The 144,179-nt window shown below is 41.2% G+C and overlaps 2 protein-coding genes across 2 annotated transcripts; both read left to right on the top strand.

Annotated features, from left to right (window-relative positions):
• Nucleotides 1-38,383: 38,383 nt before the first annotated feature.
• Nucleotides 38,384-126,813, top strand: f7l (coagulation factor VII, like; the record flags this gene model as incomplete). The annotated part of the gene is made up of 8 exons (XM_080834575.1): nt 38,384-38,477; nt 111,626-111,789; nt 112,748-112,772; nt 114,256-114,369; nt 116,073-116,219; nt 118,710-118,801; nt 119,643-119,763; nt 126,266-126,813. 8 exons carry the CDS (start codon nt 38,384-38,386, stop codon nt 126,811-126,813), a joined length of 1,305 nt encoding a protein of 434 aa, XP_080690701.1.
• Nucleotides 126,814-129,227: 2,414 nt separating this feature from the next.
• LOC308362345 (coagulation factor VII-like) lies at nt 129,228-140,292 on the top strand (the record flags this gene model as incomplete). Its single annotated transcript, XM_080834958.1, has 8 exons — nt 129,228-129,297; nt 129,458-129,621; nt 129,892-129,916; nt 130,017-130,130; nt 132,291-132,431; nt 133,756-133,874; nt 137,963-138,083; nt 139,739-140,292. The coding sequence occupies 8 exons, from the start codon at nt 129,228-129,230 to the stop codon at nt 140,290-140,292; spliced, it is 1,308 nt and encodes a 435-aa protein (XP_080691084.1).
• Between the last annotated feature and the right edge of the window lie 3,887 nt (nt 140,293-144,179).

The following is a 144,179-nucleotide window of genomic DNA, read 5'->3' as shown; positions in this document are numbered from 1 at the left end:
GTCACTGTTCTATGCTAATCCTGTGCTATTCAGCAACATTGAATAGAAAACTTAACCCTTATAAGAAAAATACATATGGCAATGAGTTGGTTACATACCTGACATACAGTAATACAAACAGAGCAAAGTGATCACACATCCCCAGATCGACAGCCTAACATGAGAAAGAGACAATTAAGCTGAAGCAGCTTTTCATTGAGATATAACAGTAGCATAGAAGCAAAACCGCATGGTTAGCAAAGCTAGCAATCCTAAACTCTCAAATACACTTTACAAATATAGATATCAACTCCGAAATACACTATACTGTTATACTAATTATCAAATACACTAAAACACTGTTACAGCACTCAGATTCATGTTTAAGATATACTAAAAGTGTACATTATGATCCACCTGCTCTGGGTACGTACCTCTCTCAGTAAGGGTAAACGCAGACTGAGGAGAGGACGCGGCAATGCCAGGTATACTACAACTACAGTCCCATAGAGGGAGCTCTAACACACCAAACTCACCACTACAGCTACAACTACAGCTACCAACAACAAGCAATGGCAAGTGGGAAGAATTAAACCTGTTACATTCCCCCCTACTGATTTCCACTTGCCCATTCAAATAACAAGCACACAAGTGCTATGAGAAACCCTTAAACAAACAACATCAGATACAGAAAACTACATATCCCCTTCGAATAAGAAAACAAACAAACAAACAAAAATCAGTACTGTTGTTCATACCATAGATATCAAGCATTCCAGTCAGTGACCATTCCTGAAGAATTAAGGTGAGAAAGGGCTGCAAATCCTTCCAACACCCATAGGAAAACATGCCGTTTACATGTTAGGCTACCAGATATCACATTATTTATACAGTACAATCGACAACCACCTGGACACACAATATTTCAGGTCACATAGGTTCCTATAACCATACAAAGGCTGCCCTCTTTTGAAAAAAACAAAATGCCACTTTAATATACAAAATGACAAGATCCATAAACATTAAAGCCCAGCAAGAACTTTCTGGTGCATATTTTGAATGAGCCTGACCACAGGTCTAACAACCCTCCCATATCCAGTTCTAACACCTTGTATTAAGTCACCAGCAGTGTTGGGTCGAGGATGCTGCACTCTAGCTACAGTCAGGGGACCTACAACAGAGGACTGCAAGTCAGGAGCTGACACAGGGGTAAGTCGTAAGTCAGTCTGGTCTGCAGGACAGTCAACGTCAGCTGTCAAGTCAAGTGAAACTGTCCTATCTTCAGCATCAACAGGTAAGTCATGGTAGACAGGCTGGACTGGAGGGTCAACAGTCTCCTCTAGGCCAGGAGGTGAGTCACAAGAGATGGACTGGACGGGTCTGACAGCAGTCACGGTGCCTAGCTGATCTCCATTTGAGTCAGGGAGTTGAGAGACCCAAGATACAGTCCTGTTCTCCGGTTCACAATCAGGCAGCACGGCAGAACCCACATCGTCATTCGACAAGGAATCATCTGTAGCACCAGTGGCCAGGTCACTCACACAGGAGCCGCCGTCTTCGGACCCAGTTGGTACAGGTAAGAAATTGACGGGCATTATCAGATTTCTGTGGACCACCTTCTCTTGATCCGTTGTACTGTTCTTGATCCTGAAGGTGTGTGTGTTACTGTGTTTCTCCACAACAGTGTACAGGTGACTGTCCCAGCGATCAGCCAATTTCCTCTTTCCACGCTCCCCTTTGTTGGCTAAAAGAACCCGGTCTCCAACTTCCACAGCTGCGCCCTTGAACTTCCTGTTGTAAAAGGCGGCTTGCCTCTGCTGCTGTTTAGTGGAGGAGATCTGAGCGACTTTAATGGCCTCCGCCAGGTCATGCCTGAGGCGCTGCACATAGGCGTCATAATCCACCAGCTGGTCGTCTTGAAGGACAGACCCAAACAACAGGTCGACTGGCAGCCTGGGCGTCCGACCAAACATCAGCTGAAACGGAGCAAACCCTGTCGTCTCATGCACCGTGGCATTATAGGAGAAGGTGAGAGATCTTAGGTACTGCGGCCACCTGTGCTTGGCCCTGGGGGGCAGGGCTCTTATCATACTGCCAAGGGTGCGGTTGAATCTCTCAACAGCTCCATTGCCCATGGGGTGGTATGGGGTGGTACGTGACTTCTGGACACCAGCAGCAAGGAGCATCTCGGCTATGAGGTTGCTTTCGAAGTTGGCACCCTGATCTGAATGGATACGTTCAGGAAAGCCGTATAGACAGAAGAAGTTGTTCCAGAGCTGATTAGCAACAGCTTTTGCCGACTGGTTTGGACAGAGGTACGCCTGGGCCAGTTTGGTAAAGTGGTCGGTAACCACTAGCACATCAAGAGACTTATTGGAAGAATCTTCAGCCGACCAGAAGTCAATACAAACTAACTCAAGAGGCCTGGATGTTGTTATGCTCTCTAGTGGCGCCCTGGCCTCAGGCTCTGGAGACTTGCTAAGTACACAGCGGCGGCAACACTTTACATATTCTTTCACGTCTCTCTCCATGCTGTGCCAGTAGAATCGCTGTCTAGACAGGTAGAGCGTTCGTCTTTGGCCTTGGTGACCGGCCTCATCATGCACACCTCTGAGGACCTCTTCCTTCATTAACGAGGGCACGACATACTGGTAAGTCTTCCTCTTTGTGACGATGTCCTTTGAGACGCGATAAAGCACGCCTGTCTTGATGGTGAGCTTCTCCCAATGCCTGAGGAGCCTCAAGGTGTCTGCTGGCTCATGTTCACGCTCACGCCTTGAAGGCCGTCTCTGTCTCTCCACATAGTGAAGCACCCGACTCAAGCTGGGGTCTGCACGTTGCGATGCCATCAACGTCTCTTTACGCAGAGGGCGGATGTCAGACAGCTCACGTGGTTGGATGGATTGCACAAGCTGAGGGAGGAGGAAGGCTTGGGGAGGCACATGCTCTTGGTCCAAAGACCGCTCTAAGACAGCAGAGACAGCCTGTTTGGAAATGGAAGGGCTCAGGGACACTGCCACAGCATTACTGGAGGATGGCACGACTCGTGGGTTGACGGACTGACGAAACACATCTTGCACGCTGTCAGGGTTCAAGGCGTTTGCCTCTTCCACGAGTGCACCATATGGGACCTTTGTGAGACGATGAAACACACTGGGTTGCACAAAAGGCTCACGGCTGAGGGCGTCCGCGACAACATTCTTAGGGCCTGGGATATATCTTATTTCAAATTCAAATGGAGCGAGCTTGGCTACCCACCTCTGTTCGCAGGCATCTAGCTTGGGCTTAGTAAGAATGTACGTCAATGGATTATTGTCCGTCCATACAGTGAACGTGTGGCCTCTCAGCCAGTGGCTAAATTTGTCACAGACGGCCCATTTGAGCGCCAGGAACTCTAACCTGTGCGCCGGGTAGCGAGACTGGGCATAGCTGAGAGATTTGCTGGCAAATGCAATCGGACGTGCTACGCTATCACCCTCAGCCAGTTGAGATAGCACAGCACCGAGACCATTGGAGGAGGCATCAACAGACAGCAAAAAGGGCCTACTGAAGTCTGGGTGGGCCAAAGCAGCATTCTCTAGCAAAGCCAGTTTTAGCCTCTTGAAAGCTTCGCCACATTCTGGTGTCCAGTCAGAAGAGGTGAGTTTACTTGTTACCGGTGGCCTCCTTTTTCCCTTACAGTAACGTGGTTTCCTCACTCCAGAAGTTAGGGCAAAGAGGGGCTTGCTGATCTTGGAGTAGCCCTCAAAAAATTGCTGGTAGAACCCTACCATACCGAGGAAGGACCTTATCTTGGTGGGAGACGGGGCATTGCAAGACTCATCCATTAGATCTTTCTCACTGAGATTTACAATGGCCTTGACCTTCTCAGGGTCTGTGGAGATGCCATACTTGTCAATGATGTGCCCTAGAAACTTCACAGATGGCCGCATGAGGTGGCACTTTTTGGGAGCCAACTTCAAATTATGCATCTTCAACCTCTCAAACACCATTTCTAGCCTCTGCAAAGCTAACTGTTCATTAGGAGCAAAAACTAAAATGTCATCCAAATAGCAGAGGAGGCTCAAAAAGTTTTGGTCTCCAAAAATGGCCATCATCATCCTCATGAACGTTGCAGGGCTGTTGCACAGACCCTGTGGGAGTCTGTTGTACTCATAAAGCCCAAATGGAGAGGTGAACGCAGTAAACTTCTTATCCTCCTCATGTACTTCCACATTGTAGAAGCCAGAGGTCAAGTCCATGGTGGAGAAGAATGCATTCCCCCCAAGAGCAGCCAAAGCGTCGGCCTGGTGAGGCAGAGGGTGCGCATCTTTGATGGTACGTGCATTCAGCCAGCGAAAATCCGTGCAGAGACGTAAGTCACCATTCTTTTTCCAAACTAGGACAAGCGGCGATGCATACTCACTCGTAGATTTGCTTATGATTGCCCGCTCCTCCATTTCAGTCAAAGCAGTCCGGAGCTTGTCATAGTGAGATGGAGACAGCCGACGATATGGCAGCCTGAAGGGTTTGCTATCACTCAGGCGGATGCGGTGAACAAATCCTTTAGCTTTTCCGCAGTCCAGGCTGTGGCGAGAGAAGATGGACTCATATTTCAAAAGCAGGTCAACTAGTGTAGCTTTCCAGAATGGAGACAGGTCAGCTGAGTCAATGTCAATGTCCTGCAGACCCAAGTCGTGAAGGGCTGACCTAGAAGGCCTGGGCATAGAGCGTTCAGAGTCAACAGTTAAGCTCTTCTCACTACCCGAGTCAGTCAGTCCAGCAGTCTTGGCTACATTACAATGAACACCGTCAGTCTCGTCAGTCAAGTATAAATAGTCATCGTCAAAGTCCTCAAGTGCCACACAGGGAGACACATCAGCAATCTTGCAGTTCCGCTTTAGAGTCACAGGTTTATTGGAGGGGTTAATCATCCTCACCGGAACCCATCCATTGCCCCAAAGTGGCGCCACAAGTCGTCCTACCATGACAGTCCGTGGCACTGTGCGCGACCGACTCGGCTCCACTACTATTGTGCTACCAGCAGAGAGGCATACATGACTAGGCAAGCGCCCCCATACTAAGTGTTCTCTCATGGGCTCTAAGGTCACAGCATGCTTCAGTTTAACTGTGCCCACTTTTTCCGGGATCTTGTCGCCTCTCCATTTCTCCACAGTGGCCAACAGCTGCAGAAGACCTTCTCCCTCGCCAGGAGCTTGTTGTGAAAGAGATGATTCCCCCCCGAAATGTCCAGAGGGCTTAGCCATACGAATGAGGTGTTTTATCACATTGCTGCCTAAAATCAAGTCATCACTTTGGCCATCCACTATGAGTGTGGGCACTGAGATTCGACAGTCATGGATCCTCATCTGCAGCTCGCAAACACCTACAGGATTAGTCTTCAACCCACCACAGCCAATCAGTACAACTGACGTCGGGGCAACAGAGTGAGGGGAAATAACACCGGCATCCTGCAGTAATGGAAGTACACGTGAGCTCAGAGAGCAGGCCATTGAGCCACTGTCCATCATAGCACGCAGCTCCACAGCATCATGAATCATCACACTGGTGTAGAAAAGGTTATCTTTTGCAGTCAGTCTCTGTGTGTTTTGAAAAACGAAAGTCGAATCACTGTCTGCTCTAGCACAAAAATAGGAAAAAATAGACTCATTATCATCATCATCATCATATGGGGACATATCAGCTGGCCCTCCACTCGTCCCCTCCTCGCGTGGGCCAGCTAGTTTCCCTGCTGTGTGGGGGAGCCGGCCAGAGCAGCGGGTGAACCAGAAGCAGGGGGGGCTGAGCAGGTGGCAGCTTGATGTCCAGCAGCATGGCAGCGGAAGCAAAGACGCTCACTCCGACAGTGGGAAGCAGTGTCATGGTCATCACAGCCACAAACGGCGCATGGCCCCCGAGCCCGGGTGCGACCAACGTGTCCCTGTCTAGGCTGCCTGTAACGCTGCGGAGGCTCTCGCTCTAACAAACGCTCCAAAAGAGTGACAACATGCTCAAGAGAGTGACTCTCACCTGACGCTGGCCCTCCCATCACGGCAGGCTGGGCAGTAGGGGCGGGAGGACCCACTGCGGTCTGCACATGGCTATGGACAGCTTCAACAGCCTGGGAACATTGCAGGTGGCCTGCTGGACGTGCAGCAGAATGGCGCTGCTGAAGACGTTGCTTGTGCTGATGCTCATCAAGCCGTACCTGCACATCCATGGCAGTCCACTCTTCTAGCGGCCTACAGCTGAACACCAGCGAAAGTTCACGATCGGGACAGTGAGTGATGAACATGACGGTCACTTCCCTAAAGGGGTTATCAAGAGTCTTGCCTTGTCTTTTAAGCCCATCAGCGGCTGTGTCAATCGCTTTGTTAAGCCGGATCCAGTAGTCAACAGCACTCTCAGTCGGGAAGGGCTTTGTGTCATAAAAGTCAGCAAGAGGCATAAAAGAAGTCACAGAGTCGCTAAAGTGTTGCCTGAGTATGTCAAAGATGGGCTGAGGACCTAACCGTAAGTCCAAGCTAGGCTTGCTACGCAGCCCCACTCTCACTACATCACGAGCTCTACTTTGCAGCTTGCTCAGAACTTCTTCTGCTTGATCATATAACTGAACATCCCTCTTAGTCAGATACCTTTTAAAACAGTCTTCCCAGTCAGAAAGTGAAAGTTTGTCTGTCTTGTCCCCCCTGAAAAGATGTGGCTCAAAGCTATGCTGGCTAACAGTCAGGCTCACCTTAGAGAGATCAGCAATGGTCGAAGGGGCCAAAGTCACATCACCAGCCGGAACTGACCTAAGACAAGAAGCAATATTCTCCCCAATACTAGTGCCTATCTGTTTAACTAAATCAGTAAGGACGTGTACAGGGACATGTTCCACATCTTTACCTCCAGAAAAAGCAGGTGGGTCAGCTGACTGAACCCCAGCGCTTGCAAATGCATCACCACCCACAGCATCATCCACTGCAGCATACTGAGGGGTGGAAGTCAGAGGCCTCTCCCTAACTCCTACCTTCTGTAGTGATGGGCTAAACATAAAGGTCTGACCCCTGCCTAAACCAGATAAGTTGAACTCATCCATTTTCAATATTATTCCCAAATTAACAAAACTTAAAATGTATGGTGATGAAATAAAAACACATAAAATAATTCCACTTTGTCACTGTTCTCATACAATTTTGAACCAGGAGGGGGAAAAAACGTTTCACTTCACAATAAAAAAAATACAAGTAAATATATTTACATGAAAGGTGGCTGCATAATATCACTTGGTTCGAATTTCACTGAACCTGTCTACACTAAACAGTACGGGCGACTCACTGCACAGCCACGTAGTTGTTGGATGACGTGTTCGACGATGTTGAATGGCGAACGTCCCACGACGAAGCAGACAGGCGCAGAGAAGAACGGTCACGGCACCATTTGTAGCGGTTTAGTACTCTGTCTTGCGTTGTGATTTTGATACCGACACGGTGATTCTTTTGGCACCCAGCCGTTTATTCAGGACATCTGACATACAGTAATACAAACAGAGCAAAGTGATCACACATCCCCAGATCGACAGCCTCTCTCAGTAAGGGTAAACGCAGACTGATTATAGATACACCGGAGAGTTGCCCTCATGGTGTTCATTGTCACTGTTCTATGCTAATCCTGTGCTATTCAGCAACATTGAATAGAAAACTTAACCCTTATAAGAAAAATACATATGGCAATGAGTTGGTTACATACCTGACATACAGTAATACAAACAGAGCAAAGTGATCACACATCCCCAGATCGACAGCCTAACATGAGAAAGAGACAATTAAGCTGAAGCAGCTTTTCATTGAGATATAACAGTAGCATAGAAGCAAAACCGCATGGTTAGCAAAGCTAGCAATCCTAAACTCTCAAATACACTTTACAAATATAGATATCAACTCCGAAATACACTATACTGTTATACTAATTATCAAATACACTAAAACACTGTTACAGCACTCAGATTCATGTTTAAGATATACTAAAAGTGTACATTATGATCCACCTGCTCTGGGTACGTACCTCTCTCAGTAAGGGTAAACGCAGACTGAGGAGAGGACGCGGCAATGCCAGGTATACTACAACTACAGTCCCATAGAGGGAGCTCTAACACACCAAACTCACCACTACAGCTACAACTACAGCTACCAACAACAAGCAATGGCAAGTGGGAAGAATTAAACCTGTTACATAAATACATGTTAATTCATAGGCACTTGTTCTCTCTGTCACAGAGCAAGCACACTCTCGCAGTTCGTTCACGAAACGCATTCTAGTTAGTGTGCTTGCCCGAAGGGAAGCACACTATTGTTCTTCGTTTTTTACTATTTTTTTTATTCTAGTAGTTTTTCTTGCAGCTAACTACTCCTCGCCCGATTGAGATAGAGACGCCGTTCAAACACCAAAACGTCCAGCCCGATCCGGTGCAAGTTGCTATGACTTTTCGTGGCGGTACTCCTTGCCACTCCTTTTTTATTCCTCTTTTTCCATCACCTTTTTTCTCCATAGACTTGCATGGCAGAACTTTGAGGCATTATGACATCATAATAGGCTCATTAAACTGGCTTGCACCTGTGATTCACTGACAACTCTCACTGACACCTGCGCACGGTTCCTCTTCTCTCTCTGTCCCTCTCCATTCAACTGTATAACTAGGAATATTAAGAGACACCTTCCATACCAGGGCTCTACTCACTCATGCATACTCACTCATGTTTACTCACTCGTGCATACTCACTTGTGCATACTCACTCGTGCATACTCACTCATGCATACTTACTCATGCATACTCACTCATGTTTACTCACTCATGTTTACTCACTCATGCATACTCACTCATGCGTACTCACTCATGCGTACTCACTCATGCGTACTCACTCATGCATACTCACTCATGCATACTCACTCATGCATACTCACTCATGTTTACTCACTCATGCGTACTCACTCATGCGTACTCACTCATGTTTACTCACTCATGCATACTCACTCATGCATACTCACTCATGTTTACTCACTCATGTTTACTCACTCGTGCATACTCACTCATGTTTACTCACTCATGCGTACTCACTCATGTTTACTCACTCATGCATACTCACTCATGCATACTCACTCATGTTTACTCACTCGTGCATACTCACTCATGTTTACTCACTCATGCATACTCACTCATGCATACTCACTCATGCATACTCACTCGTGCATACTCACTCGTGCATACTCACTCATGTTTACTCACTCATGCATACTCACTCATGCATACTCATTTGTGCATACTCATCCAGCAGGGAGAGCTGGAGAGCTGACACCTGCCCCAATTCCAAGGCACTTGTTCTCTCGGTCATGGCCGCAACAGAGCAAGCACACTCTTTCGCAGTTCGTTCACGAAACGCATTCTAGTTTATTAGTGTGCTTGCCCGAAGGGAAGCACAGTATTGTTATCGTCAAGTTTTCTTTCTTTATTTATTTATTCCGTACGTTTTTCTTGCAGCTAACTACTCCTCGCCCGATTGAGCTAGAGACGCCATTCAAACACCAAAACGTCCGGCCCGATCCGGTGCAAGCTGCTATGACTTTTCGTGGCGGTACAACTTGCCATCCCTTTTTTATTCCTCTTTTTCATCCCCTTTTCCTCTCATTGACTAACATGGTGGAAGGTTGAGCCATTGTGACGTCACACACTCTGAGCTAGGAGAAGCTCTCTTAAATGCCATAACAATCATGCTAATCGAAAACCACCATCAAGGTTTATACCTCTTAAATGCCATAAAAATCATGTAAATCTAAAACCACCATTAAGCTTTATATCATGATACAGTAGTAGGTATAGCTAGCGAGTTGTTTACGTTCACAACCCTCAGACAGTTAAAAAGGCCCGACAACAGTCACCAAAGAAAACCTAGATATACTATTGATACTATCGTGAATAGAGTGATGATAGCTAGCGAGCTATTTAGCCTTCACCCAGGCTCAGGTTTATTTTGCTAGGTATCTCCGATTTCGACGCAGAGACACAGTGTGAAAAAGGATGAAAAACTTAACGAGGAAAAGTGGTTCGGGAACTACGTATGCAGTAGTTGGCTGTACCAACTCAAGAAAACACCTGAACGAGTGGTTAGATAGAGAGTGCAAAATATTAAAACGAATGTAGTGGCAACAGTTTCAGGTACAGTTTATACACCCGCTCTAACAGTGTTAACCAGTATGTGAGTAACGTGGGTTTTATTAAGGCATAGCGTGTGTAATGTGTAGCTATTTCATTCCGTTTGTTAACCTTTCCGGCTGTCTGTATACCAGCAGCAGAGCGGAGCATTTCACTCCCCTGCCATCTCGGAATGAAATAGCTACACAATACACACGCTATGCTTTAATAAAACTCACGTTTTACGAGACACCAACAGAGGCACAATCGTCAAGTCTTACCATTGAAGATCTTTGACGTTCGGTCTGAAACTACAACCAGCCATCCAGGTTAATCCAAGTTATTGTGGAGAACGACAGTTGCATCAATCATTTCATTAAAACTTCACACTTATTACATTGGACATATCCACCAGCCTAATTAGAATCTGCATTGTCTACTGAGCAGAAATATCTCCATACAGTAGATTTCCCTTCGTTTAGTATCATTTTAAACTTTCCAGATGACTGTATTGCTCGTCAAGTGATACGTGTCCAGAAACAAGGCCCTTTGTCTGGATAGCCATAGCTAGCATAACTGCCATTGAAATCCAATGGTAATGCTACCTAGCTAGGTATGCTAATTGTCGGTATCCATCGTTAACTCGTTAATCGTTAACCATCATGTCACTGGCTTTAATTTAAGAATGGCATGTTAGTAGTACATTTAGTAGTACATATAATATCAGTACACTTGATTCATTACTGCTGATGTGTTACTTATATATGTTACTTATTAGCAGCTAGCTACCTAGCTAGCCACTATGAGTTCCAATGTGTTTTCAGTTAGTGTTAGCAGCAAGCTAAGCTAGCTGCTGTAATAGTTGAGTTGAGCTTCAGTTAAGACGCTGCGTACCGTACTTCATCATCACATTCGATTATTTATTACAAACAAATTCGAATTCAGCTGTAGGCATGAGATCTGTATCTTGGAGACTAATTGCATCCACAATTTAAGTACTGCAAGCTAGACTACTACAGTTGACACAACACAGGAGGTCCCTGGGCCTGAGAAGGGAAGGTAAGGTAAGGAGTTTAATGTGGCTATAATATGGAATTTTAAATGTGCCTAAAACTAAACTAAATTGTAATGAGTTTTCGAAAACTAGACTGAAACTAAGAAGGATAACTATGACTAAATGTGACTAAAACTTATATGCATTTTTGTCTTTAGACTGAATCTAAAAATAGCGGCCAAAATGAACACTGAGATAGGGGACCCCTTAATCTGCAATTCATGGTTGCTAACTCTAATCAGATGTACTACCTAGGCTTATAAGAGAAGACAAACTTTTTATGCCAACGAACACCAATAACTAGAACTAATTTGACAGACTATAAACCAATGTGATACACATGCTCTCTATCTATACAGTAAAAGTGTTGCTTACGTTTGATACTAGACCTACAGTCTAACTCTAACTGCATTAAGTCTAACATAGGCCTATCTTACAATAAACTTTAAGTAAAGCTGGCTATGTAACCGCATTCATTCCAATATTGTTGCACAGATGTTTCCTTTTACCAAGATAACAATTTCAACAATTCACTTAGCTCAGTAAGTCAGTATAACGAAACTCTGGAACTATTAGGCTATGACCAAATGTAACACCCTTTCACAATAAACAAGCAAACAAACAAACAAAAACAGAACAACAAAGATACCCTCATATGTCTAAACGTCAGTGGAGCCAAAATATAATGGTTGAGCTTGGTTGCTTGCTAAAATATATTGGAAGAAGGCCCCACTATACTGACTGAGTAGATGTAAATACATGTTAATTCATAGGCACTTGTTCTCTCTGTCACAGAGCAAGCACACTCTCGCAGTTCGTTCACGAAACGCATTCTAGTTTATTTATTTATTCCGTACGTTTTTCTTGCAGCTAACTACTCCTCGCCCGATTGAGCTAGAGACGCCATTCAAACACCAAAACGTCCAGCCCGATCCGGTGCAAGCTGCTATGACTTTTCGTGGCGGTACCCCATGCCACTCCTTTTTTATCCCTCTTTTTCATCCCCTTTTTTCTCCATAGACTTGCATGGCAGAGGTCTCTGCCATTATGACGTCATAATAGGGTCATTAAACTGGCTTGCAGCTGTGCTTCTCACTGACACCGCCAAATCTAAGGAACCGCATTTTCTCTGTCCCTCTCAATTCAACTTTGAAAAAGAATAAGAGGAACCGTATTTCTCTGTCCCTCTCAATTCAACTTTGAGAAAGAATAAGAGTAACTACAGTTTCTAACCTAGCTAGCGTATTTCCACTTCGTTAAGGTGAGTTGAATGGCAGCATTTTCAGTGTACTGACTGACATTTTAATGGAAACTGATAGTTAGCCGTAGCAGCTAACATATAAATTAACGTTACGTTAACGTTGGAGACGCCATTTTCCTTAATTCAAGTTGTGAAGTAAACCTTTGAAGTAATTCATGAATTTAGTTGTGTATATAGTGAGCTAAGGCTTGTATTCCCACTACGGTAACGTTAGCTGTGTTAAGCAGAGCTATCCTAGCTGTGTTAAGCAGCTGTAACATCTGAGTACGGGGCTAAAGGCTAACTAACACTACGTAACGGGAGTATCCACTGGCAGTTTCAGCTAGCCGTAACGGGGGATCATTTTCCTTAATTCAAGTTGTTAAGTAAACCTGTGAAGTAATTCATGAATTTAGTTGTGTGTATATAGTGAGCTAAGGCTTGTATTCCTACTACGGTAACGTGAGCTATCGTGGCTGTGCGGGGCTATGCACAAGTTGCTTATACTGAAAGAATGGTTAACTTGTTGTGGCCGATAGCGTGAGTTAACATTAACCCGTGTCCTGGGAGTAATGATTCATGAGAGACCTTGAATCATTAGGTTAACTGAAAAACGTTTGAGGATGTAGCTGTTGTAGTGTGCTCAGTTTTCGAAAACTAGACTGAAACTAAGAAGGATAACTATGACTAAATGTGACTAAAACTAATATGCACTGAATCTAAAATAGCTGCTGAATCTAAAATAGCTGCCAAAATGAACACTGAGATGTATTAATTTTGGCAGCTATTTTAGATTCAGTCTTAAGACAAAAATGCATATTAGTTTTAGTCACATTTAGTCATAGTTATCCTTCTTAGTTTCAGAAGAGGTTTTTCATGGTTGCTAGCTCTAATCAGATGTACTATAGGCTTATAAGAGAAGACTAACTTTTTATGCCAACGAACACCAATAACTAGAACTAATTTGACAGACTATAAACCAATGTGATACACGTGCTCTCTAGCTATACAGTAAAAGTGTTGCTTACGTTTGATACTAGACCTACAGTCTAACTCTAACTGCATTAAGTCTAACATATAGGCCTATCTTACAATAAACTTTAAGTAAAGCTGGCTATGTAACCGCATTCATTCCAATATTGTTGCAGAGATGTTTCCTTTTACCAAATAGCAATTTCAACAATTCACTTAGCTCAGTAAGTCAGTATAACGAAACTCTGAGATACCCTCATATGTCTAAATGTCAGTGGAGCCAAAATATAATGGTTGAGCTTGGTTGCTTGCTAAAATATATTGGAAGAAGGCCCCACTACACTGATTGAGTAGATGTAAATACATGTTAATTCATAGGCACTTGTTCTCTCTGTCACAGAGCAAGCACACTCTCGCAGTTCGTTCACGAAACGCATTCTAGTTGTATCTGCTGTCCAAATTTTTTATAACAAGCAATGTTACATAAGTAAATGTGCATTATGCAATGTTAACTTTCTTTAACTAGTTTAACTTTGATACAGCTGCTTATGTTGCTTTAGTATCTCTTCAACTAAACAAAATATAGTATATCAGTGGATTATTTTTAAATAATTGAATCAATGGAGAGTTGAATGTCTCGGGGTTCAATAGCCAAATTCAAAATGTTCAGGGGTCTTCATGATAAGACTTGTCCATCGTCCAGTTTCTTTTGTTTGCTTATCTGTTGAAGCAAGATCAACTTAATTTGTTCCTCTGCTAGAAAATGTCACTTTCCTGCACCTATCCATTTCCTTGCCATAATCATGAACTTTTTTGTATCCTTTAAAATGTCATCTTCATGGCTTCTTGTAATTATCCAATTAGTGTTTATTAGCTGATATGGTTTACTGTACAATTAAACAATGCAGCCATTCTCAGTGAAAGCTTTGCTAAATCAACCACAAGACTTAAGTTGGATTTTGGTCTCTCAAAGGAGCTTTAAAGGAGTTGTCTGAGAAGGCTGATGCGCTTGAAGACTACTTGGGGTCGTGAACTAACCTGCACTTAAACCGAGATATGTGAAATCACGTTGTCTCTGGTAGTGGCATGTGTTGTAACTAGGGCTGGGCAAGTTAACTCTTATATCCCGTTAACTCATCAATTATTAAACGCCAACAATCATTTTATCACGCATTAACGCAGGTTTTAATATTTATTTCACTATTGTAAAAGTCTGTTGCTCACCGGCTTTTATTTTGTAAAAGTCTGTTACTGACTGCTGCGGAACCTTTTCGAGAATCGCAACAAATGACCGAAGGTATGAGATGCCCTCGAGACGCACCATCACACGAAGAATACACAAGTTGAATGAAAAGGAGAGCAACAACTTTACAACGTGCACCCGCTGTTGCTCTCACTGGGGACTACTGGACATCACTCGGTAACCACAATTACCTCAGAGTTTAAACACAGTCCAGCAAGTGCAGCAGAATTAGAGCAACAAGTTGAACATGGACAGAAGAAGAAGTCGCTTATGCAAAATGTTCAAACCAGATGGAATTCTACTCTGGACATGAACAGCCACTGAGGGACGTCCTCACCACAAACACCAAGATTGTCATGCCAACTACAGCTAAAGTGGACAAACTGCAGAGGATAGAAACGCTACTGAAGCCTTGCAGGTATGTTTTACATCATATTTCTCACTATCCTGTTTGAGTGCATGTCAGAGAGAAATAGTGTAAATGTGTAAATGCATCATGAATATATTGAGGATATTTTATGTGTCTGTAAGTGCAATTTATTTTTGAAAGAAGTGGAGTGGATTTTCTGTTGCAGGTATTTGTCCGAACTTTTGAGAGGAGAAAAGTCTCATACTCTATGGTTCTGCCTGCTTCTTGCCATCTGTCCCGGGTGATGGAGAGCTCAGATGATGACCCTGCCTACGTGAACAAGTTCAAGTCTAAATTTAGAAACGACATAGAGACACGCAAAGGAAACGCCAACATTGCATATCTGAAATTTGCTCCTGCATTGGACCCTAGATTCAAGGACCTCAAGTGTATACCCAGAGCTGAGAGGAGTGAGGTGTGGGCCTCAGTCACAAACTTAGTCAAGGAACAGTCAAGGAACAGAGGGTTATTGCAGAGAAACCTAGGGAAGAAAAAAGCTCAGAGCGACCTAAGATCAAGTTAACCCTATTGGTTGTTTTATTTGAGTCTAATTATGAACAGGAATGAGAACAGTTTAATAAATACACAGTGCACAGAAACACATAAGGTGCGTTAGAATTCTACGGAATATTAGCCTTAATTCAACTGAATGGACCATCCCAGCATTCAGATGTCTGCTATACTTTACATTGGGCATGGAAAGACCAATTTCTAGCTACCAATGCTGAACTACCAAGCTCCTGGCACGCAATTTAATTATTTTGACATGCCACACAATTTAACCATGTAAGATATTACCCTACTAGAGAGAAAACTAATCAAGTGTAGCTCTCTCACCATTTTAGCATGGCCAAGCTTATGTTAGACATTGAATAGCTAGCTTGCTAAACGTTAGCCTAGGAAACACTTAAAATGACTAAACATGGATCCTGCCATTCTCAAGAATATTCAACCACGTATGATAATCGTTTTGATAAGATGAACAAGCTATATTTCACTAACATTTGGTGGGCAGATGCCATTGCTCGTGATCTCAGGCAGGACCGAGCCAATGTCCGTCTTATGACTATGGCTGTAGTGCCATAACGTGATTGGCTGAAATTAGAAGAGATCTGATAGGCTGCAGAGAATATCTTTTAGAAAAAATGCATTTGTATAACTGCGTGCGTGGTGCGTTAGGAAAGTTCCAAAAATCCAAACGAACAAATGCAGGGATTTGTAACTCGTGTTCGTCGGGTTGCAAACAAATGTCATGGTTTCATTTATTTTTGAATCACAAAATACATTTGTGAAAGATGAAATACATTTGTGAATCGCGTTTCGTTTGTTTGTGACTCGCGTTTCGTTGGTTTGTGAATTATGAAACTAATCTAACTCCATAGACCCCTGCCCATGATGATGTGGTTTTCCAGCCGGCATCCGATGCGACGACATCCGCGGACCCACAGACACAGGACCAAACGCCACTCCCGGGTGCCTCATCGTACACTCAACCAACGCAAGATGGGGGATCTTACTCCGACCCTGCCGCTGCTGTGCCCCCTTCAATCCGGGCAGCAGCCACCATCGGCAGGGACACCACCTCAGCAGCCGACGAGCTCCAGCAACGATCGGCTGCTGCCTGGAATAAGCCATCCTCCTACCGCCGTAGGATTTTGAGGGACGCTGTCTTCAGGCGCTCCGGAGACCTCATTCATCCAGCTTCAGTAAGAGCTGGCGGTGGTGGTTGCCCCCGTTCGGATCTGGTGGACCAGGCCGATGCACTCCTTGTGCAGTCGGCTGCGGGCCCATCGCCCGCACCATCAGCCAGGTCTCCGAAATCACCTTTCATTCCCCCCTTGTTCCCCCCATCCACCCTGATTATAGGAGAGTCGATCATCAGGTCAGTGAGGTTTTTCAACGCTACCACTAAGTGTTTTCCCGGAGCTACGGTCTCCACAATTTTTTTAAAACTCCAGGAGCTCATTCCCTCACTCCCATCCTCAATTATTAGGATTATAGTCCAAGTTGGAACTAATGACGTCTTCACCAAAGGGTGATCAAATATGAATTGAACTGTCTTTTTAATTTGTGCAAAAAAAAGGGCAAGATGATTATTATCTCCGGGCCCATGCCAACATTAGGCCGTGGGGACTGGCGCTTCAGCAGACTCCTAAGCCTCAACACTTGGCTCCAGTCTGCTGTTGATGCCAACGATTTCAAATTCATTGACAATTTTAACCTGTTCTGGAACCATGCAGCTTTTTTTTAAAGTTGATGGCATCCACCCAAACTTCCTTGGCTCTCAACACCTAGCAGCGAATATCCTACATGCACACTTCCCCATACTGACTATCCACAGGCCACGCCCTGGAACCTTCCTACCAGGGCCCGGTTGCGGTTCAGCATCATTCCAAACCCGAAACTAGCGCCCTCTATTGGAACTCCAAGATAAACCCTCCTGAAATTTTCCCTGATCAACTTGACATTCAAACCCTGATCTTGCGGAGGAAAACTCATCCGCCGCAACGTTTTAGAACACGAACTCTCAGGGGCTTGTTGCAAGACATTTCTCCACACCACCACGCATCTACAGTCAGACAAAATGTCACTACCTTTATAAATGAGCCCCAAGAATTTAGAAAAAGGAAAGGGATGGGTTTCCTCCACATAAATATAAGAAGTCTGCTGAGCCGTCACAAACTTGACCACATTAATGTTTAAGTAAACCAAGCAAACCCTGACATATTGGTCATATCTGAGACTTGGCTACATAAAGATATAGAAGACCAATCACTATACATGTTCCCTTTAAAAAATCAGGACTAAAAACAAAGTCAACCCTTGGTACCGCAATGAACTTGCAAAATTGCATTGTTCCAGGAACAAGGCATGGAACCTAGCAAGACAGACAAATGACCATGCCCACTGGCTTCCATTTAGACAATTGCGAAATAAATGCACATCAGCAATCAGGAGAGGGAAAACAGATTTTTATTTGCAAAAATTCACTGAATCGTCCAATAGACCAGGTGATTTCTGGAAAGCAATTAAAGGTCTAAAAGGTGAGCCGAGTACATGCATGCCTGCTAGCATTTTAGCTGACTCCACTGTTTTAACTGAGCCCTCTGTCATATGCTCTGCTTTTAACAAACATTTTGCTGCAGCTGGGCACCTTTTTGATAACACTGTCCATACTACTGATCTTCAAGCAGCTTTTTTTATCACTATCCTCTTTCCATATCAATCAGGTTTTAGAGCCTGACACAGCACTATTTCTGCAGCCTCCCTTGTGGTGAACGATGTCATTACTGCCCTGGACAATAAGCAACATTGTGCCGCACTATTTGTGTACCTCTCAAAGGCCTTTGACACTGTTGACCACCATCTGCTTTTCCATAAATTGTCACTTATCGGCTTTGACCATATGAGCCTACAGTGGTTCAAAAGTTATCTCACGGGTCGCTCCCAATGTGTCAAGGTGGGCAAAATAATATCACCTTTTTTAGATATTGTCAAGGGGGTACCCCAAGGCTCTGTCCTTGGGCCTTTACTTTTTATTATTTATGTCAATGAATTTGCCGCCACACTCACTCCGCTTTGTCAAGTTCACCTTTATGCGGATGATACAGTCCTGTACTGTACTGCCCCAAACATTGACTCTGCCATAAATACATTGCAGCTCTCCTTCCACATGCTAGAGAAGCAGTTAAGCGACCTGAAGCTAGTTCTTAATTGTGCTAAAACCAAATGGATCATTTTTACTAAAGCTAGAAGCACTGATTTTAAAACTCTGCTCTAAAAATGGTTCCACTCTAGAAAGGGTCACCAGCTATAAGTACCTAGGTATTTGGGTTGATGAGAAACTTGATTTTAAAGCACATGTGAATCAACTCACTAAAAAGCTAAGAATTAAATTGGGTTTTTTTACACAGAAATAGGTGCTGTTTTACTTTTCCAGCCAGAAAAACCGTTATTGAGTCTGGTTTTATATCTGTTTTAGATTATGGTGATGTAATATATGGGAATGCATCCCACAGTACCCTAAAACTAGCCTGGTGACACCAGCCTACGTATTTCCGCCTGATTTGATTTCAAGCTCATACGTAGTCTGGCCCAGCCCTCCTTAACATCGTTTCCTGGCTTCACCCTACAACCGCACCAATCAGCGAACAGTTCAGAGCTGTTTGTAGTTTACCAGCATAGCAAAAATGGCGACGGAGGAAGAGACACGAAAAGCTATTGGAGAATTTGTCGCAACTCTCGAGAACATCAGAAAATTAAAAGGAGAACAAGAGGATTGTCTTGTAAGTTTTATGATTGGAAAGGACGTCGTAGCTCTTTAGAGTTTAATCTACCAGATGGTCCTGTTAGTGAATGCTTTAATCCCATCATTACCAAACGTTGCTGATTGGTTAAGGGAACTCCAATGATTTTAAACCTCAAGATAAGCACCCGCCCATCTCGTAAACGAAAATGCATTGGGTTTTGCCAGACTAGGGATGCAAATTATCGATTAATTCATTAATCATTAGTTGATAATCTTATCGATCGACTTTCGATTCATTGATAAGCGGCGTTTTTCACCTGAGTTTCAGTGCTTCAATAGGGCATTTAAAAATATCAGCTAAATAGTTGAGTTATTATATTACATTACATTATGATAATTATATTCTATTATACATTCCTCAAGTAATTATGCATTAGGAAAAGAAAGAAAAAACGTTTTTTTATGGTATAACAAAATACATTCTTTAATTTAAAAAAAAGAAATAAATTATGGACTGGCTCAGTTCTTGCATTTGCATCTAGACATAAAAAAAAAGAATAGAAGAAATTAAATAGAGAGCCACACAGCATATTATTGAGCCTATAGATTATGAAGAAACTGCATCTAGGCTATTCATTGGGAAATCCTCAACAATCCTCAACTGAATACTCCACAACATTTTTCTGCCTAAAAAAAAAAAAAAAAACATTTTCTGCCTCAATAGCGCCCTCTAGCGATTAATCGTGATTAATACATTTTGATCGAGCAACTAAAGTCGATTAATCATTTGCATCCCTATGCCAGACTTAGGGCCAATAGTTTTCCGCGTCAAAAAAAAGCAAATTCCGTGTCACGTTTTTGGTAATTCCGTGATTCCGCGTCAAAAAAATAAAAACAGCCGTATAATGCCTTTCCGCACGTTAACTGTATGAAAAACTCTGTTGATAGTGATGTTGCCTAGCAACGCTGTGTGCGTGCGTGTGCAGCACCCTCAGTTAAGATACTGTGAGTTCAGTTTGTCGCTAAGTAGTTGACCATACTGTGCCTTATACATTTCCAATGCGTAAATCATCATTGTTCGACCTGTATGTGAGGCATTATGTGCATACTTAATGAAAGTAAGGGTTTTCATGAAGTTGCTTCTGTGATATATCGTGTATTAAATACCAGATTTTGGGCTACCTGCTCGTGCTATTAGTAGTGATTAGCATGATGCTAAGCGGAGATTTAGCTATGTTCTGTTCTTATGCTGATACGCTGTAATAAAGATGGGTTCAATCCTGTTAAGATTTCGACTGGATGAGATATGAATGAGATCCATGTTGCCTAGTGTAATGTCCATTTTATATGTATCTAGTAATATTAGTTGTGTAATTGTTATTGTGTAGCAATAACTCATGGCAATGTAATTCAGTGCAATGCTAATTAGTCCCCATAAATTAGACTGCTTGGTAACTCAGTGAATAATACCTGCCCTTCTTAGATTGTTGTTTGACAGCCATCAACACAACAGAAGACTTAACATTTTTAGTTTTTAATGCGATTGGGAAGATGAGCAAATGAACGTGAGTGCGTGACTACCTTTGAAAAGGGGGGCGTGGCCGGAGCAGAGTTCAGCGCAGACGTGACATTTTCTGCTTTTGTTCTTTAATTAATGTTTGTTCATTGTTGCGATCGTTGTTGTGCTTGTAAGCGTTGTTGTGCTTATTTGAAAGAAATTCAGTCTTACAGGGTAAAATACAGGGGGTTTTGGGCGATTTTGATGCACAAAATTATGTTTCCGTTTGAAAAGTTGCAATTCCGTTTTCAGTGGTCCATTCCGTTTCAGATGGTCCATTCCGCGTATTCCGTCCGTTTTCCGTTTTCGCGGAAAACTATTGGCCCTACAGACTGAATGACGGAAAGAAATGGAGTCACAGGCTGGTAATGGCTAGGCTACCCTAAAATCCCTGGATGCTGTGTACCATTCTGCTCTACGTTTTATTACTGGAGACCGCTATGGCACACACCGCTGCACTTTATATAGCAAGGTTGGCTGGCCAGCCCTGTCTGAAAGAGGAGATGCTCACTGGAAGAATTTAATTTACAAAACCATCATTGGGCTGATGCCACTTTATCTCTACTCTTTGGTCAGCTGGAACTGTAACACCACCAATACACGCTCCCAAAGCTTGCTCTAATTACATCTGCCACATGCCAACACAAAACTGGGGAAGACAGCCTTCTGTTTTAAAGCACCCTACATCTGGAATGAGGTCCAAAAAACATTAAGGTTGTGCTCATTTATTTCAGTAAGGGAATTCATAAACCTGATCAAATGTACATCAGACTTCTCTTGCAGTGATTGTAACTGTTGACCCAACCATAGCATTTTTAATGGATTTACTGGATGTTCAAAAATGTTATTTATGACCATTCCCTTGTACTCCTGGACTATATTACATGCATATTTATATTATCTATTTTATTTTATTTAAATGTTTTTATTTTTATCCTATGTATTAACTCTCATTGTATGAGGATTTAATTCCTCAATGTGTCTTCCGAGGCCTAAATAAATCGACAAATCAAACAACAAATCAAATCAAAATTAAGTAAGGATGATTAACTAGCCTCCAGCAAACGTACCATCCTTTAATTAGGTCTCTGGAACACAATGTTCCAGGCTCAAGTTAAAAAATGTGTTTTGATGTTTCGACAAATGAGCATACTGGTGTTCTATCTGCCGCCAAGAGAACTCCTGTGCCCATCAAGGTGTGCTGGATGTGACAAGGTACATAGGCAGTGAGGGGCATCAGGCCAAACAGCAGGCACTTAAGTCAACCAACACAGTCAAAAACGTTTACTTGCCATTGACTGCCGAGATGAGTGTAATGTACAAGAATACCATTTTTCCCAATTAAAGGCACCCAGTGCAACTTTCGAGGCTTAAAAATAAACATTCAATTTCTAGTCTTTTTTAAACGTAGTAAGTTTCAATAACTCCATACCATTACATATCAACATTCAAGGAGCAAAGATGAGACGTCGTCGTGTGGTGAGAACTGATAGAAAATCGATAACAACAACAAACGCCGCCATTTTCTTTATTTTTTGTAACCTACAATAAATACAGCAGGCTTCCAGTCAATGGAAAAATGGCCTCTCCCCACCGGCGATTGTTGTTGTTTACGATTTTCTATCAGTTCTCACCACACAACGACGTCTCATCTTTGCTCCTTGAATGACGATATGTAATGGTATGGAGTTATTGAAACTTACTACGTGTAAAAAAAGACTAGAAATTGAATGTTTATTTTTCATTGAATGTTTACATAAAGTTGCACTGGGTGCCTTTAATACATCTAATTCTATGACTATGCATATATAAGACATTCATACTTTTATTGTTACTGGGGGGGGGGGGGTATGTCACTCTTGCTTGTCTTCAAAACTTGAGAGCCCTACATTAAGGAATTTGTGAAGCACCAGTCCATTTAAACACTTTATGTGATAATAAAAACAATACGTTTATGTAAGCCTCGAACCAAAAAAATTCTTTACTTACTTCAGTATACTTTCAATTTGGGACTTGGACTCAAAGACTTGAGAGTAGTATTATTTGACCTATGTCACCTTTTAAACTGTATATTTTAAACAAGTGTGATTGATTTCATGACATTCAGCTTGGGTTTCCTGGTAACACAATTTCTGTTATGAGTCCTGTTATGATGTTTTGTTATCAAGAATTTCATGACTCACCCTGACAGGCTAAGACAAGCACAAGCCTCTCTAACAGTAGGACAAACACACATACAATTTCAGCTCCGCGTAGGAATACTTTTCCTGGCATTTTATTATTATTATTATTATTTTTTAATAAGACGATTTCAGTTTTCAGTTTTGCTGTCTTTCTCTTTTTCCATCCTTCTATCCAAAAACCTCTTCCTCACTCAGTCCCTTTTTTCTCTTGGTTCAAGTCATTTTGTGACAACAGGTGAAGTAATAAATTATTAATCAGCATTTGCAAACTTGAAACACTGAACTGTGTTTGACTTGTAATGATATTGTAGCATGTCAAGACATGCTCTATTCAGCAGCATTGCCTTTTCAGATGTAAAAAGTTGGATATTGATTAATGTGGAAGTCACAGTCAGTGTTCTAACAGTAGAAGGTTAGAGGTGTCAGTGCTCTAACAGTAGAAGGTTAGAGGTGCCAGTGCTCTAACAGTAGAAGGTTAGAGGTGTCAGTGCTCTAACAGTAGAAGGTAAGAGGTGTCAGTGCTCTAACAGTAGAAGGTTAGAGGTGTCAGTGCTCTAACAGTAGAAGATAAGAGGTGTCAGTGCTCTAACAGTAGAAGATAAGAGGTGTCAGTGCTCTAACAGTAGAAGGTTAGAGGTGTCAGTGCTCTAACAGTAGAAGGTTAGAGGTGCCAGTGCTCTAACAGTAGAAGGTTAGAGGTGTCAGTGCTCTAACAGTAGAAGGTTAGAGGTGTCAGTGCTCTAACAGTAGAAGGTTAGAGGTGCCAGTGCTCTAACAGTAGAAGGTTAGAGGTGTCAGTGCTCTAACAGTAGAAGATAAGAGGTGTCAGTGCTCTAACAGTAGAAGATAAGAGGTGTCAGTGCTCTAACAGTAGAAGGTTAGAGGTGTCAGTGCTCTAACAGTAGAAGGTTAGAGGTGTCAGTGCTCTAACAGTAGAAGGTTAGAGGTGTCAGTGCTCTAACAGTAGAAGGTTAGAGGTGTCAGTGCTCTAACAGTAGAAGGTTAGAGGTGTCAGTGTTCTAACAGTAGAAGGTTAGAGGTGTCAGTGCTCTAACAGTAGAAGGTTAGAGGTGTCAGTGCTCTAACAGTAGCAGGTTAGAGGTGTCAGTGCTCTAACAGTAGAAGGTTAGAGGTGTCAGTGCTCTAACAGTAGAAGGTAAGAGGTGTCAGTGCTCTAACAGTAGAAGGTTAGAGGTGTCAGTGCTCTAACAGTAGAAGGTTAGAGGTGTCAGTGCTCTAACTGTAGAAGGTAAGAGGTGTCAGTGATCACCTTAGTGCTCTAACAGTAGAAGGTAAAGGCCGGATTATACTCAGTTTTAAACGCAACACATAAGCACGTAAGATACACAAGAGCCCCTTGCGCAGTAACATAACCCCCTTTACGTGCTTAAGTGTGCCCCCCAAAATGTCTAACTATCCGACAAAGACACTGCAGCCCCACACAGCTCGCAAAGACTGTGATTGGCCTGCTAACCACAGCCTTTCATGAGTCTCACGTTTTCGGTTTCATAGTATACTACAGTCTTTTTTATGAATAGCCTGCAGACCGTCTCACAAGCCTTTTCTTGTGGATTATGAACTAACATAACAGAAGAGGTCCGAAGACAAGAACTCCTTTACAAACCCTCTTTAAACACTTATAAGGACGCTCAAATGACCGCAAATGTATGGAGAGAATATCCCATTCTCACCCGCGATTGTTTGGAGAGAACGCGTAAATTCACCGAACAAATACTTTCCTATTCATTTTCCACCACTTGTGAGTCATGGTGATATTATTCATTGAGTTCATATTGACGTGAATCAATCAATTGAGTTTGATAGAATGAGCCCGGTCTGCTCATATACAAAAGCTAACATTAACGTGGAGTTAACATGCGGTCAACACCAGTGTATTTACAAGCACTGACAACATACATTCATGATAAGAAGGTACACCTGCATTGCAAAAAAAACTGCTTTCAAAAACAAAAAGTAATAAAATGGTGCAAATATTGCTTAAAATAAGCTAAAGTATCTGCCAACAGAACAGGAAGATTTGACTTACTAAGTGTTTCTAAAACAAGTTAAAATAGCTAGCCTCAAAGAACCCAAATGTATCTTAAAACTAGTGTGGCCAGACTAAAAACAAGTACGTTTGTCAAAATAAGTCAGAATTATTTTCTCAAAATGTAGGAAATTGTGCTTAAATTTAGCAAATGCTAGCACACACTCTTGAAATGAGGCTATATAAGGCAATGTATCTTGTAATCAGTACAACTACACCTAAAACAGGTTAGATAATTGCGCAGGATACCTGTGTTTCGGTTTGTTTTGTTATTGCTTTTATTTTGGTATCACATGCACGTCTCTGGTAGCCCCCCCTGTTTTGTTGCTCTCTCCCCCCTTTCTCTTTCCTGTTTTACATATGCTGAAATGAGGTAGGTGGTGGAGTGTTAATGGGAGATATGAATCTGTAAATATTGTCTTTAAAAATGGCCATCTATCTTATCATATATAATCTTAGCACTGATTGTTATTATATGTGTTATATATCTTGGCAATTTATTAGAAATAATATAATATATTTGATATATTGTTTTTGTGGTTTTCCTTTGTGCAACATGTGGGGGCTAGCTTTGATAGGAGAAGCTAGAAAAGCTGGAGACTCATCTGTTTTTGTTGGTGTGTCTGAACAGGTGTGATACCGTTTTTCATTTCTCAATGTATATAGTCTTTATGTATATATTACAAGCCTGTTTTGCGTATGCTGGGATGAGCTTTGATAGGAGAAGCTGGAAAAGCTGGAGACTCATCTGTTTTTGTTGGTGTGTCTGAACAGGAATAAAGATCATCCATGCAACAGTTGTCCCATACTCAGTAAAATAACACAACGCAGAGATTCACACCGGTTACATTGGTAACGTGACCATCGGTTCATCCGATCTACGCTCGCTAGACTGTTGCTACTGCTGCTAAGCTAGCTGCTGCTGCTACTGTTGCTAGCTGCTACGTCTTTTGTCAAATGTCAGTGACAAATAAGGTTTGGCAAGATGCCAATTTAAAAATATGTTTTAAACCTGTTAAAACAACATGCCCAAGGACCGTTAGAATGTATATTTTGCATTTCTGTTGGTTTCATAGTATTTGATATGACATTTCTACACTTTTTTGACCATCTACGGAACTAATGCCCCTTAAATTGTCAAATGGTGTAACCACAAAAAAAAAATTGAAATATTTAATACATCATCCTCTTAGATTTTATGTAAGTGAAGTCATTAAAACAAGTAATTGATTTTCAAATATCTCATGAAACTTTTTTTATTTTATTGTTTACATTTTTTTTATTTTACTGAGCAAGACAGTATGTTGTAAACATTTAAGTTTTCTTCCTATTCCTTGGCCATTTGAGTAAAAATGGTTTAAAAACATATTATTACATTGTTGTAGAATAGTAGAATAGTCTCATCCATATTAACATATTTGTACAATTTTTTGTTATATTGGTTTAATATATTGGCACCAATTGACATAAATCGGTTACACCAAATGACCCTACTGCTACAGTCAAAGAACAAGTAATTGACACAGAAAAACAAATAAATAGTCATCGAGGTAAAATTAATTAGAAGTTTTAATACATTCTCATGCTATTTTTCATGTTATATCAAAAGCATTTACCATAACAACGAACAACAGGTGAACAAACAGTGTGTGTGAGTGTAAAAGGAGTGTGACAAAAACAGTGTGTGTGTGTGTGTGTGTGTGTGTGAGTGTTACATTAATTTACAAAACAGTGTCATAAATAGGTTGTGAACACCTACACATCCCTATCCTAAAAGTTGTGCTTGTGAATTTTTTTTTTTTTAAACCTTCTGGCTCTCGGTCTGGAATTGTTTCCAGTCATCTACCGTGAGTTTGGAATGACGGCAGTTGACAGGTTCTGGTTCAGCACACATGTGAAGCACATCAGACTCATAGTAGAAGAGTAGGTCAGGTGGGTCAGGCCAGGTGAAAACATTCCTCCCATTCAGCTGTTTCATAAAAGTAACCTGAACCTCATCACCCACCACCTGAAGAATCTGACCCACAAACGGTTTGCCCTCATACTTGACAAGAGCAAACTTCCCTCTCTTAACCTCCAGGCCGTTTGTTGATTCTGATGTTCAAGTCAAGTCAAGTCAAGTGTACTTTATTGTCAAAAATCTATGTAACAGGGTTAGCACAGAAGTTTGAAATTGCGTTTGACCAGTCTCCAATGTGCAGTTTAAAACATTTAAATAAGACATTGACAACATTTAAATAAGACATTGACAATAATCTCTCTCTCTCACACACACACACACACACACACACACACACACACACACATAGCAGCAGAAGTACAATCAGTGGTCACAAGGTGCAACAGTAAAGTGCCAGTGGCATGGTGAAGTGACTATGGAATGTTCATGTGGTTTTCTTCAGTGTGTTGATGAGTCTGATGGCTTGTGGAAAGAAGCTGTTACTCAGTCTGCTTGTACGGGCCCGCAGGTTGCGGTACCGCTTCCCTGATGGTAGAAGGGAGAACAGACTGTGTGCTGGACGAGTTGTGTCTTTGATGATGTTCATTGCCCGCTTGGAACAGTGTGAAGTGTACAGTTCCTGAATGGCTGGTAGGGGTGACCTGATGATCTTTTCTGCTGTCCTCACCACCCTCTGCAGTGCCTTCTTGTCTGCAACTAGACAGCTGCCGTGCCAGACAGAGACGTTGCTGGTCCGGATGCTCTCAATAGCACCTCTGAAGAAGGTGGTGAGGGCAGAAGTGGGGAGGTCAGCTCTTCTCATCCTTCTCAGGAAGTGGAGTCGTGTCTGCGCCTTGCAGAGAGATCGGCAGGTAGAGTATGGAAATCTACAGAGGATGGACTATAGCAGTTGCAAATTGCAGGCCTTGCACAGAAACAAGAATTGTCCCTGTACTGTATTGCAGCTGGCTTCTCGCAGGTCACCTGGTGGAGTTTCATGGTACCTTTCACCGCTGGGAGAACTGATGGGACTTTCTCATCAAATTTTGCGATGGCATCCTCAGATATCCAATAGAATTGGACACTTGATGTTTGCTCTTTCAGGAAATTATAAAACTCCTTGGGAGTCTGCAAGCTCTTTCCCCTCTGGACTGCTGTATCAGCCAGGCGCTTTACAGCTCCACCAACACCATCAGGGGCGCCTTTTCCATGTGCCTTCTCGCTGAAATTCCATGTGGTGTTTTTGAATCCACACAGAAAGGGCACAGTGCTAAGAAGATAAAAGTTCTTCCTGTTCCTGTATTGGGTGACAGGCCCATCACTGATCACATGGAGGGAGGAAGGTGGTGTTTCACACTTGGAAATGGCGTCCCTCAACACCGGCTGCAAATGGGCCCACACAGCACGCTCATCATGGCGGAGACAGGCAGAGATGGTTGCATAGGTGAATGTAGCGTTTGCTGTGTATACTACACAGGTGTGCAGGGTAGCTTGTTTGCGGCTGCCTCCAAAATGAAAAGCCTGGACCTCTGTGCAGGGGCGTAGCACCAGATTCTGGGCCCTATGCACAGTAGGTTCATAGCCCCCCCCCCCCCCCCCAAAAAAAAGAGTGCCACACCCCCTCCCCCCTGACGGTGAAACTTTGCAAATTGAAGGTAGTTAGGAAATGGCTTCCCTTCCTTGTCTTTTGCTGTAATTTTATTTGTTTTTATGTTGCTTGCCAGTCTGTGAACAATTGTGTCTCTCTCTTCATTAGTTCATTTCTCTGTCCATAGTGCTGGATCTTCTGGCATACACTCCCTGGCGCTGCTGACTACTTTCTGACCTCTCTTCATCCCTTTCACTTTTCTCAGAATCTTCTCTGCTATCACTTCCTTCACTTGTGTCATCCTCTACCACATTTTCTCCATCTTCCTGGACAGAACCCTCTACAAGCATGAAGCATCTGATAGATATTACTGTAACAGGCAATTCCAATGTAGCCTAATCTGTGTGACTGAACATGTTTAAAGGTAGAGTATGGGATGTTTTCCTGGAACACTTTTTACTATATTGCTTAAAATCCCCTTCACACCCTGATTGCAACAAAAAAAAGTCACCTTTGGATGGAACAGCCTGTGTTGCTATTTGCTAAACACATTAAGCCTACAGTATAAATAGCTAAAATTATGTACTTTCATTTTAAGGGATGAGGGGTCTGCATCACTAGCTGCTTCTGAAACCATGAGTGCCATGTTTCACAAGTGCCATGTTTCACAAGTTAACTTTGCTAGCCAACTAATTTGACAGCCTAACCTTATGAACTTATTGAGCCTAGACTAGCCCTACCTATAAGCAGGGCCGGATTAACAATTTTCTGTGCCCTGGGCAACAAGGCTCAAGGCCCCCCCCCGCCGCCGCCGCCAAACAATCGTAAAGTCGCTATTATCAAGATCATAGCCTACACTAGTGGAGATGTATGTGTGCACAAAAGCCTCAGCATAAAGTGCATGCATTCAAGAGACCATTCAGACGCACAAATGTGCATAACATTTTACAATTAATCTTTAACAGAACTTGGTGGCTTGAGGAGTACTTCAACTTCAATTATCTTGAAAGCAAACAGCTAGGTAGGCCTTAACTTAAAACCATAGAACATTTTAAAAATGCAAAAATATGAAATTATCACCAACCATGAAGCAGACAATTAGTGTGGTTTTAGTAAAAGTAAATCATTGGCTACACTGTTGCATGTAATTTCAAAGTCAAGATCATGTTTATTGTATCACAATTCAACATTTGATGTTGATCACTTCACTACTATATATCCTTATTATTTTTATTTAAACAAATGGACCTTACAACTGGCCTCTCCCTTAAAGACTGAACTCATGACTACACAAACAATTATGAGGCCTAATGACCTATCTTTACTTTTAAAACTTCTCTCATTAACACTAGGGGTGCGATATGGGCAAAAAAGAATAGCTCGATATTTTTTTCTTCATTTTGACGATAACGATAATTAGACGATATTTAAAACAAATGTGATTGGAATTCTCAGAGTTATACCTTCTTGGAAATTACAATAATGGGCACAATGTTTAAGGAAAACACTTCTTTATTGTCTTTAAACAAAAATAACTTAATTAAACTGCAATGCAGAAATATTGAACTCTTGAAATAAAGTGCTCCATGCATCCATGAGAATTATTGCACATCAACAGCAGTGATTATGGCCTTATTAAACTTAAAATTCTGTCCCGGATTGTACAAAAATACAAATACATGAGCATTCGAGCATGGATTGGGACGATTTTTTTCTGTCCGAGCCCGGCCAGGTCCGACAGAATAGTAACCGAGCCCGGACCCAGTCCGACAGGCATTCAAATATTTATTTTTTTCGAATCCGAACCGAGCCAGAAGGAATCAATCTCAACTGTTCATAGTACTAATGCCACATTGACGTACGTTTTTTTTTATGAATAGCCTGGCTTTATTAAACTGAGGCATCAACAGTTAAATGCTCTCTCACACAAACAAGCGCTGTTAAACGCACAAGCGTGCACAATAAGGCCAATACGTATATTTAAATTAAATGATTGACATTGCAAGAACGTTTAGTAAAATGGTGCGGCTCCTTTAAGAAGAGCACGTACAGGGAGGGAGAATGGTGACGCATAGTTTGGATGCAGCGACAAAGATTTATGTGCTGTAACAGTGTTAACCAGTATGTGAGTAACGTGAGTTTTAATAAAGCATAGCGTGTGTAATGTGTAGCTATTTCATTCCGTTTGCTAAACTTTCCTGCTGTCTGTTTTTACTAACCAGCAGCAGACGTAACGGGAAGGGAATTAACCCGAAGTTAAAAACATGTAGGCTAATCTACTTCGGCCGTGGAGCATTTTACTCCCCTGCAATCTCCAACTACGAGACAGCCTCCGACAGCAGGAAAGGTTAACAAACGGAATGAAATAGCTACACATTACACACGCTATGTTTTAATACAACTCACGTTTTATGCTATACCAACGGAGGCACAACAGACATCACCATGCGCTGCCAGGACTGCGTTCATAACGTGATATTTGTCAACAACGTTGTCAAGTGCCCCTTTGATGTCATGGGCCCTGGGCAAGTGCCCAGTTGCCCTAATGGTTAATCCGGCCTTGCCTATAAGGCTATTAGCCTAATTATGTTATGGCCTAACAAATATTAATTTAGCCAAATGTTCTAATTAGTATAGACCTACTATTGCAATGGTGTGGTAGGCTATGCTCCCGTGTATTTTATTGGCACAACGTTTCGACCATTGTTGGTCTTCGTCAGGTGTCAGCAGCAACAGTGTGGGTATTCTTTCATTTTTACGGATCTCTTTCTACCCTGCACCTGGATTGGATGTGCGTGCAACACACTCTGCAACTGTGGTAGGCTATGCAAACAAACATGTATTTAGAATTTACCTCAGATTACAGATAGGGCATGTTATTTCTAATTGTGTGTTATGCCGTTTTTAGCAATGACAATCGCGGTGGTATTGATTCGTTTTATTTCCACATCATGAGTTAATTCAATGTAGGCTGTTGGCTTTCACATTCGGGCTCACCTTTCTTAGGAAAGAAGTCTGTTAGTAGCTGCTTTCCCTCGTCTCTTTTTCTCTCTCTTGCCTGCCTTTCTTTTCTTTTCTGAAACCCGGATTTAACGTTCTTGGACATCTTCAATGCGCACCGTTGCCTCAGCCGAATGAACGTTAACATTCGTCAAATGTTAACATTCGTCAAATGTAAAAAGCCCACTGAAGGCGGACTAAACCATTTTGTGCATGAGCCGGGGGGGTGAGGGTCTCCAGACATTATATGTAGACTAGGACACACAATTCAATCCATCATTCAACCAATTTATTTACCCAAAACATTAAAATTATATTAGTTAGCAAGAAAATTTGGACCTTTAAATGATATTAATTTTGAAAGGAAAAATACAATTCCACACTCCTCAAGGGCCCTCCCCCACATGGGGCCCTGGTAACTCAGTCCCCTTTATCCCCCCCCCCCCCGCCACTGCCTCTGTGTTCAATTTGCAGGCATAATTTTCTGAAAAATCAATATGAACACAGAGCTCATCTGGACGCAGAGTTTCTCTCATCTCTCTACAAGACCAAGCTTGATGGAGCCAGTTGAATTGGTGCTTGGTCATGGTGTTCAGCTTCTGATTCAAAAGGAGAAGAAGGTCTGTCTTACCTTGTTTTGAAACCAACTCATACTTGGAAAATGTTTTCCCCTCCTCTCTGGTGACAATTCTGTCCCACTGCTCCCATGTAAGAATTTGGTCATCCAGAGGGCCCTCAAACTCAACCTCGTCGTAGCAGCATTTTGCACACATGCGATACATGCACAGTTTCCTGTCAGTATCGCATGCGACTAGCCCTAACAGTTCAGAAATACTTGTTGTCAACAAGATCCCCTTTTGATGTAACTTTTGAACTATTAGCCTGAAATTCTGATGATCCAAGCATGCACAGGAGTTTCTGTCCGACTCTTTGGCAGGTGTTACGTAAAATGGACAGTAGCGAAGGAACTGTCTATATGAAACTCTGTGATGCCTCATGGCACTGGTAGAGTAGCTGCTATGGAGATCCTTTAGGGAGTGGAGCAGCACTCTCCTTTGCTGCTTGTGTTTGTTTTTTGTTAACGTGTCTTTTTTGCCAGGCAACATGCCGCTACTTTCATCCCTACACAAAAATCGGATCACTTGCTCCTTTCTCTCCTCAGAGATGTTCTTTTTGTCCCTCTGTTTTTTTTTTACCGATTTTCTGCTCTTTTCTTTCTTTTTTTTGTTTTTCCAGTTTTCTTTGTAGCTTTGCTGTCATTGTTTTCGCTACCTTAAGCTCCATCTTTACTCTACGGAGCTCAGAGCTGAGCCTCTGCTTCTCCTTTAACGCTGCGCTATGGCTTTTGCTCACACTTGTCTGTGCTGCCCTAAGAGGAGTTGATGAGGCCTTTGGTCTCTCTGGCTGTACATAGTAATGATCTAAGACTAGGTTTCCTTCGAGCTGAGGAGGGCCGTCATCTGCTGTTGAATCAAGTGATGGAGGAGTCAGGTTCAGCACATCCACAAGTACCCTGTGCTCCTTCCTGTGCTTTCTCTGCACCTGCCTCCACCTTTCCCTCAACTTCTCTTGCTTCTGCTTTGGCAGTGCAGCTACTGGGGTATTTTTTTCCCCCTCTCCTTTCCTCTTTTGATAACTAGGAGTACAACAGAAAAAAACAATAAGCCTTTTATGTTTAGAACTATAAATTATCCTACATTACCACCTCACACCATCACTGACTTTACATTCATTCACATGAAACGTGTGTGTGTGTGCGCGCGCGCGTGTGTCTACGCATAAGTGTACTACCTTTCCTGCCTTTTGGCCAGGTAATTTGCCCTTGCAGCAGGGTCTGAATTTACGCGTGCTCTACGGCGAGCCACCTTCTCTTTACTTGGCAGAGGCATCTGTTAGGGAACAAGAGGATAGAAAGCTTATTGTTTGCATTCACATTATGTCTACCTATATAAAAAAATCTGTCTACACACATACAGTGTATTATAGAAAATTGAATTTCACTGATTGAATGGATAAATAAGTAAATACCTACATAATAAAAAAATAAATAATAATAATTATAATGTTTTTAATCACATTTCAACCAGCTGTTTATTTTGAACAGTAGGAGTCACTGTTTAAACTATAAAACATATTGTAATCAGCATCACAAATACAGCTTTTGGCCCTAAATTGATCAAATTGGCCTCAAACAGGAAGATGTCAAATGGTGTAACCGGTTACACTATTTGACATTTTCAATTTAAAACCAAAATTTGCAGGCATTACTATGGACAACTATGCCAACTCTTAACCTTGGTGTGAATATTTTAAACCAAATTTTACATTGAATATGATATCTTTGATTATTATGGTTTCATATTTTTTTTACCGAGGTCATACCATTTGACATATAAACCAAGTTTTTTATGGTTACACCATAATGACAATTTGACCTTTATTCTCTTAATATTCTCACAAAATTGGATAAAACCAGAACTTTTAGATTTAGTCTTGAAGAAAAGCATGTATGAAAGTGATTTGATTGATTATTCTCAAATTTTAAAACTTTTAGACTTATTTTATCCTCATGTTCACCAAAAATTGAGCGTCACATCTTTGACCCATATATATATAGATATTATTATATATATATATATATATATATATATATATATATATATATATATATATATATATACACACACACACACACAGACATACTGGCCACCTGGCCGGAACGAAAAACACCATTTATTTGATTGGCTAATACCAGGACCTTTACTTTGTCATTGAGCTACAATGACATTTGCCTGACTTTTAAATCTTGTCACGTTTAAAGTTGCTGTTCAACATTAATTGCGACTGAATACAACTTGTGTTGGAGTAATCGCTAGCGGTAAATAACATTATCATAATTGACGTGAGTGATTAATAATATTACATATCACAAACACACATAATCAATGTTTTTTTTGTGAAAAGCTTAAATTACAGTTTCTTATGTGAGCTAACTACCTCGTTAGCTAGCTACTGTATGGTGTTTGTTTGGTTAGCTCAAGCTAGCACTCACATACACACACACACAATTGCTAGGTTTTTGTAAAATAAGTTAATTGGTTAGCTTAAATTTCAGTATCTTACGCCAGCTAATTACCTAGCTATATACAATATAGTGTTTGGTTAGCTAAAGCTAGCACTCTCACAAACACTCACCTACAGCCCGCAATGCAGGATATTTATTTAGTCATTGGTGTGGCCCTTTAAAAGGGCTGTTGTGTGGCTCAGAGGACTATTTTGACATGGTCAATTATATTAGCCATGAGCACAGTGTTACTCTGGGTGTTTAAATTAACTCCGTTCTTCCGGTAAAGACGCATGGAGTGGCAGAGGTTGTTGTGCCTCACTAAACTCATGTCCATTTGTCGGAGGAAGGAGCCCACAACTTTATTAGCGTTACACCTGGGCCCTCATGTATAACATTTTGCATAGAAACCATCCTCCATTTGATCGAAGACATTTTCTGAAATGATCGTGAGTGTGATTAACAGAAAACGAACGTACGCACAAAAAAAAACATGTACGACAATCCTTCGGTTATAAATCACAAATGATTGTGGAATTGTGCGCAACTTAATGTTCTCACATCTCGGCCCTCAAAAAGTATGGAATCAAATCAATGCCATAAATATTTTGTATCTGTAATATAGATTTTGTATCTGAAATATAGATTTTGTATCTGTGAAACCATCTACACGTTCAAAACCTATCTACAGATACGGATTTCAAATACGAAATGTATCTACACTTTCAAAAACTATCTTCAATTTCAAAATCTATTTACAGATACGGATTTCAAATACGAAATGTATCTAAACTTTCAAAAACTATCTTCACTTTCAAAATCTATCTGCCGATACGGATTTCAGTTACGAATTACGGATACGGATATCAAATACGAATTACGGATTTCAGTTACGAATTACAAAATCTCAAGAACACTACAGAGAGGAAGCTCCGGAATATGAGTGGAATAGCCTCGAAAGCAAACTGTGATCTGAAAACGAAACTCTGAAAAGGAAAGGCAGATGAAGATTTGTGATAACCCCGGAACGAAATCCTTAAGACAGAATATCAATTAAAGTATTAACAAGTAAATTATTCATTTACGTTTAAAGACATGCTACCACAGGAACAGTATGAAGTAGACGTTTAAAGACATGCTACCAGAGGAACAGTACAGAGATGTTTAAAGACATGCTACCACAGGAACAGTATGAAGTAGACGTTTAAAGACATGCTACCAGAGGAACAGTACAGAGATGTTTAAAGACATGCTACCACAGGAACAGTATGACAGAGACGTTTAAAGACATGCTACCAGAGGAACAGTACAGAGATGTTTAAAGACATGCTACCACAGGAACAGTACAGAGACGTTTAAAGACATGCTACCAGAGGAACAGTACAGAGATGTTTAAAGACATGCTACCACAGGAACAGTACAGAGACGTTTAAAGACATGCTACCACAGGAACAGTATGAAGTAGACGTTTAAAGACATGCTACCAGAGGAACAGTACAGAGACGTTTAAAGACATGCTACCACAGGAACAGTACAGAGATGTTTAAAGACATGCTACCACAGGAACAGTACAGAGATGTTTAAAGACATGCTACCACAGGAACAGTATGAAGTAGACGTTTAAAGACATGCTACCAGAGGAACAGTACAGAGATGTTTAAAGACATGCTACCACAGGAACAGTATGACAGAGACGTTTAAAGACATGCTACCAGAGGAACAGTATGACAGAGACGTTTAAAGACATGCTACCAGAGGAACAGTACAGAGACGTTTAAAGACATGCTACCAGAGGAACAGTACAGAGACGTTTAAAGACATGCTACCACAGGAACAGTATGACAGAGACGTTTTAAGACATGCTACCAAAGAAACAGTACAGAGACATTTAAAGACATGCTACCAGGGGAACAGTACAGAGACGTTTAAAGACATGCTACCAGGGGAACAGTATGACAGAGACGTTTAAAGACATGCTACCAGAGGAACAGTACAGAGACGTTTAAAGACATGCTACCAGAGGAACAGTACAGAGACGTTTAAAGACATGCTACCAGGGGAACAGTATGATAGAGACGTTTAAAGACATGCTACCACAGGAACAGAAGGACAGAGACGTTTAAAGATATGCCACCAGAGATACAGTATGACAGAGACGTTTAAGGCGAGACACGGCAGGCAAAAACATCGTTTTTTTCAGCAGTGGTCAATTTTGAGATTTTGAGCTAGTTCACTCCCTAAACATGTAATCTTTCATACTAGCATAAAGAAAATATCCTAATTATACATTAATGTGTATATTTATTCACATTTTGTCTGTTCGCGGCGTCAGCATTCTCATAGGTTTCCAGGAAAGTTAGCAGTCTAACGTAACGTGCAGTATGTCGGCTTTCTGATGCTTGACATGTTTGGTACCGTTGGAAAGCGCTATAGCTCTCACACAACGTTATCTAATCCAAATAAGGACATTTCCTTTCCAGCAGTAACCAATGATGTTAGCAAAAACGGGGGTTTAAACATAAGGACGCAATTTCATTGGTTTGCGGTGGTTTCTGATAACGTGATTCGCTCAGACGCATCACGTGGTATGGCTTGACACTTCCTGAATCTTTAAATGCGATTTTCTCAAAATGAGTTTTTTGTCATTCTCCGGTAGATACTTCTCAGCCTATGTAGCACCTATGTACACCAAACTTTTAAGTTATACACTTAGCAGTCTTCTGAAGATATTTACAGAAGGATTTGTTAATTAATCATTCCTGGCCTGATTTATGTGTCATTTTGATCAAAAAAAGGTGTCGAAAATCGGTTTTTTAAGGCTATAGACAGTATATTTTGATTTTCTAGGTAATGAAAGCAGATATCCTGAAATCCCTCTGTAAATTTGTTTGCATCTTGTATGTTAACAAAATGAAAATAAAAAAAATCACCTGGCTTTATCGTATGTCCAGATATATCTACCGGAAATATATGCAAATGTGAGCATATTTAATTAGATAAGGCCTAATTTGCATAATCAAACATAGTAATTACAGAAACTTGTAATACATTTTTTGTTCATACATGTGTGAGTAATCAACTGAGGACATTTCATTGTGATATCTATTATTTAAAAAAAAAATACCCTATTCACCTGTAGTGTCTCGCCTTAAAGACATGCTACCAGAGGAACAGTACAGAGACGTTTAAAGACATGCTACCACAGGAACAGTATAGAGACGTTTAAAGACATGCTACCAGAGGAACAGTATGACAGAAACGTTTAAAGACATCCTACTAGAGGAACAGTACAGAGACGTTTAAAGACATGCTACCAAATTAATTCATTTAAGTTGTATCAGGAAAACAAATAACAGAGGATAACAGATGGTACACAATCCACAGTTGGCCCACACAGGCTTGTTTGATGGATTATTTTCTTGAACTTGTGTAACCAATAGCTTCATCTTCAGAGCTTGACAAGCAGTGACTTCGTACAGGTCATACTAACAGACAAGAAGCTTTTGCCCATCATACTTTATCATTGTCCATCAGCTCAGAGAAATGTAATTTTGGTCATCACAGCACCTCCTGCTGTTCAAAGCAAAATAAAATCGTATCCCTATTTTTGTACCTGTGTGTGTGTACACAGGATGATGTGTGCTTTTTAGGCTAACGGGGAAGCTCTGATGACCTTTGATCGTGGTCATACAGCCTGCGTAGAGCAGAGTAATGGAGTCCCGAGCTTTTAGAGTCCAGACGAGTCAGCTGCTCCGGTTCTTTCTGCTGTTCTTTTACTTTCCAGCCTGCTTTGGGTTACCCGGAGGTAAGAACAATATCTATTCTAGAATTGCTGGACGTTTACTTCACAGTTGAGGGGGCAGGCCACCTGTTTGAATATTGTGGCATTAATCGGAGTAGTCAGTCTATATTTCATGCCACTGTCATATTTCATGCCAAAGTCAAAGTAGCTTTATTGTCAATAACTTAATATGTCAAGTAGGGCTGGGCGATTTTTCGATTTCGATTTTAATCGCGATGTAATTTTTTTCTACGGTTTTAAATGAGACGTTCGATTAGACGGCGCCTTCAAAAAAAAAAAAATCAATGTTTTCACAGACCCGCGAATACAGCGCCGCACGTAACCCATGGGCGTCGCGACAATGTAATTGGGGGGGGACAAGACCCCCTCACTTTTCAAAACAAGTCGTTTCGACCCCCCCACTTTTGCAGTCAAAATAGTGCGTGCGTGACTGCTGGTCTACTAGTCCATTATTCTTTCCATTGCTTCACAATTAAATCCGTTCCACTTTATCAGTGGGGAATACCCACAGCAATATAAATCCACTCCGCGTTTTCCTGGTGTACTACGCAGCCTCATCATCACGCACGCAGATTCAACTGTCATTCAGTGTTGCCAACTTAGCGACTTTGTCTCTATATCTGGCGACTTTTCAGACCCCCTTGGCGACTTTATTAGCAAAAAGCGACTAGCGACAAATCTAGCGACTTTTTTATTTTTGTCATTTGGTGGATTATTGTGTTGACAAAGCATTGAAAAAGCATCTCACATATCCTGTTCTGCAGTTCATGATACAACTGATCTCACGAAAGCTGAGAACAGCGAGGGCTGTCACAGTCTCCTCTCTACTCACACAGCACCTGCACGGCCAGTCTTAACAGCAACATATTAGAACTTTGTATTAGCGGGAAAAACATGAGTGTTACCGCGCTCAGAATTGCATATTGCATATTATGCTAATTAGTTGATTACGTCATCTAGGGACTTCTGGCGACTTTTTGGAGAGCTAACAGCTACTTTCCACACAGAAAAGTTGGCAACACTGCTGTCATTCATGTTCATTCATTCTCTGACTCTGATTTGATCGGAGCGTCGCGCTAGAAGCAGACCACAGAAATGGACAAACGGATTTTTTTTTTCGAAGAAGAGGAAAGTAAGTCAGAGTTGCCCAAGTTTTACCTGTAGTGGACAATTAAGGACCACCCAATGGACATTATCTGGCTATAATCGTATTGTTATTGCCATAACAACCGTGAGCTAATCTGGCGTTAACGTTAGCTAGCTAATGGCAGTTTTTCTAACGACAGCAGCGACTAAACACACACTCACCAAAGAAGATTTTTTTTTTTTTTTTTAATGTGTCACTCACTTGTATACCTCTCTTTGACTCACGAAAGATGATGTCAATGCCACAATTAATAAAATGAACATTGGTGTGCTGGGCATGCTGTCAAGCTTTGCCATGTATGAAAACTATTTCCCCTATGTTAACCGTTTACTTCTGGCAGCTTCCATCCTTAAAGACTATGGGTTTCAATACACATTTGGCCATTTCTGACCTGAACAGTCATACTTTAATGAGGTGGTCAGTTTGAATGTAGCCAACATAATTATCAGGCTACCAAACCTATATCAATTGTGAATTTGATATGCTGATAACATGATTTACATCTCAGAGAAAAACATGGTAAAATGCACCAGAATGCGGGAAATTGCATGTACGTTTTTCAAAATGTTCTGGAGGGGGACCACCAGACCCCCCGCTGAAACATGTCCCCCCCACTTTCAACTTGTGAGAAACAGTATTGCACAATTTTTTGTTTCATTGCAGAACAAGTTAAATGCACTTCATGTTTTTCGTTGTTGTTTTTTAAAGCTGCTAGAAATTTGTTATGTGAAACCTAAGAGCTTGTTAAGCTGTTTTTGTGTATTACATTTGTTTTTGTGTATTACATTTTCTTTTTTACCAGAAAATTAAAAAAAATATACAAAAATGGTGATTTTGTTCATATCGTGATATAAAATCCGGAAATTTTTTTGGGGAAAAAATCGAAATATAACTTTTTCCCATATCGCCCAGCCCTAATGTCAAGACATACAAAGGAATCGATAGGACGTTTCCCACTCTCCCACAGTGAAACATATAAAGGTGCACAGGCACAACAGATAAGACAAGACATTTCCTAAAACTAGGTAAACATAAATATTCATAAATAAGCAATACAATTTTAAACGTCAACGAGTGCTAAAAGTGCAGAGTTCTGAGTGATTTTTTGGGGCGAGGGGGGTCAGCTTTCTGTCAGACTGGAGGATATAGCTGGGGGGAGTGAGGGGAGAGAATTTAGCTTCCTGACAGCTTGGTGTATGAAGCCATTTCTGAGTCTGGTGGTGCGGCAATGGAGGCTCCTATACCTTCTTCCAGAGGGTAGAAGGCTGAACAGACTGTGTGCGGGGTGGCTGGTGTCACTCGCAATCGAGGTGGCTTTCCGGATGAGGCGGGTGGTATAAATGTGTCGCAAGGAAGGGAGTGGGGCACCAATGATCTTTCCAGCTGTGTTCACTGTGCATTGCAGTTCTGTCTTGCTGTGTAGCTACTGCCCCACACAGTGATGCAGCTGGACAGGATGCTGTCAATGGTGCCCCGGTAGAAAGTGTTCAGGATGGGAATGGGAGCTTTTGCTCTCTTGAGCTTGCGGAGGAAGTTGAGGCGCCGCTGGGCTTTCTTCGCCAGTGATGCAGAGTTGGTTGCCCGGGAGAGGTCCTCACCCCCAGGGATTTGGTGCCGTTCACTCGCTCCACAGCAGCGCCATTGATGGTCAGTGGTGTTCAGTGTGGCTTTTCCTGAAGTCAACCACAATCTCCTTTGTAAGGAGAAGAGGTCAGCAAGAGGTTGTTGTCTTTGCACCACGTGGTCAAAAGGTTAACCTCCTTCCTATAGTGGGTCTTGTCGATGAGACCCACCAGAGTTGCATCATCCGCAAACTTCACCATGTCATTGGTACTGTAAGTTGGTGTGCAGTTGTGAGTCAGCAGGGTGAAGAGCAGGGGACTGAGCACACAGCCTTGAGGGGCCCCTGTGCTGAGTGTGATGCTGTTCGAGGAGTTGTTGCCGGCTTATAATCCGTTATGGACAGGCTGCGCGTGTCTCTGTTGTCCTTGAAGTGGCTGGTTATCTTTTTTGAGTAGTCTTGTTTTGCTCTTCTGATGCCATGGGACAGGCTGGCCCTCGCTGTTCTCAGGCCAATTCTATCCCCGGCTCTGAAGGCTTTGTCTCTGGCCCTCAGCAGCCGATGGACAGCTCCTGTCAGCCATGGCTTCTTGTTAGCCCTAGTGATGATGGTCTTTGTGTGGGTCACATCATCAGTGCATTTCTGGATGTAGGATGTGGCTGTAAGCTCCTCATTGTCTATGTGGTTGTTGTGTGTAGCTGCTTGCTTGAACATGCCCCAGTCTGTTGTCGCAAGACAGTCCTGAAGAGTTCACCTTGATCCATCCGGTGACACAATCTCTTTCGCTGTTGATAGTGGAGAGTGTAATACTCGCTGCAATATCGTTTTTCCACTTTCACTCTGGGCCTATATGCTGGCATTAGCATAACAGGGTTAGTCCGATGTGGGGGAGGGGGAAACCTTTGTATGAAGTATAGACCAAGTCCAAGGTGTTTTTCTCCCTTGTTGGGAAATTGATATGCTGATGAAATTTTGGTAGGACAGTCTTAAAATCAGCATAATTAAAATCTCCAGCGATGATAGTAAATCATGTCGCGGCTTCTGGAGGTTGGAGGGATGTATGCCGCGATTAGCAAAACCGAAGTAAATAAACTCCGCCACTGGTGAACAGTGTCTGCATACTATCACAGCGTCCTGGCACCACGCTGCCCTACAAAGCCAAAGAGCAGTAAGTGCAAAAACCCCAAACTGAGAAAAACAGCTTTTTGTGTTTTTTTTTACACCAAGTAAAAGTTTTAAATTATATTTAACAACAAAATGTATAATTAGATAGATTAAAGTGAGGTGAACACCACCCTTTAAGTTTTTTTTTACATTTTTGCAAAATCTGGTAATTTTATAGGCTATACTGCGTTTTGCCTTTGTATTACTGCTTAAAATTACACGCGCATACATTAAGGTATTGCATGTAGAAGCAGGGCAAACTGCAGTAAAGACATATACTGCAATTGGCTTGGTTTTACTCTACTTCTACTTTTCTATACACACTGCAAATTTAAATTGCAAATATTTACATGAAACAGTTTATTGATCAACATAAAATTTTCACAGATTGAAGAGCTGACCCTGCACTTTCAATTTCTGCAAAAAAAATTTTTTTGAAAAATTGCACATACTGCTCTTTGCCTTTGTAGGGCAGCACGCATCACATATGTAAACACAAACTCCTCCACCGCGCTGTTTACATCTGTTAACGTGGGCTCTGTCCGCTCGATAGCATGTAAGATGCTCAAGATGTACAGCGGAGTCGGGGATGTTGTCATTAAGCAATGTTTCAGTGAAAACAAGCACACAGCAGTTACTCACTGTCCGATTCGCTGACCTCAGCAGTCGTATATGGTGTATTTTGTTGTCCAAGGAGCGTACGTTAGCCAAGATGATGGATGGCATGGCTGGGCGAGTTGGGCTAGCCGCTAGCCTAGCTCTGATACCTCCACGCTTTTCCCTCTTCTGCCTCCTTGCACACTGTTTCCGACGTCTCTTTATCGGAGCTGTAGTCGCAGTCAGCTCCGGGGTAATCATAGACTGGCAAAGTAATCCGAGCTCCTTTATGGTTGTCTCTGTTGTAGTATCCAACACGTTGTAAATCTTGCTAAATAAATATTGCAGATGTCTAGCAGAGCCTGTTGACTATACTTGTAATCCGACGCTATTTCCATGGTAACGTTCATAACAATAATAATTTCACTTTGCTAATTACATTAAATATGTTGTTAATCTTGCTCTTGCAGATGTCTAGAATAGCCTGTTGACTGTACTTATAATCCGTCGCAGACAAACGAGACGACCATGACAAACTTTCGGACAAACACTTATTAAATAAACAAAAACACCGTATTTTCGGAAGCGTGAGTGGTCGCTGCGTCTAGACGCGCCGCGCCGCCGTCTCCATGGTAACTCAACCAAAACAATACATGGTGAGATTGACCAGATCAAGCTAAAAGGGACTGCAATATGTAGTGGAAGGATATATCCAAAATATTAAGATCAACAACGAAGTGGACACAACAATAATTGAAGCAAAGTCATACAGGTCTCAATAAAAAGAAAAAATAGAAACCCTACGACCTCTTCATTGAAATGCAACCAGCACAACCTTGTAGACTAGTCATGTTATTTCACCACTGGGTAAGATCTGTATACAATATTTCAAGCTAGATAATAACCTCCAAAGATTATTCTTATTATTTATTCTGTCTCTGGCGAGAGACTCTGGAGGTATGTATGGTGACTATCCTAGCTAGCAATGCTGATGTTACCGTCAGTAACCTTTTGAGCTATCAAAGCTGGCGATTGCGAACGCCAGCAGCATACATACAAAGTGTTCGTTAAAAGTTCTGTTCAATGTCGTATTAAGCATAAATACAAACTACAAAGTGTTCTTTAAAAGTTTTGTTCAATGCTGGCGTTTGCTGTCGATAGCTTCAACAGCTCTGCGAGCAATCATACAGACAGTAACAGTGACATTTAGACAGGCACATACATTAACATTTTTTAACATGAACACTTTGGTTGGATAGACTAGTTATGTTATTCTAGTGGTCATAATACAAGTATTCATGATCCATAACTGTTAGGGGATTTTCTCTCAATTAGATAGTTAGCCATCATACCTAGCGATAGCTAGCTGGCAGCAAGCAGCTTGATTTACTTTGGAGCAGACATATGTGTATTTTGCAATACATTTAGTTGGGTGTGGGGTGACCACACTGTTTAATACACAGCTGGCACTTTTGCGCCTGTGTTTTGGGCTTTGGGGAAGCGGAAAAAAACCCGACGTATCCCTCTAATCTCTCAGGGTACCTCATGTCATACCTACAAGTCCCGTAGGCACACTGTTTAACCACGCTGCTCAGACCTCAAAGTTGTCGGACCTTCTGCTCTTAGTAGCCTTTGCTAAGGTATGATTGGACAAGGGCTGTTCTAGGGAGGAGTTTCGCGATCGGTCAATTGGAAATGCACAGATTATTATTTTTTTTTTTATTTTATGTATGCATTTATTTGAAAAGGGACAGTGTACTTTGATAAACATTTTCCAGAAAATGTAAATGTACCAGAATGAGCTTGGTTAGCTAGTTTTCATCCGTTGTCCCTTGGGTTAGTATATGTGAGTGAGAGGACACAGACTCAAACTGAAGCACAGGACATGTGTGCAAGCAACAGTATATCTGAGTGGGAGGAGGAAGGCTCACACTGAAGCACAGGACATGTGTGCAAGCAACAGTGTATCGGGACACATGTATCCGGGCACTGAACGTTTACCAAAGGCTGATATAACTAAGAGATGTAGTGTAGTCACATAGCCTACTTACCGTGGTGTTCTGTTTTATAAGCCCTATTCATGTGGCAAAGTGACAGTAGGCTACTAATGTTGGATAGTAAACATTTGAACATTTATCTTTATCTTTGCAGCCTTATTCCAGAATTCCCTTACTGTATATTAGCAAGGAAGAAACAGTAGGGATTAGAAGTAGTAAACAATAGACTTTGATATGTATTTGCTCATACATTTTATTTCATAATTTCTATCGAAGGTTTTATTGGCATAGTTTTCTTTGTCTGTCCTTCCCCTCTGCTGAATGGATGGGTGCGTTGTTGTCCCTTGCCTCTTTTTCCTCTCCTCTCCTGGTCTTTGTTATTTAATTTCTGTTGTGCTCTGCATCTGTACATAACAGAAATTGTGGTGTAAAACTACAGTATTTCCCTGAACCTACTTCTCTGTATATGAGATTTTCCTTTCTTGAACTGCTCTGCTCATACTCACTTGAAAAAGCATCAATCTGAAGACGCATACTCTGAATCAAAGTCTGTATGGCTTCCTTATCTTTCTCTTTTTCCTTCTCTCTTTTCAGATCTATAATTTCAAACAAGCATGGTATTTTATTACAAGCAATCTAAAAGCAAAACATATATGCGAATGAGTGACATCACATCCTCTACGTACCCTGTGTTTTCATGGCTGCTAATGCCACATCCAAAGCCACTTGTACTTTCTTCACCTCCTCCTTTCTAGCAGTGTCTTCGTCTGCTGTTTTGAATGTAATGTTATTATTGGAAATGCACAGATATTTTATGTTGAATGAAAATGGTTCATCAGCATCAGTAAGGGATGGCACAGGCACAGCCACATGTATACGAAGTAGCATCAGCCTTATTGAGCATGCTGTTAAGCACCGCCTTTATGACCTGCTCTATTTCCTTGTTTTTTTCCAGCTCTGTTTCCAGATCTGTAGTTTAAAGTCAGTAAGGTGGTTCATTGTAAGCACTACTGGCAACCTTGTTGAAATCATTTTTGGCCTTATACTCACTTTGAGTCCTGTAGTCCACCTGATCCAAAACATGGTTCAGCTCGGCCGTAACCTCCTCTTCACCTCCCTCCTGCGTTCTTGTTATATCTAAAGGTCAACATATGAAAGAGGGATACATGCGAAATCTCATAACTAACGTAACTACCGTCAGGGAGTTGTACTGTTGTACATTGTACTGGATATTTAGTCATGAAAAAATCAAAAGGGTATTTTGTTTTTCAATCAACCTGTTCTACTGTAAATAATGATCTACTACATACCATCCTTCGCCATTTTGTCCACCGCTGCTTCTTTGTTAAAACCAGTAGTCTACTGAACAGTTTGGCTGCATTTTGAAATGTGCTTTTGTTCTCTATCTATACTCATACTCACTCAGAGTGCCGTCCACCTTGTCCAGGCTATCCATAAGCACAGGTTTGAACTCACCTATCACCTCCTCATTCACTTCAGTCTGAATGGATGCTGAGTCTGAGGCTAAATATACGGAGAACGTTTCATTAAAACCCAGCTAAGCAACTTCAATGTTTAACTTATGGTGCGCTCTCTCATCAGCCATTTTAAGTTCCCCTCACCTTTCGTTCCCCTGTCCGTAGTACCCCTCCTGGTCTTCTTCTTCTTCTTATTGCGATAATATTCGGCTATACTCTCGTCATCTGTACATTGTACTGGATATTTAGTCATAAAAAAATAGAAAGGGTATTTTGTATTTCAATCAACCTGTTCTACTGTAAATAATTCTCTACTACATACCATCCTTTGCCATTTTGTCCACCGCTGGTTCTTCAATTAGGTGTTCAGCACATACCAGAGTCAGACGTGGAAGAAATAACATGCATGAATCAGTACACTTCCTTGATATTTATTCTGTTATTAAAATTACTAGACTTATTCTCACTTAGAGCTGGGTCCACATGATCCAGAGCGTCCTGAAGCACAACGTGTATTACCACCGTCCCATCCTTGTTCTCTCCCTTCAGCTCAGTTTTCCGCACATCTACAGCACAGAAATATCCCGCGCAGTTTATTTAAACAATACTGGAAAACATAATCAAATGTTGTAGTGTCTGTTTTAAGATCATACTCACTTGCAGAAGTGTCCACCTCATCCAGAAGGTGGGCCTGGGCTTCAAGTGAACCCTGGTTTGGTACACTTTCCTGCTCTGTTTTCTGATCTGCAGCACAGAAATTCATGGAGGATTATTCAGATAATACTAGAAAAGGGCATTCAAATATGGGAATATATGATTAGAGCTTATACACACCTGCAGAAGTATCCACCTCAACTGGAAGGTCATTCAGAAGGGCCTGGACTTCAGTTGTCTGCTGGTGTGTTCTTGCATGCTCAGTTTCTTGATTATCCAAATCATCCAGTTGTCCGTATTTCCCTTCTTTCTTTCCCTTCTCAGTGTCATTGCTTTTTGTCTTTACTGACGAGTCCACTTCTGATACCATAGGGACCTTAACCCTTTGTTGCCAGCACCTAAAATGACCGATTTAGGGTGCTTTCAATTAAATCAGTGGTGTAAGAACAGTTTGTAACATATATTAATGTGTGATACATCATTTTCAAGCTAAAAGTATGGAGTACAACACAGCACACAGTTTCTTCATTTTTAAAATATATAATTTTATTAAAAATACACATTTATGCAAATTTGTATTAATTATGCGCATAAATTATGTACAATTTCTCATCTGAAGAGCAAAGTATACATTTTTATTAAAAAATGTCAACGTCAAATCAAAGCATAATCAATCAGCCATATCATTCTAAAATTTCAGCTTGATCTGAGCAAAACCTCAAATGTTACAGGCCAATATCTGGCGTCCTCCACATTATGTACATTTCAAAATTCCAGTATAATTCAGTTTGATCAAATATGGGAGATTGCGTCACCCCACACATAGATTTGAACCTGGATCTACAGGGTGCCAAACATGCACTCTGACTGCCATACCAATGAGCCAGGCTCCATAGTGTGACAGTCAGAGCACATACACATACTACTATCTGTAGTGCAGCACTCAGTCACACTGCCCTCCACTTCGGGAAGTGCACCCTTGCGCTTCATGCACATAGGCATTCCTTACGCATCCACCAACTGTACTTCTCCCATCTAGAGTGTCCCACACACACACACACACACAAGTGCTTTACCCATCTATGGGGCCCCTCACACAGGGGTCAACCTACCTGGGGGTCCCTCATACAGTTTTATCGGCACTCCTTCGATGACCTCACGGCAAGCCATCCAACCTCCGACACCATTTGTAGCGAACAGAGAGCATAGTCACAGAGAGAGAGAGGAGACAAAGGAGACAGAGAGGAAGGGGAGATAGAGAGAGAGAGGAGACAGAGAGAGAGGAGAGATAGAGAGAGTGGAGACAGAAAGAGAGTGGAGACAGAGAGAGAGGAGACAGAGAGAGAGGAGAGACAGAGAGAGGAGAGACAGAGAGAGAGGAGAGACAGAGAGAGGAGAGACAGAGAGAGAGGAGACAGAGAGAGAGTACAAATGGTTTCAGAGGTGGGATGGCATGCCGTAAGGTCATCGGAGGCGTGCCCGTAAAACTGTGTGAGGGGAACATGGGCTTTGGGCAAGGTCTACCATGTCATGGGAGCGGCTCAAAGCTGAAGGCCATGTGACATGTAATGGACCCCAGTACTTTGGATGGAAATGATAAGCTGAGAGAAGTCATAACTTTCCTTGACCATTTCAAAGAGCGCTGCAAAGCTCTGCATCAGCCCTTTCAAAATGTGTCCATCGAAAGAGAAAGCCCAGATCTGGAATTTGTCAATATATTAAAATGTCAAACTCTCCTGGCTTGTAGGCCTCTTGGCCCTTCCCCTCTTGGTCTCACACCTCTCCCTCTCGCTGGTCTTGGGTTGGCTGGCAGATTTTCAGGAGCACCCTCATCGCTGCTCTCCTCGTGGCTAATATTGCCATTACCTAAGCTGAAATCAATTGATCAGAAAAAGGAACAGTTCATTTTCTATTCTTCATTTTACACAATATATATATATTGTACAGGGCTGAAATAACAAGCACACAAAACCTTGAGGTCTCAAATCAACAAAGAAATATTGACAGAATTACAAAGTGATCACTATCTAACTGCACTAAAACCATAAGTAACAGTCACATTTTTTTCATGAATTAGGTAAGAAAAACACCCTGAAAGGAAAATAAATACTAGGGATGCACCGATCCGATATTTGTATCGGTATCGGTACCGATATTGAAGGAATTTCTAGATCGGGTAGCCTATCGGTGACAATGGGCCGATCCATATTTAAAAAAAAAAAATATATATATATTTTTTTTTTTATGTTTATTTTTATGTATTTACATCGAGGCTTTGTTTAATTCATATCATGCTCCGGTATCATTGTTTTAAACGGACTGTTGTTATATTGAAACACGCACATTCAAAGATTTAGGGTGCTGCGATGGCAGACAATCCAGAGACCAGCCATAAAAAGCCTTCCCGCACGTTAACTGTATGAAAAACTCTCTGTTGATAGTGACGTTGCCTAGCAACGCTGTCTGCTCAGTTAAGTTTTCAGTGAATAGTGACAAGTTTAGTTCGTCGCCCATCATTGGCAAAGTAGTTGTGCCTTATAAATTTCCAATGCTTAAATCATCATTGTTCGACATGTATGTGAGGCATTGTGTGCGTACATAATGAATGTAAGGGGTTTCATGAAGTTACGACTGTGATAGGTAGAGTATTATGAGTGCAGGTTGCTATTAGTAGCAATTAGCATGCTAAGCGGAGATTTAGTTATTTTCTGATGTTGATTCGCTGTAATAAAGATGGGTTCATCCTGTTAAGATTTCGACTAGATGAGCTATGAATGACATTCATGTTGCCTAGTGTAATGCCTAGTGTAATGTCCACAATTATATGTATCGAGTAATGTTAGTTGTGTAATTGTTATCGTGTAGCAATAACTCATGTTCAAGTAATTCAGTGCAGTCCCAATTCTCATTGCAGGCACACACATGTGTACGATCACATGCATCGTCATGTAATGGAAATTGATGAATGCACATTAAAGAGAGATAAAGAATACTGTTTTGGTAATTGTGGGTCTTTTAACAGACTATAGCCAGCAAATACATTAACAGGTCACCATGCTGAGCCTCTACAATGTAACGTTAAAGTTGACGCTAGCGGATATATGATTGCTAACTAATATGAACACTAGCCCTAGTTAGTACGTACATTATTTGTGATTATTTTTATCCTATGTTATGAATTGATAGTGATGACTAGACATGACGTTAAGTAGCAAATGAGCAAAAAATGCACCAAGATCTCATGTCATGCACTCTTTTCTTCCTCTCGCACGTGTGGTCACACACATACACACAGAACTGGTAACTTTACCATACTTTCGAGCTGTTTTTTTATATCGGTATCAGATCGGTATCGGCCGATACTAAACCTCAGATATCGGTATCGGTATCGGAGGTGAAAAAAGCGGATCGGTGCATCCCTAATAAATACTCCTTTATCTTTTACTCTAAATGTCTTGTAAGTCCCTGCTTGCTTATGCCTTTCAAATGCCAAAATGAAAATCCAGTAACATGTCGTTTGCTATTACAAGGTGGGTTTGCGTCAGCTTTGCGGTAAACAAAACACATGTGAATGTTCGCCTCACAAATGTCTTATGAATCTACAAATCTAGCCAAGTTCAAAGCCGAGCACAAAACTAAATACAAGTTTTGATGAAGTTCATTATTTACTCCGAGAAACAAATGAGGAAAGCATGTATTTCAGTGACAACTTGTTGGGTGTGTGTATTTATGATGAAACCTACCTTGTGATAGAAACGCAGTCGAAGTACTTTTCTCCGGTGCTTTCTCCTTCCAATCCTCGGAAAAATTCAAACTTTTTCTCCAATATAAATCCTTCCAGGACCACTGTGTACATTGCTTTCTAGGTCACTCGTCATACATTAGAAATGCTGCTTCTTTTTGTGCTGAAAATCGCTATTTCTCAATGAGGTGTTGCATACTCGCGGACGCCATGTTTGATTTTCTGACCTCAGTCACGTCACTCGCGTAGCTTGATTTGACAAGCTCTGTCGGACTAGCCAATCAATAACATGGATTTAAAAAGCATGCAATCTGATTGGATGGGTCTTGAGGCTTTAGTAAAAAAAATTTTTTTCAAAAATATGTTATTTTCCGTTGTCACGGCACCAAAACGTCATCGTTCCAAAAGGAACGATATTAACACGGGGCGGCACCAAGGGGTTAATGGCCACATCTTTAAGTGCCATCCCCAGGTCAACTCTCCTGAGTTCCTCTATGAGGAGTTTCCGGAGTTCCCTCTTCAGCTTTTTTTTGCTCTTTTTTGTTTTTCCGTCATCATTGAGTGGAACTCCCAAAACTTCCAGTTCTCTTTTCAATTCTTCAACTTTCAGTTTTCGGAGGGCCCGTCGTCTCGATTCATCGATATCATTGTCCTGCTTGGCTGCTCTAAAGCAGCACAAGCACATCAAAAATGCCAAAAATCCCATTATCTCATATATCAACCACTTTCTATGCTGTCTCAGTACACACTGAAGTAGAATTCCAACATGCATTGGAGTAATTCATAGACTTTCTGTGACATCATCATGTTGCCTGGTCACCTTTATGACATCATTCAGTGGAATGTTTACACGATTTCATTGATGTGCATAAGAATGGAATAGAAATAGAATATATAATTCGAAATGCACAGATTATTTATTAATTAATTTATTTTTATTTATGCATTTATTTAAAAAGGGATGTGTGAAATGACGGCTAATTGAGAGGCCCATCTGAGATGTAACTGATAACTCTGACAGCTCTTGGAGCTAAATACTTCCACTTCTGTAGGCATTTAAAGATGTGTCTATACATTCACAGATCTATGCACACATTTCATCTTTTGTCTACACATTCACAGATATATGCACACATTTAAAGATTTGGGTACACATTCACAGATCTATGCACTCATTTTAAGATTTGTCTACACATTCACAGATATATGCACACATTTAAAGATTTGTCTACACATTCACAGATCTATGCACACATTTAAAGATTTGTCTACACATTCACAGATCTATGCACTCATTTTAAGATTTGTCTACACATTCACAGATCTATGCACACATTTAAAGATTTTTCTACACATTCACAGATATATGCACACATTTAAAGATTTGTCTACACATTCACAGATCTACGCATGCATTTACAAATGTGTCTAAACATGTACAAATCTCAATACATTCGCAAAATCTCATTACACATTTAGAGATTATTATTTTACACGTTTACAAATCTGATTATGTACACACAGATTCTGAATACACATTTGCAGATTCCTGTTCACATTCGCAAATCTCATTACATATTTAGAGCCTCCATTGCAAATTTGATTACACAGATTGAGATATATTTACACAACTCTCCACACCCATTTGCAAATAATTCTGCTACAGTAATACCCAACCGTACCTGGCATTCTATTTTGTTGGTGAATTTTGATAAGGTCATTTTGCAACAATAGGGGCAGGGACAGTGGTACAGGAGGTAGAGAAGTTGGTTAGTAATCAGAAGGGTGCTAGTTCCTGTCAAAGTGTCCTTGAGCAAGACACTGAACCCCTTATTGCTCCTGATGTGCAGTGTGCCATCAGTGTAAAATAGTATACAGTACATCCTTGTAAGTCGCTTTGGATAAAAGCGTCTGCTAAATGACTAAATGTAAATGTAAATGTAAACAATCCGAGAGAGATGGCAGATATCTGTGAGCAGATGTTTGGTGAGCCCACAGAAGGAGCCTGTGCTGCTGATTGAGAGGAGAAAGAGTCAGAGAGCAAGAATTTTTCTCCAAGAGCTGTCAGAGTTATCAGTTACATCTCAGATGGACCTCTTAATTGGCTGTCATTTCACACATGTTTTTTGCAAAACTTGCGAACTGCAAGCCCTTCAGTGTGATTCGGCTCTTCCCTTATTATATCATCTCTGAGAGACTGCTCGTGAGCTCACAGAAGGAGCCTGTGTTGCTGAGTGAGAGGAGAAAGACTCAAACTGAAGCACAGGACATGTGTGCAAGCAACAGTATATCTGAGTGAGAGGACACAGACTCACACTGAAGCACAGGACATGTGTGCAAGCAACAGTATATCTGAGTGGGAGGAGGAAGACTCACACTGAAGCACAGGACATGTGTGCAAGCAACAGTATATCTGAGTGAGAGGACACAGACTCAAACTGAAGCACAGGACATGTGTGCAAGCAACAGTATATCTGAGTGGGAGGAGGAAGACTCACACTGAAGCACAGGACATGTGTGCAAGCAACAGTATATCTGAGTGGGAGGAGGAAGACTCACACTGAAGCACAGGACATGTGTGCAAGCAACAGTATATCTGAGTTGGAGGAGGAAGACTCACACTGAAGCACAGGACATGTGTGCAAGCAACAGTGTATCTGAGTGGGAGGAGGAAGACTCACACTGAAACACAGGACATGTGTGCAAGCAACAGTATATCTGAGTGGGAGGAGGAAGACTCACACTGAAGCACAGGACATGTGTGCAAGCAACAGTATATCTGAGTGGGAGGAGGAAGACTCACACTGAAGCACAGGACATGTGTGCAAGCAACAGTGTATCGGGACACATGTATCCGGGCACTGAACGTTTACCAAAGGCTGATATAACTAAGAGATGTAGTGTAGTCACATAGCCTACTTACCGTGGTGTTCTGTTTTATAAGCCCTATTCATGTGGCAAAGTGACAGTAGGCTACTAATGTTGGATAGTAAACATTTGAACATTTATCTTTATCTTTGCAGCCTTATTCCAGAATTCCCTTACTGTATATTAGCAAGGAAGAAACAGTAGGGATTAGAAGTAGTAAACAATAGACTTTGATATGTATTTGCTCATACATTTTATTTCATAATTTCTATCGAAGGTTTTATTGGCATAGTTTTCTTTGTCTGTCCTTCCCCTCTGCTGAATGGATGGGTGCGTTGTTGTCCCTTGCCTCTTTTTCCTCTCCTCTCCTGGTCTTTGTTATTTAATTTCTGTTGTGCTCTGCATCTGTACATAACAGAAATTGTGGTGTAAAACTACAGTATTTCCCTGAACCTACTTCTCTGTATATGAGATTTTCCTTTCTTGAACTGCTCTGCTCATACTCACTTGAAAAAGCATCAATCTGAAGACGCATACTCTGAATCAAAGTCTGTATGGCTTCCTTATCTTTCTCTTTTTCCTTCTCTCTTTTCAGATCTATAATTTCAAACAAGCATGGTATTTTATTACAAGCAATCTAAAAGCAAAACATATATGCGAATGAGTGACATCACATCCTCTACGTACCCTGTGTTTTCATGGCTGCTAATGCCACATCCAAAGCCACTTGTACTTTCTTCACCTCCTCCTTTCTAGCAGTGTCTTCGTCTGCTGTTTTGAATGTAATGTTATTATTGGAAATGCACAGATATTTTATGTTGAATGAAAATGGTTCATCAGCATCAGTAAGGGATGGCACAGGCACAGCCACATGTATACGAAGTAGCATCAGCCTTATTGAGCATGCTGTTAAGCACCGCCTTTATGACCTGCTCTATTTCCTTGTTTTTTTCCAGCTCTGTTTCCAGATCTGTAGTTTAAAGTCAGCAAGGTGGTTCATTGTAAGCACTACTGGCAACCTTGTTGAAATCATTTTTGGCCTTATACTCACTTTGAGTCCTGTAGTCCACCTGATCCAAAACATGGTTCAGCTCGGCCGTGACCTCCTCTTCACCTCCCTCCTGCGTTCTTGTTATATCTAAAGGTCAACATATGAAAGAGGGATCAATATGGGATTGGTTACATCTAGGAGTATGCTAGGAGTATGTTTGAGTGTGTTTGGCCCTCATACTTACTTATAGCCGAATCCCCGTTATCCACCACAGTCCTGAGTGCTTCTGCCACATCCCTTACCTGTCCCTTTACCTCTTTGGACAGATCTGCATCAAAAATATGCCACTCAGTTTATTAAAACAACTAGTGCAGTGCCCGTAGGAATTATGCATTCTGTAGTGTTAGCAGACGTCAGTGTAGAGAAATCTCTGTGTGTCTGTCTGTGACATGCGTAAGCTACATGCGAAATCTCATAACTAACGTAACTACCGTCAGGGAGTTGTACTGTTGTACATTGTACTGGATATTTAGTCATGAAAAAACAAAAGGGTATTTTGTATTTCAATCAACCTGTTCTACTGTAAATAATGATCTACTACATACCATCCTTCGCCATTTTGTCCACCGCTGCTTCTTTGTTAAAACCAGTAGTCTACTGAACAGTTTGGCTGCATTTTGAAATGTGCTTTTGTTCTCTATCTATACTCATACTCACTCAGAGTGCCGTCCACCTTGTCCAGGCTATCCATAAGCACATGTTTGAACTCACCTATCACCTCCTCATTCACTTCAGTCTGAATGGATGCTGAGTCTGAGGCTAAATATACGGAGAACGTTTCATTAAAACCCAGCTAAGCAACTTCAATGTTTAACTTATGGTGCGCTCTCTCATCAGCCATTTTAAGTTCCCCTCACCTTTCGTTCCCCTGTCCGTAGTACCCCTCCTGGTCTTCTTCTTCTTCTTATTGCGATAATATTCGGCTATACTCTCGTCATCTGTACATTGTACTGGATATTTAGTCATAAAAAAATAGAAAGGGTATTTTGTATTTCAATCAACCTGTTCTACTGTAAATAATTCTCTACAACATACCATCCTTTGCCATTTTGTCCACCGCTGGTTCTTCAATTAGGTGTTCAGCACATACCAGAGTCAGACGTGGAAGAAATAACATGCATGAATCAGTACACTTCCTTGATATTTATTCTGTTATTAAAATTACTAGACTTATTCTCACTTAGAGCTGGGTCCACATGATCCAGAGCGTCCTGAAGCACAACGTGTATTACCACTGTCCCATCCTTGTTCTCTCCCTTCAGCTCAGTTTTCCGCACATCTACAGCACAGAAATATCCCGCGCAGTTTATTTAAACAATACTGGAAAACATAATCAAATGTTGTAGTGTCTGTTTTAAGATCATACTCACTTGCAGAAGTGTCCACCTCATCCAGAAGGTGGGCCTGGGCTTCAAGTGAACCCTGGTTTGGTACACTTTCCTGCTCTGTTTTCTGATCTGCAGCACAGAAATTCATGGAGGATTATTCAGATAATACTAGAAAAGGGCATTCAAATATGGGAATATATGATTAGAGCTTATACACACCTGCAGAAGTATCCACCTCAACTGGAAGGTCATTCAGAAGGGCCTGGACTTCAGTTGTCTGCTGGTGTGTTCTTGCATGCTCAGTTTCTTGATTATCCAAATCATCCAGTTGTCCGTATTTCCCTTCTTTCTTTCCCTTCTCAGTGTCATTGCTTTTTGTCTTTACTGACGAGTCCACTTCTGATACCATAGGGACCTTAATGGCCACATCTTTAAGTGCCATCCCCAGGTCAACTCTCCTGAGTTCCTCTATGAGGAGTTTCCGGAGTTCCCTCTTCAGCTTTTTTTTGCTCTTTTTTGTTTTTCCGTCATCATTGAGTGGAACTCCCAAAACTTCCAGTTCTCTTTTCAATTCTTCAACTTTCAGTTTTCGGAGGGCCCGTCGTCTCGATTTATCGATATCATTGTCCTGCTTGGCTGCTCTAAAGCAGCACAAGCACATCAAAAATGCCAAAAATCCCATTATCTCATATATCAACCACTTGCTATGCTGTCTCAGTACACACTGAAGTAGAATTCCAACATGCATTGGAGTAATTCATAGACTTTCTGTGACATCATCATGTTGCCTGGTCACCTTTATGACATCATTCAGTGGAATGTTTACACGATTCCATTGATGTGCATAAGAATGGAATAGAAATAGAATATATAATTGGAAATGCACAGATTATTTATTAATTCATTTATTTTTATTTATGCATTTATTTAAAAAGGGACGTGTGAAATGACGGCCAATTGAGAGGCCCATCTGAGATGTAACTGATAACTCTGACAGCTCTTGGAGCTAAATACTTCCACTTCTGTAGGCATTTAAAGATGTGTCTATACATTCACAGATCTATGCACACATTTCATCTTTTGTCTACACATTCACAGATATATGCACACATTTAAAGATTTGGGTACACATTCACAGATCTATGCACTCATTTTAAGATTTGTCTACACATTCACAGATATATGCACACATTTAAAGATTTGTCTACACATTCACAGATCTATGCACACATTTAAAGATTTGTCTACACATTCACAGATCTATGCACTCATTTTAAGATTTGTCTACACATTCACAGATCTATGCACACATTTAAAGATTTTTCTACACATTCACAGATATATGCACACATTTAAAGATTTGTCTACACATTCACAGATCTACGCATGCATTTACAAATGTGTCTAAACGTGTACAAATCTCAATACATTCGCAAAATCTCATTACACATTTAGAGATTATTATTTTACACGTTTACAAATCTGATTATGTACACACAGATTCTGAATACACATTTGCAGATTCCTGTTCACATTCGCAAATCTCATTACATATTTAGAGCCTCCATTGCAAATTTGATTACACAGATTGAGATATATTTACACAACTCTCCACACCCATTTACAAATAATTCTGCTACAGTAATACCCAACCGTACCTGGCATTCTATTTTGTTGGTGAATTTTGATAAGGTCATTTTGCAACAATAGGGGCAGGGACAGTGGTACAGGAGGTAGAGAAGTTGGTTAGTAATCAGAAGGGTGCTAGTTCCTGTCAAGGTGTGTCCTTGAGCAAGACACTGAACCCCTTATTGCTCCTGATGTGCAGTGTGCCATCAGTGTAAAATAGTATACAGTACATCCTTGTAAGTCGCTTTGGATAAAAGCGTCTGCTAAATGACTAAATGTAAATGTAAATGTAAACAATCCGAGAGAGATGGCAGATATCTGTGAGCAGATGTTTGGTGAGCACACAGAAGGAGCCTGTGCTGCTGATTGAGAGGAGAAAGAGTCAGAGAGCAAGAATTTTGCTCCAAGAGCTGTCGGAGTTATCAGTTACATCTCAGATGGACCTCTTAATTGGCTGTCATTTCACACATGTTTTTTGCAAAACTTGCGAACTGCAAGCCCTTCAGTGTGATTCGGCTCTTCCCTTATTATATCATCTCTGAGAGACTGCTCGTGAGCTCACAGAAGGAGCCAGTGTTGCTGAGTGAGAGGAGAAAGACTCAAACTGAAGCACAGGACATGTGTGCAAGCAACAGTATATCTGAGTGGGCGGAGGAAGACTCACACTGAAGCACAGGACATGTGTGCAAGCAACAGTGTATCGGGACACATGTATCCGGGCACTGAACGTTTACCAAAGGCTGATATAACTAAGAGATGTAGTGTAGTCACATAGCCTACTTACCGTGGTGTTCTGTTTTATAAGCCCTATTCATGTGGCAAAGTGACAGTAGGCTACTAATGTTGGATAGTAAACATTTGAACATTTATCTTTATCTTTGCAGCCTTATTCCAGAATTCCCTTACTGTATTAGCAAGGAAGAAACAGTAGGGATTAGAAGTAGTAAACAATAGACTTTGATATGTATTTGCTCATACATTTTATTTCATAATTTCTATCGAAGGTTTTATTGGCATAGTTTTCTTTGTCTGTCCTTCCCCTCTGCTGAATGGATGGGTGCGTTGTTGTCCCTTGCCTCTTTTTCCTCTCCTCTCCTGGTCTTTGTTATTTAATTTCTGTTGTGCTCTGCATCTTTACATAACAGAAATTGTGGTGTAAAACTACAGTATTTCCCTGAACCTACTTCTCTGTATGAGATTTTCCTTTTCTGAAATGCTCTGCTCATACTCACTTGAAAAAGCATCAATCTGAAGACGCATACTCTGAATCAAAGTCTGTATGGCTTCCTTATCTTTCTCTTTTTCCTTCTTTCTTTTCAGATCTATAATTTCAAACAAGCATGGTATTTTATTACAAGCAATCTAAAAGCAAAACATATATGCGAATGAGTGACATCACATCCTCTACGTACCCTGTGTTTTCATGGCTGCTAATGCCACATCCAAAGCCACTTGTACTTTCTTCACCTCCTCCTTTCTAGCAGTGTCTTCGTCTGCTGTTTTGAATGTAATGTTATTATTGGAAATGCACAGATATTTTATGTTGAATGAAAATGGTTCATCAGCATCAGTAAGGGATGGCACAGGCACAGCCACATGTATACGAAGTAGCATCAGCCTTATTGAGCATGCTGTTAAGCACCGCCTTTTTTCCTTGTTTTTTTCCAGCTCTGTTTCCAGATCTGTAGTTTAAAGTCAGCAAGGTGGTTCATTGTAAGCACTACTGGCAACCTTGTTGAAATCATTTTTGGCCTTATACTCACTTTGAGTCCTGTAGTCCACCTGATCCAAAACATGGTTCAGCTCGGCCGTGACCTCCTCTTCACCTCCCTCCTGCTTTCTTGTTATATCTAAAGGTCAACATATGAAAGAGGGATCAATATGGGATTGGTTACATCTAGGAGTATGCTAGGAGTATGTTTGAGTGTGTTTGGCCCTCATACTTACTTATAGCCGAATCCCCGTTATCCACCACAGTCCTGAGTGCTTCTGCCACATCCCTTACCTGTCCCTTTACCTCTTTGGACAGATCTGCATCAAAAATATGCCACTCAGTTTATTAAAACAACTAGTGCAGTGCCCGTAGGAATTATGCATTCTGTAGTGTTAGCAGATGTCAGTGTAGAGAAATCTCTGTGTGTCTGTCTGTGACATGCGTAAGCTACATGCGAAATCTCATAACTAACGTAACTACCGTCAGGGAGTTGTACTGTTGTACATTGTACTGGATATTTAGTCATGAAAAAATCAAAAGGGTATTTTGTTTTTCAATCAACCTGTTCTACTGTAAATAATGATCTACTACATACCATCCTTCGCCATTTTGTCCACCGCTGCTTCTTTGTTAAAACCAGTAGTCTACTGACCAGTTTGGCTGCATTTTGAAATGTGCTTTTGTTCTCTATCTATACTCATACTCACTCAGAGTGCCGTCCACCTTGTCCAGGCTATCCATAAGCACAGGTTTGAACTCACCTATCACCTCCTCATTCACTTCAGTCTGAATGGATGCTGAGTCTGAGGCTAAATATACGGAGAACGTTTCATTAAAACCCAGCTAAGCAACTTCAATGTTTAACTTATGGTGCGCTCTCTCATCAGCCATTTTAAGTTCCCCTCACCTTTCGTTCCCCTGTCCGTAGTACCCCTCCTGGTCTTCTTCTTCTTCTTATTGCGATAATATTCGGCTATACTCTCGTCATCTGTACATTGTACTGGATATTTAGTCATAAAAAAATAGAACCACTCTTAGACGGAAAGAAAACGAGTCTACGCGTGTACTGTTTTTCAACAACGGTAGAAAAACTGTGTTCGCTCCGTCTTTTACTGAAATTCTGACAAGTGCAACAAAGTGACAGTTGATACATCAAAAACAAACAATTGATACATTGATGCGTGAGCTCGCAACGTCACAGCTCACCTCTGGTTATTCCAAACAATGCAATGCGTGAGCACTAAACATATTTTAGACTGAAATGTAAACTATAAATACAAATATGCTATCAATGTAAATAACAATCACTAAATATTAATCTAAGTTATATAATGTCTAAGTTTAACCAACAATATGAAAATGGCACTAACATTCCGGCCCCTAATTGCTCATCATGGGGATGACAATTACCTAACTAAAACTAAATACATTTCTACATTCTAAGATTCTTCCATCTCGAGCAGGAGACACAGCTTATTAATGGGTCTCTCTAAAGTGTTGGTCTTCGTTTTTACAAGGACCCGACGGACAAACCCTTTGGCATCTGGGATTGTCTTCTCCACTTTTCCCATTAACCAGGACCCTCTTGGAGCCCTCTCATCCACGATGAGTACGACGTCTCCCTCTTTCACATTCCTCTTCTTCTCCAGCCACTTCTGCCTTTCTTGCAGGAGGGGCAAGTATTCTCTGGACCAACGCTTCCAGAAGATGTCGGAGATATACTGCACTTGCCTCCATCTTCGTCTGGTGTATAGATCCTCCTTCTGAAACACGCCTGGAGGGAGTGCTGGTTTTCCCTTGAAAAGGAGAAGATGATTCGGCGTCAGTGGCTCGAGGTCGTCCACATCATCAGATGACTTGGTAAGGGGTCTGCTGTTGATCACTGCTTCTACTTCACACATCACGGTTTGCAGACATTCGTCGTTGAGTGATTGAAGCTTCAGAAGGTTGGTAAGTATCTTCCGTACTGTTCTTATCTGTCGCTCCCAGACACCACCGTGGTGAGACCCAGCAGGCGGGTTGAAGATCCAAGTGACTCCTCTTTGCAGTAGAGCCTCAGAGATCTGGGACTGGTTCCATTCTTTCATCGCCCGGCGGATCTCGTGTTCTGTAGCTACCAGATTCGTTCCGTTATCGGATCTCATCACTTCGACTTGTCCTCTTCTGGCTATGAAACGTCTCACTGCGTTTATACATGAGTCGGTGTCGAGAGAGTGTGCGATTTCTATGTGGACTGCTCTGACTGTAAGGCAAGTAAACAAGACTCCATAACGCTTTACTTGCACTCGTCCACGCTTTACTTCAAAGGGGCCGAAAAAGTCTACACCAACGTTAGTGAATGGTGGATGGTCAGGCAGTAGACGATCAAGTGGTAGATTCGCCATCTTCTGTTCACTCACAGCAGCTTGACTCTTCCGGCATTTGACACACTTTGAAAGCACACTTCTCACCGCTGCATTTCCTTTACATATCCAGACCCTTTGTCTCAGCTGAGCAAGGGTATGGTTTCTTCCTCCATGTCCGATTTCCTTATGAATGTTCCTGATGATCAAGGTAGTGATGTGGTGATCCTTGGCCAGGATAAATGGATGCTTTGTGTGTTCTGGCAAGGCTGCATGGTGCAATCTTCCACCAACCCGGAGAACTCCATCTTGAAGGAAGGGATCCAGCTTCACGATAGAGCTGCTTCTCTTGATCTTTTCACCTTTCTGCAGAGCGTGAAGCTCCTCATGGAAGGTTTGACTTTGGCTGAACTGAATGATCACCGTTTCTGCTCTTCTGACATCCTTGACAGTCAAATGGGTTCCTTTCAGGGTAGATTTCCATTTCTGCATGTGGTTTTTAACTGTCTTGATTTTAGCATCTGGACTGTCTGAAGACTGGGCTTGAGACTGTCGGTTCTTCCTTGTTTCACACAGACTTTGAAGCAGCTCCTTCAGCCTCAACATCCAGGCAACCGCCTTCTTTAGGCTGTGCCAGTCGGAGTAGTGGTGAATCAGCTTGAAGAGAGGGTCTGTGCTTGAATCTACAGTCTTGATGATGTTCACATTGATCGTACGTTTCACTTCAGTGTCGTCTTCACTCATCTCTCTTGAGAACTCTAATAGGACAGGCCAGTGAGACTCACTCTTGACTAGGAATTCAGGACCTTCAATCCAGCTTTGGCACTTCATGAAGTGCTCTGCTGTCATTCCTCTTGACGCGTAGTCAGCTGGGTTAGAAGCCGTGTTGACATACTTCCACTGTGCTGGCCTCGTGTTCTCTCTGATTGTTGATACTCTGTTTGCTACGAATGTTTTGAAACGAGCTCCGTCGTTGTCGATGTACCGGAGGACGGTGGTGCTGTCTGTCCATAACACAGACTCTTTGAGGTCCATCCGAAGCTCTTGCTTCATGAGCTTATCCATTTTCACCGCAATGGTAGCCGCGGTTAGCTCAAGGCGTGGAATAGTGACTGGTTTAAGTGGCGTCACCCGGGATTTTCCTTGAAGAAACGAGCAGTGGACTTGACCGTGGCTGTTCTCGATGCGGAGGTAGGTGACAACGCCATAGCCCTTCTCGCTAGCGTCAGAGAAATGGTGCAGCTGTGCTGACATCACTTGACCAAATCCCTCTGGCTTGATGCACCTTCTGACGGAAAAGCTGGTAAACTGGCTCAGATCAGACAGCCAGGCGAACCATCTGTTTGCCACGTCTTTTGGAATTTCTTCATCCCAGGTAAGTTTCATTTGACAGAGACTCTGGACGATGGTCTTCGCTAGAAGAATGAACGGTGACAGGAATCCAAGGGGGTCGTATATAGAGCTTACGACCGAGAGGATACCCCGTCTGGTGATGGGCATGCTCTTCATATGGATCCGGAACTTGAAGGAATCTGATTCTATGCACCAGTCCACTCCAAGTGCCCTTTCCATGGGTAGTTCATCCTTGTCCAGGTCTAGATTCTTGATCTCCTTTGCTCTCTCTTGTTCGGGAAGTGATGACAGAACTTCGCGGCTGTTGCTTGACCACTTAGTCAAGCGGAATCCTCCACTCTCACACAGTGCAATGAGGTCCTTTGTCAAAGCTGTGGCCTTCTTCTCGTTGGACGTCGAGACCAGGCAGTCATCGACATAGAAGTGCTCTAGGACTGTAGCTACTGCTTCAGGTGATGACCCGTCTTTTCCATCCTCTGCAGTCCGTCTTAGAGCGTAGTTGGCGCAGCTCGGGCTCGACTTGGCCCCGAACAAATGGACCACCATCTTGTACTCACGCGGAGGCTGGCTCAGATCTCCCTGTGGCCACCAGAGGAATCGTAGAAGATCAGAGTCCTCGTCAGGAACTCTTACTTGATGATACATCGCTTCAATATCAGAGATGAGTGCAATGTGTTCATGTCGAAACCTCGTCAAGACTCCAACCAGACTATTAGTGAGGTCTGGGCCTTGTAACAGTTCCTCGTTCAGTGACTTCCCCTGAAACGAAGCGGCACAATCAAAAACAACCCGCAGCTTTCCCTTTTGTGGATGGATCACGCCGTGATGGGGAACGTACCATACTCTGCCATCGTTGCGATTGCGCTCGTCTTCAGGAACTTCCACTGCGTAGCCTTTGTTCAGCAGGTCTGACATGAAGGTTTTGTAGTCATCGTGGAAGCTGGAGTTCTTAGCAAGTTTCCTTTTCAGGTTAGATGCCCGTTGCTCGGCAACACATCTGTTGTTTGGCATCACTACATTTTTGTTTCTGAGAGGCATCCCAATGCTGTAGTGCCCATTGACTTTCTTGATTGTCTTGGTCACAGACTTCATGAACTGAACGTCTTCTCGTGACATTTCTGATTTCTCTTCACAGGCTTGCTCAGGAAAGTCGTGGTTGTACTGCTGCAGCAGCATGCTGTCCACGCCAGTGACTGAGATTGTGTTGACTGATGCCCTTTGACTGCAGTGACTTGACTTGAATTGTCTTGACTTGTGGTGATCGTCATGTTTCTTGAGAGGGCCATTAACGACCCACCCGAGAGTTGTCTTAACTGCGTAAGGCCCGTCATCTTGGCTGTGGATTATCTTCCACGGCTCCATCGCAGAATGAGCGTTCATTCCAATGAGTATGTCGACATCTGCGTCGATCTGTGGTAACCGTACTTCTTTACGCAGATACGGCCATCTTTCTAAGTCTTTCTCAACAGGAACGTTGTCCTTCGTTACAGGTATATCTGTGTGGGTGTATACGTCTGGCAGGCTTATGTACTTTTTCTCTGTCAGACCGCACACTTCCAGATCTGAGAGCACGTAGCAGGACACAGGCTTCTCCTGGCCCATAGTACGGAGCAGCAATTGAGTCTTCTTGCCATGGACGCCAAGCTGTCTCATCAACCTTTCGGAGCAAAACGTAGCAGAACTCCCTGAGTCCATGAAGGCATACGTCTCTATTGTTGTGTTGCTCCTCTTGGATTTGATGCGCACAGGCACGATAGACAGGATGCAGTCATTGCCTCCGGCCCCGGTGACTGCCGTAACTTCACTCCTAGCTGGCTCATCTTTTTGTTCAGCTGAGTGTCTGCTGGCAGAGCCTTGACCTTTCTCGTGCTTGACGTTCTCTTGGTCGGTGTTCTCGTCCCTTTGGCTGTGAAGCAGGCTTGGGTGTTTCTTGCTGCAGATTTCACAGGTGGCTCTCTTGTTACAGTCTTTTGCCATGTGCCCTTGGGTCAGACACCCGAAACAAAGTCCTTTACCTTTAATGAACTCAACTCTCTCTTTGTTTGGCAAACTTCTTATCTTGTAACATGCGCTCAGGGTGTGTCTGTTGTTACAGTACAGGCATGGCTCTTGAAACGCGTTGCTTGCCTGCTTGTACTTCCTTGGTTCTGAGGCATCCCCTTCGTCTTGCTTAACACTCGTAGCACAGCCAGTGGTTCTTTTCAGACCGCCTCCCTGGGCAGAGTTAAAGCTTGACCTGCCTTTTTCGGAGTACTCGTTTACATCACCGAACAGTGGGTCTGAAGCTATCCTAGCTTGTCGGTTGATGTACGTTGTTAGATCAGAGAACTTTGCTCTTCTTCCTTCCCTTTCTTGTATGTCGAAAGCTATGACTCTCCATCTTTCACGAAGTCTGAAAGGCAACTTTGAAAGGACGATCCGAAGGTTGCTCGGGCTGTTCATCTCCTCGAGGTATTCCATGTTTTTCATGACATTGTTACATCCGGTGAGAAAGATGGAGAAGCTGTGAAGTGATTTGGCATCTTCTGCTTTGACTTGAGGCCATTTGAGAGCCTTGTCAACATAGGCTGCAGCTATTTTGTACTCGTTGCCATAGTGATAGGTCAAGAGCCTTCTCGCTTCATTGTAGCCTTGTTGTTCGCTCATGTGTTGGCAACTTCTCACAAGTTCTCTTGGTTCACAGCTGGTGAATTGCTCTAGATAGTACAAGCGGTCTTCATCGTTGTCTGTGCGGCTGTGGATGATGTGCTCAAAGGCCTTCAAGAATGGCAGGAACTCGAAAGGATCGCCACTGAATACAGGGACTTCTCGTTGAGGTAAGTTGGCTAGTCTCTGTTGTGTGACTAACATCTCTGTGATATCCTTCTGTTTCAATATCACTTCGCCAAGTTCAATCTGCGTTCCATTGGAATTTGTACTTACGAATTTGTTGTTGTTGTTTTCTTCCTTTACTTGCGCATAAGACTGGTGTGTAGTTGGAAAATGAGAAGCACTGTTGTATTGGCTAACTCGAAGACTGCTGGTCAAGTTTGGTCTGACATCTGGAGCATGATGTTCGATGGTTGCTGCTGTAGGCATGTTCTTGAAGAGGTAGGAATTAATTCCGTTGTTGTCCATGTTATCATACTCTTCAAAAACTTGTAGCTTTGCTGTTGACTCTGCGATAGCAGTCTCGACATCTAGTTCCTCCATTTGAGCCTTCAACTGCATCTGCTTGGTTTTCATTTGAGCCTCCAACTGAATCTGATTGGCATTCAGTGCCTGTTTCTTCTTAAGTGCGGCTGCGCGTGCGAGTAGGGCTGCGCGGTTAGCTTCCTCTTTTCTACGCACAGATGAAGCAGTAGATGACACTGTGGATGACTTTGAATGTCTACTGCTTACACTGCGTACAGTGACTGAACTGTATTTTTCATATACAGCTGATGCACTGTCGTCTGGATCCACATACTCAACGGCAGACTCACCTTGCTGTGTCGTCGCGTAAGTCTTTGGAGTCACATATTCAGAAGCAGCCTGTTCGTAAGCGGGGTTGGCGTTCCGTCTTGCTTCTATTATCCAAAGCTCTATATTAGTCAAAAGGTTATCATACTTCATAAAGTTTGGCTCACTCCAATACTGCTGATCAGCTTTCCTTTCTTCTTCTGATAATAGTTCACTTACTGTATTATTCACTTCAATAAAATCATTCAGAAATTTGGAGTAATCACTGAGATGAATCCTTTCCACTAAAAGTGCATTAGAATCATTTATCATGAGGTTTTCAATTTCCTCTGCTTTGGAGACAAGGCGTGCCAATATATGTTTCCTAAGTTTCATTTGTTCATCACATTTCTGTTGTAGGGCCTTTGTGGTCAACTTGATCTTTCTTCTTTTGTCTAGCTCCACATTGCCTTCCATCCTGGTTTCATCCAAATCAGACATTTTAAATTGGCTACTAATGATAGACAAGTCTCTTATAGCAAGCTCTTACAAACTTCTGAAATCCCGTTTAACAGTCCTTTCAGCTCAAAACATGTAAATGCTTTCCAGAGAAAGATTCCAGGGCTGTCTTAATTTTCAGAAACAAACTCGAGCTTCTTATGGGCTTATATGACAAGCTAGCAATAGCACTTTTCTCAAATGTCCTGTGTGGCCAACGGCAAATAGCACGTCTTGAAAGTTCTAATGTATTCCTTTGTTACTTCGCAACGTTACTTGGCTACATTGAGTACAATGACATAATTATCCTTATTTCGCCAGCAAGATCTTTAAATAGGCGTATCAGTTCATTCAATGGTTCTTTGGGTACTCATCCATCATCATAGAAGTCGTCTGGAAATCCGGTCGGCTGCAGTTGTAATCACCGCTAATGCTTCAGCTGGCTAGCTTCCTTCATCAACTGGTGTCCAGGGCAACGCAGCTTTCCTCGGCTTACGATGATCCTCTCTCGCCTTCAGCGAAAGTTTTTCTACTTATGTAGTGGCTTAAAGTTCCCTTCTTTTGGTCAGTATGTAGTTCTTATCTTAAACCTTAAGTAACCACTCTTAGACGGAAAGAAAACGAGTCTACGCGTGTACTGTTTTTCAACAACGGTAGAAAAACTGTGTTCGCTCCGTCTTTTACTGAAATTCTGACAAGTGCAACAAAGTGACAGTTGATACATCAAAAACAAACAATTGATACATTGATGCGTGAGCTCGCAACGTCACAGCTCACCTCTGGTTATTCCAAACAATGCAATGCGTGAGCACTAAACATATTTTAGACTGAAATGTAAACTATAAATACAAATATGCTATCAATGTAAATAACAATCACTAAATATTAATCTAAGTTATATAATGTCTAAGTTTAACCAACAATATGAAAATGGCACTAACAGCTTCTTTGTTAAAACCAGTAGTCTACTGACCAGTTTGGCTGCATTTTGAAATGTGCTTTTGTTCTCTATCTATACTCATACTCACTCAGAGTGCCGTCCACCTTGTCCAGGCTATCCATAAGCACAGGTTTGAACTCACCTATCACCTCCTCATTCACTTCAGTCTGAATGGATGCTGAGTCTGAGGCTAAATATACGGAGAACGTTTCATTAAAACCCAGCTAAGCAACTTCAATGTTTAACTTATGGTGCGCTCTCTCATCAGCCATTTTAAGTTCCCCTCACCTTTCGTTCCCCTGTCCGTAGTACCCCTCCTGGTCTTCTTCTTCTTCTTATTGCGATAATATTCGGCTATACTCTCGTCATCTGTACATTGTACTGGATATTTAGTCATAAAAAAATAGAAAGGGTATTTTGTATTTCAATCAACCTATTCTACTGTAAATAATTGTCTACTACCTACCATCCTTTGCCATTTTGTCCACCGCTGGTTCTTCAATTAGGTGTTCAGCACATACCAGAGTCAGACGTGGAAGAAATAACATTCATGAATCAGTACACTTCCTTGATATTTATTCTGTTATTAAAATTACTAGACTTATTCTCACTTAGAGCTGGGTCCACATGATCCAGAGCGTCCTGAAGCACAACGTGTATTACCACTGTCCCATCCTTGTTCTCTCCCTTCAGCTCAGTTTTCCGCACATCTACAGCACAGAAATATCCCGCGCAGTTTATTTAAACAATACTGGAAAACATAATCAAATGTTGTAGTGTCTGTTTTAAGATCATACTCACTTGCAGAAGTGTCCACCTCATCCAGAAGGTGGGCCTGGGCTTCAAGTGAACCCTGGTTTGGTACACTTTCCTGCTCTGTTTTCTGATCTGCAGCACAGAAATTCATGGAGGATTATTCAGATAATACTAGAAAAGGGCATTCAAATATGGGAATATATGATTAGAGCTTATACACACCTGCAGAAGTATCCACCTCAACTGGAAGGTCATTCAGAAGGGCCTGGACTTCAGTTGTCTGCTGGTGTGTTCTTGCATGCTCAGTTTCTTGATTATCCAAATCATCCAGTTGTCCGTATTTCCCTACTTTCTTTCCCTTCTCAGTGTCATTGCTTTTTGTCTTTACTGACGAGTCCACTTCTGATACCATAGGGACCTTAATGGCCACATCTTTAAGTGCCATCCCCAGGTCAACTCTCCTGAGTTCCTCTATGAGGAGTTTCCGGAGTTCCCTCTTCAGCTTTTTTTTGCTCTTTTTTGTTTTTCCGTCATCATTGAGTGGAACTCCCAAAACTTCCAGTTCTCTTTTCAATTCTTCAACTTTCAGTTTTCGGAGGGCCCGTCGTCTCGATTTATCGATATCATTGTCCTGCTTGGCTGCTCTAAAGCAGCACAAGCACATCAAAAATGCCAAAAATCCCATTATCTCATATATCAACCACTTTCTATGCTGTCTCAGTACACACTGAAGTAGAATTCCAACATGCATTGGAGTAATTCATAGACTTTCTGTGACATCATCATGTTGCCTGGTCACCTTTATGACATCATTCAGTGGAATGTTTACACAATTCCATTGATGTGCATAAGAATGGAATAGAAATAGAATATATAATTGGAAATGCACAGATTATTTATTTATTTATTTTTATTTATGCATTTATTTAAAAAGGGACGTGTGAAATGACGGCCAATTGAGAGGCCCATCTGAGATGTAACTGATAACTCTGACAGCTCTTGGAGCTAAATACTTCCACTTCTGTAGGCATTTAAAGATGTGTCTATACATTCACAGATCTATGCACACATTTCATCTTTTGTCTACACATTCACAGATATATGCACACATTTAAAGATTTGTCTACACATTCACAGATCTATGCACACATTTAAAGATTTGTCTACACATTCACAGATCTATGCACTCATTTTAAGATTTGTCTACACATTCACAGATCTATGCACACATTTAAAGATTTTTCTACACATTTACAGATATATGCACACATTTAAAGATTTGTCTACACATTCACAGATCTACGCATGCATTTACAAATGTGTCTAAACGTGTACAAATCTCAATACATTCGCAAAATCTCATTACACATTTAGAGATTATTACAGTATTTCTCTGTTCCTAAAACACATTTTTTCAAAGCATGCCTCGGTTTCTCTTTGCTCTAAACACAAATCCCAAAACCACTCACACAAAATGCAAAACCCTTTATATCTCTTGCAAAATGACACTTTGGTTTCAAAACACTATTATATCACCTCAAAAGGGCATTTTGTTTTCAAACAACAAACACAGACCATTATTTGAGTAGACATTTTAAGCATTGATTGAACACTGATGTGCTCAATGGAAAACACTACTATGAAATGGGAAAACACTAGTATGAAGGCCTTATCAGGAGTATTATGCCTTTTCATCTCCAGTGTTACTGTACGCTTTCTTCTGTTGTAAAATATTGTAACTGTATAATGTTTTAACTCAAAAATGAAAGAAAAATGTATAATAATAAAAGGACAAAAAAACTAGACTGCATCCTGTTCTTGCTCAAGACAATATCGACAATTGTTGTGTTGTGAAACATCTGAAAATACAGTTTGATTGGAACATTTGATTGGATTACAATACAGTACAGTAATGTTTCTGTGCTGATAGGACGTAATCAGTTGTGGAAACGTATATGACTTACTTGCACATAGTCATATCATACTGTAATTGTTTGACTCTATCAGAGTTTCTGTCAAAAGGCACCCTGTACACCTGCTTCATTCTCAAGATGTTCTGCCTTAGAACATGGTCCACTGTGGCTAGGCTCTTTGTGTTGATGTTTAGGAATATGTCTTGGTCATCAATGGTTGCACTTTGTATTTGTTTACGTATACTGTAATTTTACAAATACAGTACAATGTAAAATATTCTACAAATACAAGAATACTATGCTCCTGATACAGTAAGGCATTCAAACTAGTGTTTTACTGTCATAGTAGTGTTTCTTACCCATTCTCTCTTCTGAATGTCCGGAGAATCGGTGCAACTGAGAAGCGGCTTATGTTTGGTTGAACCCTCTGGCCAGCCTTGCTAGCCTCCTGCATGGTCAAACCCATGTTGACCACATGGTTGAACACATTGGCCTGAATCTCATCAGAGATACAGTAATGGCTCTCTGTCTTGCTCTTCCTCTTCATCATTTTCCTCCTCCTCCTCCTCTTACTCTCACTCCTCTGCCCCTCTGATCACCACTCACTTCAATGTTGCCATAAATTGTTCTCCAAAATAGGAGCTAAAGTTTTGATTTCAAATTGCACAACAGCTTTGGAAATGGAAGTTTTGTCATTTGATTAGCAGTGTTTTCTGTTTGAACACAAGGAGGTTTTGGCATTGATGAAGCATGCAAAGTAGAGAGGATGGTGTTTAGTGTTTTGAAGAAAATGTGGTTAACAATTGAAAACTGTGTCTAAAGCAGAGAATTGTGTGTTGTGGTTTGAAGAAAGGGCGGTTAACAATTGAAATCTGTGTTTAAAGCAGAGAATTGTGCTTAAAGTTTAGCAGAATTGGTTTAGGGAGTTGGCACTTGGGTTTAGTGTTCAGAGAAACCGAGGCATGTTTTGAAAAAATGTGTTTTAGGTACAGAGAAATACTGTATTTTACACGTTTACAAATCTGATTATGTACACACAGATTCTGAATACACATTTGCAGATTCCTGTTCACATTCGCAAATCTCATTACATATTTAGAGCCTCCATTGCAAATTTGATTACACAGATTGAGATATATTTACACAACTCTCCACACCCATTTGCAAATAATTCTGCTACAGTAATACCCAACCGTACCTGGTGTAAGATTCTTTCCTATATTTAGGCTACTACACTTAATCACAAAAGGTGGTCTCTGTGGTTGTAGAATGGAGTCTCAATCAAGGAGCTTGAAGTGGTTTGGATCAGAGCCAAAGATATTTATTGTAGCAGACAAGAAATATCACTAAGTACTTTTCTGAGTCTAAGCATCTAAAGTACCGGTGGAGCAGAGTTCTTTCAGGGCACACGCAGCCTGCGTGGATCCGTCCTGGAGAGGAGATGGTGTCGTCTCTCGTGATTCTTGCTCTGATTCACCTGAGTCTAGCGTGCAGCCCAATTTAACCAGTATAATTACGTAAGCCAAATAGAATGTATAACATCTCTACCAAAGGATTACACACACACACATATGAACACGTAAACAGTCTCATGAGCTCATCGATGCCCTTGCCCCTGATAGAATGGGCGCCTTTGAGGAATGCCACACAGCACACACACAGAGGGGCCTAAGCAGACATAGTGGAGCTGTCTCCAACGGGCATCATATGCCTTTAGTATACGTTATGATGACCTGTTCACCTTATTGGGATCTGGGCCTACACGGTCCCTCAGGAGGGCCTGAAAGTGATGGAGGCACCTACACTAGAGATCTGTACATGAGAAATACACCAGAATCTAACATTCCTCCCTCTTGATTATTCTTAAACATAGTTTAAAACATGAACAACAACAGTGTATTTCTGGAAAACCTAAACAATAAACATATTTCATGGCTCTGACATTTTATATGATTATATGGAAAGAAAAACAAAACAGGGAAGGAGGGTGAGGAACTGGAAAAAAGGACAGGAAATAATAAAGCAAGCATACTTGTCATACACTGGGAAATCCAGTATAGGTTCTGGGGTCACTCAGGGGAAACCCTACTGAAAGTGGGGGGAGATGGGAAGGGAAGGTAAAGTAAAAGAGAAGCGTAATCTAAACAATTTTGGGGAGATGGGTTGGGGGACGGGGGATTCCATTCTCAGGTATGGCCTTTAGAGCGGCCATCTTGGGAAAAGGGGGCATCTATGGAGGATATACCATAGGCAGCGATGTACTCAGGGAATGTGAAGGGGACAGCAATGTAAGGTGGTACCTGTGAGGAGGTTTGCATTAACCCACAAACCAAACAAGCCTGCGCTCCTTTAGCTTTGGCCAAATCGTGCGCAGCCAGCAAGAAGGTGTTATCTCTGTGGACCTCATAATGGCTGTCAATGTCACAATTTCCTTTTATACACAAATAACATATCAACAGGGCATACAACACATGGCATTTCATTTTGGAACAGTCGTTTCAAGAGTCTTCTCCTGGGACAGCTGATGAAGAGGATAACAGTTTGTGGTCTGGAAAGTTCAGAAGATGGCAACACAGTTCAGATGGTGCAGATAGCCAAACTATCTCAGGATCTCGGTCGTGATGACTATCTCCAGGTTTCCAGCCACGGGGTACATAGGATTTAAAGAACAAGAGCAGTATCAGTTGGAGGGAAGGCAATTGCCAGCCTTCAATCAATTTGTTTATCAAACACAGTTATGGCATGCTTTTAATGCTTAGCAGCTAAACATTTATCTTGATTAAAGTAAACACTATTATAGCAATAGCAAGTGTGATTCTTATATCGTAAGCTAATCTAAGAAGTTGTACCACCACCTGGACTGGTTCGAGAGGATAGAGGAGAAACCTGCACTTTAATTCCCTAATCTCCTTTTGCACTTTTGCAACTAAGCCCTCCGTTAAAATAAAAAATCCACAGAACAAATTAAAGTCTTCCCGCACTCTAACCTCCCTCTTCTCACCTACTCTGTAACACAGACGTGAAATTTTGCCAGTCCAGTGAATGTCAATCTCAGTCAGTTGGTGCATCAACTAATTTACAATGGCTTGCATGTATCCACTTTGTTTTGTTAGCAACCCTAATGGCAGGTGGAGTAACTAACAGTATCTGATACGGCCCTTCGTATTTGGCTTCTAGCGGAACTCTTTGTGGTTTGTGAATCATGACCCACTGTCCAGGCACCAGAGAGTGTCCTCCCTCTGGCGGCTCAACCCAAGCCTCTTTGACTTGTTCGGACGTCAGCTGGAGGGTCTCTGAGAGCTTGATGCAGTAGTTCATCAATGCGTCTGAGGTGAGGGCCACATCGGCTGTGCGCAGGTCAACTGAGCCTGGGAAGCTGAAGAACCGGCCAAACACCACTTCGTAAGGGGACAGGCCCACATCTTTGTTGTGCGTAGCTCTCATGCTACTCAACGCAATGGGGAGTGCGTCCACCCAAGGTGTTCCTTCTTGATGCATCTTTGCCAGTCTTTCCTTCAGTGTTCTGTTTGCTCGTTCCACCTGTCCTGACGATTGCGGGTGGTAAGGACAGTGAAAAGACCATTCGATGTTCAGCATTCGGCATACCTCTGCACAGACTGCCCCAGTGAAGTGACTTCCATTATCCGAGCAGATCTGATCTGGTAGGCCATAACGAGGAATGAAATCTTTGACCAACACTTTGGCTGTGTGGGCATCTGTTCCTCGGCGGGCAGGGTAAGCTTCAATCCAACGAGAAAATTTGTCGATGACCACGAGGACGTCTCTGTATCCTTTACACGCCGGCAGTGTGATATAATCCACTTGAAGGCAACGAAAAGGACCAGGTGGAGCAGGGACCTTTAGCATGGGAAGTTTTACTTTCCGATCATGGTTGTTTTTCATACAGGTGACACATCGCTTCACGACATCTCTTGCCACACCGGTGAATTTTGGATTCCACCAGACTTGACTAAACCTGTTGCGCATCTTTTCCACACCCACATGTCCTAGTGAGTGAAGTTGCGTGGCTAGGTATGGCAGTAAGTTCTGGGGGGCCACCGTTCTCGTTCCATGTCGCCACACCGTGTCATCGTGTAGTTTTGCACTGTTTCCCATCCATTCCCATTTCTCCTCTTGGCTCGCGGCGTTTTGCATTTCCATTGTGCTGGCCAAGCTTTCCTTCTGCCATTCTTCGTTTTCAGATTCCTTTTTTAATCGTAGGCATTTTACGTAGTCGTTTTCCGTTCCGAGGTCAGTTTCCGTTTCAACGTTTCCATTTCTCCTCCTCTCTTTTTGTCTTGCTGCTTTTCTGGATGCGTCATCAGCTAGCGCGTTACCATGGGCTTCTGGGGTGTCCAAGTTTGTGTGAGCTTTCACCTTGACCACCGACAGTTCTTTGGGAAGTAGCATTGCGTCCAAGAGATCTGCTACCGCGTTAACGGCGTCAAGCACTGTGAAGATCTTGAGGAACTGGTCACCAGAGGCCACAACAGGACTCAGGTGGGTGAGGCCTTGATTGGCCAGGTCCACCGTCAATCTCCAGGATCCATTTGGTTTCTTCACAGGCCACACCTGGGCGTTGGAGGCAGATTGAGTCTTGTAGATGATTCCTTGATCCCACAAATCTTTGATGATTGGCTTCAGTCCATCGACAGCAGCTCGGTTGAGCGGGTATTGTTTCACACTTGGAGGAACTTTTCCAGTCGACATCACAGGTTCCATTTTCAGCAGGCCGCAGTCAGCTTTTCCCTTGGCCCTCATGGGGTGGTCTTGTTGCAAGTAAAAGGCCTTCAGAAGTGTCTCTTTGGATGAGGGGAGTGTGTCCAAATCAAATTTCCCTGCATATCCTGAATGCAGTGGTTGGTGATTGGCCTGTGGCTGAAGCGGAGGAGGGGCTGATTGGGGTTGGGGTGACAGGCAGCCCTGTTGAGGGGTGAGTGGCAGTGGAGGCAGGTGGGGACCCATCTTCATAGGTGACTGCATCGGGTGCATTGCTTGGTAGGGCCCGTGGATTGCTCCTGCATAGCTGTCATCTGTTTCAAACATGCTTGCGTGAGGCGGCACCGTAAGGTCCATCAGCACCGCGTGTGAGCACCATGTCGCTCTCATTGCGTCGAAGGACCATTCCCATTCCACCCCCTGGCCACCAGATGGCGCTGTCCCTATTTCGTAATCGGGAGGGGCTGGGAGATCTGGGTACTGCCTTGTGGGTTGGCCCCTCCCTGTTGGTCCCTCCCCCTTGAAGGACCCTGCCCCGCAGCTTTTCGACCCTGCCTTGCCTGCTTGTTGTTTGAGCCAGAAGCACATCTTTTTTGTAGCTCCACTAATTCTCCCTGTAACCGCCTTATACACCTTTTTAAGTTTGCGTTTTGGCCAAAAATCATGACTGGTGTCAGAGAATTTATCCTTCTTTTCAGCCCATGCTACGAGTGCTTCATTAATCTGATAGCCATCCATATCCCTCAAGATGTCTTCAAACAACAAATCCCCTTCTCCAATCATTGTTAAGGTTTCAGTGCTTTTATCCACTTCCGTGGGTTCAGCAGCCGTTACCATTTTCAAAGTGTTCTTATAGCCACACCCTACAAATCAAATTCAATTCAACTTTCTTTTAGCTGTAATTTTAACCACAATGTGTTTTCTCTGCGTCTTACACACTATAAACAAACTAAATTACCCTTCCAACTTTATTAGCTGTAATTTTAACCAAAATGTGTCTTAGCAACACACTACAAATGAAATCAAATTAAACTTTCCAAATTCAGTAGCTGTAATTTTAACCTCAATGTGCGTTTCTCTGTGTCTCACACACTGCAAAAATCCACAGCCTTATCTATGGGCCTTGAGCCCGCACCCACACACACGCACACACACCCCTCCCTCTCTCTCTCCTTCTCTCAAAAACAGAGGGTTGTGTGCCTGTGAGGAATTCTTTCAATTCTATGACCACCGTGGTCACCCTTAACTTCACCAGCCCCCACCCTTCGTCCTCCTTCCTGGTCTTGGAAGAGGACAGAGTAGCGCAGCTGTGAAAAACAATGTGTCTAACCCCCTAGGTAGAGTTATTCTTTGACACCCCGTGCAGATTCTCCCAATCCACACCTCGACTATATGTATCTTATCCAAGCCTCCAGAAGACAAAAATCACCCACGGTTTCAAATCTTAGAACCAGCTAAAAATAGAAACAGCCTTCACACAACTCCGTCGAATTAAGTGTAGGACACGTGAGCAAATTGTAATCTAAACACAAGAACAGATCATATATCGGTTTTCGAAGTAAAACTCCGAGCCTGACGCGTCCAACCCCTCTACAGAATACGGCGAGACTGATAGAGTTAGTGTATACACAACCAAATAGCTATATCAAACAAACATTTATAACAAACATTCATAACAAACACGCATATATCAGCGACCCCAGTACTTGAATCACTGATACAGGTTAACTTAAAAAATAACAAGTCATTGATGGTACAACATTCCCACTCTTTTTTGTTTTAACTGGATAGCAGTCTAAAAAGAGAAAAGGCCAAACAGACTGAATTTAAACTAGTTCTTTATCTTCGTAATGGAGCAAAGAGAGGTCAGTGAACGTCACCTTGTTCCCAGGGGCCACGCCTTGGCAGTCAGCAGTCGGGCAGGGCAGAGTCCTCCGTGGTGTTGGCGTTGGAGCGATCTTTCCGTCCGTCTGGCTGGGCCTACTTCAGGAATGCGCCGTCCTCGGGTCGTCAGGTAGTTCACAGGTCACGTCGCAACCAGTAGAAGCCGGGTTCTCGGCACCACTGTAAGATTCTTTCCTATATTTAGGCTACTACACTTAATCACAAAAGGTGGTCTCTGTGGTTGTAGAATGGAGTCTCAATCAAGGAGCTTGAAGTGGTTTGGATCAGAGCCAAAGATATTTATTGTAGCAGACAAGAAATATCTCTAAGTACTTTTCTGAGTCTAAGCATCTAAAGTACCGGTGGAGCAGAGTTCTTTCAGGGCACACGCAGCCTGCGTGGATCCGTCCTGGAGAGGAGATGGTGTCGTCTCTCGTGATTCTTGCTCTGATTCACCTGAGTCTAGCGTGCAGCCCAATTTAACCAGTATAATTACGTAAGCCAAATAGAATGTATAACATCTCTACCAAAGGATTACACACACACACACATATGAACACGTAAACAGTCTCATGAGCTCATCGATGCCCTTGCCCTTGGGCCTGATAGAATGGGCGCCTTTGAGGAATGCCACACAGCACACACACAGAGGGGCCTAAGCAGACATAGTGGAGCTGTCTCCAACGGGCATCATATGCCTTTAGTATACGTTATGATGACCTGTTCACCTTATTGGGATCTGGGCCTACACGGTCCCTCAGGAGGGCCTGAAAGTGATGGAGGCACCTACACTAGAGATCTGTACATGAGAAATACATCAGAATCTAACACTGGCATTCTATTTTGTTGGTGAATTTTGATAAGGTCATTTTGCAACAATAGGGGCAGGGACAGTGGTACAGGAGGTAGAGAAGTTGGTTAGTAATCAGAAGGGTGCTAGTTCCTGTCAAGGTGTGTCCTTGAGCAAGACACTGAACCCCTTATTGCTCCTGATGTGCAGTGTGCCATCAGTGTAAAATAGTATACAGTACATCCTTGTAAGTCGCTTTGGATAAAAGCGTCTGCTAAATGACTAAATGTAAATGTACACAATCCGAGAGAGATGGCAGATATCTGTGAGCAGATGTTTGGTGAGCCCACAGAAGGAGCCTGTGCTGCTGATTGAGAGGAGAAAGAGTCAGAGAGCAAGAATTTTGCTCCAAGAGCTGTCGGAGTTATCAGTTACATCTCAGATGGACCTCTTAATTGGCTGTCATTTCACACATGTTTTTTGCAAAACTTGCGAACTGCAAGCCCTTCAGTGTGATTCGGCTCTTCCCTTATTATATCATCTCTGAGAGACTGCTCGTGAGCTCACAGAAGGAGCCTGTGTTGCTGAGTGAGAGGAGAAAGACTCAAACTGAAGCACAGGACATGTGTGCAAGCAACAGTATATCTGAGTGGGAGGAGGAAGACTCACACTGAAGCACAGGACATGTGTGCAAGCAACAGTATATCTGAGTGAGAGGACACAGACTCAAACTGAAGCACAGGACATGTGTGCAAGCAACAGTATATCTGAGTGGGAGGAGGAAGACTCACACTGAAGCACAGGACATGTGTGCAAGCAACAGTATATCTGAGTGAGAGGACACAGACTCAAACTGAAGCACAGGACATGTGTGCAAGCAACAGTATATCTGAGTGGGAGGAGGAAGACTCACACTGAAGCACAGGACATGTGTGCAAGCAACAGTATATCTGAGTGGGAGGAGGAAGACTCACACTGAAGCACAGGACATGTGTGCAAGCAACAGTGTATCTGAGTGGGAGGAGGAAGACTCACACTGAAGCACAGGACATGTGTGCAAGCAACAGTGTATCGGGACACATGTATCCGGGCACTGAACGTTTACCAAAGGCTGATATAACTAAGAGATGTAGTGTAGTCACATAGCCTACTTACCGTGGTGTTCTGTTTTATAAGCCCTATTCATGTGGCAAAGTGACAGTAGGCTACTAATGTTGGATAGTAAACATTTGAACATTTATCTTTATCTTTGCAGCCTTATTCCAGAATTCCCTTACTGTATATTAGCAAGGAAGAAACAGTAGGGATTAGAAGTAGTAAACAATAGACTTTGATATGTTTTTGCTCATACATTTTATTTCATAATTTCTATCGAAGGTTTTATTGGCATAGTTTTCTTTGTCTGTCCTTCCCCTCTGCTGTATGGAGGGGTGCGTTGTTGTCACTTGCCTCTTTTTCCTCTCCTCTCCTGGTCTTTGTTATTTAATTTCTGTTGTGCTCTGCATCTTTACATAACAGAAATTGTGGTGTAAAACTACAGTATTTCCCTGAACCTACTTCTCTGTATATGAGATTTTCCTTTTCTGAAATGCTCTGCTCATACTCACTTGAAAAAGCATCAATCTGAAGACGCATACTCTGAATCAAAGTCTGTATGGCTTCCTTATCTTTCTCTTTTTCTCTTTTCAGATCTATAATTTCAAACAAGCATGGTATTTTATTACAAGCAATCTAAAAGCAAAACATATATGCGAATGAGTGACATCACATCCTCTACGTACCCTGTGTTTTCATGGCTGCTAATGCCACATCCAAAGCCACTTGTACTTTCTTCACCTCCTCCTTTCTAGCAGTGTCTTCGTCTGCTGTTTTGAATGTAATGTTATTATTGGAAATGCACAGATATTTTATGTTGAATGAAAATGGTTCATCAGCATCAGTGGGATGGCACAGGCACAGCCACATGTATACGAAGTAGCATCAGCCTTATTGAGCATGCTGTTAAGCACCGCCTTTTTTCCTTGTTTTTTTCCAGCTCTGTTTCCAGATCTGTAGTTTAAAGTCAGCAAGGTGGTTCATTGTAAGCACTACTGGCAACCTTGTTGAAATCATTTTTGGCCTTATACTCACTTTGAGTCCTGTAGTCCACCTGATCCAAAACATGGTTCAGCTCGGCCGTGACCTCCTCTTCACCTCCCTCCTGCGTTCTTGTTATATCTAAAGGTCAACATATGAAAGAGGGATCAATATGGGATTGGTTACATCTAGGAGTATGCTAGGAGTATGTTTGAGTGTGTTTGGTCCTCATACTTACTTATAGCCGAATCCCCCTTATCCACCACAGTCCTGAGTGCTTCTGCCACATCCCTTACCTGTCCCTTTACCTCTTTGGACAGATCTGCATCAAAAATATGCCACTCAGTTTATTAAAACAACTAGTGCAGTGCCCGTAGGAATTATACATTCTGTAGTGTTAGCAGACGTCAGTGTAGAGAAATCTCTGTGTGTCTGTCTGTGACATGCGTAAGCTACATGCGAAATCTCATAACTAACGTAACTACCGTCAGGGAGTTGTACTGTTGTACATTGTACTATTTAGTCATGAAAAAACAAAAGGGTATTTTGTATTTCAATCAACCTGTTCTACTGTAAATAATGATCTACTACATACCATCCTTCGCCATTTTGTCCACCGCTGCTTCTTTGTTAAAACCAGTAGTCTACTGAACAGTTTGGCTGCATTTTGAAATGTGCTTTTGTTCTCTATCTATACTCATACTCACTCAGAGTGCCGTCCACCTTGTCCAGGCTATCCATAAGCACAGGTTTGAACTCACCTATCACCTCCTCATTCACTTCAGTCTGAATGGATGCTGAGTCTGAGGCTAAATATACGGAGAACGTTTCATTAAAACCCAGCTAAGCAACTTCAATGTTTAACTTATGGTGCGCTCTCTCATCAGCCATTTTAAGTTCCCCTCACCTTTCGTTCCCCTGTCCGTAGTACCCCTCCTGGTCTTCTTCTTCTTCTTATTGCGATAATATTCGGCTATACTCTCGTCATCTGTACATTGTACTGGATATTTAGTCATAAAAAAATAGAAAGGGTATTTTGTATTTCAATCAACCTGTTCTACTGTAAATAATTCTCTACTACATACCATCCTTTGCCATTTTGTCCACCGCTGGTTCTTCAATTAGGTGTTCAGCACATACCAGAGTCAGACGTGGAAGAAATAACATGCATGAATCAGTACACTTCCTTGATATTTATTCTGTTATTAAAATTACTAGACTTATTCTCACTTAGAGCTGGGTCCACATGATCCAGAGCGTCCTGAAGCACAACGTGTATTACCACTGTCCCATCCTTGTTCTCTCCCTTCAGCTCAGTTTTCCGCACATCTACAGCACAGAAATATCCCGCGCAGTTTATTTAAACAATACTGGAAAACATAATCAAATGTTGTAGTGTCTGTTTTAAGATCATACTCACTTGCAGAAGTGTCCACCTCATCCAGAAGGTGGGCCTGGGCTTCAAGTGAACCCTGGTTTGGTACACTTTCCTGCTCTGTTTTCTGATCTGCAGCACAGAAATTCATGGAGGATTATTCAGATAATACTAGAAAAGGGCATTCAAATATGGGAATATATGATTAGAGCTTATACACACCTGCAGAAGTATCCACCTCAACTGGAAGGTCATTCAGAAGGGCCTGGACTTCAGTTGTCTGCTGGTGTGTTCTTGCATGCTCAGTTTCTTGATTATCCAAATCATCCAGTTGTCCGTATTTCCCTTCTTTCTTTCCCTTCTCAGTGTCATTGCTTTTTGTCTTTACTGACGAGTCCACTTCTGATACCATAGGGACCTTAATGGCCACATCTTTAAGTGCCATCCCCAGGTCAACTCTCCTGAATTCCTCTATGAGGAGTTTCCGGAGTTCCCTCTTCAGCTTTTTTTTGCTCTTTTTTGTTTTTCCGTCATCATTGAGTGGAACTCCCAAAACTTCCAGTTCTCTTTTCAATTCTTCAACTTTCAGTTTTCTGAGGGCCCGTCGTCTCGATTTATCGATATCATTGTCCTGCTTGGCTGCTCTAAAGCAGCACAAGCACATCAAAAATGCCAAAAATCCCATTATCTCATATATCAACCACTTTCTATGCTGTCTCAGTACACACTGAAGTAGAATTCCAACATGCATTGGAGTAATTCATAGACTTTCTGTGACATCATCATGTTGCCTGGTCACCTTTATGACATCATTCAGTGGAATGTTTACACGATTCCATTGATGTGCATAAGAATGGAATAGAAATAGAATATATAATTGGAAATGCACAGATTATTTATTAATTAATTCATTTTTATTTATGCATTTATTTAAAAAGGGACGTGTGAAATGACGGCCAATTGAGAGGCCCATCTGAGATGTAACTGATAACTCTGACAGCTCTTGGAGCTAAATACTTCCACTTCTGTAGGCATTTAAAGATGTGTCTATACATTCACAGATCTATGCACACATTTCATCTTTTGTCTACACATTCACAGATATATGCACACATTTAAAGATTTGTCTACACATTCACAGATATATGCACACATTTAAAGATTTGTCTACACATTCCTGAGCTGCCAACCCTCCCGTTTTTCCCGGGTTTCTCCCGTTTTCTGATCCATCTCCCGCCGCCCTCCCGTTTTGTCATTTCTCCCGGTAATCTCCCGAATTTCACGAGTTACAAATGTATTTTATTAATAATCAAATCAAAATGTGTGTCAATGTTCTAAAGTTGCCATATCATCTATGAAACGCAAGCGTGAGAGGCAAAGCAAGCGTCAGCCAATCAAATTGCCTTTAATGCAAAGACAACACAGGCTCTAGCCAATCAGATCACGTTTATGGTCACGTCTCAAGAGACCGAAGCTAAAAAAAAAAAGCTGGCTTACCAAACTCCGTAGATGGTCGAATTTGTACCTAAAAGTTGTTTGTTTTACTTATATTTTTATAAAGTTACCGAGAATTAGACACAGAACAATGTAAAAAAAAAAAGAAACATTATTGTAACTGAAAAATACGTCTGAGAGGATTTGTGAGGTGTCTGAGGTTGCTATCATTCACTTTGAATGGGGATCCGTCAACCTTGACGGATCAACGCATTCCAACGCACATATTATATTATACATATTTAATATAGAGTTGCCAACTTTCAAGACGGACCTGGCATGAGAATCGGTTAGATTGACCAAAACAGGTGTATTTTTTTGCCGTGAGATGCATTGAAGTCAATGGATTTGTATGACATGCTAGCGTGAGACAGGACATAAAAGCGTTTCACGACAAAAGCGTGAGAGTTGGCATCCCAGATATTATATTAAATTATTCATATAGCACATTCAAAAACAGCTAACGCTGATCAAAGTGCAGTTTAATTTAATCACAATAAAATAAAATATGAGAACAAATAAGTTGACTATATGCACAACATCCCAGTTAAAACCAACATTTGCCCCCCGGCCCCGCCGAAATCTCCCGGATTTTGCTACTCAAATGTTGGCAGGTATGACACATTCACAGATCTATGCACACATTTAAAGATTTGTCTACACATTCACAGATCTATGCACACATTTAAAGATTTTTCTACACATTTACAGATATATGCTCACATTTAAAGATTTGTCTACACATTCACAGATCTATGCACTCATTTTAAGATTTGTCTACACATTCACAGATCTATGCACACATTTAAAGATTTTTCTACACATTCACAGATCTACGCATGCATTTACAAATGTGTCTAAACGTGTACAAATCTCAATACATTCGCAAAATCTCATTACACATTTAGAGATTATTATTTTACACGTTCACAAATCTGATTATGTACACACAGATTCTGAATACACATTTGCAGATTCCTGTTCACATTCGCAAATCTCATTACATATTTAGAGCCTCCATTGCAAATTTGATTACACAGATTGAGATATATTTACACAACTCTCCACACCCATTTGCAAATAATTCTGCTACAGTAATACCCAACCGTACCTGGCATTCTATTTTGTTGGTGAATTTTGATAAGGTCATTTTGCAACAATAGGGGCAGGGACAGTGGTACAGGAGGTAGAGAAGTTGGTTAGTAATCAGAAGGGTGCTAGTTCCTGTCAAAGTGTCCTTGAGCAAGACACTGAACCCCTTATTGCTCCTGATGTGCAGTGTGCCATCAGTGTAAAATAGTATACAGTACATCCTTGTAAGTCGCTTTGGATAAAAGCGTCTGCTAAATGACTAAATGTAAATGTAAATGTAAACAATCCGAGAGAGATGGCAGATATCTGTGAGCAGATGTTTGGTGAGCCCACAGAAGGAGCCTGTGCTGCTGATTGAGAGGAGAAAGAGTCAGAGAGCAAGAATTTTGCTCCAAGAGCTGTCGGAGTTATCAGTTACATCTCAGATGGACCTCTTAATTGGCTGTCATTTCACACATGTTTTTTGCAAAACTTGCGAGCTGCAAGCCCTTCAGTGTGATTCGGCTCTTCCCTTATTATATCATCTCTGAGAGTCTGCTCGTGAGCTCACAGAAGGAGCCTGTGTTGCTGAGTGAGAGGAGAAAGACTCACACTGAAGCACAGGACATGTGTGCAAGCAACAGTATATCTGAGTGGGAGGAGGAAGACTCACACTGAAGCACAGGACATGTGTGCAAGCAACTGTATATCTGAGTGGGAGGAGAAAGACTCACACTGAAGCACAGGACATGTGTGCAAGCAACAGTGTATCTGAGTGGGAGGAGGAAGACTCACACTGAAGCACAGGACATGTGTGCAAGCAACTGTATATCTGAGTGGGAGGAGAAAGACTCACACTGAAGCACAGGACATGTGTGCAAGCAACAGTGTATCTGAGTTGGAGGAGGAAGACTCACACTGAAGCACAGGACATGTGTGCAAGCAACAGTATATCTGAGTGGGAGGAGGAAGACTCACACTGAAGCGCAGGACATGTGAGCAAGCAACAGTATATCTGAGTGGGAGGAGGAAGACTCACACTGAAGCACAGGACATGTGTGCAAGCAACAGTATATCTGAGTGGGAGGAGGAAGACTCACACTGAAGCACAGGACATGTGTGCAAGCAACAGTGTATCGGGACAAATGTATCCGGGCAGGAGCGGAGTGGGACACAAAAATCCACCGGGACAATTCTGACTGCACCGGCCCACCACCGGCCCATAACGTGCCCACAACGTGCCCACAACTGGCCCAACCCGCATCCCCTCCACCTCCCATATATCAACTACAGAAACAAACGGGCGGCTTTTGATCATTATTGTTAGATTTATAGTTGATGTGTGGGTGACAGACATGACAGTGACAGTGTATTTGTATATACTTATGGAAATACGGAACAAATCGCGTCCCGTATTGGCTCAAATGTTATGCTAATTCGCAACAATGTGTCATGTCAACTCACTCGCACCTAGTTGACGGCTGGTTGAAGAAATCCGTAATTCTTGTACATTTTGATGCACTTTCCTCCAGCATCCGCCTCTTTTTCAGTCTGGCCTTTTTGCCCCCTCCTTTCTCCTTTCTCTTATGTCCCTCCATCAGGCCCGCTTCACCTGCTATCTCTCCCTGATAGCCGCTAATTTATCTCCCTAGGTTCACTTGATAAAGGCAGAACGATACGCATTTCCCATGATGCTTTGCACCGACTATTCTACATTCAACAAAAAAAAAAACGAATTAAATCGCTGGCCAATTTATATTTGTGGTCATGAAAGTAATGAAGCGTCTGAATAAAAAGAATGACATCAGTATAGGAGGCTAAACAAAAATCAGAAGGTTGGATTGATGGGAGTGAGTTTGACACACACCATAGGTGTGATGTACAGAGACAAATAGTGCTATAAATAGTGGTTGGACTGATTAATTTTGTAACTCTCGGAGAATTTAGAGATTTTCCCGGGACCAGGATTTGACATATATTCAAATGGGCCGCTCATGAATTTGATGCGACGGCTGCGAAGGCCGGCCTGCAGGCTGGTTCTCGAGAGATTATTGGCCTACCGGCCGACCGGGAAAAATCCCGGTGCTCCCGATGGCCACTCCGCCCCTGTATCCGGGCACTGAACGTTTACCAAAGGCTGATATAACTAAGAGATGTAGTGTAGTCACATAGCCTACTTACCGTGGTGTTCTGTTTTATAAGCCCTATTCATGTGGCAAAGTGACAGTAGGCTACTAATGTTTGATAGTAAACATTTGAACATTTATCTTTATCTTTGCAGCCTTATTCCAGAATTCCCTTACTGTATTAGCAAGGAAGAAACAGTAGGGATTAGAAGTAGTAAACAATAGACTTTGATATGTATTTGCTCATACATTTTATTTCATAATTTTTATCAAAGGTTTTATTGGCATAGTTTTCTTTGTCTGTCCTTCCCCTCTGCTGAATGGATGGGTGCGTTGTTGTCCCTTGCCTCTTTTTCCTCTCCTCTCCTGGTCTTTGTTATTTAATTTCTGTTGTGCTCTGCATCTGTACATAACAGAAATTGTGGTGTAAAACTACAGTATTTCCCTGAACCTACTTCTCTGTATATGAGATTTTCCTTTCTTGAACTGCTCTGCTCATACTCACTTGAAAAAGCATCAATCTGAAGACGCATACTCTGAATCAAAGTCTGTATGGCTTCCTTATCTTTCTCTTTTTCCTTCTTTCTTTTCAGATCTATAATTTCAAACAAGCATGGTATTTTATTACAAGCAATCTAAAAGCAAAACATATATACGAATGAGTGACATCACATCCTCTACGTACCCTGTGTTTTCATGGCTGCTAATGCCACATCCAAAGCCATTTGTACTTTCTTCACCTCCTCCTTTCTAGCAGTGTCTTCGTCTGCTGTTTTGAATGTAATGTTATTATTGGAAATGCAGATATTTTATGTTGAATGAAAATGGTTCATCAGCATCAGTAAGGGATGGCACAGGCACAGCCACATGTATACGAAGTAGCATCAGCCTTATTGAGCATGCTGTTAAGCACCGCCTCTATGACCTGCTCTATTTCCTTGTTTTTTTCCAGCTCTGTTTCCAGATCTGTAGTTTAAAGTCAGCAAGGTGGTTCATTGTAAGCACTACTGGCAACCTTGTTGAAATCATTTTTGGCCTTATACTCACTTTGAGTCCTGTAGTCCACCTGATCCAAAACATGGTTCAGCTCGGCCGTGACCTCCTCTTCACCTCCCTCCTGCGTTCTTGTTATATCTAAAGGTCAACATATGAAAGAGGGATCAATATGGGATTGGTTACATCTAGGAGTATGCTAGGAGTATGTTTGAGTGTGTTTGGCCCTCATACTTACTTATAGCCGAATCCCCGTTATCCACCACAGTCCTGAGTGCTTCTGCCACATCCCTTACCTGTCCCTTTACCTCTTTGGACAGATCTGCATCAAAAATATGCCACTCAGTTTATTAAAACAACTAGTGCAGTGCCCGTAGGAATTATGCATTCTGTAGTGTTAGCAGACGTCAGTGTAGAGAAATCTCTGTGTGTCTGTCTGTGACATGCGTAAGCTACATGCGAAATCTCATAACTAACGTAACTACCGTCAGGGAGTTGTACTGTTGTACATTGTACTGGATATTTAGTCATGAAAAAACAAAAGGGTATTTTGTATTTCAATCAACCTGTTCTACTGTAAATAATGATCTACTACATACCATCCTTCGCCATTTTGTCCACCGCTGCTTCTTTGTTAAAACCAGTAGTCTACTGAACAGTTTGGCTGCATTTTGAAATGTGCTTTTGTTCTCTATCTATACTCATACTCACTCAGAGTGCCGTCCACCTTGTCCAGGCTATCCATAAGCACAGGTTTGAACTCACCTATCACCTCCTCATTCATTTCAGTCTGAATGGATGCTGAGTCTGAGGCTAAATATACGGAGAACGTTTCATTAAAACCCAGCTAAGCAACTTCAATGTTTAACTTATGGTGCGCTCTCTCATCAGCCATTTTAAGTTCCCCTCACCTTTCGTTCCCCTGTCCGTAGTACCCCTCCTGGTCTTCTTCTTCTTCTTATTGCGATAGTATTCGGCTATACTCTCGTCATCTGTACATTGTACTGGATATTTAGTCATAAAAAAATAGAAAGGGTATTTTGTATTTCAATCAACCTGTTCTACTGTAAATAATTCTCTACTACATACCATCCTTTGCCATTTTGTCCACCGCTGGTTCTTCAATTAGGTGTTCAGCACATACCAGAGTCAGACGTGGAAGAAATAACATGCATGAATCAGTACACTTCCTTGATATTTATTCTGTTATTAAAATTACTAGACTTATTCTCACTTAGAGCTGGGTCCACATGATCCAGAGCGTCCTGAAGCACAACGTGTATTACCACTGTCCCATCCTTGTTCTCTCCCTTCAGCTCAGTTTTCCGCACATCTACAGCACAGAAATATCCCGCGCAGTTTATTTAAACAATACTGGAAAACATAATCAAATGTTGTAGTGTCTGTTTTAAGATCATACTCACTTGCAGAAGTGTCCACCTCATCCAGAAGGTGGGCCTGGGCTTCAAGTGAACCCTGGTTTGGTACACTTTCCTGCTCTGTTTTCTGATCTGCAGCACAGAAATTCATGGAGGATTATTCAGATAATACTAGAAAAGGGCATTCAAATATGGGAATATATGATTAGAGCTTATACACACCTGCAGAAGTATCCACCTCAACTGGAAGGTCATTCAGAAGGGCCTGGACTTCAGTTGTCTGCTGGTGTGTTCTTGCATGCTCAGTTTCTTGATTATCCAAATCATCCAGTTGTCCGTATTTCCCTTCTTTCTTTCCCTTCTCAGTGTCATTGCTTTTTGTCTTTACTGACGAGTCCACTTCTGATACCATAGGGACCTTAATGGCCACATCTTTAAGTGCCATCCCCAGGTCAACTCTCCTGAGTTCCTCTATGAGGAGTTTCCGGAGTTCCCTCTTCAGCTTTTTTTTGCTCTTTTTTGTTTTTCCGTCATCATTGAGTGGAACTCCCAAAACTTCCAGTTCTCTTTTCAATTCTTCAACTTTCAGTTTTCGGAGGGCCCGTCGTCTCGATTTATCGATATCATTGTCCTGCTTGGCTGCTCTAAAGCAGCACAAGCACATCAAAAATGCCAAAAATCCCATTATCTCATATATCAACCACTTTCTATGCTGTCTCAGTACACACTGAAGTAGAATTCCAACATGCATTGGAGTAATTCATAGACTTTCTGTGACATCATCATGTTGCCTGGTCACCTTTATGACATCATTCAGTGGAATGTTTACACGATTCCATTGATGTGCATAAGAATGGAATAGAAATAGAATATATAATTGGAAATGCACAGATTATTTATTAATTAATTAATTTTTATTTATGCATTTATTTAAAAAGGGACGTGTGAAATGACGGCCAATTGAGAGGCCCATCTGAGATGTAACTGATAACTCTGACAGCTCTTGGAGCTAAATACTTCCACTTCTGTAGGCATTTAAAGATGTGTCTATACATTCACAGATCTATGCACACATTTCATCTTTTGTCTACACATTCACAGATATATGCACACATTTAAAGATTTGGGTACACATTCACAGATCTATGCACTCATTTTAAGATTTGTCTACACATTCACAGATATATGCACACATTTAAAGATTTGTCTACACATTCACAGATCTATGCACTCATTTTAAGATTTGTCTACACATTCACAGATCTATGCACACATTTAAAGATTTTTCTACACATTCACAGATATATGCACACATTTAAAGATTTGTCTACACATTCACAGATATATGCACACATTTAAAGATTTTTCTACACATTCACAGATATATGCACACATTTAAAGATTTGTCTACACATTCACAGATCTACGCATGCATTTACAAATGTGTCTAAACGTGTACAAATCTCAATACATTCGCAAAATCTCATTACACATTTAGAGATTATTATTTTACACGTTTACAAATCTGATTATGTACACACAGATTCTGAATACACATTTGCAGATTCCTGTTCACATTCGCAAATCTCATTACATATTTAGAGCCTCCATTGCAAATTTGATTACACAGATTGAGATATATTTACACAACTCTCCACACCCATTTGCAAATAATTCTGCTACAGTAATACCCAACCGTACCTGGCATTCTATTTTGTTGGTGAATTTTGATAAGGTCATTTTGCAACAATAGGGGCAGGGACTATGGAGTTAGATTAGTTTCATAATTCACAAACCAGCGAAACGCGTTTCAAACCAATGAAACGCGAGTCACAAACCAACGAAACGTGTTTCAAACGAACGAAACGCGAGTCACAAACAAACAAAACGCGATTCAAACAAACGTAACGCAATTCACAAATGTATTTCATGTTTCACAAATGTATTTCATGTTTCACAAATGTATTTTGTGATTCACAAATATATGACCCCATGACATTGGTTTGAAACCTGACGAACACGAGTTACAAATCCCTGCATTCGTTCGTTTGGATTTTTGACACTTTCCTAACGCACACAGTTTCACAAATGCATTTTTTCTAAAAGATATTCTCTGCAGCCTATCAGAGCTCTTCCAATTTTAGCCAATCACGTTATGGACTACAACCACCCGCCATAGGAACGGACATCTGTCTTGAGATCTTAAGCAATGGAATCTGATACCTGCCCACCAAATGTAAGTGAAATATAGCTTGTTCATTTTATTAAACCGATTATCATACGTGGTTGAATATTGAGAATGGCAGGATCCATGTTTAGTAATTCTAAGTGTTTCATAGGCTAACGTTAAAAAAGAGCTAGCTAGTCAATGTCTAACATAACCATGTCCTTGCTAACATGGATAAAGCTACGCTTGACGCATTAGTTTTCTCTCTAGCCAGGAAACGTCTTACATGGGACTTTAGTGAACAAATCATTGAAACGATTTTTGTGGCATGACAAAATAATAAAATTGTGTGGCAGTTGCTTGGTAGTTAAGCATTTGTAGCTTGAAATTGGTCATTTCATGCCCAATGTAAAGTATAGCAGACATCTGAATGTTGGGATGGTCCATTCAGTTGAATTCTGAAGCACCTTATGTGTGTCTGTGCACTGTGTATTTATGTGTTTGTCTAGGGTTAGGGTCTGCCTTTATATATCATTGCCAGACTTCTGGGTGTGTCTAGAACAACAGTTTACAGGCAGATGAAAGAACATTATCTATCGTTAAGGGCCTTGTACAGTAGTTGCAGTGACAGGGTGATTCTCCAACTATGGTACTTTTTGGACCTGGACATTTTTAGAAAATGAAACATTTTGAATTAAAATATTACTGGCATAATTTGTTTCCCAATTATGCCTAGATACCTGCCCTGAAGTTGGTTGTGCTGATTTTTTTATTTTTTATTTTTGACTGGTGGTGTCCATTGAGACGGTTGTGGAAAAGACAGTTGTGAAAATGACATTTTTCTCCATTTTTCTTTAATATCTCATGTTTGACTAGCCTGCTCGTGTTAGATTTAGAGTTAGCTTTACATAATCTCAAATTACACCAAATGAAATTGTAAAAATTCAGAAATGTTTCCGTTGGAATGAGTTATGAGCGGTTCAGAAATGACAAACAATAAACGTAGGCCTACTCAAAGTTTTTCTCATATTTACCTTGATTTATCTCAAATTCAGTAACCTCTGCTGGGAGGTTAATTTCATTGAACCATGTGTTTCCCTCTGGAGTATCAATTGCTATGGTTACTGAGTATACAAATCTAAAGGACTGAGCCTGGGACTGCATTTTATGCAGAGGTGTGGAAATGACGGTGAACCCGAGGGACAAGTGTTAAACATGGTTAAAATAGGCCAAATTGAAAAGAAATATATCTAAAAATATTATATTTGATTGAAATGGGTAATAATGCACACTTCCTGTTTGAATTTAAAATTATATCAGTATTAGATTTTAAGTGAGATAAGGTTGAAGACCTGAAGTCTGGCCGAGGGACAGAGGCAAAACAGCAAAAAACACATATAACATGCCTCCTATTTTATAAAAAAACAACATAATTGAACAATATTTTTTTATATATAGGTTCCCCTAAACATGTAGTAAGTGTGGGGGAGGGGGAAAAAAGTGAAAATGTTTTTTAGTTTTTTTTATATCTGTCAAGGACAGAGAAAGTACCATAGTTGGAGAATCACCCGACAATGAATTGGATGCTTTGATCACAGAAATTAAAAACACAATGCCTGAGGCTGGAAATCGTGTTGTCCGAGGCGCTCTCCTTGCAAAGGGACACAAAATTCAATGGGATAGGTTGCATGCGTCCATGCATCGTGTAGATAGCGTTGGTGTGTTCTCCAGGCTGACAGGCCTTGGATGTGTGGTCAGAAGAACATACAGTGTACCGTGTCCAAAGTATTTGGTGCACATTGACACCAATCACAAGCAAATAAGGTATAACGGCAGTTAACAGTTTATTTATTAACATGTAAAAAATGATGTAGGCTGTATAACATCATTGTATGTCACATCATCGACAGACCATAGAAACCAGCACTGTATGAATTTAACGTTGTTTTAGAATGCCATTAACCAATTTTTGCATATTGTTCTTCATAGCATCACCAGAGATGTTACGTGAACTCCTGAAGTTCTGGGTTGGGTGGGAGCAGCTGACTACCAACCTCATCGTTGAGGTTGTGACCTCTACCTACCCGGTAGCACACACCTGTTTCTTCAAATTGAGGCTTCCCAGCCACTACCAGACCTACATCAAGTTCCACCATGACTTTTTGATGTGTGTCAGATCCACCAATAGTGGTTTTTGGCGAGTGTAGGTTTTTAAGCTGTTTACACAAAACTAATTTGGCAGGGCAATCTTCCCCACCAGACTGCTTCACTGGTGTAACAAATTATAAACTGCTTTGTTCCAATCATTTTGTGTTGTATTGTCAAAGAATTGTGTGTTATGCTAATAAAAAGATTTACCGGTGACAAAAAATTCCTGTTTTCTGATCAGGTGTTTAATAGGTATGTACAGCCAACTATGCAGTTTCATTAATAACTTGCCCAGTAAAACAATGGATATTTATCTTGCCTCAAGTAAATTCTCCACAAACTGGACAGTGTTGAGATAAATGTCCACTCCAAAACTTTCAGAGTCTCGCAGTGGTTCAATGGTGTCTTGAAGTTGCACCATTTCTTCATCTGAGAGTGGGCTGTCCAGCACAGGGACATTGACACCAGGGTGTGGCTCACTGATGTATAAGCTTTCCTCCCATTCGATCTCTGGTACAAATATATCCTGACAAAGATAGATATTAGATATAAGCACAACAAATGTTAAGTAAACCAACTGAAACAAAAGCAAAACCTGACAAACAAGCACTGTGCTTTTACCACTGCCATGTACAAAACTGATAAATGAATGGTTTAAAGTTATGTGGTGTGTACCTCAGAAGAAAACCATGCTCATTGACAGCTTCAGTGAAGAAGGCCAAGTGTGTGTCAGAGCGGTTGTTGTCTGCTACCTTCAGATATATAACCTCACATACATTTACAAATAGAACAGTAAGTTAGTACTTTGGTCGGTTAGTTTTCTATCCAACATGAGGGACAGATATTTCTGTACTACACTGTCCCGAGCTAAACAACAAATGCCCAAATGGAAGTTGCATCTGTCTGAAAAGTGTTAATTCCATGTATTTTGAATAAGCTATAGTTTTAGATGGTATTCAACATTGAGCATTCTTACCTTCCTTGAGTAGCCATCTATTTATGGAAAGCCAAAAATGACATAATTAAAAATAAATACATATGTAAAAATGTGAGTCATAAATAAATAAAATGACTAAAAATGCACCAAAGAAAAGCATTAGAAAAAATATATCATGCAGTTATGTGAATGGAAATGGAAAATTAGTCCTTTTTATTTACTGTTACATTTATTTACGCTTACATTAATTCCCAAATACATTTCTTCCTCCTTTTATTTTTTTATTTATTTACACATTTTTTACCGTACTATTTCCCGTACCGTATTTATTTCTTCTCGCGCCTTTTTACATTTCTTTCTCCTACATTTACATTTCTGGCTGCATTTATTTCTGGCTGCATTTATTTCTGTATTCATTCTTGTCTCGGTATGCAAATGAGGTGGGCTATCATTGGCCGGCGCACCGTCTCGCTCATTGGTCTCGCTAGGCCTCTGGCCTAAGTGTAAGTGAGAACTGAGAAGCTGTATGAAGAGATCGGAAGAGATTGAAAGCTATTTTGATGCAATTTGAATCACAATTTTTTTTAATGAATCCACCGATCACTTGGAGTATGGTGGCGAGGGAGCTTCGAGGCTTCGCAGAGATGGCTGAGCGTAATAGGATGTCTATGTGGCTGAGACCTTGACTCCAGATTTCTTACCCTGCTCGCTCGCTACAATACGCCATACTCAAACGAAGATGCCTGCTGCTACCTGTTGTGCTGTGGGATGTAGCAACAAAATAGGGGACCCAAACGTCTCATTTTATAGCTTTGGTGTATAGTACTTTCATTGTAGATGCACGACAGTTCATTTCCACGAGGGATCAATAAAGAGACTATCAACTTTTTGAGAAAGTTAAAGAGCTGCACACATTGCCTTAGAGTTATTACAATCCTCACGTTATGTGTGGCCTGATTTCATGGGTTAGGGTGACAAATCCAGCGATTTTTTTCTCACTTGTCATTAGGGTTAATATTGTGTTGACAAAGCTCTGCAAAAGCTATATATCACGTCCTGCAGTTCACGTTACAACCGAGCTGACGAGAGCGGACAAGGATCTCAACTGCTGATGTGCACTGGTTGTGGTTAACTTGCTTAGCTTCTGTTAGCTAAACTAAAGGTGCACTGTTTAACTTGGTTAGCTTCCGTTAGCTAAACTAACTGTGCACTGCTTAGCTTCCGTTAGCGAAACTAACTGAACCATGGCAAACAAAACGATAAACCTCATACGTGTAAAGTTGAGGTTGACAGCTTGGGTATGATCAGTGTGTGTAAAGGTGATATGTGTGTGTGAAGGTGACTAACGTGAGTTAGCTGGTTAGCTTGCATAGCTTTGGTTATAAGAATAGATAGGGGAGAGTGGGGTAAGCAGCTCGACCAATGAGAGAGACGGTGCGCCGGCCAATGATAGCCCACCTCATTTGCATACCGAGACAAGAATGAATACAGAAATAAATGCAGCCAGAAATGTAAATGTAGGAGAAAGAAATGTAAAAAGGCGCGAGAAGAAATAAATACGGTACGGGAAATAGTACGGTAAAAAATGTGTAAATAAATAGAAAAATAAAAGGAGGAAGAAATGTATTTGGGAATTAATGTAAGCTTAAATAAATGTAACAGTAAATAAAAAGGACTCATTTTCCATTTGCATTCACATAACTGCATGATATATTTTTTCTAATGCTTTTCTTTGGTGCATTTTTAGTCATTTTATTTATTTTTGACTCACATTTTTACATATGTATTTATTTTTGATTATGTAATTTTTGGCTTTCCATATCTATTTCCCCGAAGATAACAAAGTTGTACCTTTATTAAAACAAATCGTATTAGCTAGAACAGTATATGAACAATGGATAAGTGTCTTTTAAACACAATACACAACATTTCCAACAGCATAGGTCTCATGATACAATATCTACATCTTAGCCGAGCAAAAATTGGTTAATGGCATTCTAAAACAACGTTAAATTCATACAGTGCTGGTTTCTATGGTCTGTCGATGATGTGACATACAATGATGTTATACAGCCTACATCATTTTTTACATGTTAATAAATAAACTGTTAACTGCCGTTATACCTTATTTGCTTGTGATTGGTGTCAATGTGCACCAAATACTCTGGACAAGGTACACTGTATGTTCTTCTGACCACACATTCAAGGCCTGTCAGCCTGGAGAACACACCAACGCTATCTACACGATGCATGGACGCATGCAACCTATCCCATTAAATTTTGTGTCCCTTTGCAAGGAGAGCGCCTCGGACAACACGATATCCAGCCTCAGGCATTGTGTTTTTAATTTCTGTGATCAAAGCATCCAATTCATTGTCACTGCAACTACTGTACAAGGCCCTTAACGATAGATAATGTTCTTTCATCCGCCTGTAAACTGTTGTTCTAGACACACCCAGAAGTCTGGCAATGATATATAAAGGCAGACCCTAACCCTAGACAAACACATAAATACACAGTGCACAGACACACATAAGGTGCTTCAGAATTCAACTGAATGGACCATCCCAACATTCAGATGTCTGCTATACTTTACATTGGGCATGAAATTACCAATTTCAAGCTACAAATTCTTAACTACCAAGCTACTGCCACACAATTTTATTATTTTGTCATGCCACAAAAATCGTTTCAATGGTTTGTTCACTAAAGTCCCATGTAAGACGTTACCTGGCTAGAGAGAAAACTAATGCGTCAAGCGTAGCTTTATCCATGTTAGCAAGGACACGGTTATGTTAGACATTGACTAGCTAGCTCTTTTTTTAACGTTAGCCTATGAAACACTTAGAATTACTAAACATGGATCCTGCCATTCTCAAGAATATTCAACCACGTATGATAATCGGTTTAATAAAATGAACAAGCTATATTTCTATGGAAGTTTATTAGACTCTTTATTCAAATGGCAATGCATTTGTCAAATGGCAATTCAATGCGCAAAGTGACAATGCAATCCGCAATTCAAATGGCAAACCAGTTGTCAAATGGCAATTCAATGTGCAAATGACAATGCAATCCGCAATTCAGTTTGTATTATTTTGAATACAAATTTGAATGAACGCTTATTGCATTGCATTTCATATTGACACGGTTTTTTCGACTCTTTATTCAAATGAAAATGCATTTTTCAATTGGCATTTCAATGCGCAAAGTGACAATGCAATCCGCAACTCAAATGGAAAAGCAGTTGTCAAATGGCAATTCAATGTGCAAATGACAATGCAATCCGCAATCCAGTTTGTATTATTTTGAATAACAATTTGAATGAGCGCTTATTGCATTGCATTTCATATTGACACGGTCTTTTCGACTCTTTATTCAAATGGCAAAGTGGCAATGCAATCCGCAACATATCAATATCCACGTGATGTCAGTCACGTGATATGTTAGCGTGAACCTCAACATGGGGTCCATGTATTAAATGTCAGAAGAATCAGAATCAGCTTTTTTGGGCCAAGTAATCATCTTTTAATCAAAAATGAACATACAAATTTCTGTCACTGACATGGAAGTAATTGAGGAGGACACAAGAGACCAGGCAATGGGTGGTTCATTTTTCAAACACAGAGCCGAGAGAATTGGGGCTTCGATCGCTAAACAGGACAGTTCTTCAAAACCTGCCCAGCCTTCACAGTCCCTTATCAGAAATATGTGTAACCCAAAGCTTTTCAACTTCACCTCACCTGCCACTGAACATGGATGCACACATGAAAAACATGCAGTTAATGAATTCTTTCATGCTACTCCGGATTTCGTTTGTAGTTGTGACTGCTGTGGTCAAGGTTGCGGGGAAGTTAAGTGTCACTGTGCTTACACATATTCCTCAAAATATACAGCTTAACACAAAACAATACAACAGTGCAAAACAATATAATACAACAGTTCAAAACAATAAGTTGTTCTTTAGAAAAATGTATCGTAGAGGAACTGCCGAAGACCGAATGTAGAAGATAGCTGCTAATCCTGGCTCTCGGGAGTCTGTTAAAACTGGAAATATTTGTATGTGAATTAAGGTGTTTACACAACTTTTATAAGTCTACATCGACTCGGTTTGTTGTTAATATACTATACGAACACTGTCAGGGCAAACAGAATATTGTAGGTCTTTAATTAAGCTCTCGACCGTTATGGTTAGCTTGCTGCCTAAACTTTAATTGGAGATCAATGTAGAAGATAGCTGCTAAAATGCTATAAGCGCTGCACTGCAGCCGAGCTTGCTACTTGACACTCGCTACATGACAGCCAAACATGTTTTTTTTTCTGACCACGACCCCTAGGCGAAATACCGCCTGCCGATAATTCGTCCCAATGGAAACGTGGAGTTAGACTTGAAGAGAAGAGAAGAGAAAATAAGAGCTTCTTGAGAATAGCGGTATAAAACACTGCAAAACAGTGCCGTACATGGACCCCAACATGGCCGGCAAAGGTTGTTGTCATGGATATTGGTCACGTGACTAAATACGCCTAATAGGGGTAGGGACCCGCCTTGATGGGGCGACTGACAGATTGCATTTTCATTTGAATTTTGCAACAAAAAGAGCGTGATGACAAGTAAATGCTAATGCAATATAGTGGGGGCGCTGTTCAGCTACTACATTGAATTTCCATTTGAATATAGAGTCGAAAAGACCATGTCAATATGAAATGTAATGCAATAAGCGCTCATTCAAATTGTTATTCAAAATAATACAAACTGGATTGCGGATTGCATTGTCATTTGCACATTGAATTGCCATTTGACAACTGCTTTTCCATTTGAATTGCGGATTGCATTGTCACTTTGCGCATTGAATTGCCAACTGAAAAATGCATTTTCATTTGAATAAAGAGTCGAAAAAACCGTGTCAATATGAAATGCAATGCAATAAGCGTTCATTCAAATTTTTATTCAAAATAATACAAACTGAATTGCGGATTGCATTGTCATTTGCACATTGAATTGCCATTTGACAACTGGTTTGCCATTTGAATTGCGGATTGCATTGTCACTTTGCACATTGAATTGCCATTTGACAAATGCATTGCCATTTGAATAAAGAGTCTAATAAACTTCCATATATTTCACTTACATTTGGTGGGCAGGTATCAGATTCCATTGCTTAAGATCTCAAGACAGATGTCCGTTCCTATGGCGGGTGGTTGTAGTCCATAACATGATTGGCTAAAATTGGAAGAGCTCTGATAGGCTGCAGAGAATATCTTTTAGAAAAAAGGCATTTGTGAAACTGTGTGCGTTAGGAAAGTGTCAAAAATCCAAACGAACGAATGCAGGGATTTGTAACTCGTGTTCGTCAGGTTTCAAACCAATGTCATGGGGTCATATGTTTGTGAATCACAAAATACATTTGTGAAACATGAAATACATTTGTGAAACATGAAATACATTTGTGAATTGCGTTACGTTTGTTTGAATCGCGTTTTGTTTGTTTGTGACTCGCGTTTTGTTCGTTTGAAACACGTTTCGTTGGTTTGTGACTCGCGTTTCATTGGTTTGAAACGCGTCTCGCTGGTTTGTGAATTATGAAACTAATCTAACTCCATAAGGGACAGTGGTACAGGAGGTAGAGAAGTTGGTTAGTAATCAGAAGGGTGCTAGTTCCTGTCAAAGTGTCCTTGAGCAAGACACTGAACCCCTTATTGCTCCTGATGTGCAGTGTGCCATCAGTGTAAAATAGTATACAGTACATCCTTGTAAGTCGCTTTGGATAAAAGCGTCTGCTAAATGACTAAATGTAAATGTAAATGTAAACAATCCGAGAGAGATGGCAGATATCTGTGAGCAGATGTTTGGTGAGCCCACAGAAGGAGCCTGTGCTGCTGATTGAGAGGAGAAAGAGTCAGAGAGCAAGAATTTTGCTCCAAGAGCTGTCGGAGTTATCAGTTACATCTCAGATGGACCTCTTAATTGGCTGTCATTTCACACATGTTTTTTGCAAAACTTGCGAACTGTAAGCCCTTCAGTGTGATTCGGCTCTTCCCTTATTATATCATCTCTGAGAGACTGCTCGTGAGCTCACAGAAGGAGCCTGTGTTGCTGAGTGAGAGGACACAGACTCACACTGAAGCACAGGACATGTGTGCAAGCAACAGTATATCTGAGTGAGAGGAGAAAGACTCACACTGAAGCACAGGACATGTGTGCAAGCAACAGTATATCTGAGTGGGAGGAGGAAGACTCACACTGAAGCACAGGACATGTGTGCAAGCAACAGTATATCTGAGTGGGAGGAGGAAGACTCACACTGAAGCACAGGACATGTGTGCAAGCAACAGTGTATCTGAGTGGGAGGAGGAAGACTCACACTGAAGCACAGGACATGTGTGCAAGCAACAGTATATCTGAGTGGGAGGAGGAAGACTCACACTGAAGCACAGGACATGTGTGCAAGCAACAGTGTATCGGGACACATGTATCCGGGCACTGAACGTTTACCAAAGGCTGATATAACTAAGAGATGTAGTGTAGTCACATAGCCTACTTACCGTGGTGTTCTGTTTTATAAGCCCTATTCATGTGGCAAAGTGACAGTAGGCTACTAATGTTGGATAGTAAACATTTGAACATTTATCTTTATCTTTGCAGCCTTATTCCAGAATTCCCTTACTGTATATTAGCAAGGAAGAAACAGTAGGGATTAGAAGTAGTAAACAATAGACTTTGATATGTATTTGCTCATACATTTTATTTCATAATTTCTATCGAAGGTTTTATTGGCATAGTTTTCTTTGTCTGTCCTTCCCCTCTGCTGAATGGATGGGTGCGTTGTTGTCCCTTGCCTCTTTTTCCTCTCCTCTCCTGGTCTTTGTTATTTAATTTCTGTTGTGCTCTGCATCTGTACATAACAGAAATTGTGGTGTAAAACTACAGTATTTCCCTGAACCTACTTCTCTGTATATGAGATTTTCCTTTCTTGAACTGCTCTGCTCATACTCACTTGAAAAAGCATCTATCTGAAGACGCATACTCTGAATCAAAGTCTGTATGGCTTCCTTATCTTTCTCTTTTTCCTTCTCTCTTTTCAGATCTATAATTTCAAACAAGCATGGTATTTTATTACAAGCAATCTAAAAGCAAAACATATATGCGAATGAGTGACATCACATCCTCTACGTACCCTGTGTTTTCATGGCTGCTAATGCCACATCCAAAGCCACTTGTACTTTCTTCACCTCCTCCTTTCTAGCAGTGTCTTCGTCTGCTGTTTTGAATGTAATGTTATTATTGGAAATGCACAGATATTTTATGTTGAATGAAAATGGTTCATCAGCATCAGTAAGGGATGGCACAGGCACAGCCACATGTATACGAAGTAGCATCAGCCTTATTGAGCATGCTGTTAAGCACCGCCTTTATGACCTGCTCTATTTCCTTGTTTTTTTTCCAGCTCTGTTTCCAGATCTGTAGTTTAAAGTCAGCAAGGTGGTTCATTGTAAGCACTACTGGCAACCTTGTTGAAATCATTTTTGGCCTTATACTCACTTTGAGTCCTGTAGTCCACCTGATCCAAAACATGGTTCAGCTCGGCCGTGACCTCCTCTTCACCTCCCTCCTGCGTTCTTGTTAGATCTAAAGGTCAACATATGAAAGAGGGATCAATATGGGATTGGTTACATCTAGGAGTATGCTAGGAGTATGTTTGAGTGTGTTTGGCCCTAATACTTACTTATAGCCGAATCCCCGTTATCCACCACAGTCCTGAGTGCTTCTGCCACATCCCTTACCTGTCCCTTTACCTCTTTGGACAGATCTGCATCAAAAATATGCCACTCAGTTTATTAAAACAACTAGTGCAGTGCCCGTAGGAATTATGCATTCTGTAGTGTTAGCAGATGTCAGTGTAGAGAAATCTCTGTGTGTCTGTCTGTGACATGCGTAAGCTACATGCGAAATCTCATAACTAACGTAACTACCGTCAGGGAGTTGTACTGTTGTACATTGTACTGGATATTTAGTCATGAAAAAATCAAAAGGGTATTTTGTTTTTCAATCAACCTGTTCTACTGTAAATAATGATCTACTACATACCATCCTTCGCCATTTTGTCCACCGCTGCTTCTTTGTTAAAACCAGTAGTCTACTGAACAGTTTGGCTGCATTTTGAAATGTGCTTTTGTTCTCTATCTATACTCATACTCACTCAGAGTGCCGTCCACCTTGTCCAAGCTATCCATAAGCACAGGTTTGAACTCACCTATCACCTCCTCATTCACTTCAGTCTGAATGGATGCTGAGTCTGAGGCTAAATATACGGAGAACGTTTCATTAAAACCCAGCTAAGCAACTTCAATGTTTAACTTATGGTGCGCTCTCTCATCAGCCATTTTAAGTTCCCCTCACCTTTCGTTCCCCTGTCCGTAGTACCCCTCCTGGTCTTCTTCTTCTTCTTATTGCGATAATATTCGGCTATACTCTCGTCATCTGTACATTGTACTGGATATTTAGTCATAAAAAAATAGAAAGGGTATTTTGTATTTCAATCAACCTGTTCTACTGTAAATAATTCTCTACTACATACCATCCTTTGCCATTTTGTCCACCGCTGGTTCTTCAATTAGGTGTTCAGCACATACCAGAGTCAGACGTGGAAGAAATAACATGCATGAATCAGTACACTTCCTTGATATTTATTCTGTTATTAAAATTACTAGACTTATTCTCACTTAGAGCTGGGTCCACATGATCCAGAGCGTCCTGAAGCACAACGTGTATTACCACTGTCCCATCCTTGTTCTCTCCCTTCAGCTCAGTTTTCCGCACATCTACAGCACAGAAATATCCTGCGCAGTTTATTTAAACAATACTGGAAAACATAATCAAATGTTGTAGTGTCTGTTTTAAGATCATACTCACTTGCAGAAGTGTCCACCTCATCCAGAAGGTGGGCCTGGGCTTCAAGTGAACCCTGGTTTGGTACACTTTCCTGCTCTGTTTTCTGATCTGCAGCACAGAAATTCATGGAGGATTATTCAGATAATACTAGAAAAGGGCATTCAAATATGGGAATATATGATTAGAGCTTATACACACCTGCAGAAGTATCCACCTCAACTGGAAGGTCATTCAGAAGGGCCTGGACTTCAGTTGTCTGCTGGTGTGTTCTTGCATGCTCAGTTTCTTGATTATCCAAATCATCCAGTTGTCCGTATTTCCCTTCTTTCTTTCCCTTCTCAGTGTCATTGCTTTTTGTCTTTACTGACGAGTCCACTTCTGATACCATAGGGACCTTAATGGCCCCAGATGGTACTTCCTTAAGTGCCATCCCCAGGTCAACTCTCCTGAATTCCTCTATGAGGAGTTTCCTGAGTTCCCTCTTCAGCTTTTTTTTGCTCTTTTTTGTTTTTCCGTCATCATTAAATGGAACTCCCAAAACTTCAAGTTGTCTTTGCAAGTCTTCAACTTTCAGTTTTCGGAGGGCCCGTCGTCTCGATTTATCGATATCATTGTCCTGCTTGGCTGCTCTAAAGCAGCACAAGCACATCAAAAATGCCAAAAATCCCATTATCTCATATATCCACCACTTTCTATGCTGTCTCAGTACACACTGAAGTAGAATTCCAACATGCATTGGAGTAATTCATAGACTTTCTGTGACATCATCATGTTGCCTGGTCACCTTTATGACATCATTCAGTGGAATGTTTACACGATTCCATTGATGTGCATAAGAATGGAATAGAAATAGAATATATAATTGGAAATGCACAGATTATTTATTAATTAATTTATTTTTATTTATGCATTTATTTAAAAAGGGACGTGTGAAATGACGGCCAATTGAGAGGCCCATCTGAGATGTAACTGATAACTCTGACAGCTCTTGGAGCTAAATACTTCCACTTCTGTAGGCATTTAAAGATGTGTCTATACATTCACAGATCTATGCACACATTTCATCTTTTGTCTACACATTCACAGATATATGCACACATTTAAAGATTTGGGTACACATTCACAGATCTATGCACTCATTTTAAGATTTGTCTACACATTCACAGATATATGCACACATTTAAAGATTTGTCTACACATTCACAGATCTATGCACACATTTAAAGATTTGTCTACACATTCACAGATCTATGCACTCATTTTAAGATTTGTCTACACATTCACAGATCTATGCACTCATTTTAAGATTTGTCTACACATTCACAGATCTATGCACACATTTAAAGATTATTCTACACATTCACAGATATATGCACACATTTAAAGATTTGTCTACACATTCACAGATCTACGCATGCATTTACAAATGTGTCTAAACGTGTACAAATCTCAATACATTCGCAAAATCTCATTACACATTTAGAGATTATTATTTTACACGTTTACAAATCTGATTATGTACACACAGATTCTGAATACACATTTGCAGATTCCTGTTCACATTCGCAAATCTCATTACATATTTAGAGCCTCCATTGCAAATTTGATTACACAGATTGAGATATATTTACACAACTCTCCACACCCATTTGCAAATAATTCTGCTACAGTAATACCCAACCGTACCTGGCATTCTATTTTGTTGGTGAATTTTGATAAGGTAATTTTGCAACAATAGGGGCAGGGACAGTGGTACAGGAGGTAGAGAAGTTGGTTAGTAATCAGAAGGGTGCTAGTTCCTGTCAAAGTGTCCTTGAGCAAGACACTGAACCCCTTATTGCTCCTGATGTGCAGTGTGCCATCAGTGTAAAATAGTATACAGTACATCCTTGTAAGTCGCTTTGGATAAAAGCGTCTGCTAAATGACTAAATGTAAATGTAAATGTAAACAATCCGAGAGAGATGGCAGATATCTGTGAGCAGATGTTTGGTGAGCCCACAGAAGGAGCCTGTGCTGCTGATTGAGAGGAGAAAGAGTCAGAGAGCAAGAATTTTGCTCCAAGAGCTGTCGGAGTTATCAGTTACATCTCAGATGGACCTCTTAATTGGCTGTCATTTCACACATGTTTTTTGCAAAACTTGCGAACTGCAAGCCCTTCAGTGTGATTCGGCTCTTCCCTTATTATATCATCTCTGAGAGTCTGCTCGTGAGCTCACAGAAGGAGCCTGTGTTGCTGAGTGAGAGGAGAAAGACTCAAACTGAAGCACAGGACATGTGTGCAAGCAACAGTATATCTGAGTGGGAGGAGGAAGACTCACACTGAAGCACAGGACATGTGTGCAAGCAACAGTATATCTGAGTGGGAGGAGGAAGACTCACACTGAAGCACAGGACATGTGTGCAAGCAACAGTATATCTGAGTGGGAGGAGGAAGACTCACACTGAAGCACAGGACATGTGTGCAAGCAACAGTATATCTGAGTGGGAGGAGGAAGACTCACACTGAAGCACAGGACATGTGTGCAAGCAACAGTATATCTGAGTGGGAGGAGGAAGACTCACACTGAAGCACAGGACATGTGTGCAAGCAACAGTATATCTGAGTGGGAGGAGGAAGACTCACACTGAAGCACAGGACATGTGTGCAAGCAACAGTATATCTGAGTGGGAGGAGGAAGACTCACACTGAAGCACAGGACATGTGTGCAAGCAACAGTGTATCGGGACACATGTATCCGGGCACTGAACGTTTACCAAAGGCTGATATAACTAAGAGATGTAGTGTAGTCACATAGCCTACTTACCGTGGTGTTCTGTTTTATAAGCCCTATTCATGTGGCAAAGTGACAGTAGGCTACTAATGTTGGATAGTAAACATTTATCTTTATCTTTGCAGCCTTATTCCAGAATTCCCTTACTGTATATTAGCAAGGAAGAAACAGTAGGGATTAGAAGTAGTAAACAATAGACTTTGATATGTATTTGCGTATACATTTTATTTCATAATTTCTATCGAAGGTTTTATTGGCATAGTTTTCTTTGTCTGTCCTTCCCCTCTGCTGAATGGATGGGTGCGTTGTTGTCCCTTGCCTCTTTTTCCTCTCCTCTCCTGGTCTTTGTTATTTAATTTCTGTTGTGCTCTGCATCTGTACATAACAGAAATTGTGGTGTAAAACTACAGTATTTCCCTGAACCTACTTCTCTGTATATGAGATTTTCCTTTCTTGAACTGCTCTGCTCATACTCACTTGAAAAAGCATCAATCTGAAGACGCATACTCTGAATCAAAGTCTGTATGGCTTCCTTATCTTTCTCTTTTTCCTTCTCTCTTTTCAGATCTATAATTTCAAACAAGCATGGTATTTTATTACAAGCAATCTAAAAGCAAAACATATATGCGAATGAGTGACATCACATCCTCTACGTACCCTGTGTTTTCATGGCTGCTAATGCCACATCCAAAGCCACTTGTACTTTCTTCACCTCCTCCTTTCTAGCAGTGTCTTCGTCTGCTGTTTTGAATGTAATGTTATTATTGGAAATGCACAGATATTTTATGTTGAATGAAAATGGTTCATCAGCATCAGTAAGGGATGGCACAGGCACAGCCACATGTATACGAAGTAGCATCAGCCTTATTGAGCATGCTGTTAAGCACCGCCTTTATGACCTGCTCTATTTCCTTGTTTTTTTCCAGCTCTGTTTCCAGATCTGTAGTTTAAAGTCAGCAAGGTGGTTCATTGTAAGCACTACTGGCAACCTTGTTGAAATCATTTTTGGCCTTATACTCACTTTGAGTCCTGTAGTCCACCTGATCCAAAACATGGTTCAGCTCGGCCGTGACCTCCTCTTCACCTCCCTCCTGCGTTCTTGTTATATCTAAAGGTCAACATATGAAAGAGGGATCAATATGGGATTGGTTACATCTAGGAGTATGTTTGAGTGTGTTTGGTCCTCATACTTACTTATAGCCGAATCCCCCTTATCCACCACAGTCCTGAGTGCTTCTGCCACATCCCTTACCTGTCCCTTTACCTCTTTGGACAGATCTGCATCAAAAATATGCCACTCAGTTTATTAAAACAACTAGTGCAGTGCCCGTAGGAATTGTGCATTCTGTAGTGTTAGCAGATGTCAGTGTAGAGAAATCTCTGTGTGTCTGTCTGTGACATGCGTAAGCTACATGCGAAATCTCATAACTAACGTAACTACCGTCAGGGAGTTGTACTGTTGTACATTGTACTGGATATTTAGTCATGAAAAAATCAAAAGGGTATTTTGTTTTTCAATCAACCTGTTCTACTGTAAATAATGATCTACTACATACCATCCTTCGCCATTTTGTCCACCGCTGCTTCTTTGTTAAAACCAGTAGTCTACTGAACAGTTTGGCTGCATTTTGAAATGTGCTTTTGTTCTCTATCTATACTCATACTCACTCAGAGTGCCGTCCACCTTGTCCAGGCTATCCATAAGCACAGGTTTGAACTCACCTATCACCTCCTCATTCACTTCAGTCTGAATGGATGCTGAGTCTGAGGCTAAATATACGGAGAACGTTTCATTAAAACCCAGCTAAGCAACTTCAATGTTTAACTTATGGTGCGCTCTCTCATCAGCCATTTTAAGTTCCCCTCACCTTTCGTTCCCCTGTCCGTAGTACCCCTCCTGGTCTTCTTCTTCTTCTTATTGCGATAATATTCGGCTATACTCTCGTCATCTGTACATTGTACTGGATATTTAGTCATAAAAAAATAGAAAGGGTATTTTGTATTTCAATCAACCTGTTCTACTGTAAATAATTCTCTACTACATACCATCCTTTGCCATTTTGTCCACCGCTGGTTCTTCAATTAGGTGTTCAGCACATACCAGAGTCAGACGTGGAAGAAATAACATGCATGAATCAGTACACTTCCTTGATATTTATTCTGTTATTAAAATTACTAGACTTATTCTCACTTAGAGCTGGGTCCACATGATCCAGAGCGTCCTGAAGCACAACGTGTATTACCACTGTCCCATCCTTGTTCTCTCCCTTCAGCTCAGTTTTCCGCACATCTACAGCACAGAAATATCCCGCGCAGTTTATTTAAACAATACTGGAAAACATAATCAAATGTTGTAGTGTCTGTTTTAAGATCATACTCACTTGCAGAAGTGTCCACCTCATCCAGAAGGTGGGCCTGGGCTTCAAGTGAACCCTGGTTTGGTACACTTTCCTGCTCTGTTTTCTGATCTGCAGCACAGAAATTCATGGAGGATTATTCAGATAATACTAGAAAAGGGCATTCAAATATGGGAATATATGATTAGAGCTTATACACACCTGCAGAAGTATCCACCTCAACTGGAAGGTCATTCAGAAGGGCCTGGACTTCAGTTGTCTGCTGGTGTGTTCTTGCATGCTCAGTTTCTTGATTATCCAAATCATCCAGTTGTCCGTATTTCCCTTCTTTCTTTCCCTTCTCAGTGTCATTGCTTTTTGTCTTTACTGACGAGTCCACTTCTGATACCATAGGGACCTTAATGGCCCCAGATGGTACTTCCTTAAGTGCCATCCCCAGGTCAACTCTCCTGAATTCCTCTATGAGGAGTTTCCTGAGTTCCCTCTTCAGCTTTTTTTTGCTCTTTTTTGTTTTTCCGTCATCATTAAATGGAACTCCCAAAACTTCAAGTTGTCTTTGCAAGTCTTCAACTTTCAGTTTTCGGAGGGCCCGTCGTCTCGATTTATCGATATCATTGTCCTGCTTGGCTGCTCTAAAGCAGCACAAGCACATCAAAAATGCCAAAAATCCCATTATCTCATATATCAACCACTTTCTATGCTGTCTCAGTACACACTGAAGTAGAATTCCAACATGCATTGGAGTAATTCATAGACTTTCTGTGACATCATCATGTTGCCTGGTCACCTTTATGACATCATTCAGTGGAATGTTTACACGATTCCATTGATGTGCATAAGAATAGAATAGAAATAGAATATATAATTGACCGATCGCCAGGGCTCCGCCCCCTTGCTACGTCCGACACAATTGATAGTTTTCAGCTGACGTCAGAATGACCAGCTGAAGGGCAAAAAAGACGTTCCACAGCTGTTTAACACGGGAGTTAATACAGGAACCACCCACCTTTCAAGCTCTTTTAATATAAGTTAGTAAAATGCCAGACAGTTGTTGCTCGGTTGGCTGTTTAAATCGGCGAGGAGACAAGCCCAGATTTAGTTTTTATCGCATTTAAAACCCGCTACCGCTCCTGCCAGCTGATCAAAAAAAATGTTTATTTCGCCGTGTTGCCAGCTGATTGTAGACGCCTTCTGCGTCAACTTTTCTCGGACACACAGTAAAGTAGCCTTACTTTTGGAGCTGGAAATAAAAGCAGTCACCCTGTTCGGGTGGCCTAATTTATCAGAATAACTACCTAAAATGGGAATAAATCAAGTAATAAAGACAAGAAACAAAGCATCAAAACGATTCAAAGTGGATTACCCAGCTGCTGATCTACCTAAGTACCTAAGCAAGCAAGTAGGCTAGGCTAGTGTATTTTGTCATTCAACTAGTAATACTACAATGTCATTAGAAAATATATGGGAAGATCATTTAAGTTGTCATTCGCCAGACAAGGTTTTCGTAGCCTACTTAAACCAGGGACCGTTTAAACCAGGGAATTGTGTCAAAAAATAAAGAACATCGTTGGGTAGGCTAACGGCTGCTAGCTTACAGCAGGTACCTCGTTAGCTGGTACCTAGTTATTAGATGGCACTCATCTTTGCACTGATTATGAAGATGGTTTTTAGTTTTCACCTTCCGGACGACATCGTTGTGAACCCAATCACTTCTGAAAATTAAATAACTATCTGTGCTTTTGTAGACTTTCAGTTTTTGAGATGTGTCTGTGGACAGATTTCCTATTAGATAGATGTAAATATCTCCACACTGGAGCTCAGACAGGGACTTCGGGGAGGTTAACGAAATAAAAATGTCAGGACAGCTGCAGTAAATGTATGACAAGTTCCTAATTTGTTTTCCCCTCTGAATATTTCTGTCTGGCTATAGTGGTAGCTATAGTCTGTGGTTGATGGCAATCGTAGTTGAGTAGGCACTGCTCGAAGTTTTCCACTGTTTCTCGCTGTTTCGCTGTTCCTTTTGCCCGCCAGGTAACAATTGTAGTGACGTCACTGAAAACTATCAATTCTTATTATTTGACCGTATATACAGCCGCGGAAAAAATTAAGAGACCACTTCAAAATTATCAGTTTCTCTGGTTTTACTATTTATTGGTATGTGTTAAAGTAAAATGTTCATTTTTGTTTTATTCTATAACCTACTGGCAACATTCCTACCAAATTTCAAATAAAAATATTGTCATTTAGATCATTTATTTGCAGAAAAATGACAATTGGTCAAAATAGCAAAAAAGATGCAGTGTCTTCAGATCTCGAATAATGCAAAGAAAACAAGCTCATATTCATTTTTAAACTACACAATACTAATGCTTTAACTTAGGAAGAGTTCAGAAATCAATATTTGGTGGAATAACCTTGATTTAAACTCACAACCTTCATGTGTCTTGGCATGCTCTCCACCAGTCTTTCACATTGCCGTTGGGTGACTTTATGCTACTCCTGGCGCAAGAATTCAAGCAGCTCGGCTTCTTTTCATGGCTTGTGACCATCCATCTTCCTCTTGATCACATTTCAGAGTTTTTTTTATGGGATTCAGGTCTCGAAATTGGGCTGGCCATGACAGGGTCCTGATCTGGTGATACTCCATCCACACCTTTACTGGCCTGGCTGTGTGGCATGGAGCATTGCCCTGCTGAAAAAAACACTTCTCAGAGTTGGGGAACATTGTCAGAGCAAAAGGAAGCAAGTTTTTCTTCCGGGACAACGTTGTACTTTGCCTGGCTGAGGTTTGTAAAAGACCATAAGAATTGAACCAACGCCAACTGGAGGGTCTCCTAGTTCGTCTTCTCTGATGAGTCCAATTTCACAGTAGGTGCAAGACTCTGTGGCTTGTAGGCCTCTCCAGGTCTTCGTCTAACCATCAGACGACCATGTGTTGGGCAAAGCTGAAAATTGGACTAATCAGAGAAGACGAACTAGGAGACCCTCCAGTCCGCTTTGGTTCAATCCTTATGGTCTTTTACAAACCTCAGCCAGGCAAAGTACAACGTTGTCCCGGAAGAAAAACTTGCTTCCTTTTGCTCTGACAATGTTCCCCAACTCTGAGAAGTGTTTTTTCCAGCAGGGCAATGCTCCATGCCACACAGCCAGGCCAGTAAAGGTGTGGATGGAGTATCACCAGATCAGGACCCTGTCATGGCCAGCCCAATTTCGAGACCTGAATCCCATAAAAAAAACTCTGAAATGTGATCAAGAGGAAGATGGATGGTCACAAGCCATGAAAAGAAGCCGAGCTGCTTGAATTCTTGCGCCAGGAGTAGCATAAAGTCACCCAACGGCAATGTGAAAGACTGGTGGAGAGCATGCCAAGACACATGAAAGTTGTGAGTTTAAATCAAGGTTATTCCACCAAATTTTGATTTCTGAACTCTTCCTAAGTTAAAGCATTAGTATTGTGTAGTTTAAAAATGAATATGAGCTTGTTTTCTTTGCATTATTCGAGATCTGAAGACACTGCATCTTTTTTGCTATTTTGACCAATTGTCATTTTTCTGCAAATAAATGATCTAAATGACAATATTTTTATTTGAAATTTGGTAGGAATGTTGCCAGTAGGTTATAGAATAAAACTAAAATGTACATTTTACTTTAACACATACCAATAAATAGTAAAACCAGAGAAACTGATAATTTTGAAGTGGTCTCTTAATTTTTTCCGCGGCTGTATATTTTCTCGTCTGTTCACAAATCCAAGTCTGTTTTCTATTGATTATATTTAAGTATTTATTATTTCCTCTCCTTCCTTTGGATCTGTGTTCCAGTCTTCTTGAACAGACCACATGCCAGCCAGGTTCTGCTGCAGAGGTCACGGCGTGCCAACTATTTGTTCGAGGAGATGAAGCAGGGCAACCTGGAGAGGGAGTGCCTGGAGGAGCGCTGTTCCTACGAAGAAGCACAGGAGATCTTCTCCCTCCCAGAACAGTTGGTGAGAAAACATGTTGACATCTTTTTGATTATATTCAGAGGTGCGTATCAGGAAAATCTTAATCTTAAAATGCATTTGTAAGCGTTAAATATAACTATTTCAAGGATTGGACAGGAATGTCCAATATACCTTTTTATGTCCATACATGTTGGCTCTTGGTAACAAATCCATGACCTTGGTGATGTCAGCAGCCTATTTAGTTGCTATGGGAACACATTGTTACAATATGTACTTGGGGTTAGAAATACATTAAAGATTTATAAGTTGTGATAATCTGCACTTACCTCAGAAGAACATATTTATGAATTTATTATTGATTATTTTGACAATTGCCATTGTCTCAAGGTGCTTTACAGAGCCAAAAGCCTGAACGAGCAATCACATAGGAGATTCTGGCAAGGGAAAACTATTTTACTAATTGTGAGAGGCCTGGAGCAGAATCCAGTTCAAAAAGGGTAAAACTCATCTGCTTGAGACCACATTGGTAAAAGGGGGAGGCAGGAGGTAAATCGATCGTACTTCAACATTGTGGGTGCATATTGTGCTACGAAATAATCGACTCATCTGTCCTGACCACAAAATCCAGCAGAAAATTCTGAGTGATGAGTCAAGGGCCAAACCAACTGATATTCTTTCTTCTAGAGATTAATGATATTCTTTCTTCTAGAGATTAATGGTAATAACTTTCCTTTTAGAGATTAGTGGTAATTACTTGATTCACAATGTATGTGACTAATGACACGTTGACAGGCTGCAACTGTCTCCTGCAGTGGATATAGTCTAGAGTAGGAGGCAAAGGGGAAAAAAAATGTGAGAAGAGAGAGCCAGGTATCCTAGTAGGTTGCCTTTCACTTCACATAAAGTGAAGCCTTCTTATATGTATCACTCTCTTAGAGATTTGGAGTCAAGAGAGGTAATATATTTCTCTGTCTCTTCTCTGTCCACCCTTATGTCACAGAATGAGTTCTGGAAAAGATATTCAGGTATGTACTGTCTGTGTGTGTGTTAAGTATTGGATACAGTTAATTCAAATAATTACATTGATCAATGAACATACACAACGAAAACGAGTAAAGATTTGTCCTTTATCTAAATCAGGACAGTAGTTTATGTACATTCGTGACTAATGTTGATGGAGTATATCATAATTTAATGATTATATAGTTTATGGGATTTATACAAAACTGCAGATGCTTACAAATTAAATTCAAATACTCAAAAATGGATAGCCATCTTTCAACATGATTTGAGGGGGTTTGATATTTGGGTTAGAAATTCTCAAAATTCCAATGAAATTCATCAGGATAAATGTTGAACAGGTTGAAATCACTTATTAGTGTGTATCAGTAATATGTGTAAGAGACCTTTAATAACAATGGTGCAAAATGACTTGTATATTCTCAGCATGCATAACAAACCTTTTGTATTGTGGGAGCCTGGCCTTATGAGGTAAAACAGTGGATACCACGCCTCTTGGTTGCATTTGTCTAGTGGTTCTTTGTCATGTGGGTCACTGCTCACCAGCTGGGCCATCACTGTAGATTTCTTCAAAGCAAAGTTTCAAACATTTGTGAACACACATTATAGACTTCTCCTCACTATAAACTACACAGTGAATCACGTCACACCAACCAGTGTTTGTAGCTAACAAATATCGATAACAATCATACGACATCAATACTAGCCTAACTACAGTTGTTGATTGATCTTGTTGAACACATGGTGAACCTGTAGCTTACAGTACATAATGTTTTGTTTACGTATCCATTTTTGTTCCATCCTTTGTGATGATTTTACTGGGCAAATGAGCTCCGCATTCAAAACATGCCATTTCAGGGAGATCAACATTGATAAGTGCTGGCTGCTTCAATCACGTAAGCGACTTTGATTAGTCAGATACTAATAGACCTTGACTGGACCAAAGTCATGGCAAGAGTTTGTTGTGGAGGGATACAACCTCTAATGGGTAGTCCTCCCCACTTGCACCACAAAAAAACAGGTCTTTTATACACAAATTCATTTTTTAACTTACAAGACCCGATAATTAACTGCAGGGCTGCATAAACTGTACAAAATCAATGTATAAACCACAGTTAGTCAGGAAATTATGGTAAGGAAAATGTTTGTTGGTTTCAAGAAACACTAATATCTAAAAGAGTAAAATATTAACAATTAATTAAAGATAATTGACCCTGGGAAAACACCTTTATCAAAAGAATAACTTTTACTCTTTTTAGAGGGACAAATCGTTACCTGCAGTAGAATAAAATATTTGCTCAAAGTCCAGTAATAACTTACTAACACAGAACAGTCCTTGCATGAAAGTGTAGCGTAATTGATAACGCATAATATTCCATCCACTTATTATTCCAGCCACGATAATTCTTCCAAACACACGCTCCTTTTGGTTAATGACATCCATTGTGAGTATGTTGTCTGTGTCAGGAGACTATGCTTCTTTTGTAGATGTGGACCAATGTGAACCTAAGCCATGTCTGAACGGCGCCACCTGTGTGGACCAGGCGAATGCCTACATCTGCATTTGTCCAAGTGGCTTTGAAGGGCGGAACTGTGATAAAGGTAACGCATTTATTTACAGCATTTATACGGGGAAATAGTGAAACATTTTGAAACAAATTCAAATAAATATAATGAAGATTAGCATATAAGCATCAAACCATTCTCCTAAATGAAATGAAAAAGCAGCCTTGCTATGGTACCAATATGGATTTGGGGAGCACTGCTTGAACTGTGCTTTATTTCAATACTGATGAAGGAAGGTGTCCGCTTGAAAACCCCAGTTAATTGTTATATTCTGCTGCAATTAGCACAGAAAGATAGTTAATATGTAATTGAAATGAAACAATGGCCCACTCATCTTAAGGCTAAAAGAGGCTCCTAACTCCAAAATGTAGGACTCCTCATTTTATTATATCCTCAAGAGTATTTCTTAAAGCCCCTTATTGCTAAATGTAGCACCTAAGGGCTCAGATACACATACGCGTTTTTGTAAAAACGGGATGCGAGCAAATGCATTGATTCCTATGGTACGGCGCGTTTAAAGCGTGCGCCCCTTCGAAGCGTTTTTTAGGTGAGCTTAAAAGTTGAACTATTCTCAACTTTCCAGCGCAAGGCAGGGAAGCGCACCGCTTCTGTTTTGGCCGCCGCACTTTGCCAAGGCGTTACTGAAGCGTTTCTGCCTGAAAAAAGACGCGTATGTGTATCTGAGCCCTAAGTCTGGGAGAACTATGTAGTCTAAAGGAGAGGACTTCTAACTAAAGTTGCGTCAAAGGCCAACTGTTGTGGCGCCCTGCACCGCCTCACGTGGTCTGGGACAAAAAGTTGCACCACACAACGCAAAGACTACAGCCTACAGCCAACCATCACGTACGTTCTGTGCCTGTGAGAATATGTCTGAAAAGAAGTTGCAGATAGGTGTTGTCAGCCCTTAGTCGTTGTTTGTGGAAGAAGAAAGGAAAATGTGGAGGTGAAAAATAAGGAGAAATCATCCATTCGTCCATAGCTAAACGGCCAATCAGAGTTATCTCTGTTACCGATGGGCTCTGACGGATGCTTAAACACCAGGGAAATCACACTTAGGCATTTATACAACACAGACATCAACATTTGGGCAGGAGACAGCACATTAGAAATAGAAGTTATTCACTCCCGCCACACGCTACAATACATTTGAAAGTTTCAGTGAGTAGCAGACTTAAGTATTCCTATGATGGAAACTTGTAATGGAACAACCAAATGTTTTTGGTTTTCATGTATGAGCTACAACATCTCTTAATATCTGAATGGGGGATAGAATCTGAATGAAGTTGTAAGGAGGGGGAAATCAGACTCCCTCTTGTATACTCTGGTTTCTGAGTGACTATGATATTGCATTTCTGAAGTAACCAGATGATATTCTGTGGTAATTGGATTGCTTAAATGCATGGTAATGCCATCATAGACTGACACTGGAAGTACTCTCATCAGTAACCTACTTGGTTGGTGGTGAGTGAGATTTCCTGCTGAGGCGGAGGGGCTCAACAAGTGTGTTGGCCTAGAGTGCAGATGATAATTAATACCTATGCTTCCTCTCACAGTATATTTCTACCATTCATCTTGCCACTATATACAGTAGTCTATTCAACTTAATTGAATTGAGTCTTTTCAATGTAATGTTGTATAATCTGGCCACACGCAATATATTTATTTTGTTGTGACTTTTTTTATTGTGTCTAATGACTTCTTCTAACATTTTTTGCTGTGTTTGTGTGCGTGGGTACAAGCCATGATATTGCCAGTCAACTATAGCTGTCTCTATCGGAATGGAGGATGTGAGCACTTCTGCATGGAGACCCACAATTCCTCTCATGTCTGCAGCTGTGCCACTGGCTACAGCCTGGGTCCTGATAGTAGCAGCTGTGTACCCCAAGGTGAGTGTGTGAGTGTGACAGTCAGTGCACTTCCATGTCTGTACAGAGAAGATTGTATTCCCCTTGACTAGTAACAGCATATCCATAGTATGCACACTCTTTGTACATGTACCTGTGGTGTACAACAACATACTCAAACATCACTTCATTCTATTTTAGAATAAGAACAATTGTTAAACATAGTATAAACTAAACAATAAGTGGGTTAAAAAAAAACTGTTTCTCAGGTATGGGTAGATTGCTGTTAAATTGACAAAAAATGATAGCGTTATTTCTCTTGACTGTAATATGAAACAGCTGCTACAAACCAAAAGGTAGAGATGTGACTTGTCTTGCAGGCATTTTTAGTTAAATATGGGATGGACCGGTTATGCCTTGGACAACTTGTTTACATTTTACTGTCATTGTTGCAGACCTCTGACTATATTAAACATTGGGCATGTTAGCAGTAAATAAGAAGTTTGCCCTTAAAGTATTCATAGAACTAACTACAGAACAGAGAGAGCAAGACTGCTGTGGCCCTGCATCGGCTAACCCACAGGGTAAGTCCACACAAAAAATTCACATTCGGGCCCCAAAGGGCAAAACTGCTGTGGCCCCCTTGTGGGCTATCCTACATGCAGACAGTCAGAGTCGGAAACAACTCTTCAGCGACCACCATCATAAACACGGGGGTGCCGCAAGGATGTGTGCTATCCCCCCTGCTGTTCACGCTGATGACCCACGACTGCTGTGCCAAATTTGAAACGAATCACTTCATCAAATTTGCAGATGACACAACAGTGGTGGGCCTCATCAAAGACAACGATGACTCAGCATACAGAGAGGAGGTACAGCTACTCATCAACTGGTGTGAGAGGAACAATCTGCTTCTCAACGTCAACAAAACTAAAGAAATTACTGTGGACTTCAGAAAGAAACAACCAACACACATCCCACTCATCATCAACGGCAGTGCAGTAGAGTCTGTGAAAAGCACAAAGTTCCTGGGAGTGCACATCACGAATGACCTCTCATGGACTACCAACACCACCGCAGTGGTCAAGAAGGCGCAGACACGACTCCACTTCCTGAGAAGGATGAGAAGAGCTGATCTCCCCACTTCTGCCCTCACCATCTTCTTCAGAGGTGCTATTGAGAGCATCCTGACCAGCAACGTCTCTGTCTGGCACGGCAGCTGTCTAGCTGCAGACAAGAAGGCACTGCAGAGGGTGGTGAGGACAGCAGAAAAGATCATCAGGTCATCCCTACCAGCCATTCAGGAACTGTACACTTCACACTGTTCCAAGCGGGCAATGAACATCATCAAAGACACAACTCATCCAGCACACAGTCTGTTCTCCCTTCTACCATCAGGGAAGCGGTACCACAACCTGCGGGCCCGCACAAGCAGACTGAGTAACAGCTTCTTTCCACAAGCCATCAGACTCATCAACACACTGAAGAAAACCACATGAACATTCCATAGTCACTTCACCATGCCACTGGCACTTTACTTTACTGTTGCACCTTGTGACCACTGATTGTACTTCTGCTGCTGTGTGTGTGTGTGTGTGTGTGTGTGTGTGTGTGTGTGTGTGTGTGTGTGTGTGTGTGTGTGTGTGTGTGTGTGTGTGTGTGTGTGTGTGTGTGTGAGAGAGAGATTATTGTCAATGTCTTATTTAAATGTTTGTGTGTGTGTGTGTGTGTGTGTGTGTGTGTGTGTGTGTGAGAGAGAGATTTTGTCAATGTCTTATTTAAATGTTTTAAACTGCACATTGGAGACTGGTCAAACGCAATTTCAAACTTCTGTGCTAACCCTGTTACATAGATTTTTGACAATAAAGTACACTTGACTTGACTTGACTTGACATGGGGCCCATTTGCGATGAGTGTGGGTTTGCCCCACCCACACTGCCTCTCAGTAAACCCACACCTACCCATAATATGCACGGGCATGTTTGCTGGAAGAATGGACCCGATACCACCTTTGCAAAACCACCTTAATGTGAATTATGAAATCTTGACAGAAAGAGAGATTGTTTATTAAGTAGACTTTTCATTATTTGAAATAATTCTAAGATATGTTTTGATCGAGATGCAAAGAACATCTATTACATTCTAATCATTTTTGCTATTTTCCATCAGAAAAGCCACTCATATGAAGCTCAGTTGATACATATTCAACAAGCTGGTTAATTGACTCGTGTAATTTGAGGTTTACCATCAGTTTTGTTGCTGACAATCTGCTGGCGTGCTGTAAAAACAGTCTTTGTTCATACATTACTAGACCAAGGAATTGGCTGGGTCCAAACATAATAAGCATCAAAGATTTGATGACTGAGCTTCAGTCTGATATGACTACTGGCTGGAGCTCTTATAAACCTCATGCTTTGTTGATTTAGGTTGTCCAGTTGGATTGTAAGTATGTGGTGAATCAAAAATATGTTTGTTTGTCGAAAAATGTGAATTATCCTATCCTACTCCTCCATAACTCTCTCTTGTACGCAGTGCCTTTCGCCTGTGGGAAACCTCTAGTGTCGGACTTCAGCCCCAGAATAGTCAAAGGCGATGTGTGTCCTCGTGGACAGTGTCCATGGCAGGTAGTGTATGGCTTAATTATCAGATATATTAATTTCTATAAGGAAGCATTTTGCCCATTCCGAACAGCTGTAAGACTGGCAAATTATTATTCAATTAAAAAAGCACCAACACAATCCAAATTGTCTCAAGGCGCTTAACAGAGCCCAGAGCCTGGACCCCCCTGGAGTAAGCACAAAGGAGACACAGGGGTAAAAGAAAAACTCCCCAGAGCATATAAATTGTAGAACATGTAAAGGCATATATTTCACAGGACATTGTTATTTCTGGTATAATTGATAAAACACTCAGGCCTACCCCACTTCTCAGAGTCTTGGCAATGTGGAAAAGTGCACAGTGGGACACATTGGGCCACAAAATACATTGACGGACAAGGAGCAAAGCATTGAGCAAACTCGCCCATTAACTAAAGCTATTGGAGGGTGGAGTGTGGGAGTATTGTTCTGATCCACCCATTATAAAATGAGCTTTAGTTCATGCGTGGCTGATTTGCTTATTGCTCTGCTCATTGTCAGTTGCCCATCAATGACATTAGGGCCCCATGTTTTTGCTGAAACCTTTGCAGTTCTGCTCGTAGGAGTTTGACCCTCTAAGCCTGCCTATTCTGTCCCGAAATGGGAAAAAAAAATCTTGAAATGGGGAAATGACAAGCTTAGAGTGTCATGAACACAAACTCTTTAGTAGGGGTCACCTACTGTAAAATAATGCAGGCTGCCTTCACCACTTATTCCCCAACCTGAAACATAGCATTGGACTCAATTCTAGGGTGACTTTGTTATTATGTTATTTTAGGGGTAAAGAAACTACACAATTAAATCAACTCCTTTTGTCCTTTTTTCTCAGGCATTACTAAAACATGATGGGAATTACAAGTGTGGAGCCATCATCCTGGAGACTAAGTGGATCCTCACAGCAGCCCACTGTGTGTGGCGCAAGGATCCTGCTCAACTAGAAGTGACTGTGGGTGAGTCTGGGTGATACCTCTCCACTGTAAACCACTGGAGGTGACTGTAGTTGATACCTCTCCACTGTAAATCATTAGATATGACTGTGGGTGAGTCTAGGTGATACCTCTCCACTGTAAACCACTGGGTGTGACTGTTGGTGAGTCTGGGTGATACCTCTCCACTGTAAACCACTGGAGGTGACTGTGGGTGAGTCTGGTTGATACCTCTCCACTGTAAACCACTGGAGGTGACTGTGGGTGAGTCTGGTTGATACAGTACCTTGCATAAGTATTCACCCCCTTGGATGTTTTACCCTTTTATTGCTTTTATAAATCAGTCATGGTCAATATAAGTTGGCTTTAGGACAAAATAAATCACAAAATAGCCCTCTTTAATGTCAAAGTGAAAACAGATTTCTACACAGTTATGTAAATTAAATAAAAATATTTAATGAAAATAAGTGATTGCATAAGTATTCACCCCCTTTAAATAGACTGACCTAATTCAACAGAGGTCCGGCCAATTGGTGCTAGAAGTCTCAAAATTAGTGAAATGGGGATCAGTGTGCAGTGAATGTGTCTCAAGTGATTGTAGTATAACGACACCTGTGTCTGGAAGGTCCATTCACTGGTCAGTATTCAATAATCAGTATTCCTGGCTACTGTTACACCATGAAGACCAAAGATCACTCTAAGAAACTCAGAGAGAAGGTTATTGAAAAGTATAAGTCAGGGAAAGGATACAAAAAAATGTCCAAGTCACTTAACATCCCCTGAAATTCTGTTCAATCTATCATCAACAAATTGAAGGAATATGGCACATGTATAAATCTGCCTAAATCAGGCCGTCCTTACAAACTGAGTGACCATGCAAGAAGGAGACTAGTAAGAGAGGCCACCAATAGACCTATGACTACTCTAAAGAAGTTTCAACCTTCAGCAGCTGGTATGGGAGAGACTCTACATACAACCACTGTTGCCTTGGTTCTTCACCAATCAAAGTTTCATGGAAGAGAGCCACTGTTGAAAAAAAGGCTCCACTTTGGTCTCATCAAACCACATAACCTTCTTCCACTTGACCATGGAGACTCCCACATGCCTTTTGGCGAACTGTAGTCGATACTTTTTTTCAACAGTGGCTCTCTTCCATAAAGTTTTGATTATTATCAACATGGAAAAGTGGATTGGCTTGCTTTATGCAATGTTTTATTTAATTGAAAAACAACATTGCCAAACAGGGCGGTACAAGTTAAAATTATAAAGTGCACATTTCAGATAAACAAGGACTCAGCCTATAGTGCAGTTAAACCATGGCTTAATATTTTCTTTTTTTCCAAGTTTGCTGTGAGCATAGAAGTCAGGCCTCTTATTTCAAAAACAATGAACTGTAACAGTTAGGTTAACAATAAAAGGTAAGCCTACTACTTCTGTGCTTTCAGTCAGCTGCCTGTTGCCATTTTCAGACAACAGTGAAGCTCGTTTCTTTTGCACAACACAACTTTTAAAAGGTAAACTTTCTATTCAGAAGCTTTTTATCATCCATTTCGCCGTATCGCACTCACCATTCACTCAAATGTAACGTTCTCTTGGCCTTGTTACAAGAACTGAAAGTACACCGAATTACCAAAAACACAAAGGTTTAATCACCAAAGTTCAAATTACCACACCAGTCCAATTCACACAAAGTTCAAATTTCCAATAAAGAGTACAAGTTTTCACAAACAGCCAATGCATGCAATCGAAGTCTGCTCTCGCAGTACATGCCGTCAACAGGTTGCTGTCTTGCTCTCATGCTCCCGACCTCTCCCGAATGCAGGAATTTGCCGGTTTCTTTATAGGTCAGGGACACGCCCCCCCAGGTGGTTGATCACTGGCACCTGGAAGGAGAGAATGAACCACAGCCTGCAAATACAATCAACCAATTTACACACAATCATACCGACAAAACAGGCAGAGCAGACAGGGTTCGTCACACCCTCCCCACACACAAACCTGAGGTGAAAATAACATACCTCCATTACTAAAACAATCGTTGTATGCAAATATAATGACAATAAAGGCTTTCTTTTTCCTTTTTCTTCCTCTAATAACTGTTTGACCTAGATCTTTTAAGATCGGTTGGTGGCACAATGGTTAGCGATGTCACCCTTCTCCTTGGGAAACTTATGTTCGAATCCCGCTTAATACAGGTTTTCAATTCGATGCTTTACATAAAAACACCTGCAAATGATCTTTACTCTCTTCTGTATCTTGGAACAGAGGGTAGTTAAAGTGCTTTTGGAATACTGGTCAGCACTTTTGTAAAACCAAGGGCAGTGAGAGTGCTTTTTGCAAGCTGGTCAGTAAACTGCAGGGCAGTGAAAAGGGGTTGAAAGTGCTTTGTGCAACTGGATCAAGGGCAGTGAGTGCTTTTGGACAACTGGGCAGTGAAGGTGCAGGGCAGTGAAAAGGGGTTGAAAATGCTTTGTGCAACTGAATCGTGGGCAGTGAGAGGGCTTTTTAAAAACTGGTCATTGAAGGTGCAGGGCAGTGAAAAGGGGGTTAAAGTGCTTAGTGACATGCTATAGATTTTTATTTAAAAACAATATCCATTCCACCACCAGGCGGTTCCTTTTTTTGGATACTATTTTCCCCGCTCGCAAGGAACGGAGGATGCAGGTGTGCATAAAAATGTATGTGCAAGCACATACAGATTAGGATATGTATGTTGATTTCGTCCCCAGTACTCTAAAGGATCATCAGTCCTGAGGATGTTTTGCTCCGCCATGTATCGCTGGACCTCCACAAGGGCATCTGCTGTGGTGTTTGGCTGTCTTCTGTTCTGACTCATGCTAGAGTCCAAATGATGCCACAGTTTCCCTAAGAAAAATTAAGACAATTTGTGATTTTATGTAATAAATCAGTATCAACCCAGAATAAAGCATGAAGAACATACCTGAGGAGGTTGAAGGTCCCTCTGCTTGACTGCCTGTTGCGGCTGGCTGTGGTGGTGTGTGCTTAGAAATGATGAAGGCACACTCAGCAGTGGTGAGCCTCTTCACTGCTTTCGATGCCTTTGACTGGCTGAGGAAGCCTAGTGTCTTGAACCGTGGGTCCAGCAGCGTTGGCAGTGTCATGACACTCATTGATTGCAGTTGATAAAGTTTGTCTTTTAAATGGGTAGACAAACTTGCTGCCAGCTGCTGCGCCATCAAAGTGGTTATGTTAACCATTTCCTCAGTCAGTGCATATTCAACATCTTTAGCAGTGGGATCGCTTTTGAAGTGGGCACCCGCTTCTCCTCGCACAGCTCCACTGTGGCATCGTTGAAGGGTGACAGGATAGTTAGGCACTCTGCAACAACAGTATACTCCCCTGCTGTCAGAGGGGGTATATCTGTTAGCAAAGATGCCACAGCTGCACCTACTGGCTCCCTCAGGTCATATATCCTTTGAAGCATCTGGTAGGTGCTGTTCCAGCGGGTGTCCACTTCTTGCAGGAGTTTCAGTGGAGGTCTTGCCATCTGGGTCTGCATTTGCACAAGTCTTTCCTTTTCCACAGAAAATAACAATATAAGAATTTGAGGCAGACCATAGTGACATGGTGACAATGACATAATAAAACATGTAGTACAATACAAACATGCTTGTGTGAATGCAAATATAATGTAACATACCTTAGCAGTAGTGCTGGACCGGAACAGACCCACAAGCTTCCTTGCCTTCATCCTGAGCGCTGGGAGCCCAGGAGTCTGGTCAAGAGCTTTCTTCACCATCAGGTTAAGAGCATGTGCAGTGGCGGCTCGCCCATAGTGTGCGCTGGGGCGCCGCCCTCCCGCTGACCTGACTGCCTGTTTTTCTTTTCTTTTCTTTTTAAAATAATCTCTCATTTTAAAAAAAGAACCTGTGTTTATTAGATGATATTGATGATTTTGCTTTAAAATGGGTTTAGAACTCTCCAAAATTATATTTACATTCACTTTCAAGTTCCACGTTTAAAACGTGAACGTTTATCATTTTTGGTGTAGTAGCCAATAGGCTGTCTTGCCGGGGCTCCTGTTCGATCAGCCCCATTGTGCTGTATTTAAGCCAATGGCTCCCCTGTTGCTAGGCAAAAAAGAATACACATCCGCCAATCATCGTCAAGGAATTTTATGGGTTTGGGGCGCTGAAGATAGAGCCCATAGTACCAAGATGCACCACTGCTTGTTAACGGGTATTTTCATTCCAGCAGAGAAGTGTGTAGCATGGTGACGTTGGATGTAGTTGTGGGAGCTCAGCTAGCCCCAAATTCAGTCAAATCCTTACATCTGCATCCCTTTGGAAGAAGAACTTTTGCGGAAAAGCTAATTGTTAAACAACTCGGACCAGACAAGCCAGAAGTGAAAATAACCCAACAGACGCGAGAAAAGGGGAAAACATACACCAGAACCTTTTCCCGAGATTGGTTCGATCGAAAGGCATGGCTAACTAGCTGTGGGTATGTCAATGCCATCTTTTGTTTTCCTTGCCTGCTGTTTAAAACAAGTGCTATGATAGTTCGTGGACACAGACAGGAATGAAAGAACTGAAGCATTGGTTATCGTTATGTATTTGCACTTTCTATCTGGACATTGACCAGAATAAACATGTAACTTGTTCATTATCATTACCTGTGAAACTGTTGAGTTCTACATGGCAGATAAATTAACATTGTCTTTAGACCATTGGTATTGACTGGTTTGAGTTATTTTATTGGTATAGGCAAGGGGCTGTTTTAAAACTGAGCAGCACTTCTCTGCATCAACAGCTCACGTCTCATTTTTAATTTATTGGCCTACATGAAATAGCGAACAACAAATATGAGTCGATGTGTGAAACACAAATTTATCATTGTGAATGATTTGGGATCTCCGGCTGGCCACCATAAAATGCACCAGAATGCAGGAAATCACATCTACGAAATTCAAAATGATGTCCACATATCTGCCGTGAGGCTAACTGCAGCAGCTTCCTCCACTCTGGCCTTGGCTTCCTCCTTGGCCTTACGAAACTTCTGCTCCACCATGGCTTTTAAGGCCTGAAGAAATAAAATTACATATTGAATGAAAGCTGTGAAATAATATATTGTGCACATGTAAATAGACAAATATTCTGTGCACGGACATACCTGTCTTGTGGGCAGAACATACGTGGGGTCCAGCTTGTTAACAAACCCTCTGAACCCCTCATCCTCGACGAGGGTGAAGGCTGGCTGTCTTTCACGATCAGATCCACCAGATCCACTCCTGTTTTCTGGAACCAAAGCAAAAAAAATAAAAAATGGCCTATGTATACAATATTACAACTAAAAATGAAAGCTCACACAAAGTGACAAAATCACATGCACTTCCTTGGCTAGGTCCAGCGTCAGCCCCCCTTGCTCTCATGCAAGGCACGGTAATGCCTTAACATGGAGGACGTGTTGTTGTTGTAACTTAGGTATTTATCACAGATCATACATTTCACCTATGAATAAAAAAGATACCCATTAAACTAAAGGTCCGTGACCCAACATGAAATAACACAATAATAGGCTAATGTCAGGGAAGTCATACAAGCTACAAACAGACCTTATTAGGAGAAATCAAATCAAAATTTTCCCACACGGGTGATGTCTTCCTCTTACTTACTGGCTCCATAACTAATTATAATCTATACTACAACAAATAAACCTAAATCTCTAACTACCGCTAAGTGTCTAACTATCTCTAAATCTCTTACTATCGCTAAATCTCTAACTATCGCTTTGTATCTAACTATCTTCTGTATCACAAATCTTCTTGATCCAGATGCGGCTTCAGACGTCACTAGTGACATCATTTCGGCAAAACGATACAAGCCTCGATACGCGCTCCGGTGAGGAAGTGCTTCACTTTCGCGACACAAGCTCCGAAGCCTCTGGTTCATTTGTAACACCATTTGCAGTACATGCAGTCAACAGGTTGATGTCTTGCTCTCTTTCTCTCATGCTCCCGACCTCTCCCGAATGCAGGAATTGCCGGTTTCTTTATAGGTCAGGGACACGCCCCCCCAGGTGGTTGATCACTGGCACCTGGAAGGAGAGAGAATGAACCACAGCCTGCAAATACAATCAACCAATTTACACACAATCATACCGACAAAACAGGCAGAGCAGATGAACCCAAAGGGGTTCGTCACAGTAACTGATTAAAGGCACTCTACTTTTTATTCATTTAATGTTTTCATTGATGTCCTTTTCCGTGTTCTTTTAGCTTAATTTCTAATTTGTTATTTAATTTTTCTATGGTCTTTTAAAAATATAATGCAGTTAACTGTTTTAATTCTCTATTATCTGCTCATTTGTAAGGCACTTTGAATTACCCAGTGTGAGCAATATCAGAATCAGAATCACCATGACAATATAATTCATTGTTTTAGAATAGCTGTTTGTTTGCTTAGCGTAAATCTTTGTCGTTTTTTTCCTCCCAAAAATAGTGTCACTCTTTAGAGGTGATTTAAACACGTCTGTTTAAATGTGTTTTTTGTTACTACCCTTGCAGGTGAACACAATCGTGAAGTTAAGGAGGGCTCCGAGCAGGTGCGTAGGGTGATGACGGTCCTTCTGCACGAAAACTACAACCACACTTCTAAAGACAACGACCTGGCCCTGCTCCGACTGGAGTCCCCAGTCATCCTAGGCCCCTACGTCATTCCTGTCTGTCTTCCACCAAGGATGGGTACCTTTAGCCGAACACTGGCAACTATTCGCCTGTCCACTGTCAGTGGATGGGGTCGGTTGGCACAATCAGGACCGCCCTCCACCGTCCTCCAGCGATTAGAAGTGCCGAGAGTACCTCTACAGGAGTGTGTTGCCCACACGGGCCTGCAGGTGACCCGCAACATGCTGTGTGCCGGCTTCAAGGAGGGAGGTCGTGACTCATGCCAGGGAGACAGCGGCGGTCCTCTTGTCACTCACTACAAAGGCACTTACTTCCTGCTGGGCATCGTGAGCTGGGGGAAAGGGTGTGCTACAGTTGACTTCTATGGCATTTATACACGAGTGGGAAACTACCTGCACTGGATTGAGAGTCACATGATGACAGCATGACAAGAGGAGGAGGTAAAGGTGTTTACAGAAGCCACAACACAAGTTTCATACTCTACATACGGCAAATCTATAATATACACTACATATGGCAAATCTATAATATACCCTACATATGGCAAATCTATAATATACCCTACATATGGCAAATACATAATATACTCTACATATGGCAAATATATAATATACCCTACATACGGCAAATCTATAATATACCCTACATATGGCAAATCTGTATGATTGAATGTGTGAATATATAATATACCCTACATATGGCAAATCTGTATGATTGAATGTATGAATATATAATATACCCTACATAGGGCCAATCTGTATGATTGAATGTGTGAATATATAATATACCCTACATATGGCAAATCTGTATGATTGAATGTTTGAATATATAATATACTCTACATATGGCCAATCTGTATGATTGAATGTGTGAATATATAATATACTCTACATATGGCCAATCTGTATGAAATCATTTCAATAAAAAGGAGTACATGAGTGATACATTAACATGATTCTGTTGCTTGTGACAATATGTTTAGCTTCTTCAAGGTGCTGCTATGCTCTTTGATGGAATGAGCCAGAACGGTGTTCCAATTTGACCTTTCTTATAGCTTTCCATGCCGTTGGAGGTATGACTAGCCAATGTTGCCACCTTACAATTATTTTGTTCACATTATCAACGGTATTTCATAGTATTTGGTTGTCTAAGGCAAATGGATTCAAATGTAATGTCATTAGTGACGTCACTCAGGTTTTGAGCTCATTCAGACTCAGATGTGAAAACTAAACCATGTGGAAGAGAGATAAATAACTAGCCTTGTTAATCAACTCTGGTAATTCATTCCAATTAGTGACATTTTCTACTAGATAAGGAAAAAAAACATCAGGGCTTCAGTTTATTGTGTATTTATATGTTCACAGGCCAGAATAGCAGTTATGGGTGTGAAATTATTTCACACTAGACAACAACTATTAGCACCTGGATGCTAGTTAGCTAAACAGTTAGGTATATGATGTCAAATGACAAAGTATACAGTTAGGTATATGATGTCAAATGACAAAGTATCAGCATGTCAATGACAAATAACAATGCCTCCAATCCAGTTTATGGCACACCAAGCTAACTCTTGACAAAGGAAATAAATGACAAGCAGTGCAAACAAATAGATTATGTTGTGCCTTTAAGCACAGTTAAAGAGTTTATTATATAAAGTTAAATGCATGATTAAATGCCTTGCAGAATATTCAGTGTAATAATGAATTACGCAGACACCATGAAGGGGTGCATTGGTCTTAACCTACCACAACACAATCCAGTTTTTGAAAAGGCAGAGACATTGAAAAGGCCGATTAAGATGTGCAGGAAAACAGATTCAGTTATTATGTGATATTTTTGTATATCTCTACCCCTCTACCTGGCCAGCTCCAAGAAGATGGGCCCCCTCTTATGTGCAGAGGTTCTGCTTGAGGTTTCCTGGCTTGCTTTTAAACTAGGGTGAAATTTCAAATAATTTTAATGAAATACAAATAATTTACTTTACACCAACTGATATAACAATCCATCTCAGGGAGCTGACATGGAATCAATCAAAGTATTGATGGTATTTTTTTTTAAGGGCCAAAAGATTTGTTGGAGACACAGCCTGAGTGTAATCAGTCAAGAAACAGGTTTAATCTTGTACAGTGATGCAAATTAAGGGAGAGAGAAAGGTTTCACTCAAAAGCTTCACCTAGGTCTCATCTGGTCAGCCATTGTAACATTTCAGTTTTTATATCCTCCATAGCGTAAGGGGTTTCAGCCCATAGCCATATCTCTTCATGAATATGTTTCAGTCTGCAACCTTTGGTTCCCGAGGAATTCCACAACAGTTGTTCACAGGGGATAAAGAGATCCTGCTGTGAGCATCTGTCAGAGGCCTGTAGTCGTGGAGGTGTGAGGAATCTTAAAGCCCCTCTGATAAAACTAAGAGAAAGGGAGTGGTGAGAACTCTCATTTACACCTCTTTCAGGTCATTTCATCTAATAGTGCTGTATAGTCAACCAGAAATGCTTACATTTTTGCCTAAGTCCAATTAAAATCAACAAATACAAAATGACTATAAGATTCATTGGATTATTTAATATTGTCATTCATTATTAACTATGATCTTTTATTCTGATTTTTCAACTCCTTCAGTATATCATTGTGAAAGTATATAACGTTTGGATATTTTGGAACCTACATGAAAAAAAAAAAAATTCTGTTACGTCTGAACTATTTGCCTACGCTATTGATTGTAGCTCCTGCGTGACGCTGGAGAGGGTTGGAAAGAGACTTTGAACACAATCCGATACATGGGGGAAACACAAAGAGCAGAAGGGAGAAGGAAGAAAACTCAAAAGTCTATTTTCTAATCAACATGTTGCATCTGCAAGCATTCTATCTAACATTATCGTTAACAACACTTTGTTATTGCTACCCAGTTTCAGGTAAATCACTTGATAGTGTTGTGCTCTGTGTGGGTATATTAACCTACGTGAATGTCTAAACCGTCCTCTGTGTGTGCCTGTTATCCTATCACCACTGATAATGTTGTGTTCTGTGTGAGTATATTAACCTATGTGAATGTCTTACATGTTACACTGATAGTGTTCTTGGAGGCTGATGAAGCCCATGATGTTCTCCAGCGCAGTCGGAGGGCCAACTCAGGCTGGTTTGAGGAGTTAAAAAAGGGAGACCTGGAGAGGGAATGTCTAGAGGAGCTGTGCTCCCATGAGGAGGCACGGGAGGTGTTTGAGCACACTGAAACTACGGTCAGCATTTTCAACTTCTTAACCATGGCCTCTAAAGAAAGACAAACCATTGTTTTTTCATATAATCTCTCCTCTGCATAGCTTTGACGAATTGAGTTTAGCTGTAATAGTTACAATCCTCTAATTATAAATGTAAAAAAAAAAACATGACTATGATGTTAAATGTAGAAAAAAACGTACCTATCTAAACTGTGCTATTGCTTTCATGGTTTGCTTGAATGGTGAAAAGTAAATAACAGTTGTGTAAACCCACTGATTTTCCCTCTTTAGAATGAATTTTGGCATAAATATAATGGTGAGCCCTTTTCCTTAACTTGCCTAATAATAATTAACACTTTCAGCAATAACATATCATCATCACTGCAACTAGCATAACACCGAACATTGCTTATCAGTTGTAGATCACTGCCTATCCAGTCCCTGTGCCAACAATGGGAGCTGCACAACCCTTTTAGAGTCCTACACCTGCCTTTGCCTACCTGGATTCAGTGGGAGGAACTGTGAGCAAGGTTTGGCACCAGAACATCAGTGGTCAATTTTAGCGCTGCTAAAGTGTTCTTCTCCCCTGTTTTGAACCCTAACCCTCTATAATCACAACGTTATTTGACACATAACTGCTTGCCTCAGATAGATTCTGATGGGGTCAACATATGGAATTCTTTGTTTAAGTCTTTGAAATTGCATTTGAGTTTCAGCGTTGTCGCCTTCTGCCAACCGCTAGCATTTGGGCTAAGTAATAATAATAATAATAATAATAATACATTTTATTTATAGGGCGCCTTTCAAGAAACCCATTTTATTTTTAAAATGCACAAAGCAGAGCAGCAGCAGAGCAACAACTTCTTTAAGTAAGTGGCTGCTATCTGGCATTAGCTGTCATCAGAATCAGAATCAGAAAGTTTTTACTGCCAAGTAGGCTTTCACCTACCAGGAATTTTTGTGGGACGTTGGTGCAAACAATAAACATTCACAATAAACAATAAACAATACACATATTAAGTTATTATATACATATTAAGTTATTAAACATGGGAAAAATTAAATATAAAATATATATTTAAAAAAATATGTCAAACAGAATATGTCAAATCGAAAATGCAGGAGTGTGCAATTTAGAGTTCAGGATTACAGTCCGTGTTGTGGGGCTGGTGTCCCGCGCCTTGTTGATGAGGCCAGCCGCAGATGGGAAGAAGCTGCTCTGGTGGCGCGGTCCGGTTTTGGTCCTGATGGACCGCAGTCTTCTGCCGGCGGGGAGGGTCACAAAGAGTTTGTGTCCAGGGTGGGAGGGGTCGGCCATAATCTTCCCCTCAGGGTCCTGGAGAGATGGCAGATTGCAGCCAATCACCTTCTCCGCTGAACGAATGACACGCTGCAGTCTGCCTTTGTCCTTAGCAGTGGCAGTCGCGTACCAGATGGTGATGGAGGACGTGAGGATGGACTCAATGATGGAGGTGTAAAAGTTCAACATCATTGCCTTTGGCAGGTTGAATTTCTTCAGCTGCCGCAGGAAGTACATCCTCTGATGTGCCTTTTTGGTGAGGGAGATGATGTTTAGCTCCCACTTGAGGTCCTGGGAGATGATGGTGCCCAGGAAGCGGATGGACTTAACACTGCCAACTGGGGCGTCACTCAGGGTGATGGGGGTGGATGAAGCTGGGTTCTTCCTGAAATCTACTATCATCTCCACTGTTTTCAGCGCATTGAGCTCTAGATTGTTCTGTCCACACCAGGTCACCAGATGGTCAATCTCACACCTGTAGGCATACTCTTCCCCACCAGAGATGAGCCCAATGAGAGTGGTGTCGTCCGCGAACTTGAGGAGCTTGACGGACTGGTGACTGGAGGTGCCGCTGTTGGTGTACAGGGAGAAAAGTAGAGGGGAAAGAACGCAGCCTTGAGGGGAACCGGTGCTGATGGTCCAGGGGTCAGAGACATGTTTTCCCAGCCGCCCGTGCTGCCTCCAGTCAGAGAGGAAGTCTGTAATCCACCTGCAGATGGAGTCAGGCACGCTCAGCCAGAGAAGCTTGTCCTGCAGCAGAGCCGGGATGATGGTATTAAAGGCAGAGCTAAAGTCCACAAACAGGATCCTGGCATAGGTGCCTGAGGTGTCCAGGTGCTGGAGGATGGAGTGAAGGGCCATATTTACTGCATCGTCTACAGACCTGTTAGCTCTGGCATCTCCTGAATAACGATGACAGTCAATGGAACCTCCCAAACCCAGAAAAGAGAAAACAATATGAGCAATGTACCTGCTCAGTTTTCATATCCTTATAACCTCTGATAAGTGTGATTCTATCTGCAATATATTAACCCCCTCCATACTGATGTTGCTGCACTTCCAACAGTAGCAATCACACAAGGAAGCAGTCTGCGATTCTGTCCAGATGTTGATATTTTATAAGTCAATATTTGAGTTCAACAATCAATCAAAATATACTCTGTATTAGCTAGATGAGCATTGCACGACGTTGGGCAATAACACATGCACATTACTCATGGTCAAAGGTTTGTACCCATTGAGGGGCTGTGCTACACAAAGTTAGTTTACACTTGGACAATAAAGCCCAGGAATGTTTCAGGCATTTACAGTGGTGTATCCAGCCTCCTCAATAGAGAACTTGCTTTGATGCTGTTGGTGTCTCACACAATTGTCATTCTCTTCCTGACAGAATCCAAAGCCATCCTTGAGAGCTGCCTGTATGATAACGGTGGATGTGAGCATTTCTGTCAGGAGAAGGAGGGTCAGCGCTATTGTTCATGTGCTGATGGTTACTTCTTAGGAGCTGATGAAGAGAAGTGTTTCACTCAGGGTAAGGCAGTCACATACATTTGTTAAAATGAATGGACACAATTACCAAATTTGTGATTGAATACAGCCATTTTATTTTAATTTTGATCACTGATCAAGTAAAACACTGATTAATTATATAGCTAGTTTCTAGGTGTAAGGGATAAGGTAGAAACTACCAACTGATAAAATGGTTCCCTAAGATAGAGATAGCTAGGATAGTTAAGAAGGTAGAAACTCTCAGGGTGCCTGTGCTGCTTCTTAATAACACAATTTAATTTTCACTTCATGTTAAAGCAGCACAACGAATCAATAGCTATTCGCTAAAGGTAGGCTAGCAGCTAAAACTTACGAAATCTTTTGAAATGTGCTGACTTTGACATTATGACAAACTAGTTACTCAACTACTGTCCTTACACAGTCAAACGTCAAGCAAGTGCAACACAAGACTAAGCAAGACGGCAAATAAGCTACTTACTAGATCGGCAGAAGGTAAACAAGTCAGGTCGGCGGGCTGCGGCAGGCAAAACTACAGAACGCAGTTATATGCCTACAGACCCTGCTATGCCAATGGCACAGACGCGATTCTCCATATTAAAAGTCATTGTAGCGCCCCAATTTTTTTTAAGCTGTTATTTTAAGGTTAAACTACTTATCCTAACCCTAATCCTGAAGCATAATTGTTGAGTAATGCACTTTTAAAATGAGTTCATTTTACACACCCTAGCAAGTACAAACTGTTAAGATGGTTCCCTAACATAGAGATAGCTAGGTTAACTGGCATGACACCTTCCATGATTTACACACCTCTAGCAGAGGTTCAAGCTGTGTAGCATAGCATATGTACAAAAATAAAAATAAGCTGCAGTCTGTAGCATAACATAAAAAAAGCTCACGCTCCGTAGCATAGCATTAAATAAGCTACAGTCTGTTGGGAACACATGACTTCTGTTACTTTACTGTTATGGAAGGCTGAGTGTGACTAAAAATGTGTTACTTATCCCATGTTGTTTTTACCTGATACATTAATGGGATTCATATGTGAAAGGGGGGAGAGAGCGAGACCTATTCACGCTTTACCTGCCAGAGTTACTGTATGGTTAGTTAGTTTTAATCACAGAGCTGCAGACATTTTACAAAATCAATGTATATACTACAGTTAATAGTCAGGAAGTTATGGTAGTTGCCTATTCTTTGTATTGTGAAAAAAACTGAAAGTGGACAAATACTATCCATCAAATTAAAACAATATGATCTGCGCCCCTAATGCTCTTGGTGCCCAAATATTTTAGTTGGTTTTAGTCGTAGCACATCTGTCTTTACTCATTTGTTCCTGCTCTTTCTAGAGGCCATCCCGTGTGGTAAGGCTCCATTGGACCCTTCTGTGAGTCGCATTGGACCGTTGGATCCTCGAGCTAGGATTGTGGGAGGGTCTATTTGCCCTAAGGGTCACTGTCCATGGCAGGTAAATGAAATTCAAATGCATTCATGTGCATTCATTGTCAACCAGTTGTACAGTATGGCTGTGGTCCAATAATCTTAAAATGCTGTCTTACTACCTTCCCTTTCTAACGAGAGAAGGAAGGACTGTGCGAATTTGCTTAATTTTTTTCTTCGGGGTTATAAGATACCTTAAAATACGTCACATTACGGTAGTTTTTTTTACCACAGATGTAGCCTTGATGCTATCTATTGCCCACAAACCTGTGCGCCACGACCCTCCGGCAACTGAAAAATGTAAACAAAGATGGCCGGCCAAACTCTGCTGACGGTCGTGTTTTGAATGTAAATGGACATTTTTCAGCGTTTTCTCGCTTAGATTTTTCTAAAGTTACAGAGAAATAGACACTGCACTATCCGATAACACCGTTATGGTAACCAGCCAACTTTCTAACATCAGAACGTTAGCCTACGTAAGGTAGCTACATAAGCTACGTAAGTAACCTACGTTCTTTCAGCAAACCACCAACGTCACATGTTATGGTTCATGCTATAATAAAAGAACGTTCGTAAACAATGTTTTTTTGAGATATCTTTCCCTTACAAATTGCCTTGCACATGACAGCTGTCTTGACGAGACACCAAGGTAGTAAGACAGTTATCTTACTTTTAAGACTATTGGACCACAGCCTATCTGTAATGTGTGGTTTCTATCTTCCGTGTCCAATCCAGAGGTCCAATAAGGAGCTGGTCCAATAAGGAACAACATTACTATGACAAATCACGGGTGTAACCACAAGTTCTTTGGGGGGGGGGGGGTCGTGACTTTTTCGTCAGTCAGTTGAGCGCAGAGAAAGTAAGGTAGAGTAATGGAGGATTTGAGGTTACCTAAAAAGCAGAGAAAACTGGACAAGCAGCCAAGCATACGTGTTTTTTTTTTCAGACAGTAAGTAACTTGACGAGCTAAATGTGAAAGCAAATAAAAGAAGTTTGTTATTGTTGTCAATATGCCTCTGAAGCTCGTCAAATGTTTTGTCCTAGCTTCATAAAAAGAACATCCACAGAGACCTTGAATCTTCTTTTTTAAAGATATATACAGTTCGAAAAATAATAATAATTAGCAAATTATAATAGGAAAAGGTAGAAACCCTCAGGATGCCTGTGAATTCAAATTCCAATAGTCAATGGAGTCAAGTCAAGTCAAGTCAAACTTTATTAGTATAGCACATTTCATATTTACATAGACTCAATGCGCTTATTAGGTAAAAGAAACACAATAAAAAATCGTTAAAAACATTTAAAACCCAATAAAGTAAATACAAATACAAAAGATCAGTAAAAAAGAGAGTAAAAGAGAAAAATCATGATTTATATGCCAAAGAGAATAAAAAAGTTTTAAGACCCTTCTTAAAAGATAATAAGGATTGAGGTGACCTTAGTTCTATCGGTAGATTATTCCAGAGGATTGGAGCACAGTAACTAAAAGCGCCATGACCGTTTTTTGTGTGAATTCTGGGGACATTAAGAAGATATTTATCGGAGGACCTTAAGTGACGGGTTGGGTTATGAAGAGATATTAGATCAGAAATATAGGGAGGGGCTAGATTATTAAATGATTTATGGACAAGAAGGAGTATTTTGAATTCAATTCTTTGTTTAACTGGGAGCCAGTGAAGAGATTTGAGAATAGGGGTGATGTGGTTATATTTGGGAGTTCTAGTGAGTATTCTAGCAGCTGCGTTCTGGATGAGTTGTAGTTTGTTTGATATTTGAGTTAAACCAACATAAAGTGCATTGCAGTAGTCTAAGCGACTGGAAACGAGCATGCATTCATTTTTCAGAATCATGTTGTGAGAGAGTGTTATGTACTTTAGAGATGTTTCTGAGATGGTAAAAAGATGCCTTAAAAATGTTGTATATGTGCTTTTGAAAATTAAGATCAGCATCGAGGGTCACTCCTAAGTTTTTGACCTCCTCCGTAGGTGTTGAAAAGACAGAATTAAGAGTTGGATAAAATGTATTTCTGAGTGTTTTTGGGCCAACCAACAAACCTCTGTTTTTGCATTGTTTAACATTAAAAAGTTTTGGGCCATCCAGGTCTCTATGGCAGAGATGCAGTGAATGAGATCCCCCAAAGGACTGGGATCATCAGAGGAAATAGACAGATATAATTGGGTATCATCAGCATATGAGTGGTATACGAGATGTTATGTTGCCGGATGATCGACCCAAGAGGTAGCATGTACAAGTTAAAAAGTAAAGGACCAAGAATTGACCCCTGCGGCACCCCATATAAAATAGGCTTTGTGTCAGAAAAAAGATTATCAATAGAGACAGTAAAAGATCTTCCGCTTAAGTAAGATGAGATCCAAGCGAGGGCTGTACCTTGAAGACCAACTAAATGCTCAAGACGTTGAAGCAGAATAGCATGATCAACCGTATCAAATGCAGCACTTAAATCAAGAAGAACAAGGACTGACAATTTATGATTGTCAGTAGCAATTCTAAGATCGTTAACAACTCTGACTAGAGCAGTTTCTGTGCTGTGATTTACATGGAAACCAGACCTATCTGTCCTATCTGGCATTCTGAGACAGATAGGACACAAGTTGCTTGTAAACAACCTTCTAAAGAATTTTGCCAAGAAAAGGCAAGTTTGATATGGGTCTATAACTGTCACAAGTCAGGGGATCGAAGCTTGTATTTTTTAACCTCGTCCTACCTCGAAAATTTTTCTAAATTTTCATATATAAATATAGAATTGTAGGCAGTTGGCCCAAATGTCTAAACCATGGTTACGCCCTTGCAACTCACTCACTCAATGTTGGCTGTGAGCTCTGTGGGTCATGCAGGTTGTGTGTGTCAATGGCAACAACACGGGCAGATCGATTTGTGAACGGCATCTGTTTCTCAGCAAACGAAAATCATGGCGTGCTCTAAACCTGGCAAAAAAACGTTGATTCTAAATATTGCGAATTTAAAGTAAAGCTATGCAAAAAATCTGACACTTTTTGAGGTATGGTTTTATAAGCACCTTGTTTTGGTACCATCCTCAAATTAATTTTGAAAGCATATGATCATGTGAAGGACAAATAAACACCTGTGTCTTCCCCACTAGCCATCCAAGATATGCCCTATTTAGTTCTGTGTAACAGGCTGGAACAACCTGCAAAAATGGAAGAAAAGCTTTCACACACATGACATTGCCAGCTATACTGCCAAAAGACACCAGTTAGGGCTGAAATACACATACGCGTCTTTTTTCAGGCAGAAACGCTTCAGTAACGCCTTGGCAAAGTGCGGCGGCCAAAACAGAAGCGGTGCGCTTCCCTGCCTTGCGCTGGAAAGTTGAGAATAGTTCAACTTTTAAGCGCACCTAAAAAACGCCACAAAGATGCAACGCGTGGTGGAGAAGGGGCGCCCACGCAAAGCGCGCCGTACCATAGGAATCAATGCATTTGCTCGCGTCCCGTTTAAAAAAAAACGCGTATGTGTATTTCAGCCCTTAGTGGGCAAGCTTCTATCAGTGTCAGATGGGAGGTTGGTGGTGTTTGCGAGGTGTTTGCATGCATTTTAGGTAGTTAGCTGACTAGTTTTCAGCATCTGAATAGAACACCTCTTGGAGGGGAGAGTGTTTACGCTGTCCCACTGATGCTTCAGATGAACTGCTGTATACCTGAACACTGCGTATATTTTATGTTTATATTTGACTTTTTAAACAGTAATTTTTGTCAGTGTGACATCACTATTAACGCGGTGGTGTTTCAATATGCTGTGAGGATTTGATTTGAGATTCCAGACTCATCTCATTTGCTGATGACCTCCGAGTATTAATTGATTCCAACGCCTCAGTGCACCTCAAACACCTGCATGTGTCACATGTGGATTCCAAAATCAAGTTAGGTGAATGAGGTGAATGCAATGCAGTAAATCCACCACCCGGGGAAAAGCAACCCCACACAGGCACATTTGACCTGTCATGCATTTCACTTTCTCACTGAAGAGGCTGCTATGCAAAGCTCCATATCTGATTGTTTGGAGAAGTTAGAGATTGTTTGCTCAGGGCACTTTGTCACATGAGTGAGAGTGAGTAATGTTGTGTATTCCCCCCAGGTCCTGCTGGTATATGGACAGAGGGCTTTTTGTGGGGGAGTAATATATACGCCCACCTGGATCTTGACGGCTGCACACTGTTTGGAGAGTCTACAATTGAAACACCTGAAAATAATTGCAGGTAATATGCCACTGAGTTTTGATGATCCCTTGTTTTGCATTTCCTTGTAACCACATTCATAGCAGTTCTCACATTAGTAAGATGAGTCACCCATGACAAAGTTGGTTCAGTTGTCATATTCCTGCGTATGGTTGGTTCACTGTTATAAATTAAAGCTATATGTAATAAATACGGAATTAATTTGTAAAATAATATTATAGGGTAACACTTAATAATAACAATTCGTTTAAAAGTAGCCATTGCGTAATACTTTGTAGATGATTGTTAAAGAGTACTAATATTTTTATTATTTATTTTTACTAAATGGTTTTCATTATTTAAAAATAAAAGTTGTATACGTCATTTAAAGATTACCGATTGCTACCATGAGTGAATGGAAAGGGAAGATGCTGCATCACTGGCGGTCCAGACACTAATGGCAAGGGCTGGCTTATCTGATCGAAGCTTGAGCTTCAGGGTGTGTGTTTGTCCTTCGTGCTCTAGCCTATTGGAATATTTAGTCTGCTAGTGGTGGGATGCATGGTTTAGGGCTAATCAAGGATTTGTTGATCTATTTTTATTTTTATTTGAGTTGTGTTGCACTCATTTTAAGCTTTGCTTAATTAACAAATCATTGATTATGACCTTAACCCTGATTTCAACCTTGAAAATTAAATTTGATTGTCCACCATCATGGATTGGCCAGTATTAATAAAAAGCAACATTGTTACAGTCTTGAGACTAATCGTTAGATTTGCTTTTTTACCATTTTGATGAACTGGAATTGGAGAAAGAAACGAATATAATTCAGATACAAAATGAGAACGAAAAGAATGTAATTCAGATACAAAATAAGGAAAAAAAAGAATATAATTCAGATATAAAATGATCGTCCAGCAGAGATTAGTACTCAGGCGTCATCCAGAAACGTAATATGCTTACAGACCCTGGTATGGCAATGGCACAGAGGACGTTCTCCATATTAAACGTCTTTGTAGCGCCCCATTTTTTTGTTAGCTGTTATTTTAAGGTAAAATTGCTAACCCTAACCCTAAAGTACAATTGCTACATACTGTGTAAGGGATAATGTATTGTCCGGAGGTCATTCTACAAAAATAATTCCCGACGGGGCGAACAACACCCCGACGCGCAGCGGAGGGTGTTGTTTTGTACCGAAGGGAATTATTTTTGTAGAATGACCTCCGGACAATACATTATCCCGCTTATTATACGGGTACTTGCCAAAAACGATAGAAGACATTCCTCCAACATATCTCTTTTTAATGATTTAGGTGCCGTTTCATGTGTCCCGTTTAGAAATAAATAGTTCTTCAAGCAAATAGAACTTTGAAGTTTCAGGTGTTGCATAGCAACCCATTACTTGTTGACTTCAAATTACTCTCTACTGTTGCGTTAAAATGACTGGACTTCTGGCGGAATGATATGAAAGATGTGAATTAGAAGTACAAAACCCGTTGCCAATGACAGCGGTGATTATCTTTTGCAGAGGTCTGTTAGCAGGAATTAATGTATGGGTATGACGTAGGGATGGCCCACTCAAATCAACGGTACTTTTTGGAACATTCTGAAGAGCCGTATAATAATACTTTAATAATCTTATTTCGAAAAGTAGTTGTTTACGTGTGTTTCTCTGTGTGTCTGTTTGCATGTCCCAGGCGAGCATGATCGTAATTTGGATGAAGGCACGGAGCAGACAATCATGGTGAAGCAAATGATTTCACATCCCAATTATGTGCCTGTGACAGCAGATAATGACATTGCCCTCCTGCGTCTCCACCATCCTATTGTACTCACACCACACGCTGTGCCTGTTTGCCTACCAACACGTGCCCTTGCTGAACGCGAGCTCTGGGCCATCCACTTCCACACAGTAAGTGGATGGGGAAAGCGCAGTGAGGGTGGACCTACGTCCAGCATCCTCAGAAGACTGAAGGTGCCGCGTATCCGTACGCAGGAATGTGTCGAGAACAGCAATGTGTCACTCACTTTGAATATGTTTTGTGCTGGGTACATTGAGGGCCAAGAGGACTCGTGCAAAGGGGACAGTGGTGGTCCTCTGGTCACTCATTATCGTAACACAACATTTCTATTGGGAATTGTGAGCTGGGGAAAGGGTTGTGCCCGACCAGGGAATTATGGTATATACACTCGGGTGTCTAACTACCTTGAGTGGGTGCAGGAGCATACATTCAATACAACAATGAAATAAACAGAATGTTTATATTGGTCATGCACAACTCAAAAACCAGTAAAGCATTAAGCTATATATGTTACTGTACTGTACTTTCAAGTAATTTGTATTAATATTTAATGTTATATGTAACACAAAATAAAACAAATAAATAAACAATGGGCCTCATTCTCGACAGCAGTTGAGAAGGACTTTCTTCTGATCTCCACTTCGGTGGATTTAGGAAAACATTTGCCATTCTCCATAGTTTTCTCATCTGGGATTTCTTCTGAACTTCAGAAGACTTTCAGAACGCGAAATAGCAGTTGTAACTCTGCCGGAACCTTCTCAAATGCGATTCCTCAAATAACCACGTGGCCATCTTGTGGTTATTTGAGGAATCACATTTTTAAAAACTGGGTTATTGGCTGAATTTGTGAGAAACCGTTGGTGATTGCATTCACGTCAACTCTACAGACATCCTCGGATTAAAATAGTTATAATAATAACAAATAAGAGAATATTTGTATCATTAACAATTACGTTTCACATTTATAGTCATGATTCTACGAGGCATCGTAATGTCATTAAATAAATAAAAGGACTACACCAGAATGCTAATCCAGACTATTCTCATTTGTAGATCGACGTTGGTGGAATGAACTGCCTCGTTTTTCTATTTCTTATGTAAAGTAGTATTTATTGTTACACTAGGTCTCTATTGCTCGTAGCTTGACTGTGCTCTCCCTGCTTTGGACAAAGGCGTCTGCTAAATGACTGAATGTGAATGTTCGTGTACATTTACACTGCACATGTAAGTGAATAAATAAATACACACTAAACCCAATCGTGTTAAAATAGCCATAGTGGAATAGAATGGACACATCCTGCAGTACCGCCATGTCTGCACCGGTTAAGTTAAATCTGCGTTTTTTGCTCGCTTTCCGCCTAGACATGACTCGCTTTCGTGTGGATTCGAGAGATTCCGACAGCAAAAATTTCTACGGTTGCGTGCTCTAATAAGGAGCTGGCGGGGCGTGTATGCAAATCCACTTTCACGAGAACGCGCATCAATTTAAGAAACTAATCCGGAGGAACACAGCTGAGAAGACTTTGGCTGTTTATGAACGCATTTTCAAGCGTGCGGGAATGCAGCGGAAGCGTTTCCCCTACGTTGTTTTTACGAAGTCGCGTAAGTAACATTTCAGAAGAAGTTCAGAAAATGAACGAGAATGAGGCCCAATGTCTTTAGTCCTCGTGTGAGTGTTGCTTTTAGTCTGCGAAATATGCACAGGCGTAAGCATTACAAGAGAATGTTCCTGAATGTAGAATATGAACTTCCACAAAACACTACATGTACAAACCATACCATGTTAGAATTTCCTGGTAAGGGAAGGGGAAGGTAGTAAGACAGCATTTTAAGAGAATTCGAACACAGCCACAGCTTAGTTGAACTTATTCTTTAGAACAGGGGTGGGCAATTATTTTTCCCAGGGGGCCAAATGAGCAACTGAAAATATTTTGGAGGGCCGGGCCATAATGCCGAACTCAATTATGCATAATATACATTTTATTTCTATATAAAAAGCAGTAAATGGCATTGTTTTGACCGCTGGTAAGAGTGTATGTTATTATTTGGCAATTCAAATGCGACGTTAGCTTTCAAAAATATAATTTATTAAAATTGAATTTCCAAAATGTGAAACATTTGACTCATTTTCAGTCACATTAATAACAAAGGGCATTTTGAGTTTCATATACTATTGAAACAAGGATTTTCTTAGCTTTCTTAAGACATCACATCATCTTTGTAGCCAAAATAAACAAGTCACTGAACTGTGTAACTATGTAAAGAAAAGTGTCCCAGTTTTGTTGCCTTTTTGACTTTAGCCTATATGTCTATATCAGTGGTCCCCAAACTTTTTAGGAACAAGATCACCAACCTTTGCCTTGGTGAAGGCAAGATCTACCTATTGAGAGAAAAAGACCGTCCAGACTCCAAACTGCACTTACAGCTTATCTTTGTTTTAGGCCTAGTTGTAGTTGAATTAAATCAAACACTTTGGTCCAGCTTTCAAATTGATGTGACCAAGAACACATTTAACCAGGGGTTCTCAATTATAACAATTATCAATCCATCTCAAACTATATTTTTTCTAAATTATTTCTACAGCCCATATAGAACCACAGACAGCAATTATTGTATTAGTTTAACACTGAAACTATGTGTCAGATTTCATCTTCATATCCAATTTAAAATCTCTATCTGTCTGCAATACCGCTCACGACCACTACGCAACTTCGGCGCTCTCACACTTGCCATGCATACACAGTAATAGAAAGCACACGCATCATCTACTGTTTGGGCAAACCTGGATACAGGGCTGTTAACGATGTGTTTTTCGCCTGGAAGTCTCTAGAAATCTGGCGCCTTATTCAATTTCAAGTTCAAATTAAGAATCCTCCTGAGAACACTTCAGCTGTGTTCAGAGATATTTTGCGACTATGGATTTCCGAAGTCCATAAGAAAACAGTTTGAAAATGAAAATTATTTTTTTTAATTTAATTAAATTAATTAAATTTTTTTTTTTTTTAGAGATCGACAGGGAAAGTCTCCGAGATCGACGGGTTGGGCACCTCTGGCCTATATTAAATATTTAATGTTTTCAGAACTGTGCAAAAAAAAAAATCTAATTATCATGTAATCTTTCGCGGGCTGGTCAGAATCACCCGGCGGGCCGTACAATGCCCAGGTCTGCTTTAGAACGTCAATGAAGTGATATTAGCACAACTATTCAGTAGTCCCAGTTTTTTGTCCGACACGTGTATATCAATTTCTTATGTTCGTTGTGAAGTTTAAATTGTCATTTTGTGAACTGTTATTTTGTGACAGAGTAATACATTAGTTGACCAATGGAAGTACAGAGTAATAACATGTTCCACATGAAATAGCTATTAGCACTGTTAGCACTATTAGCACTGTTATACTATATTTGGAAAAAGGACCACAGTGTTCCCAGAAAGCTGGGATTTGCTAGCTTGGCAACAAGAGGTATAAAACCAATGTCTGGGCTTGGGCCATAGCAATCATCCATTGAGTATTTAGGAAATGACTGAATGTGCGGTGAAAAGAGCCAAAGTTTTACAAGTCCTTTTTGGGGATCAAAACTTTGATTGAAATACTACAACCAACTACAACTAAAAAATTGTAACAAGAAGAATAAGAAAACAACCCAGCAGAAAATATGCAACTGGTGCTCTTGGACATCCAAATACAATACCCTAACATTGCCTCAAGGAATGCCAAGTAGAGACCTGAAGTGAAGTATTTTTTCCCATGTTTATAAATGAAAAATTGAATCTCTATGTTCAACGCCCCTGGCGAGTAGCCCATGTTTTTCACAACCAATACTGTGTTTATAAGTCTGAACTCGGTGTAGAACATTTGAGCATGGACACATCATAGCATACACACATTTAAAGACACGACTTTTGCGTATGAACGTTTTATAAATCTTGACAAAAATTGACATAGGACTCTTTGATTTGGATTGTTATGTGTAAAACTCACTCTAGCTTCCTTAGTGTTTACTTTATTGGTTTTTAACGTAAATGTGGTGATTACCTCTCTGACATAGCAACTTGTGGTCTCTACTGTCTGACAGGGCTTTTTGCTCTGCTGCAGGACACCTGTACAACAGTTTTCCAGAGCTCACAGACTATTTTTAGGAATAGCCTCAAACCATTTCGTTTCTGTGCAGCAGTTTGGCATTTTAACATGGAATTCACTATTTAATAAACTGTTCATAACAATAATAATGCTTAAACTAATCAGCTTTTTATGAACCTTGTCCTATTTCAAAGAGCTGTAGTGGTTCCATCAAGACTACCAACTGGAAAACTCAATAATGATGCAATAATGCTGT

This window comes from Sprattus sprattus, assembly GCF_963457725.1.
Source record: "Sprattus sprattus genome assembly, chromosome: 3".
NCBI classification, from domain to species: domain Eukaryota; kingdom Metazoa; phylum Chordata; class Actinopteri; order Clupeiformes; family Clupeidae; genus Sprattus; species Sprattus sprattus.
Note: the sequence above shows the minus strand (reverse complement) of the source record. Positions and strands in the feature narration are given on the sequence as shown.